General features: G+C 40.0%; 1 protein-coding gene and 1 long non-coding RNA gene across 6 annotated transcripts; both read right to left on the bottom strand.

Moving 5' to 3' along the window:
* Nucleotides 1-5,196: 5,196 nt before the first annotated feature.
* dnah2 (dynein, axonemal, heavy chain 2) lies at nt 5,197-108,786 on the bottom strand. Of its 4 annotated transcripts, none has more exons than XM_028563758.1 (88): nt 108,712-108,786; nt 101,044-101,140; nt 100,729-100,893; nt 100,147-100,375; nt 98,457-98,567; nt 95,504-95,742; nt 95,052-95,243; nt 93,120-93,277; nt 92,427-92,514; nt 91,736-91,941; nt 91,107-91,236; nt 90,595-90,777; nt 90,149-90,363; nt 89,746-89,892; nt 89,087-89,243; nt 88,621-88,730; nt 88,008-88,137; nt 87,583-87,771; nt 86,048-86,192; nt 85,625-85,817; nt 85,032-85,232; nt 83,340-83,496; nt 82,143-82,317; nt 81,304-81,467; nt 80,773-80,934; nt 80,251-80,354; nt 78,298-78,454; nt 75,419-75,501; nt 73,924-74,104; nt 72,954-73,092; nt 71,787-72,004; nt 70,960-71,049; nt 70,698-70,823; nt 70,270-70,380; nt 68,613-68,801; nt 66,875-66,978; nt 65,935-66,124; nt 63,557-63,737; nt 63,276-63,403; nt 59,656-59,808; nt 59,060-59,185; nt 55,675-55,893; nt 54,671-54,788; nt 48,912-49,048; nt 48,355-48,492; nt 48,036-48,194; nt 47,637-47,789; nt 46,997-47,088; nt 46,270-46,465; nt 45,210-45,434; nt 44,500-44,604; nt 42,877-43,065; nt 42,459-42,544; nt 42,174-42,304; nt 40,880-41,029; nt 39,413-39,580; nt 38,979-39,139; nt 38,148-38,287; nt 36,705-36,837; nt 35,937-36,076; nt 35,292-35,502; nt 34,949-35,065; nt 34,527-34,668; nt 31,627-31,796; nt 31,144-31,260; nt 30,842-31,006; nt 29,512-29,634; nt 29,137-29,285; nt 28,899-28,965; nt 28,193-28,343; nt 27,935-28,083; nt 27,705-27,838; nt 27,197-27,341; nt 26,765-26,964; nt 23,467-23,593; nt 22,925-23,111; nt 21,797-21,945; nt 21,352-21,535; nt 19,598-19,788; nt 19,088-19,279; nt 18,669-18,853; nt 16,394-16,628; nt 14,102-14,253; nt 13,125-13,239; nt 7,981-8,157; nt 7,485-7,559; nt 6,319-6,469; nt 5,197-6,075 (listed from the first exon to the last, which is right to left on the bottom strand). In XM_028563758.1, exons 2-88 carry the CDS (start codon nt 101,128-101,130, stop codon nt 5,921-5,923), a joined length of 13,368 nt encoding a protein of 4,455 aa, XP_028419559.1. In that variant the 5' UTR covers nt 101,131-101,140; nt 108,712-108,786; the 3' UTR covers nt 5,197-5,920. The 4 variants fall into 4 exon arrangements, with proteins under 4 accessions (XP_028419559.1, XP_028419556.1, XP_028419558.1 ...); XM_028563755.1 differs by lacking the exon at nt 108,712-108,786 and adding an exon at nt 101,594-101,668; XM_028563757.1 differs by lacking the exon at nt 108,712-108,786 and adding an exon at nt 101,594-101,664 and having other exon boundaries at nt 101,044-101,172.
* A 17,184-nt stretch (nt 108,787-125,970) lies between these two features.
* Nucleotides 125,971-128,323, bottom strand: LOC114545868 (uncharacterized). Of its 2 annotated transcripts, XR_003690947.1 has the most exons (4): nt 128,232-128,323; nt 127,716-127,769; nt 127,474-127,516; nt 125,971-126,068 (listed from the first exon to the last, which is right to left on the bottom strand). It is a non-coding gene; the product is annotated as an uncharacterized LOC114545868 (long non-coding RNA). The 2 variants fall into 2 exon arrangements; XR_003690946.1 differs by lacking the exon at nt 125,971-126,068 and having other exon boundaries at nt 127,450-127,516.
* Nucleotides 128,324-144,179: the final 15,856 nt, after the last annotated feature.

The following is a 144,179-nucleotide window of genomic DNA, read 5'->3' on the forward strand; positions in this document are numbered from 1 at the left end:
TAATGAGGGGAAATCTAAGCAAAATGTCTATCTTACCATCACTAAGGAATGGCATCAGAATTTTCCATTCCCAGACTGTGCAGTCCATCTTGACAGGCTTTACTGGCAATTTAACAATTGCCCGTTCTTGCCTACAGTAGGTCAGACATTCACTTATGACTTCAGTCAGGGGCTGGTGGTTCCTTAAATATAGCACAACAATGCTTGGCCATGATCCTCACTCCTTCTCTGTAAATGAGAAATATATGTATTAACTTTTTCCATTAGGGATGAAAAAAAGCAGTAATCAAGTAGAGGATTATTATCTGATAACACTCATCGATATGGAAATGTACTCAGAGTATGTCGCTCACGTACATCTACATGGCTGTTTAGGTGATACAACTTGGACCAGAACTGCACTGGATTTGTTGGTTTTATCTACTGGTCAAATTCATACAACTGATCAATAACATATTCAGAAAACACAGTCTGCTTTCCTGCACTGTGAGAAATTAGCAGCTGTTCCAAAGGTCACACACAGATTTGGGTTGGACTGCAAATTTGTCGCCATCTAGGGGAGAATGCACACTCTTGTAATTTGTACATAGCTTTGTACAGTAGTGCTTACTACAGTATAGTGGTAGAAAATCAGAGAAGTACTGGATACACTGCCTCAGTGTTGGCATGTAATTACTTTTATCATGAAGCACATAAATTATGTTAATCTACTGTATGTAAAAGCCTTAACACCTTTTTGATTTCCCTCCTCAAATAAATTATCCATCATACAGGATATGTAGATAAAGAGCAGTAGGCAAGAAACAGATGGTATTTGCCATTTAACAACTGAGGTCGGATGGGGGAAAAGGGACAGTACTTGGGCATGTCTTTGGGAATATATTAATGCAACGTACATCTTTGTATAACTGTATGGCAATACACAAGAAATTGGAAAATGACTCACAAAATGCCAGCAAACCAGTGGATTCAGACAGCCCAATGTGTGTATGTACTGTCCAGTAAACAGGTGTGTGGCTTAGGTGTCCTTAAGCAACATGGACTCTATTTTCATGTCTACAACTGAAGTGGCAGATACCGGTTGAGGCACTGTAAGGGAAGTGCCACTGTCAATGATCATAGTGTATCTGTGTTGGCTACATTTCATAGTGGTGTGGCAGGAAACATAGCCTAGAAATCTAGACGCGCCCCTAGTGGCAGCAAATTTAATTTGATATGGGTCTGGCTTGTCAGGCTAGCAGGAAACCACTTTAGAGAGGAAAAGGACACAATTAATGTAGGTAATTATTCAAGTAAAACAAGGTTTAACTTAACCTGCAACACAGACCATGTATTCGTTTAAGTAAAAGTAAAATACAACTGTTCGGCATTAGCTAGGCCTGGAAACATGCAGGCACAAATCCATGACGTGAATTCAACCGCTTAGCTAGCGCACATTGAGGGCCATTCAGACCATAATTGGTCTACGTACCTGGGCAAAGGCATTGCTGTAAAAGTTTCTGCATTTAGTGCAAGAAGCCATAGTACAATAAAGCTAATTATTTACACCCCCCCAAAAAACCTGTCATTATTTATGTTCAGTTTTGGCTCCCCGGAGCTGTCCCGCCATTGCCTGCCCACAATTAGTTTTACTTGATGCAGCTGTAGATCCGTAGATCCTCGAGTTGCACTGCATTGTGGGACATCACCAGCACACTCAGAAATTGAGAAGATTTATGATTCATTCTGACATTTACTTAATTGTGTCACATTTTAATGTGGTAAAACCCACCCAAAATTAAGGCCATTGTATGGGGAATTTGGGACACTAAACTGCACGTATACCGTTTAGCTGACCCAAAACTGAGGTGACTGCTGTGCGGATAGGATAAACGAGGGTCAGTACTTCATAATGGTATTTAGTAACGTCTACCTGACGTCAATACTTGCTAGTTATTCTAATATCAAAACGCAAAGTGTGACATGGGATAGAGAGGCCTGGCTGGCCGCCTGGATGGCCTTTAACTTCAAGCTCCGCCCGCCACAGACAAACAAGCACCGAATTACAGGTCTAGAAAAGAATGTCACCGAATTACAGGTCTAGAAAAGAATGTCTGTCTAATCCTAACCAAACACTGTCCTGGATCGCCATCTAGTGGCACAATGTCCTAAGTGCTACAGGAACAGCAAAGAGAGGGGTGGAGACAAAAAAAAATAAAAAAATTCAAGAGAAGAAAATTCAAACGCTCTTCCTGGAAATAGTACAGAACCCGCCACAACTTCACCACATGACATTTCAGAAAGAAAATGCGACACTCCTTCCTCAACCACCAGCGAGCCCGCATTTCACTCACTAAGCCGCTATTCTACGCCTAATAGCACAATATCACAGCCACACGTTGTATATCACACCCACGGACACGATCCATCGCCTTTTTGTGCATTTAGAAACGTGTAACCGAGATCAACACAAGGCGATTGCGACATCACCAACTCATACCTTCCCGTAAACTATTCCTTCCTTACCGTAAAAACGTGACATCACCAACATACGTTGCATATGAATTTGGGCATAACAGCTGTCGGCAACACAGCAATGTTGAACTGCTGCAGTATCGAAACTTATCGGCCCTATCCGTGTTAAGTTAGTACCCTTTAAAGTGTATTAGGAATTATACCATTAAAATACCCTCTTAAAATCACATTAGCCTTCTGTTTTCAGATGCGTAGTGTTTTTGCGCTGCAAAATATTTTTATAATTATCCTCTCCAGCGATCTTTTCTTGTAGTGGCTTACATTTTTGCTGTAATGTTGGTCGCGTCTTTTTAAGATTTATTAGCCTACAGGTTGAGGATACTGTAGGCTAGTTCAGGTTGTTTTCAATGGACTCTCATTGGTTCCCCATTTGCAATTAGGTAACACTGCCTGTACAGCCTCACGTGCCAGCATGCATGCCTGATAGTCATATGCGTTTTGCTTACCTTTTATGTGCAATCCCAAATCTGCTTGGGAGGTGACTCTCACTGTTTAAACAGTGTAATAGTGGAAAATCTGCAAAGCAGTCCATCTTCTTTTCCAGCCACGGATGACGCAGCCCCCTAAAGCCCTCTCCCAAAAACATGAAACCCCATTCAACATCCATAACGCGTTTAGGTGCAAACGTCGACACGGGGAGCACTGTACACGCAGATAGATCACAGTCCAGGCTGAGGAAATGTTGATGTGTTCGCCCATGGGCAAGGCATGACGGATAGACTCATCACTGATCTGGCATCTCTGCACAGTGACATCGCCTTTCTAAATGATTGCACAGCTCGTTTCCTCCTCTGAAAGACCATCTGTTTAAAAATCCCCAGCTTCTGTAACCGCCAAGGCATCGGGGGTTGCAATAAGCACGGATACCTTAAACATCCAAAAACCCCACTGATATCAATTTCCTAGAGAGGAATGGTCCACCGCGATCAGAGCAGGCAGTCCTTGAAGAAATTGCGCAGTTTTTATTCCATTGAAACGGAGACTCTTTCCCTTCTGTCCCCGTTGAAAGCCTCTTTCCCTTCCTCCTCCTTCTCCTCCCTCCTCTCCTTTTCTCTCTCTTCCCTCATGCAGGTTTATTTTCGGTGGAAGAGTCTCGGACATTAACTGCCCCGCCTCCATAGTGACTGGCAAACACACTGTACAACTTGCCCAAATCCTTTTATTAACTACAATACAATGGAGAACAACTGGACCCCAGGTTTTCCCCTTATACCTATTTGGTTCAAGAGTCAATCACTCGGTTGGAGGTAGTTGCTGAAGGCGCCAAGAGCCACTTGAGGAATCAAAAGTTGTGTTTTGGAGATGTCTGGTAGTCTTGTTGGATTCCTGTCATTTCCAAAGAAACTGAAAACTAGGGCAAGAGCATGTTGGGAAATCAAATTAAAGCATCATTTTAAAATGTGGCAACGCATCTTTAAGACTTTTAGTCTACAGGTCTGTAGAGGTATTGTAGTATAGTAGTAATAGTTTCAAAGGTCCTTATTAGATAAAAAAGGTTGGATTCCTTTATCACAGATATTCAATAAATGTCCAGACTTCCTCAAAACAAGAATTTTAGAAGCTGCTGTTTTACAGTTTGTGATTGGAAAAGCAGATGGAAGAAGTTGGCTTCAAATACCCTCAAGAAAGGAATATTTCTGTAGACTGGGAACATTTGAAAACCTTGGCTCTAAAATAAGACATCCACTGTTAGAACACAGAGATACCGCCGCTTGCAAGATGATAAACAATGCAAGTTTGCACTTATTTGAACCATAGCAGCCACAAAACTTATACTGGATACTATATTCCTGTGCTGGAATACACAAATCCAATTCAATTGTTCGACAGGAATGTTAATTACAAGCACACAACAAATGTATCTAAATGGTTTCCACACTACATTTACATTCTAGTTCATTTCAGCTGCTTTATTATGCTTTTAAAACAGTCTCATAGTTTTGTTACAAGCAGGCCTGAGAATAGGCCAATTTGAATTTGAATTTAGCATGTTGCTACGAGTGGCCCCCCTCCAGATGCCACCCAACCAGAGACCACCAGTGTGTACACACACACACACACACACACACACACACACACACACACACACACACACACAGGTCTGATAAAGAGGCTCTTAAACCCTGAGGAAGTTCGTGTTCAGTCTTTCAGAGGGACAATCCTTACCGCTGAATACAACCTTGAACTCAGGCCCCCTCTGTCTGGTTCCCCTCTCTCATTACTGGACCATTCTTCCTCTCGGCTCACTTTCTCCAGGGTCCTTCTCTTGTTTTTCGCTCCCTCCCTTTCAGGAGTTTGGGCTGAGTCCTTTCCAGTGGGGAAGTCCAGACCTTCTCTCTCACAACGCCGACTCCAAACATCTTGTGTAAAGCTTCATTAGAATTCATTTGTTTGAACAGGTTCATTTCTCCTTCAGTCTCTCCCTCCCTCTGTCCTCTTTTTTTTTTTTTTTTTTTTTTTTAGCTTGGGGGAAATGTATATTAGCATAAAAATATGCTTTACCTCACCTTGATTAACTGGATTGTTTGCATATGTGTGTGTGTGTATGTGTTGTTACTGTGTGAAAGATTCTGTGTATCCGAGTGTGCAAAACCAAGGATGAATCTAATTTTCACAAAATGAATATTATTCTTTGGTTTAAGGATGTAAAACTAGCAGTAACAGACTTTTGTTCAAATAAAGATTGTAACTGATTTGTATATCCAGGACTGTCTGGTCAATAAGTGCGCAAAGACAGAACATGATATATTATGGACTTTGTAAAAACATTGGAAAGTCAATGTATTCCAAAACTGAAGAGCTCATTTTTAATGATGTAATTAAGCACATATTTTTCACATTTTTTTTACAGCCCATGGCTGTCTTCACACAATGCATAACAGCATATTAGATTACCAAGAAATTCAATGAGCACAACAGACACTTACATGACCAGACAGTCACTTGATCCAGATGTTGCATAGAAGCAAGTTTACAGTAAAACTGAACTTCACAGTAGACTATGCCCTGTGTATGTGTGTAGGTGTCAGTGTGTAATATGTCTGTTTGAGCAGAGTAAAAAGGGTCAGCATGGAAAGACTGATGCAGGTCTGTGAAGAGGCTGACAGCCGAGAAAGGAGACAGAAAGAAAAGAAAGAAAGAGAAGAGAAAGAGACCTTACTAGAATTGTGTGGGACCAACTTCAAAGCGTCAAAGAATGACGCGTCCATTTATTGTTAAAGCCCAGGTGAGAATGCAATACATTTGCTGTCTATTGGAGCCTTTTGTCCCAAACTCGGCAATCACAAATAAGAATAATATCAAATTCTATTAAAAAGAAGAATATAAAGTAATAAACCGCTAAAACAATAAATATAAACAGCAGTAGAAAAGTGTAAGTGTGAATGTGTGTGTGTGTTTAAGGCCTTTAGTTGTCCAGGCTCAAGAGAAGAGCAGTCCCTCTCTTGATCCAGTGATCTGGGTTCACAGCTCCAGATTTAAGTTCTACACCGACCACAAAAGATGGCCGGCCTGCCCCACCTGAACGCACCGGGAAGTAGTAACATGGACACAGGTACATACACACACACACACACACACACACACACACACACACACACACACACACACACACACACACACACACACACACACACACACACACACACACACACAAGCAAGAAGAGAGACAGTATTTGAGACAGTGAAACCACAGCGCATTACATTACAAACTATATACAAACCAATGAGAAAAAAAAAGGAAGATTTTAAGACGTTGGGATGGAGTAAGGAAATCCTTGACAAAAAAAGTCCCTAACAACTCACTCTTGGCTGCCTTCTTGCGGTTTTCCACAGGTTTGAAGTGGATGGTGGGGATGGGACAGACCATCTGCATGGGTTCAGCTTCCACCAGACAGGAGTTCCTCTTGTCCCAACCAGCCCCCTCCAGGTACAAACCTCGGACAAATACTCCATCCTGTAGGGGGAAGAGACAGGGAGGAGAGGGAATGAGCAGGGAAACAAGGAAGAAAGGGGAGGGAGGCAATCAAAGAAGGGTAAAGCAAGATATATATAAACACTTGTTTGGAGATGACATTTTGCATACAGCTTTGAAAAAAATGTTTATGACAAACAGCCATGCCAATTAGTTAATGAAACTGAGAAAGGAAAGAAGTGGGAGGGGTGAAAAGAAGGGAAAGGGAAGGCTGCAGGGGAAAAGAACGAAGGAGGAGAGACGGAAGAGGCAAAGAGAAAGACACAGGAGATAGGGTAGGAATAATGGAAAGGGGGAGAGGAATGGGAAGCAGTAGATCATGAGGGAGAGAGTGAGGGAAGAGAAGGGGCAGAAACCGCCAATGGGAAAGACGATGTGGAGAAGAGGGGTCAGAGAAGCGAGGAGGAGAGACAAGGCACAATAAGATAGAGGGAGGGGAGGATGAGAATTGCAGAGAGTAAGGAAGAGAGGCAAAAAAGAAAATGGTTTGGACAGAAGGAAATAGAGTCAGAGCTAAAAAGAAGCAAGAGGGAAGCAGCACAAAAGACAGGAAGGGCTGGAAGTACACATTCTGGAGTAGCATAGGAGAGTAAAGTGGAGAAAAAGGAGAGAAGTGAGGGGAGGCACAGAGGACTTGATACACAGAAGAGAGTGAAATAAGATGAAGTGAGTAAGAAATAGAGAGCTACGATGTCCTTCTGAAGTGAGAGCAACAAGACAAATTAAAACATTTCCACTAATGTGAAAATTTGAATTGTTAAAGTGCTGTAACAGAATTAAAATGCAAGGGCAGAGGGATGGGAAGAGAGAGGCGCAAAGCGGCGTGCTGCTTTGAATCTAAATATGTTTTTTCAGGAAAAAATAATGTTTGAGTAAAAATGAAAAATGTCATGGAAAGTGCTGATGACAGCTAAAAGCTAATGGCTCAGAAAAAGTGGTCAGATGGTAAGTTTATGGAAATCTTTATGTAAATAGAAACGTTTGTATAGGGAGTCACCTTGGGGGGATAAAGCAGGTTGCTGTCGTCTACAGTGGACACTATAAACTCCCAAGACAGCGTGTCCACTGATATCTGCAAGGACAGTTTCACACAATGTTAACCGTTAGATGGACAATATATTATTACAGGTCCAAAAGTCAAACAAGGACATTTCTATTCATTGCATGTACTACAGAGTCATATTATTAATTCAAATAAACAGTCACTAATCACTAATATCTGAAAAACAGTGTGTATAATGTGTTCTGTGAAAATTAAATAGAACATAATAAAAAACTGAATTTTAGCTGTTGTTATCCGAACATCTTGTAGTTCTGATTTTGTTCATTTTTTACAGTTTAATCTTCAGCTGTAGAATCAAAGAGTTAAATGGGTTTGGCTTATGAGATCCTTTCAAAAGATATGGCCATTAATCACAAACAAGACAATACAAGCAGTATTTCCTAATGTAGTGTAACTGTCTCTATGCATATGTGGTTGTGTGAACTCTCACGTTGTGCTGTCGAGCAGAGGACTGCAGCACAGCGGTAAGAAAACCGTTGGGAAAGGTGAAGCTGGAGAGCCAGAACAAGGTGGGGGGCTCTGCCGTCTCTGCCCAGTGTGCAAAGTGATTGACTCGCTGGCAAAGATCCCTGGTCCATGCTGCCAGGGGCTTCAGTGAAGGGTACGCCTAGTGGACAGAGAGAGTGATGCAGAGAGAGAGAGTGTGTGTGTGAGTGAGAGAGAGAGAGAGAGAGAGAGAGAGAGATGGAAAATCTACACTCATTTCACGCTTTAGCTGTTGGCAGCCATTCATAATGCAGGTGTGGTGTTGGAGAACTGTGTGAAAATTCTCAAGTGAGATGTGAACATAGTTATGCTTAAATTCTAATAGGACAACTTTTGGTCAACCTTTGGTTGATTTGATATTGACATGATTTGTAGAGAACCACAGAAAATAAAAATCTAAAAATAATCATGATGCAAGATGGTGGGACGACATGTTACAATTAGTTATCTCAATGGTATCTAATTTATTATATAGTACGTGAAAGAACAATCAATAATCATTTGTATAATCCCTTAATGCATGGATTACATTTTCAAGTAACTGATATTGAACTGATTTGTTGTTGAGAGCAACCAGCACAGTACAGTTGCCGTTTATATCCAAGTCTGTCCAGACTCATATATGTAGTGAAGACTTCGAAGCAATTTAATAAATTTTTTTTTATTTTTGTCATAAATGGATGCTCACACTCATCTTCAATCCACCAGCACAAAATATCTAAACAGTCACCAGTTTCAAGATAACTGTCACCAATTCAGTATCTGACCAAATGTCTCCCCTTCTGTTCCCAAGTTATGGCATTGAATAATAGCCAGAAAAGTGTTTTTGAAGAACATTATGACACATGAATAGGAAAGACGGACGGATGGACGGACAGACCATCCGAAAACATAATGCCTATGGCAATGGCTATCGGCGTCATAGAGGCATAAAAAGCATTGTACTATTAACATGATTTAGTACATGAAAAAATAAAATAGAAAATCTGCATTATGTGTTGCATGCTTTGTCTGATTTAGGCACTGCCGAGGCCCCATTTAACAATTCACCATTCTTCAGTCTTGTGAAGTCTGCCAGTAGGTCTATATATTGTAAGTGCTCCATCAGTCTTAGTAGATTCCTAGATTGGAGGTGGTGGCTGTCACGTCAGTGTTTAAGTTGAACTCTTTATTCCACTTCAGGAATATTAATAAAATTTGATAAATACATTATAAATAGTTTATCATTATTAATTGTGCCTTGCTTTTATCACATAATGATTGCTGTATATCACAACTCTCTTGCCTTTAAAAAAAACAATGAGAACAGACTTTAAAATCCAAAATGATGCTGCTACTGACTATACTATTAAAAGCACAGATCAGCTTATGTCACTGATATTTAAACATTTTAGCACTGGCACCTATTTCTTTTTTGAACTGACTTAAGGATGCTATTGATAACTTTCTTCAGCCCTTTATTGCCTGGTATCTAGCTTTATATCTAAACGTTGGACCGCCTGTTAGCTGGTCCACAGCAGATCATCTTCTAGACTGACGGCTGTACATACTGTATGTTGTACATGTACAGTACTTTCGGTGGTTTGTTTCCATACTCTGCCTGATGCTTATATGCAGACACAAGCTACAAGACTGTACAGTATGGGTACACAACCTGGGCTGAGGACCTGGAGAGCCACCAACATATTAGATTAACCAACTAATTTACACAACACCAACTCTTCATGGTGGAATGTACGTACACACGCACGCACGCACGCACGCACGCACGCACGCACGCCACCCAGGAGGGAGTTACCATGGCATCAGTGACATGTCATTACCCACTATACTTTACATTCGCATAATGGTTATCGCTTCCATATTTTTAACATGCACATGCTATACAGCCCCTAAACTCTACCCCAGAAACACACATACACACATACAGCAGAGCCTTGTGAAGAAACCAGATAGAAAATATTCTGAGACAAAGAGGCAGGCAGGCCAAAATTAAAGCCATGAGTCTGTGAGCTCAGAACTAATGACAGGCTGCCATGCCAAGGAGGGGCGGAGAAGAGAAGGATGAAGGAAAAAATATGGATAGAGAGTCTATGAGGGGCTGCTGTTGTTGCTTAGACCAGATGAGGCATGAAGAGATTGAGAGAATGAAGAGAGCAGAATAGAGGGAACACAATAAGGAAGATGACAATCAAATGAGATACAGATGAAGATGAAGTAGACAGTGAGTAAACCAAAGAACGTGTATAAGAGAAATAGAGCAAGTGGTCAATAGAATAGAGAAGCTCAGCTGGAGGCAGCAGCCCTAATAGCTGTCCAATATTGCTATAAAAGGAAACACACACACACACACACACACACACACACACACACACACACACACACACACACACACACGCACACACACAAGTAATAAGCCGCTGGCTAAAGCACAATGAGCTCAGGGTCTTTTAAGGAAAGTGAAGCAGGCCTTGGAAGGTTGACGTTGCATATTACACTACGATAAGTCTACAGATGGTGGCTTTGTTCAGCCACAGAGGGCCAAGGTATGTTCCACCTGATGAACAGCTACTCATAAATACACACACACACACACACACACACACACACACACACACACACACACACACACACACAAACATGCATGTATGCATCTGCATACATGCTTTCAGGCACAGCCCATAACAAGGACAATCACACACTTGGAAAAAAAACACAAACTGCCCTGAATGACCACTGTTCAGTGGACACACACACACATTCCACTGAGCCATACACTACACCCCCCAACCCCTCCCCACACACAGTTACACACACTAACTCACACAATTATACACACACATTTGAAGCCAGAATCTTGTCTAGCCCCTTGACCCAGGCTGACAGCACCCTGTGTTCTCTCCCCACTGTAAAGAGAGGTCCAGTGATAATGAAGCCAGAATGTTCGGACAGAATTACAGCTGGAATGCTGTCAGAGTCCCATCACCGTGTGTGTGTGTGTGTGTGTGTGTGTGTGTGTGTGTGTGTGTGTGTGTGTGTGTGTGTGTGTGTGTGTGTGTGTGTGTGTGTGTGTGTGTGTGTGTGTGTGTCTGTCTGGAGTTGAACAGAGGAGAACAATACGTGTGTGTCTGTGCAGCCAGGCAGAGTGATGGATAAATACACCTTTAATAACAGACCGTTGAGTCAGTACAGAGATAGGCCTGCAGCTTTTTGGCTGGCTGAAGGGAGCAGAATTAGATTAGTGTTGATCAGATCACAATCACAAAGATCAATCCAGCAAAACCAATAAATGCTAGATTTTTTTCATTGTTTACTTTGGATGTTATCATGCTTTGAAAAAACGGTCTTTTCATAATTTAATCCTTACTCAGTATAGTCTTTTTGTCTTGTGTTATTCAAGTCCACTCAATTCTCCAAAGAGCAGCTTTCTTAATATTATTGATCCTAGGAGCACTTCTGCATTATATTTAGTCCACCCACTTTATGAAGTAAGATAAAAGGAAGGTAACAGGGGCAGACTCAACTCCCACTTCAAGGAGGTCTCACCTCATACTGCATGGGCAGCATGCAGTAGAGACCTAATCACAATGTTTGTTTACAATAACTTCTGGGTAGAAAACTCCTGTGTCCCATACATACAATTTAGCGGCGCTGAGCAAATGGGGACGAGGAAAAACTAGATATACTCTCATCTAATTTTTCTAAAATGCATGTTTAATGCTTTCATATGTCAACACTTTCATTAAAGCTATAGTGTGTAGTTTCTGTCGTCCCTGTCAGTACACGATCCGTTCTGCCTGCACGATCCGTTCTGCACATGCGCAAGATATTACTGTTTACGACCTGCACGATCTGTTCCACGTTAGCCTATGGCTAGCCTCCACCGGGAAGCTAACGTTAGTTTAGCTAACAGCTAATTCGGCTAACCGCTAGCTGACAGCTAGATTCAGTCTAAAATGACGTTAAGTCAAACTTAATGGGAGAAGCAGACTACAGCTAAATTAAGACTTTACAGTAATAACAATAAAGACAAGTATTGAGTGATTGTATTTTAAATGAGCACAAGTAAAGTAGAACTGACGTAACAGCTGTTATATATGTTTACGTTTATTTTTACGTTTTATTTTGAGGGTCTTTTAAAGTTATTACATGCTGTCTCAGCTAGCGGTTAGCCGAATTAGCTGTTAGCTAAACTAACGTTAGCTTGGCTGTCGACCGGAAGCGTAACTAACGTTAGCTTGGCTGTCGGAAGCGTGGAACAGATCGTGCAGTGTTGTAAATCCTCGTACAACAGCGCATGCGAACATTTTGCGCATGTGCAGAACGGATCGCGCATGTGCAGAACGGATCGTGTAGGCAGAACGGATCGTGTACCGACAGTCCCCATGAGGAATCTAAGTAATGACAACAATTCAGTCGGTGTATCCACATGATACAAGTCGTCCGTGATCACGCTTCACCCCCACCCCTACTCCACACAGTCTTTATTGTCTAACCAGAAGTGATTTTTGTGGTGATTTGGTCTGACGGAAGTAAGAAGTTAAGAATTACATCTCAAACAGCAGAGAAAAGATAACCAGAGAATGCAGAGAATAAATTAAGGCAGAAAAGCATATTTGCGTCTATTTTCTATAACTTCAAAAGAACTCGTCTTAGAAGAAGACTTAAAGGTGCAGTAGGTAAGACTTACAGTATAACACTAACTTTCATTTGTCATATTTGCTGAAACTGACCCTATGTTTGAGTAGAACTACATGAAGCAGGTAATAAAAAATAAAATATATGGCTCCTCTGGCAGCCTGTAGTGCGAAAAATCCACAGCTCCCTGTTCAGATGCACCAATCAGGGCCAGCGGGGTGGGGGGTCCTAACTGCGTGTCAATCACTGCTCATGCACACACATTCACTTTCCTTTGTGGGGGGAGACCGTTTTGGGCTTTAGCGGAAAGGGGGGAGGGACTGAGAAGTTGTCAATGATCACATTTTTTGGCTAAGTCCTGGATCTTCTCAATCCTACCCACAGCACCTTTAAGGAGATTGTGTGGGTTATTGTGGATGCTCTGTGTGTATGTGTGTGTGTGTCTGGTACCTTCTCCCACAGTGGTGGTACACGGGCATCATAGATGTAGTGGAAGATCTCCTCCAAGCTGGATGACATCACCACAAAACCTTTGATCCCTTTCTCCAGCTCCGCCAGGGATGAACTAACACACAAACATCCACAGTTACAGCACAAATCTGTCAACCCATTTTATTGTAGGTGTTTAGAAGTCACTGCTTCCTAGTCTGGATCTTTACCAGTAACTTTGCTAGTGCCTCCTTGTGTAGCAGGTTTCCGTTTAAAATTACTGGTTTTGAGGTTTGCATTGCAGTCAGATACTGTCCACTTGTGTGACTGGTTTGACCATTGACCCATTCTGACCACCCCATTAGGGCATGAAACATGCTGGTAAATCATCTCGGTTTGAGGTTTTGACCAATTGCTTAGGTCTTCTCAAGTCACTATCATTTAATCTCACTTCAGGTTATGGATACATCAGAATGGTATTTGTGCACCTATGTGGTATTAATACACTGTAAATACTGTTTAATTTGTTTCCTTCCCGTTTAATATCTCTATTATCTTTATTTAAACTAGCAACCTGAAAACCTGGTGCTTAAAGAGTAACAATATAAAAACGCTTGAGATTAAGTTCTTATGTGAGCCCGAACCTGTAAGTCTAATTATTCACTGATGATGAATTGCAAAAAATATTTTGATTAACATTTTTTAAAGGGAGTAATTCAAGTTAATAACCACTCCCATTTGCTAAATGTTAGCCTACTCACATAGTTCCTCCCTCTATCCTACATTATTTCACATTTAGTTTACTTTCATCTAAGTTTAAACCACAGCCCTCTTTCTTTGAGAGTTGAACCATTTGTACCTGATACTATATGACACGCACATCCCTATCCCATTTGAGGTACAGTACCTACGACACACATAGCCAGTGGAGATTCTGACAGACAAACCCAAAGAGAGACACACACGCACGCACACATGCATAGAAATAGAGTTCATACATGATGGTGTCCAGCAGAGAGTTGTATCTCTGGATCTCCTGCAGCAGGACTACATTAAGAGGTGTGGGGTTGTCCTGGAGGAGGGACCTGGTGCCCTCGTAGTCAATCACTGTTGGGATCTTCCCACGAACGTCTGCCAACAGCTCTAATACCTGGAAGCACATTGCAAATGTTTACTCCATTGGCCAGCCCAGATATCGGTACCATCTTTACTTTTAAGTTTATTTGAACAGGGACAAGTATGTTACATAAGCTCATGTTACATACTACAACATTTTAGCCAAAGCTAATTTTCAATGTCCGTCCCTAGTGGGCCTTTACATTAAATTCAACAATACATAGTTAAAATAAACATATTAAAACACTACAACACAATAACAACGAAGCCGATAGTCAGTGGTCACATGCTTGACCTATGATTAAAAAGTCTTTAAGTTTGTGTTTGAAAACGACCCAGTTTGACTCTCCTTTCAGTTCAGTGGGTAAACAATTCCAAGCTTTTGTGCCTTGTACAGAGAAAGCTGATTGTCCAAATGAATTACTACATTTCGGGATCTGGCAGTTCCCGTTCTGAGCTCCTCTAGTCCGTGAACCCACAGCCCTGAGAGCAACTATGCACTCACTCAAGACTTGTGGCGCTTGCTGATTTAAACATTTATGCATCAGCTTCAACAAAGAAAATTTAATGAAATTTACAAAAGATAAAATATTTAAATTCCTCAGACTAACACAGTGATGTGGAAAGCCTACTTTTATTAAGCAACTGTAGGAAGGCATTCGGAAATGTCAACAGATGAGTGCATCAGCGCACACGGGGCAACAAGCGCACGTTAACACAGGCGCACACCTACATAATAAGCTTTTTTAAATTTAAAATGTTCAATGCCTTATTGCGCTGATGTGACCGAGCCCGACCTGAACCCGAACATCATTTCTAAATATTTATAAATCTAAATATCTCTTTTGTGTGGATTAGAGGATGGATACCCGAACAGAGCCTGTCGGGACCCAACGGTACCCGACGGGCCGGGCTGGGTTCGGGTATCCATCCTCTAATCCACACAAACGCCATCCAAAAACAAGGAGGAGAAAAAACTAACTACTGGGGATGTGAGAAATACACCTGCTGTTAAGTTTAAGATGTTTTTGCAACTAGCTTTCGCCTTGACCTCAATGCTGAAAGATTACAGTATGTGTATATCTGACAGACACGCTGGGTTGACAGGGTACATGTCTAAACATGTAAAACCTTTGGCTAATGTCAAGTTGCAGCTGAGTGCAATTATGTTGCTGAAATGTACAGTATGATCCAGAATAGGGTTGGGTGATATAATGATACAGACCATCAACCGTCAGAGATTTTGTCATCCCATTTATACCGATGTAGCTATTGCTTTAAAACCTCAGGGTGTGTTAGGCCATTGTGGCTTATGTTTGATTGGCCAGAATTCAACTTGATTAAATAATTTACCAAAACATTTACCACATTAAAATATGATGTTGGGATATAAAATTGTGTGATAGAGGATTTTATCTTTAACATCCAGTCCAATCTAGACCTTTGGCCAGAGAGAACCTTTATCCATGTGCCAGGCCAAATACTCCTCTGCTATGAAGCAGCTGATCTCAACTGGATATATTAGTACTCTTACTATCCAGATTGGTTAACATGGTAAAACAACTCCAAATGCCTGTGTTCTGTTGTGATGACCACAAACCTATAGCCCTTTCCAAGGTAATCAAGAGAATTCTGACAGGCAGGTTAGATTTTATTAGATGCCTATCAGGATTAAAAAATCCACTATGAAAAGCTTTCTTTAAAAAAAAAAAAAAGCATCGAGATTTCCTAAATTTAGCGTACAGTCAGACCATGCAGGGAAATAAGGCTGAGCTGTTGGGTGGGATATTACAGGAGATCCAATCTTGTTGAAATTACATGCAATATATGTCTTGGATAGTTAAATATTTGTAAACACGATGATAATCTCATAATCATTTGTATTTGGTATGCAGCAGGTTTAATTATATTTCCTCCTTCAGTTATTGAGCACATGCTCCCACTATGGCACAGACTGTGTCCTCAAATTTAATGCTGCTAAGAGTAATGATGCTAGATTAGGAGGAGAGAAAATTAGAATTTTACTACTCTATAATAGTATTAATAGTATTTACTATAATACTCTATAATAAAAAATAAAAAATGACTGTATGGCCCAGTATACTGCTCAACTATGGTATGGTGCCAATTCTTTTAAGTGTATTTCCACTTAACTAGTCAACCCCCACCCTTACCTTATCTTCTCTACTGGGCCCGGCCCCTGTAGTGGTGGAAATGGTGACCTGGGGCTGCAGGGAGAGCAGGGTGTCAAACAGCGTCCTGGTCTCAGCGATCTGGCTAGCAATGTCAGCATTAGAGTGCTGGCCAAACACCTCAGGGTACTCTGTGGCCGGCAGCATGCTGATGTATTCCTTGTATGCGGACTGGGGACCGTCACGGGGGATGTAATAGGAGTTTAAGGAGGACAACCTGACAGATAAAATGGGTTTGACAGAATACAAAGTCAGTAATATATAATGTTTTTTTTATAAACAGTGGTGTACAATAATACAACAAAGTTAAAAAAAAATATTTTATTTCCTGTAAATACAATGACCCACGACCCACTTTCCCTGTAGATTATTTTCATTTCATGTAATGACATTTGATGTAATAATGAAAGTACAGCAATATATACAAAAAATTCAATTTAAATGAGAAAGAACAAATATAGTGTATTGACGATATCTAAATGAATTATATTGAGAGTAGCTGTTGAAAGTGGTAATGGTTTTATTATACTGCAGGACACTCACTGTCCCTCACCCCAGCTGCAAACAACCATCCTATCACACATTCTGCCTGAATGTATAAAGTGGGGAAGTTTACTCTTTAAATATACATGTACACTTCTTTATATAATTTCTATTGGTTTAAGCAAATGCACTAAATGTTATTTAAAAAAAACAACAGATTTCCTATTAAATATTTTTTGTATGGTTGATAAGAAATTATGGGAGTGGACACAGCACAAAAGGACGTTTCTTAAATTGTAATAATCTAATTGCACACTTGGTGGTGCTGGCACTCTGCAACCTGCAACAAGCTTCAGCAGGGAGTTAAAGTGGCCTCTGCCACCTTAAAGGTCCCATGACATGGTGTTCTTTGGATGCTTTTATATTAGGCCTTAGTGGTCCCCTAATACTGTATCTGAAGTCTCTTTCCTGAAATTCAGCCTTGGTGCAGAATTATAGCCACTAGAGCCAGTCCCACAATGAGCTTTTCTTAGTATGTGCCATTTCTGTGTCTGTAGCTATTGAGGAGGAGAGAGGGGGGGCAAGGTGGAGGGTGGGGGTGTGGCCTTGTAGCCTCGTGAGACCATCCTGATCTCGCGAGCTCCAGTTTTCTACTCGTAGATCAGTCTGGCATCTTAAGATAGAGAAAATTTGGAGCCGTTCGCCAAACGACCGACCAATCAGCGTTGGTTTTGAGGCAGGTTTAGGTGTGATGCAATGAGAAGCGTCTATCACCAACATAAGTGGTAATAGACAGATGGTTTATCCAATCAGCTAACCAGTATTTTCAGACAGCGGTAGCCCTAATTCTGTTAGCCGCTTGCTAATTCCTTTTTCTCTTGGATCCTTCTTTTGGAATATGGACCGGAAACCTGAAATGGTGCCTTTTATTCGTAAATTCTCGTTACACAAACGGCAAATATCCTTTACCGACATGTTGCTTGCTTGCTGAGCTAACGAGCTATGCTTTGCCTGCAGCAGCAGGGGTAGCCTGGCTTGTGGTTGTATTTTCATACACTTCGTTGATCTGATTGGTTGATTTGGCCCGTCTATCACCAACATAGGCGGTGATAGACAGATGGTTTATCCAATCAGCTAACCAGTATTTTCGCCCCTTCCCAAAAGTTCTCCAACGGTAAATTCCCAGATGGATATGCTGAGCAAATGCGAAGCAATCCATCTGGCGGAGTCAGGTTAGTGGCCTTGACCAACTGCCACTTTGTTCGTTTGAAAGCCATGATGTCTCTCTCTCATGGGTGGGCCAAATTCTCTGGGCGGGCAAAGCAGAGAAAGGGGAGGTAACCTTGCTCCTTATGACCTCATAAGGAGCAAGATTCCAGATCGGCCCATCTGAGCTTTCATTTTCTCAAAGGCAGAGCAGGATACCCAGAGCTCGGTTTACACCTATCGCCATTTCTAGCCACTGGGGGACCATAGGCAGGCTGGGGGAACGCATATTTATGTTAAAAAACCTCATAAAGTGAAATTTTCATGCCATGGGACCTTTAATGCAGCTGTAATTTGCTTCCACCAGGGAAAAATGGACTGTTTGCATTCAAAGACTATAACATCTACATGTCTAGGCATGTGCATATCCGCAATACATCGTTTTTTTATTGAAACGTAATAAATTATTAACAGTGTGCACTTGAATTTATACTGCTTACATTGGTAGTACACTTATATGTGGCAGAATACACGTGAGTGTGTATGTGTGGGTATTACAGTGTCTTACCTGAAGAAGGGCTGGTTTACAGCAGCATCACAGAAGTAGTCATTGATGTATGTGGTTAGAAGACGTCTGTCATAGTCATCTGTTACATGACCTCCATAGTTGACCCCAGCGATGAGGTACTTCAGTGCATCCCAGGGAATCTCCTCATACTCATCCAGGTACAGACTCAGCAGACTCTCACTCACCTAGGGGAGCATCACGGCAATGATATTAACAGACTGACTTTGAAATGCAAGATACAGAGCAAGAGCAAATTAAATTCTCATCTGTAGAATATAGACAGAAACAGTAAAAATGTACTGGCAAAGAAGAAATGTGAACTATCCATTAGCCTAACTGGCCCTAATTTTGACAGGGTATGAATGGCATTTCTGTCTTCGACTGTCAATGTTTCCTTCAGCATCAGATGAGGTCCTGACCTCAAAATCAGAATCGTTGAATCCATAGATAATGTTCCAGCCCAGCTGTAAAAACTTCTTCCTTTCCAGCAGGATGCTGTGAAAAAAGCAGAGGGAAAAGAGCATCTTCCTGTAGACTACTGGTCTTGAGCAGCGGTTGAACTGAGCCTCTGTTACCAGCTGGTACAGACGCTTCATGTTTGCTTTCAATCCCTGAGGACAACAGGGGGCAGTGTTAATATTATGGAGGCAGGGTCCACAATGTGCATCATCTACTAGCCAACTGCTGATAAAATATGCAAGTGGCTGTAGATTTGCTTCACTTACCTGCCAAAAAACAATGGTAATCTATTAAGTGACTGGTAAAATCTGAACATCCACTAACCATTTGGCTGGTGGACAAAAAAAGTTTATTTTGGACACTGTATAGAGGGTGTCACATGAACACATTTGTTGACATGTATATAATTCATTAATGCCTGTGTAGTAGATATCTTAAGTCTGGAAATCTGTATGTGTGAGCACATGCACCTTTGGTGGTTCAGTGGTCATCTTGATGCCAGCCTGCAGGATGGTAATGGGAAATTCGGGGTGTGGCGAAGAGCTAAGCCAGAGTCTGAAGTTTGAGTGGGGCTTCTCCACCTGTAGCTGCTCCACCAGCTTGTCCAGCTCAGGCATCCATGAGAGAGAGAGGTGGCAGTTGGCAAGGAACACCCAGTGACCTGGGCAGAGAAAAAGAGGGCTTGAGATAAGCGGATATAAACGGTTTAGATTTTTTATTATCATGTCTAGTTGTTGATGTGTGTTTGGGTAATTTGGTGGTGATGATCAAATACCCAAGTACTATGCTACCTGGTAGTAGGCAGGCAGCACCAGAACAAAAACACATACACATCACCGACAGTATGATAATACTTTTTTAACAATCGCTATGAAAAATTTTCTTCACAACTTTCCTAAACTCTTAACGCACCAACACACCTACAACACACAATTGGCAAAACCGTTAATTTCATGCTCCAAATCACACATTGTAAACTAAACTCCAACACTAATTTTCAAAATACAATAATACACTAATACAATACACTATGTTTACCAAAACATGTCTCAAAAACAAATAAGTCTAAAACACATGTTCTCTCCCAACAGGAACATTTAGTCAATCATAGAACAATATCATACAAAACAATAACATCAGATGAAATTACAGAAAGTGCATTATTTTATGTGTCAGGTCTGCCTTTATACAATAGACAATAGTGATTGTATTGATCATAGACTGTTTTTTGCACTGCAGTTTCTCTTGAAGCCTCTACATTTTTGTTTTGTTGGCTTTAGTAAATGCATGCATTTTTTTTTAAGATAATTTTTTGGGCTTTTCTGCCTTTAGCTTTATAGAATATACGGTTTATGGAAAAATGAAGACAGACAGAATTGTCCTGGTACTCCTCTTCCTCTCCCTCGTGAAGGCATTTTTTATCTACATTATACTGTTTAAATAGGTCCTCTTTTACTGTATGTATTGCCATATGATCATGCAATTGAAAGAACCTCAACACCTGAGTGTGTTTCCTAGAAGGGAATCAGCTGTGATTGATCTATTTGCATAACTTCAATCAGCTGTTTCTCAATAAATGCATGTATAAAATGCAGGGGATATATTTGTGTTTCAATCTACAATATGAACAGCAGTTCACTTTGACTTTAGCCTATAAGTTAGGTTTAGAACATGATGTTATCTGTTCTGACATACAGTGTGAAAGCATTTTTAAATTTGGCAATAAAAATCCATTGTTTTGGTCTTGGTGGAGCTTGTGTGTAAAAGAAGTTCAATCATTTTAAGTTTGTGTTAACTGTATGCATTTTGTGTCAAAGCAACAAGAAATGTGTTAATTGTATAGCCTACACAAATAGATGTTGTGCTAACTGTGTAAAGAGTTTAGGAAAGTATTGAAAAAAGTGTCATAGCAATCGTAAAAAACTAACATCCAAAACACATGATTCACTCTCAGTGGTTTCTGTGACTCATTCTTTGAATGAGTATGTAGTTCTGCTTACAGTTGAGTAGGTGGTCCTTAATATGTCCCAGGACACATACCCGTTTACACTGCTATAAGAATGCGGTCATATGTGGCCTAGACCATTGGTTCCCAAAATGGGGTCCAAAAACCGGGAGAAACCGGGGTGAAAACCGTGAAAAACCGGGTGAAAAATTACACTGCTAAGCAACTGAATGAATCTTGGACAGAAGAACAGGAAGAAAGGCAGAGCAATTGATGTACCTTTCTTGACGCCCTCCTCTATCATGCTCTTAGCGATGGGGGCCTGTCCCTGACCAAGAGAGAGAGCACGGAAGTCTTTGCTCATACCAGAGGCCTCAGCCAGCTGGAGCAGGGCTCCTGTTGGGTCCACCCCAGGAGACAGAACAAAGATCAGGGGAGTCATGCAGGTGGATTCCTCCACAACCTGGGGATAGGGCAGAGAGAAGAGAGTCAGTAGAGAAGGATAAAGGAAGTGAGAATAGATGAGCCAACGAGGTGTAACTCACTTGACACAAGAAACAATGTGATAGAGTTTGTGATGTTTTCAAGTGAGTTACAATCAAATAAAATTAAGCAAATGAGATGTATGAAACATTCAAAAGCTTAAAAATCTTATACTAATACTATACTATACTATAAGACAAAAGAAGCAACAGGGATTTAATGGATAACAGCAGACACTCACAGCCTTCATGTCGAGAACAGGCGGCTCCACAAAGCGAGAGCCAAGGTTGTTAACAATGAAGGAGGTGACGCACAAGGAGACACGGTCCTGACGCAGAGAGCGCACTATCAGAATCTTCTGGAGCTCATTACAGTTATTCTCCCAATCACCTAGAAGGAAAGAAACAGAGGAACAGTAAAACCAGGGAATTCAGGGGTGAAGGATGGCAGTTTATTATTTATTAATTATTAACATGATGTGGAGAAGGCAGCTGCGTAAAAAAAGATGTGAAAAGGGTAGTGAACAAAGGATAAAATGAAGAAAGGCTGAAAGAAATGTAGGATAGAAATATACTTCAGCAGCCCTGAGCAGGGGCATATTCATACAGAACCCAACTTTGTCAAATCTATTCTACTAATGAAATAAAGCAAAATAAGACACAAAACCCATACATACAAACCCACACACACTCTTGCTCTCTATCTCTTTGTGAACAAACCATTAATTAATTGTCAGTTATCAGAAATAGCAGAGAAGAAAACGCATTCATCATCACTCGGATATAAGATACCGTATACACACACAATTCAAAGGTACTAATAGATTCTACATGACACTGGTCATGTCAATGGTACGCATAATTGTATTTTAGATGAAATTGTTGGGTGGTCTTCTCTCCATAAAAGATATGATACTCACTGGTATCTCTTTATCTATAAGTTCTTGTTGGAAAACTACCATACAGAACTTCTCTGTTACTCAGAGGAACATTATCAGACTCGCTCTGCTTACTGGCTTTTACTTCATGTTCCACGAGCTCGGTCTGAACTTGGAAAAAATGCTTTTAGATTTAGTGCACCCGACTCCTGGAACAAATTACAGCGTTTCCTTAAAATCAACTCACTTGTGCCTTTTGACAATTTAGAAATCTGGTTTTAAACATGCAAACTTCTACTTGTACCTGCTTTACATAGTTGTACTTTCTTTTGCATCCTTATTATCCTAATTTATTTATCAAATTGGTTTGATAAATAAACACACCAATGTCAGTCGAGTATGCTCCAACTTCATTGTTCCTAGTGGGAGGAGTTTTCTTTTGTAGCAAAGTACCAAAGAAAAAGAAAAACCTCCACATACGCACATACAGACCTGGTAGAGCGGCCTTCTCTGGCTCAGCACTGGTAAACCAAAGGTTCCAGTCTTGGGGGTACTGTTCAAAAGAGGCCATGATGCCATGGAAGTTTAGCAGCTTATCCAGTTCTGTGATGTTGTCCCAGCTGGAGTCTACAAGCCAACTGGTACAGGGGTTGTCCATCTGACCCTCCTTATCAAGTACCTAGAAACACACCCATTAATTATCAGTAGTCAAACTATCCTTACATCAGTGTATCAATAAATAGATTAATCAACCCAATCATACAGCACCAGGCCTGTCCCAGGGATATTAAGAAATTCACTGGCGAAGAAAGGTAGTTATGAAAAAGTATCCCCTAATGGCTATGCAAATCTTGGAGAAACACATTGTGAATGAATGGGCTGTCTTTAAAGGGGAAGTTTAACTTCACAGTGGAAGTTCTTTTGGGGCATTTAGTGTGTTCCAAGCCTTTGAAATAAAATGTTTGTCCTGTTGGATTATCTTCAATCAAATAAGATGAAAACAAAATGTTTGCGTTTGTTCTGTGTTTTCTTACTAGCCCTCCTCGGAGGAAGAAGCTGTACTCATCCATGTTGAGTTTGCCAGCCACCTCCAGGATTTTGGCACACATCTGGAAGCTGAAGAGCAGCTTGTGGACCTCAAACAAACCACGGCACGTGTATCTGCAGAGGATAAAACGCAGAGTTAGCTAAAGTAAGTTTTTCCATTACATGGTACCTGCTCAACTCGCCTCAACTCTAGTCGCCTTTTTTGGTTTTCCATTACGAAAAAAAGTCCCTGGTACCTGCTAACAGGTACTTTTTTTTAGTATCACCTCCGTCCAGGTTCCAAGTGAGCTGAGGCAATACCAAAAGGTGACATGAAAACCTGCTGACTACTGATTGGTCAGAGAGAAATATCACTAATCACTGTGTCATCATTGCTAGCAACAGACGGGGGTGTCCTGAACAAAACCGTCATTTTTAAATAGTTTAGCCAGCAGTTTTTTTTTTGCTGCCTCCAGCTTCTTTTGAAACAAAATGTTTCTTGTAGAGAGTCAAAAACAACACACCTTCGACGTTCTGTGTGTGTGTGTGTGTGTCGCGTTAGGTCACGGCAGTTTCCTGCGGCGTCACTATGACGACCAGCCACGCTCGGTATGAGGCGGTATTAAATCTGCAATGGAAAATGGATAGGGGGCACCGCGGCTGAGTTGGGCCGAGTAGAGTAGAGCTGGTACTAGCAGTAGGTAAGCACCATAAGTGTATGTTTTATATTGATCATATCAGAAATTATCATTCCAATAAGGGAACTGATAAGTTATGATTTTATTTAACTTTATCAAGGACACAATTGCTTGCTAATGTAGCATTATGGACTATGATGCTATAATATGTCGGACTCCACAGCTGTGGCACAGGAAGTAGAGCAGGTTGTCCACTAATTCTCCACATGTAAAAGAGCCCTTGAGCAAGACACTAAGTTGCTCCTGATAGACAGGCCAGAGCCTTGCATGGCAGGTCTGAGATTGTGTGAATAAGTAAATGTTAAGTGTAAAAATTGTAAAGCGCTTTGTCCATTTGTCAGCACAATTATGCAGCAGCTACTGCAGTCTGGATCAAAGGAAGTACATTACGAGGATAATTGCCTGAAATCCGGCGCACTCTGTGTGTGGCCGTTCTCAAAGTCTGTTCACTTCGGGAAAACAACAAACTTTTAGCTAGCAAGCTACACACAGAAAATGGCAAGTTTTTAAGAAAATTTGGATGGCCTGCTTGGTTCTTTCTGCGAATGATAGTAATGATTCACAAAGAATATGTTTACAGCATATACTCTCTAACCGGGACGTTTTGGGACCGATTGGTGGGGATTGATGTGGACGAAATACACACAGCGATACACTGGTAAATTAGGGTGACCAAACGTCCTCTTTTGCCCGTACATGTCCACTTTTTACCTACTTTCTGGGGCGTCCGGGGGTTTATAAATTCATGAAAATGTCTGGTTTTCACTCTTTTTCATGGGACCATTAAGCGTGTCCTTAAATTGGCTGACGCTTTGTACACAATACTACGGTACTTTGTTGTGTGGCGTAATTCCCGAGAGGCTGCCTTGTGGGCGGCTCTGCGATACGCACATACACAGGGACCAGAGCAGACAGCGGAGCAGCATTGCACACAAAATGCAGAAGCGTTTCCTGCTAAAGATTTCCCACCGTGGTCAGAAAACACAGGGGAGACACTTTGTTTCTCTCACTATGATTCTAGAGTCGTACTCGCTCGCCGTCACTCTCACTTCTCCCCCGCTCTTTATCACCCACTCCCCACACACACACACACCGGCACAAGTATAAACATCAGGACACTTTTTATCTTATTACATTGAAAAAGTATTAAGAGATATTTTGTTGAAGCTGGATTTTCCAACATTTTCCCGGTCCATATTCCAAAAGAAGTATCCAAGAGAAAAAAAGCATTAGTGAGCGGCTAACAGAATTAGGGCTACCGCTGTCAGAAAATACTGGTTAGCTGATTGGATAAACATCGGTCTATCACCACCTAACCCGCCTCAAAACCAACGCTGATTGGAACGGTCGTTTGGGAAACGGCTCCAAATTTTCTCTACCTCAAGATGCCAGACTGATCTGCGAGTGGAAAACTGGAGCTTGCGAGATCAGGACGGTCTCACGAGGCTAATTGTGCACAGCCACCGTTGCTGCGTCCGGGCTTAGCGCTGCCCAAGACGATTGTGATTGGTTTAAAGGGCAACTATTATATAGCATTTTCAGGATTATACTTACATTTTGTGTTTGTACTAGAACATGTTTACATGCTTTAATGAAAAAAAACACTATTTTTCTCATACTACCCATGACTGCTGCACCTGTATTCACCCTCAGTATGAGATGCTCTGTAAAAGTGCCTGTCTCTTTAAGCTCTCCTCCCGAGAAAACCCAGTCTGCTCTGATTGTCCAGCATGCTTCCTGGAAACTCCGGAGCTTCCACTCCGAGTTTTACTAGTTGAAGATGGAGCTACTGCAGGAGTATATAACAGGACTTTCTACCGTGAAAATCAAAAATAAAGGCTTCTTAACCAAATTTTACACAACCGGACATGTCCCAGCAGTAAAGTGACCGGAATTTGGGGAGAAATGACCAGCATTGGCCAAGATTACAGCTATGTCGCGTTAGCATGTAGCAGTATGCTAACCTTAGATTGTAGTGAAACAAAGCTGTAATTTCTACCATCAAAAGTCGCATATAAATGCTTCTGAACCAAACACTACCCAATCGAACATGTTTCAGCAGTAATGCAACCTGGAATTGCGGAGAATTTAATGACACTGGCAGCTCAGATGACATAGCTTACTGCTGTTAGCATGTAGTTACATGCAACAATTTTAACACCGCAGTGGCTTAAAAAAAAACACTCCAGTCCTGCCTACTTGAAGCAAATTACCAATCATAGCAGAACTTAGAGTTGCGTAAGACTTAGCCGAGAGTAGAAAAAACTGTTGAAACCGGAGCGTTCAGAATAGCTGGAGATCTGAACGTTTTAGCTCACAGGGATTTGTCTAAAATACGTTAACCTCATTATTTGAATGATCCAACATTATAACAATGTAGAGATGACTGAAAACAAGGAAAAGCATATTTCCTCTTTAAAGAAATGCAAACAAGCCAGAGCGTTTTTTTTGTGTGGTTTAGCCAGACCTTACTCCACAGCGCTGTGGAGATAGGTCTGGCAATGCAAGATTATGCAGCAGCTGACTGGCATTCACTTGACCCACGAATACCTGCATGCAAACCAAAATTATTTATGAAAAGGGCCTCTCTTAATATTTCCTTGCTTACCTGTATACTGCAAATGTGTGGTAGTCATTGAGGTTGGTGATCCTTTCCTCCAGCTTGTGGCTGCGCTTGCTCTTTTCTATGCTAAGATTGAATAGGTTAATGTAGGCATCCAGTGAGAACTGGTACATGGGGTCAATGCGGCCCATGTCGTTTAAGATGAAGAAGAGAATGGAGGCTCGCTGGGCACATGGGCGATAGGCCTATTAAGAGAGAGCCCTTTAAGAGTACAGTACTGTATGCACAAGCTGACATGCAAATAAACACATTCCATTATCAATTACTATATGCAATATACAGTAAATGCCCATCACAACTTTCCAGAAACCCCAGTGAATGCTTACTTTGTATTATCAATGGTCCAAAACCCTAAAGGTATGCTATCATAATACCTAAAACCCCCTCTGCCCCAATCCCTTTATCCTAACACCTGACCTCTCTAGCAGAGTCAATCTTGATCTCGGTCTGTTCACTGCTTTCCAGCTGCTCTGAAACTTCTGTGGCTGTCACTTTGGATGTCTGCAGGGTATTCACTAGCTGTGCATCGTCCAGCAGTGAGCCAGTCGCCTCATTCAGCAGCCTGGTAGAGTAGACACACACGCAAAACATGCTTATTTGATGGAATCAGGTCACTTTACTATAAAGTTGCTAGATGAGATTTAATGGTTTGGTAGGAACTCCTCTGAGAAGTACTTGTTGCTAAGTTACAAATAAGTGACTAACAGTATCTGATAGGGTAGAGCTTGTGGTTGCTAATTAGCAGTAACGGTATGATTAGTTACTAAGATTAGTAAATTAATTTTCTATTATTTTTTATTTAAATCTTGACTTCAATGCATTTAATTACTGATTCTTAGGGAGGTTAGTCTTGCCGCTATCACTAATGTCACTCAAAATGTTCTTAACATTACCAGGACGACAATGCTGTTACTAGCTAAACAACCTGAGGATCTCATCCTCCAGCTCCTGCAGGCTTCTTTTGCCAGAAGCAATGCTGATCACCAACGAGTCCTTCTGTTCTTCTAGCTCTGGACGCTCCTTGCGCACCACAATTCCCAGTAGTTGGGCTTCCAGACCCTGCACACACACACACAAACAGACAAAAGGCAGTAAGGTAGCAGCTCATACACTCAAACTGTATGTTCACACAAATAGCACAACACACACACAGACCTGCTCCTTGACAGCAAAGTTGACTATGGTGGTCTTTGTAGAAATCTCTGGTGTGTAGTGGGGGTTAGACAGCTTGGTGGTGATGTAGAAACGAAACTCTGGATTGTACTCCAATTCCTTATCACCAAGTTTCAACAGCAGCCTGCCACCTGGAAAAAGTGCACACAAATGTACACCCATACCCACACAAGGATTCAGGTACACCACTTACAACAGCTGGTATTTTGATTTGTAAAGTTGTGTATACGTGTGTCAGACCTATCCGTGTCAGGGACTTGTTAAGAATTGGGTTGAGAGAGGGGTCCAACTCCTCCTGGACATTCTGCAGCAAAACAGGATTCCCAAACTGAATAGCGTTCTCCAGCACCCGTAGGTAGTCTGGCATTTGGAAGTCTATTACTTTCAGGCCCTGCACAAGTGGACACATACACATAGGACAGAAAAATAAATGGATTATGTACCTTTTGTATGAACCTTTTCTTTAATCAGGTAGTCTCCTTGTGCTGAGTACAGGTGGAGAAATAGAACAGAGATAAGATACACAACAAAACCCTGCCTGTCACACACAAGCACATACAAACTGCATCAGAAACAATCACACACATCTCATGAACAATGTTCAAAATTAAAAGTTTAAATTAATTCAATGGTCATTTTAAGTTAATTCCATTTATATTGTGCAAAGTACTGGAAGGCAGTCTTCCAAATTTCAGTTTTTCAGGTGTGCTGAGCAGAGGTCCACCGAAAGTTCAGTTGGACTTTGATCCAAGATGCGTTGAACTTTGTGGCTGATACAGCTACCAGGTTTATTACAAAAACACTGTTTGAGTATCTGAAACATAGTGATCTACTGCGTACAACATTAGCACTCTAGCTGTACAGTATACATAATGTATAACTCTCCAACAGCAAGGACACAATAACATTGAACAGAACTCATAAAACTGGCTGAGTCAAGACTTACTCTCTTCATCTCCATATTCTTGATCCACTTTAGAGATTGGCCTTGAGGATCCACCATCAGTGGCCATCTTGAATAAAAGGCAAGCAATAAAAGTAAACTTGTATTTACAGTATGAAACACGTTTCATACAGTGAACACCACCAAATCCAAGAAAAACAAACACAAACGCATTTTTATTTAGTATACTTACTTGACTATAGCTAATCCTTTAATAACAATTGTGTCTACATGTACTGACCGATTTCCGCGGGTGACGATAACTCCATTCTCAGTAGAGAATGCATCAGAGGGCAGGCCCTGAATGTTCCAGTCCCTCACAGCTGTAGGCTTGGACAGAAAAACTGCAAAACTAAACCCTGGTGTGCATGGGATCGCCAAGTGCCATACCTGAGGAAAGGGCAAGCACAAAGTGAGAGAAAAAGAGAGAAGAGAAAGAATATAGTAAAACATGGGATTTGTTGGAAATACCACTGTAAATTGTAAACTTTAATATCCATTTCAGGAGGACACTTCATGACTTGCTTATAACTAGTAGAAGGAGTACAAGTATATGGCCATTTTTTAACTGAACTGCACGAGGATATATGTTTTTTATGGGGTGTGTGTGTCTCACCTCCTTCATCCAGATGGCAAGCAGCTCGTCTCTATAGTTGGAAAGGAAGGGTCCCATGTAGGACAGGAAAGACGCTGCTAGCAAACAGTCTCCCACCAGGTATCCCATGTTTTCTTCAAGACCCTGAAGCACACACAACCTGATTACAATAAGGTGACCAGATTTCTAAGACAAAATCCGGGGACATTTTCAGCTCAGAAGCGTAAATACCTCCAAAACAGGTCATGTTTTTATCTTTGTAAACTGAAAACGGGGACCCTGCCTCAGGGGCGTCACTACACTTAGAGCTGCACTGTGGCACAAGCCCCCCTATGGGGGTCCATGGTCATGCTCCCCTGTAAGAAAATGTTAACGTTTAAATGCATCATTCTGGTGCACTTTGAAAAGAAATTCAGACAACCAGCAGGGGGGAGGGGGTGGGGGGGGTTGTATGTGTGGAGTAGGTTTGGAGACATGCCTCTTTGTAAAAAATGTTTTTATGGCAAACAATATACCCCAAAATTATGCATATGCCTATTTTTGAAAAGTAAGTGATACAACCAGCAGAACACCTTTTATGTGTGAGGTAAGTTTAGAGACACAACTCTATTTAATTATTAAAATATTAAATATTTTTGGCAAAACATATTCCCCAAAATTATGATTATGCTTATTTTTGAAAGGTAAGTGCTCTAGTACAACTAGCAGGAGACAAGTTATAATTGAGGTAAGTTTGGAGACACCACCTTATTTAATCATTAAATTAATAAATATTTTTGTTGTGTCTCTTCTATCTTTTCAGTGGTGTAGTTTGTAGACGGTCCCTAAGCACCCGTCTTACTGCTGTCTCACCGCCAGCTGCTCGTAGAGACCAATGTTATTTCTCCAGGTTGGAGGACGGATCGTTTTGATGAAAATTAGTTTGTAGCTCATTGTTTACCTTACTACGGTAGGAAAGATGCGTTGTTTGTGATTTAATAACATTTCGCTGTAGAGTAATTGATCCCGGAAGTTACAATCTGTGAATATCTTTCTAACTTTACTGAAGTTGAGCTCTGAGCAGCGCTTGCTCTGGCTGTCTTGAGCCTGCGCGTGTACATTGCGCGACTATACGTTTGGTCAATGTTTTCTTTCTTTCATTCCAATTTTGGGTCTTTCAGTCACAGTGAAAACCGGGGACATTTCTGGGAACAGCTCTAGCCGGGGACAGGTCACCGAAACTGGGGACTGTCCCCGGAAAACAAGGACGTCTGGTCACCCTAGATTACGTAGGTACGCATGTGTGCGAGTTATTATTTAATATTATTATTTTTGGTGTGTGTGTGTGTGTGTGCGCTTGTGAATGGCCTACAGCAACTCTCTCCTCCCAGCGGACCCTCTCTCCAGCCAGTCCAGTGACCAGTTTGTCAGCTCGGTCCAGTTTCACCTCCATCTCAGCTGATTTCTTCCTCAAACTCTCCTTCATGGCCAGCTTCTCACCAAGTTGCTTTTTCAGCTGCTCTAGCTTCTCCCCGACCTGCCCACACGCACAGCAATTATTATCATATTGGTCTTGTCATATGTAAACTACATTAATGCTTCTGTTGCACTCCTATACAAACTTGAATTGGCTTGAGCTAGTATCTAAATGTTGATCAAGCTAGTTGTACATACCTCTCGCAGTTTGTTCTGGGCCTCGGCCAATGCAGCCTGTTTCTCTTCTAACTGGGCCGTGGCAGCGTTCAGTTGTGCCCGCTTTGGCTCCACCACCCTGAAGATACGCCCATAAACCTGGAGGAACAGCATACATATCCATGGATTTAGTTTTGTCTTCCATTTTCCTGTTCATATTTCTGCTGCTGCTACTATATGCAGTAACGCACCTAATGCATACAGCTCGTTGTGAATGTGTACATGTGTGTACACAGGGCCAACATTTGCACCATATTCTACATGCATTAAATAACTATTCGAAGAATAATTAATTACAAATAATTAATTACAAACTTTTATGTGCGCTTGTGGGTTTATGGTGATTATTCATATCCGTAAGCATGTGTGTGTGTGTGTGTGTGTGTGTGTGTGTGTGTGTGTGTGTGTGTGTGTGTGTGTGTGTGTGTGTGTGTGTGTGTTTGTCTGATTGTGTGCTGCTATTACCTCCATAGCTCTAACCCACATGCAGAGGGACTTGGCAGCCGCTGACACTTTGCCGATGATTTCTGGCTGGAAGTCTACCTGTCTGCAGTACTGGCCGATCTTCTTTAACACACGGTCCGATATATTGTCCTTGTCAAAGTAAACTAATGTTTTGATGAAGTTTCCCTCACCTGCCAGAAACATTTCAAGGTCAGATAAGTGAAAAAAAGTTTGGCCCATTATAGTGGCTCTCAGTTAATCTGCTAAATAATTTCCTTGACCTTTCTGTTTTAAAACTACAGCTTTGTGATCATCAAAAAGGGAAATGCAGTGCATTTTGTAAATGATTTCTTTCACTTTCACAGCAAACATTACAATGTACACCACTTGAAAAAAAAAGGCTGAGGGTCAATCCTTTTGTAGCTAAACCTTATAATTTAAAACTTTAAAACTTGTAATTACTTTCTCCTGCTGTGTTTCAAGGGTAATTATGGTGCTGTTGCTTATTATTGTTGTTGAATGGGCTTTTAAAAAAAGTATACCAGAAGCGTTTTCTTGCAAGTCAATTTTGGTGCCACTAATTTAATTTTTTATGTTTTTCCCAATTTAGAATAGCATTTTCCCCTTGCACCGCTCTTGACTTTGACCACAGCTTGTGATTGGTAAAGTTGGAGCCAGGCTGTAGAAAACCAATGAGTGCTTAGCAGAGGAAACAATGTAATCTATCAGCAATGCCAAAAGGAATCAAATGACCTTTTGGAATAGAAATGTGATCAAATTTGTGATCATGTGTTTGATAAATTATATTATTGACATTGTACTACAGTTTAAGTGTGTAGAAAGAGTGTTTTTAATTAGCTTTTGTTTTATGTTCTCTGTCTATTTGGGTATCTTGTTTCAGTTTGCCCCACTGCAGTAAGGAGGATTGCACCTTATAAACTGAGAGCTCAATGTAAATATATAATATATAATGTATATATATATATATATATATATATATATATAATGTAAATATATAATGAGTAAATATTTATGATAATTTGAATCACAATCAATTAAGTCATAAATAGCAGAAACATGGAAAATAAGTCCTGGGTTTAAAAAAAGCACAAAGAAAGAGTGAATTATACCAATGGCATTACTGAGGGGACTTCTAATATATACAGTGGGTACGGAAAGTATTCAGACCCCTTTAAATTTTTCACTCTTTGTTCCATTTGCTAAAATCAAAAAAGTTCATTTTATTTCTCATTAATGTACACTCAGCACCCCATCTTGACAGAAAAAACAGAAATGTAGAAAGTTTTGCAAATTTATTAAAAAAGAAAAACTGAAATATCACATGGTCATAAGGATTCAGACCCTTTGCTGTGACACTCATATTTAACTCACATGTTGTCCATTTCTTCTGATCCTCCTTGAGATGGTTCTACTCCTTCATTGGATTCCTGCTGTGTTTAATTAAACTGAATGGACTTGATTAGGAAAGGCACACACCTGTCTATATAAGACCTTACAGCTCACGGTGCATGTCAGAGCAAATGAGAATCATGAGGTTGAAGGAACTGCCCAAGGAGCTCAGAGACAGAATTGTGGCAAGGCACAGATCTGGCCAAGGTTACAAAAGAATTTCTGTAGCACTCAAGGTTCCTAAGAGCACAGTGGCCTCCATAATCCTTAAATGGAAGAAGTTTGGGACGACCAGAACTCTTCCTATGCCTGGCCGTCCAGCCAAACTGAGCAATCGTGGGAGAAGAGCCTTGGTAAGAGAATTAAAGAAGAACCCAAAGATCACTGTGGCTGAGCTCCAGAGATGTAGTAGGGAGATGGGAGAAAGTTCCACAAAGTCAACTATCAGTGCAGCCCTCCACCAGTCGGGGCTTTATGGCAGAGTGGCCCGACAGAAGCCTCTCCTCAGTGCAAGACATATGAAAGCCTGCATAGAGTTTGCCAAAAAACACATGAAAGACTCCCAGACTATGAGAAATAAGATTCTCGGGTCTGATGAGACCAAGATTGAACTTTTTGGCGTTAATTCTAAGCGGTATGTGTGGAGAAAACCAGGCACTGCTCATCACCTGCCCAATACAATTCCAACAGTGAAACATGGTGGTGGCAGCATCATGCTATGGGGGTGTTTTCCAGCTGCAGGGACAGGACGACTGGTTGCAATTGATGAATGCGGCCAAGTACAGAGATATCCTGGAAGAAAATCTCATCCAGAGTGCTCAAAACCTCAGACTGGGCCGAAGGTTCACCTTCCAACAAGACAATGACCATAAGCACACAGCTAAAATAACAAAGTAGTGGCTTCGGGACAACTCTGTGACCATTCTTGACTGGCCCAGCCAGAGCCCTGACCTAAACCCAATTGAGCATCTCTGGAGAGACCTGAAAATGGCTGTCCACCAACGTTCACCATCCAACCTGATGGAACTGGAGACGATCTGCAAGGAAGAATGGCAGAGGATCCCCAAATCCAGGTGTGAAAAACTTGCTGCATCATTTCCAAGAAGACTCATGGCTGTACTAGCTCAAAAGGATGCTTCTACTCAATACTGAGCAAAGGGTCTGAATACTTATGACCATGTGATAATTCAGTTTTTCTTTTTTAATACATTTGCAAAAATTTCTACATTTCTGTTTTTTTCTGTCAAGATGGGGTGCTGAGTGTACATTTAATGAGAAATAAAATGAACTTTTTTGATTTAAGCAAATGGCTGCAAGGAAACAAAGAGTGAAAGATGTAAAGGGGTCTGAATACTTTCCGTACCCACTGTATCTGTGATACCCTTCTTTCCAGTTACATCTGTATGTTCTTTAGTGTAACTGTTCACAACACAGTTTTCCAAATTACTTTGTTTCTTTGCCAAACTCTCCCTTCATCCATCCCTGAATTCTGCACTCTGGCTGTCTCTCACCCAGCTGTCTCTTAGCCTCTGCCCAGGTAGGCTCTTTGCCCAGAAGGGTCATGACAGCTGTCATCACTGTCTCCACCAGTGTTGGGGGACGGCCATATGACTTGATCTCTGTCATGTCCTTCTTATTTAGAGACTCCAGGGCCTATGTGGAACAAAAAGAGAATGTGTCGAGGTAAGAAGGCAGTCATATTTAATTCAAATTTAGACAGAAAGCACATATTCAAATGACAAGGTGCTTACATTAGTGCAAAAGAGAAGTAGAACAGTCAAATATACTGAAAGGCCGTGCATCATTACCCATCTAATATCAAGGAAATAATTCAACCAAACATAATAATGAACAAAGTGAGCACATAATAGTAAAGACATAATTGCCAACACAAAGAGGGACTGGCTACGATCAAAACAGGAAAGAGCTCTACCTTCATGGCCTCTTCCAGTGCAGGCAGGGCCTCGTCCAGATCTCTCTGTGCATTCTCAGCCAAGGTTTTACACTGTATCTCCTCTGCCCCGATTTTCTCACTGTTAGCACTGACAGCCTTAACAAAAACATACACCGATGTGTGATTGACTATAATATGTATCTTTCCTATTAGCCAACTACCACAGACACTTCCAAAACATAAACCACAAATGTTACTTCTAATCCAATGGAATTACTGGTTAAGTCAGGAAAATGTGAATCATGTGAATGCCTTAATCAAATTATTACTTTAATCTATTTAGTAAATTGTGTGTGCATCTTGGCATGTTTGTGTTGTTTACCTTCTGCTGCTGATCAGCCTCTCTCGTCTGCTGTACAATGACAGACAGGTACTCGTCACACTGTTTCTGGAACTCAGCCACCTGCTTCTTTGCCTCCTCGAGCTCTACAGACATGGCCTCTACCTTCTCGCGGGTGTCACTGATCTTGAAAAGGCCATTACGCAGTTTGCTCACCTGCTCCCCCAATTCACTGCGTTTCTCTGCCAACAGCCTACACACACACACACACACACACACACACACACACACACACACACACACACACACACACACAAACTATTGACAAGGTGATTGTAACAGAGACAGGCATTTGGTGAACTGAATGGACAGACAGAGCCATTCATCCACAGGTGGCAACTATAAAGTGAATAACTTCCATACTAGAATTAACCAGGTTTGTGTTATACTTCATCTTGTTCTGGTTTAGCTCTATTCTGATGCATACATCACCCAAAGCACCCATACCTAATGTATGTGTAGTTTACAAGTGTGTGTGCTCGCACACTTAACTAGTCTATAATAGGACCAGTTTAGTATAACTGTCCATGCGTCCCTCACGACACACATGAAGCATTAAAAGGTACAGTGAAAAGAGAAGAAAAGAGAATCAAGAATAAATGAAGGAGAAAGTATGAAGGTGCCTACTTCTTGTATCCAGACACCAGCTCCAGGTAGTTGGTGGGTGTCACATAATTATGTCTTTTCAGTTCCAACTTCATCCTTTGAGAGACCTGTGCAACCGACTGGTGTGTGGTCACAAAGATACTGGCAACCTTTGTCTGAATCTACAACATCATGCAGGATACGGTATGTTAAGGTGTTGATCTAAAGTTCAAACAGGAATGCAATTTAAGGAGTCTAATTATTTACTATGTATTAATTGATGTGGGGATTAATATACAGTACAGTAAGTATAACAGCAGGGTACTACTAAACTTTTTGGAAATACTTGCTCTATAATAATAATAATAATAATAATAATAATAATATGGAGCCAGCTGTTTTAAATGATTTAAATAAAGGACATTGGATTGGAAAACGAAGGATTAGAAAACCCAGTGTAAATGAAGACTGGTTTTGCACTGTAAATGCAATTGAGGTAGACAGTGTTTGGTGGGCATTAAAAATTGAGACTCTTAATGTGAAAAACTGGAAAATAAAGCTCTCTGTCCCTGTTCAGGTGTCTGCCTTCATTCCAAACAGCTATCCTCCTCTATTTTTCCCATTTAGGCTGACAATATAAGTCACATGAAGTTGAACTTACAGATGTTGGGAGAGTAGATTAATGTGTGAGAATGCATTAGTGTTGAATAGGCACCAATTTAGAATTGTGAAATCAAGTGTGTGTGTGTGTGTGTGTGTGTGTGTGTGCGCGCGCGCGCGCATGTGTGTGTCCGTCCATGCATGCCGTACCCCCTCCAAGGAACCCAGCTCCAGTCCATCCAAGTATCTCTCAGCTACCTCCAGCAGAGCATCTTTGGGCCAGTCACAGAACCAGTCAATGGTGGTGCAGTTGACAAGCCCTGGATACTGGAGGAGGCGGTTCCTGTTGGCAAACAGACATTTATGAATTTTATTCAGATATAATTTGTTGAAATAATGATCCCACATAATCATGTGGGCAAAGGTTCTGTAAACCAGTGCACGTACATATGTATAGGAAAAAAACAAATGAAGACAATTATGAAGCCATTATTGACCCTTGATATGCTTCAAAGTCATTAAAACTAATGCTGTTTTTTGTTAGTCTAGAGTATTTACTCTAGAGTAGAGTAAATAAGCCTGGCAAGCTTTAGGCAGTATGACACAAAAGATCTTAACATTTTGAAAGAACCTCCTACAGTAAGGTACAGTGGAGTATGCTGAAGACCTACAACTATGAGTAGGTCAGCTGGTTAATTGGTGTAGCAGGACTCTCTGAGCTCTGGCACTGTGATATGGACCCTAGTAGCAGTGAGTGGTCAGAGGGCCTGGATGCCTTGTCACACAGAGAATGGTGATTAGCTCTGGGTAATGGCGCCTGCCAGCCCAATTAGTAGCATTATGTGTGACCAGTAGCCTGTGCCACTAATTGCAACCAGGCGTGTGACAACGGACAGAGAGAATGAATAACAGAAAATATAAAGGACAGAGAGAATGAATAACAGAAAATATGTATCCATCTGTGTGAATACTACATCTGTATGTATGAGTGTGTGTGCAAATACAGCAAGCCTCAGGTCCTTGCTACAGAATCACCCAAGTTAGTAGACCTCATTTGCTCAGCCATTAACACATGGTGAGGCACCACTCACTGTCCCCAGATTAACTTTGAAGAGCTGCTGAGAGGTACTGCAGGGAATAGTTACCCTGTAGATGACCACCAGTGTATTTTAATTTCCTTCATTTGCAAACACAAGTGAATTGTGTGTGTCCTTTGGCTTGCACAGATCAGAAGCATATCATCTTGGCAAAATGCCTCCTTCATTCATTTAATATAAGAAAATAGCAAACAACTGTCTAGTTAGAGAAATACGGCCGCTACATGAACACTACTGTGAATGCCAGTATGTAATTGTGTGTAAAATCAAAGGACAATTAAATCAAATGTGGTTTCAAGTTATCCCTTTTTGTTAGGGCAACAATGCATGTACAGCTGCTAGAGATAAGCTGCTGAAGTGTTAGTACTATTTAGCTTACATGTATGAGGACTGCAATGGGATTCATACTGTGTTAATTTCCATAAACTTGTGTGTCGACAAACAAGCACAAACAGGGTTCTCCAAGAGAAAAGAAAAAAAGAGGACAAACATATTGTGAACTAGGATATATTATAGGACACAGTGTCCTGCAAGAAACAAAAAAATCATAATCTACCTGAAGGGCTCTCCCACTGGGCTCATACAGAGCACTATGTGCAGGTTGTTCCTGACTCGCTCTATCAGGTAGCTGAACAAGGAGTCGGGAGTCTCCACTACATTGTCTTTCCTGGCAGACTCTGACAGAGCATTGCACACCTAGAAGTAGAATGACAACAATTACATGTTATGAGAATTGGCATTAGGGCTTAAATTCCTTGAGACATGTTTCTAATATAAACTTTAATGAACTTTAGATGCACATGACCCCGTAGTATGCGAGTTCAATACATATTTGAGGCTGTATGTTACTTTTGGAAGATTACGAGAGCAGACCATAAGTCAGCCACCACAGTCAGGTCAGTCTTGCATTACACAGAGATGGTCTTAAAAGAACATTCACACTTTATAATGAGCATCATTTGTAAAATGCAGTAAAATTTCATTTAAAAACAAGATTATTGAATTAAAACTGTATTGCTATGATCAAATCAATCTTAACTTTAAACATAATTCACATTTATGGCTTGAATACTGATATGCAAGACAGAGAAAAACTAAGAAAATCAAAAGAATTGCAAAATATTAAAAGGTGCTACTTTGACCAGAAAGCTGTTATTTTGCTGAACAAAGGTTTAACTAACTTAACCAAGGATAACATCTATGTTGGTGTTTTGATGGACCTCTATTATTAGTGGATAAAACCTCAGCCTAGACCATTTTCTTCACTACCTTTTGGTTAGAATTTAGTTAATTTAAACCATAAATAAAATGGAAATGCAAGTATGCACAGACAGAAAATAGAGTTAAGACAGATGGAAGGCCTAAATGATTTTAAGACAATACAGACCTCAACAAACTCGTCCTGTTTGTAGAGGTTAGGCACCTCTCCAGAGCTCAGGATATTATTGATGTCCTCTAGGAAGGCTTCGTCTGCAATCTGGGTGTCATTGAAGAGGAAAACTGTGGGCTTATTGTCCACACCAGTCAACCGGTAAAGCTTCTTGATGTCTGAAAGAAAGAACAGAAAATCCCCTATATATAATGTAGCTGACTGAAGGTAGGATGAGAGGAACTGACTGTACAAAGGCAGAGTAATTCATCAAAATCAAGCTAGCTAGAAGCTGAAATTAGTCATGATTTACACTGATGTTTTAAAGAATATATGTGAGTCCATTGTTGTTTTAATCTTGTTTAGTTTCAGTCTTTGGTCTTGAGTTAATAGAGTCATGGTTTCCCTTTCTTAAACATCTGTGAATGTAATATTAGTGTGTTTAATCTCACCTTCTCTAAACTCCTGTTTCCGGTACTGCTTTGTGATTTCCACCTCGAATACCCGGTATTCACAGATGAAGGCGGCCATTTTAGACAGGCTCTGTCTACCAGAGCCCCCAACACCAACCAGCAGCATGTTGCCCCTGAGCTGACTGATCACACGTACTACACGGGTTACTGTGGAGGGAAAACAAAATGTTACCCATATCATACATGTCAGCTGAAATCCTCTATTTACAGTATTATTATAACTGCCCAATGTGTGGCTTGTACAACTGAAGAGGGTATCTTACAAATATTCACATACTTTGTCCTCATATCAGCTTAAGTTGCTAGAACATTATTATTTTGTATGTGACAAAATCTACAGTCATACACTTTTATATTTACTACCTTTTAATGGTGTGCAATCTGATCTAATATTGACACAGAGCTTCATGGAGTTTCAGTGTGCCTGGAAATGTGCAACAATACATACAAACTAGTGTTGATCCATGTTGTTTCTATAGTAATGTACTGCTATTGATTTGCTGTGGCGTGTGGTATAGTGGCAGATTGACAGCAGTGTGTAGAGAGCTGAGGCTGGTGCTGAGAGGCCTTCTCTCTGCGCCTCATGCTGTATTTTTCAAAGGAGCTTCTAACTGGGCCTGAATCATAAAACTGGCAACAGTGAACACAGCAAAGACACATCAGAGTACAGCAGACCTCTTATATTGATTGTGGTAATGTGCTAGACTGACTAGACACAATGGCCCTCATTTAAACAAGCGTATCATCAGTTTAACAGGAGAAGGAGAATTCATCAGTTGATCACTTATCAGCAATGGCAGATCTGGCTCTTTTAGAAGACCTCTATGCGCTGGTAAAACCGTGCACACGTACGCACAACCACGGTGGAGTGCTCCATCTGCTTGATTAAGGGCAGATGGCTCTGTCTTGCATCAGTGGGGGGGACCCTATAAATTAAATAAACTTCAGCTGGAGTCCGATTTACCACGGCAACACTGTTGATCGCATCAGTGATCTCTTTCCATTCCGCAATCTTTCTACAGCCTTTAATACCAGTTTTCAGGCTGCCAAATAGTACACACGTTAGTGCAAATGAACCTGAGATATCAGGGTTTCAATCTCCACCTCTGAAAAGTGCCGCTTCTTAGCCGGATTACGTCTCGCCATGTCTTAAATTGTAGGGCAGAGGCCTCAAAACCGAGAATATATTGGGGCGTGATATTTAAATTAAGATTGTTTCCAACGGTAACGCTCTGATTGATGTGATACGAACGTTTCTTGAATTACATGTGAAGCCTTTCGTAAGATGATTTCTGCGCTCATATCTGCACTGGTTTCTACGTTAGGTTGATAAATGAGGGCCAATGTGATGTGTGGAACTGACGCTGTGGGTTGATGCATTATGCGTGCCCACTGAAACATGAATGAGAGTGTGTGTGGATGTGTGGGTGGTGTTCTCAGACGCACTGTGTTCGATAGCGTCTCGAAAAAGCACCAGGCTCATGGGCACTACGCCAGGTGTCAGGTTGTAGTCCTCCAGCTGGGTCTCCATGAACTTCTTGAGAACCTTCATGTCCAGTAGGTCCTCATACACACGAGACTCACTCAGGAAATCACCTGACACACACACACACACACACACACACACACACACACACACACACACGTAAACACATTAATATCTTCTGGTGTAGTCATTAGTCAAACAGTTTCATAATGCTTAAACCTCTGTCCATTACCAATCCATTAAAGTGATGGTTCGTAGTAATTTCACCCTAGGGTCCTTTGCACCATGACCTCGAGCCAAACACCCCCCCAGAAGCTTTTTTCACCTGTGTCGAACATTGGGAGAGTTAGCGTACAGTAGCGTTATCAGCTGAATAGCTTATTAGCGCAGGGGCTAATGGACCCACGTTTGTATCTCGTAAATGACCCCACTAATAATGCCCGAAATGATACCAAACTTCTACACTAGTACAAATAGGTTATGTACTCATAAAACGATGGATTGGAAAGTTTGTAAGTACACCAGAAGTTTATGAACACTTGCCTGCTCTCTTCTGCTCTCTGTTGCTGCTGCTGCTGCTACCTGCAGTTAAACGAGTGCTTAGGGCCGTCTACAAATTACTACACCGAAAAGAGATACAACAAAAATATTTATTAATTTAATGATTAAATAAGGTAATGTCTCCAAACTTACCTCAGTTATTACTTGTCTCCTGCTAGTTAAACTACAGCCCTTAGTTAGAAAAAAAAAAGTTAAATTAAAAAATATTTTTGTTGCATCTCTTTTTGGTGGTGTAATTTGTAGACGGCCCTAAGCACTCGTCTTACAGCAGCAACAACAACAGCAGAGAACAGAAGCCAGCAGGCAAGTGTTATTTACATAAACTTCTGGTGTACTTACAAACTTTCCAATCCATCGTTTTATGAGTACATAACCTATTTGTACTACAGTAGACATTTGGTATAATTTCGGGCATTATTAGTGGGGTCATTTACGAGATACAAACGTGGGTCCATTAGCCCCTGCGCTAAGCTATTCAGCTGATAACACTGCTCTACGCTAACTCTCCCAATGTTAGACCCAGCTGAAAAAAGCTTCTGAGGGGGTGTTTGGCTCGAGGTCATGGTGCAAAGGACCCTAGGGTGAAATTACTCCGAACCATCACTTCAACTTAGATGAAATAGTATTTTTACACTCATTGGTGACATTGACAATACTGTGTGCACGTATTTGTGTGTACAGTAATAAATGTACCAAATATTGGCGGTTGTTTGTTGGGGCAGATGCTGTGGAACGTGTGGTCAAAGAGTGAGCCGAGTTTCTCCCCCAGCAAAGCAACAAAGGCCTCCGTGTCACTATGATCCACAAGCCGGTCTGAGAAAACCCTGAAATCAACAATAAAACATTGACAACAAATATTATCCAATAAAATATACACAACAAAAGCACCAGTGGGTTTGGGCTAATGTATATTAGAGTAGAAAACCATTCACAGCTGTGAGAAGGTCAAAGATTTGGTGAAAAAATGTCCTTGTTTACCTGAAGCACTCATGGATCCACAGTCTAGTGATGTTGTTTTTGGTATCATGGAAATCTGGGTGAGCTCTTAGCAGACCTTGAAACACCTAGAATGGGTGGATCAGGGAAAAAAATACATGATGCGTCATCTAACATTTGAATATGCAGATTAAGTATTTTTGACCTAAATCAACTAACTAAACTGTTTAAGTTAAATAAGCCCACAGTAAATTTAAATACAATGTTACCATAGCTAGTGATACTGGTTATCCAGAAAATTACCAATGTGAGGCTTAGTATTAGTATTCTTAGTGTTTTCCTAAATTGAGCTCCCTTTGTGAATCAGGATCCAGTTGTATTTTCTTGAAAACATATACTATGTACCGTATGAATGTGTGCTGTGGATACACTTGCATCAATCTAACCCATTATTTTGTACCTTTGAGATATCTCTGAGGTTGAAGAGGTAGTGGATCTTGGCTGGAGTGGGAAGAAAACGAGCTGTAACAGCATAATACAGTTCTAAGGTTGCCCGAGTCAGAATTTCTCCAATGGGCTTCACCTCCTCCTTGAACCCCTGTAGCTTTTGGTTGATCATGGTACTGTAGATCCGCCTGATCTGGGACTCCTGTATGCAGAAATGGCAGGTCTTTTCACACAAGTGGTACTTGTCAAGGGAAAGAAAAACAGAACAGGCATTTTTTAAGGGGTGTAGTAATTCCATTTCATGTTGTCCACTTCAAACATTCAAGAGTCAAGGCAACTCAAGTGTTTACAGGGGTTTACGTCCTGAATTCAATATGGCTCCAGTCACTTTCAAAAGCAAATTTATTTTGATACAAAAAACAGGGTGAAGAGAGGAGTCAAGAGGCATTACAAATAAGTGCTGAAAAAGATGGTCCGGGAAAGATTAAAAGGAGCACAACAACACAGATGAAAGACAGCCAGATAATTGAAATAAGACAAGAGTTGAGATGAAGAGGAAGCAGTGGAGAGAGAAAGGAAAGTACAAACTAGAATGGCCGCCCTGCAGTTGTATGCCTCTGCCAACCAGTCAAGTTGCAGTTCATTTCCACGTCCGTCAAAACTTACATAAAATATTTAGTAAAGACTTTAAAGGAGTTTAATAAAGGAATTTATTTAAAGGTATTAATTGTATTTGGTGAAACGTGGATGCTTCACACATATCTTTAACCGGCAGCACAAATGATCTGTACATCACCGCAGTTTCAAGGTGGACACCTAAGATTAGTGTCACCAATTTAGTATCGACCAAATGTCTCCTCTTCTGTTCTTGACTTATGGTGTTGAATAATGGCCAAAAAAGCATTTTTGCAGGTCATTATGATGTCACAGGGAAGTTGAGCTATGACCTTTTGTGTATAAAATGTCATCACTTCATCATTTATCCTATTAGACATTTGTGGGAAATGTTAATTTTAATTAGTGTATGAATTTTTGAGTTATGTCCAAGTTTTTGAAGAAATTTCCTCCAAGGGTTCCTGAGATTTCGTGTTCACAACAATGGGACGGACGTACGTACGTCACACCTGAAAACATAATGCCTCCAGCCACAGCTATCACCGGCATGGAGGCATAAAAAGCCAAATGAAACAAAATAAGACAAACAAAAAAAGAAAGAAAACAGAGAGGAGGCAGACAATCATAATCTCCTGGGTGTTGGATATGAGAGTGTGCAATTTTGCAGTGGTTACTTATATAGCTATAATCATAATCAGGTTAATTCCATGTATAATAAATAATTGGTTGACAAATGGTGATGAAAGATTAAATGTCTTGCAGGTGGAATATTACAAGGATCAACCTTGTTGAATGCACAAAAATAGTTGGATGATAGAAGATGAAAAAAGAAAAATAGCATTGCTAAATAGGTGTGAATCTCTTTTAGTTAAATGAGAAAAAAGTCAAAACTAAACAATAAATATCCTGGCTCTTTTTATTTCATTGCTTGTTTTATATATTTGAATGCCTTTTCAAGTAAAAAAAAAAAAAACTTCAGTCCTCAGTGGTAGAGGAGAGCTAAATAGTCAGCAGGACTTACATTAGGGAAGGTCATATTGATGAGATTGAATCGACTCTGTAAGCGGCCAGAGATGTGAGTCCTCCCTCCACCAGGAGGCCCCATGGACACCAACAAGAACATGTCCTAACAAAGCACACAGGCGCACGCGCGCGCACACGCGCACACACGCACACACGCACACACACACACACACACACACACACACACACACACACACACACACACACACACACACACAAAACAGCAGTTTAATGGCCTCTATAACAATAGCGCACACACACCTATGAAATAAACATACATATTACTATTACACATGTAAAAGCTCTTATCCCACATACTGAAAAATAATTGTAATTCGGAGGTAATAAGAAGGGCATTCGGAGACTACAGACCTTCGCCAAGGCATGCCCTATCTCACATGTTAATGCAGTGTGAATTTTCCCAGTCAGGAACTAATTTTTCCAATTATTCACACCACATGAATGCAGCACAAACACAGTTGTTCTCGCAATGTTAACAAAAGGGAAAAATAATTTGTGTATCCCCCCCCTTGAAATTCGATCCACTCGAACATTTAATGGGTTCTTTCTTGGCCTATGCCAAACTGAAAATGTAATCTCCCTGGCGATTATGGAGGAGGAGGGACTAAGAAGGCAGAACAATTATAATATATTAATCTCACACGTCAACAGGCCTCACTCCTGCCCCCATCAAATGCCATTTCTCACCTTGACAAACTTAAGGGTCTGTTTCTGGCGGTCATACCAGAAGCCATAGTCGATCCAGAGCCGCAGCAATTCCAGCGGTGGCTGGGAGCCAAAGAGGTCATGGGCTGGCATGTTGAGGTTGTCCAGGAAACACAGCAGGCGCTTCCCACCAGCAGGCACAAACACGCCTTTGGTTCTCTTCTCTATGCGGCTCTCCACGATGGCCTGGATGTTATTAGAGGTAGTCTGGACAGAGATAGATACACAGAGAGAGAGACAAAGACACAGAAAAGATGGAATGGTTAGTCATATCGTGTACCTTGTGTTATGAAACAACATTAACCATGTGACAATAAAATTCAGCAATACTGAGAAGATATGTAAAACAGTTAACTGTGAAAAATGTGTTTGAATGTGCGTACAATTATGTATTTGTGAAGGTGATTTCAGCTTATCAACCAAATTAGACAGTAACGTGGCTTGTTCGCTTGAAATGGCAACATCTGGATATTTGTATATCCCTTAAGCAACATCCAATTAATGAAACCAAGCCAAGTGCTAAAAATGTCTGACAGGAGGACAAACCTGAACTTTTCCAATTATAACCCTAAGATTCTAGGAAAGACAAGAGGGCAGACATGTAAATAAAGAGGGACAAATAAAAGTTTAAAGACCTAATTAAACCACTTACTCCATCCCTTTTACAAAATACACACGTTTACTTTTTTTTGTGGCATTTTAGGCCTTTATTAAATAGGACAGCCGAAGACCTGAAAGGGGGAAAGAGAGGGGGAATGACATGCAGCAAAGGGCCGTAGGTCAAAACTGGACCTGTGGCCGCTGCGGCAAGGACTGAGCTTCTGTACATGGGGCGCATGTAACCCTAACACTAACCTCAACCGCTATGACTAAATGTCTTTATTCTACTTAAACTTAAGTCTAACATCTTAACATCTTATTGTATTGCTAAACATTCGCGATAATGCTTTAGTTTCAAAAGGCAAACTTTTTTTTTTTTTACACAAATAGACTAACAAGAGCATGGCATACACAGATACACAGACCATGCAAAGGCACCAACCTGTGAAGACATGTTGACAGTGAGGCTAGTCCACTTGTTATCCAAGCCCTGCAAGATGCTCTGGACCACTGAGGTTTTACCAGTGCTTACTGGCCCAGTGAGCAGCACTGGGTACTGACCCAACACCAAAGCCTTAACCAGGAAGTTGTAGCGAACTGTGTCCACTGTCGGAACCATAATCTTATAGAATGGAGCACTGCAGGAGGAAGGGATATATAGATGTATTGGAGTTGGTTGGTATATGTTAACAGTGGTTATACCATCTAGCATTTATTAAGTTTAAAAAAACTGGATTAGCAGAGAATGTAATGGTGAGGAGCTCGGAGTAGAGCCGCTGCTCCTTTGCGTCGAAAGGAGCCAGTTGAGGTGGTTCGGGCATCTGGTAAGGATGCCCCCTGGGCGCCTCCCTAGGGAGGTGTTCCAGGCACGTCCAGCTGGGAGGAGGCCTCGGGGAAGACCCAGGACTAGGTGGAGGGATTATATCTCCAACCTGGCCTGGGAACGCCTCGGGATCCCCCAGTCGGAGCTGGTTAATGTTGCTCGGGAAAGGGAAGTTTGGGGTTCCCTGCTGGAGCTGCTCCCCCCGCGACCCGACACCGGATAAGCGGACGAAGATGGATGGATGGATGGATGGATTAGCAGAGAATGTAATGGATACTAACTCCACAAATATATGCGTACAACAGCTGGTGTCAGATATATACAGTAGGACCACTTGGTTACTTACTTGGCATTGTAATGCCAGTCCTTTGGCAGCTTATCTTCAAAAAAAGCCCAGGTTCTGTTCTTGGTGTCCACATAGTACTCATAAACCGTATCCTGAAAGAGTTTACATCAAATGTTCAGCGAATGCTGGTGCCTGCTAAAACAGACTTATTCAGTTTGCTGATGGAAAGTTGGAGTGTACAGTAATACAGTTCATTAGTATTTTGTCTGTGGTGCATTTAACATTCTTACATTAATCGAATAAGGCTTGGAAATGTAAAACCATCTAAACATCATATTGATATAGTGTCAATGATTAGTGTAATTAGTAGTAGTGTTTTTCTTAGGGTACAATTTGGCCCAAAAATGGGACCTGCTTTCAAAACTCTCATGGTGTCAAGCTACATTTGGTCATGGATAGACAGAATAAAAACATTTTTCAACTGTCTTTGGGTATCATAATAGACCCCCAGCCTTCCAAACCTACTCAAACCTAAGTAGTTCTGGAAGCTCTACTTGTCTTCTTTTTATTTTTTGGCAACATATTATTTAGCCACAGCAGTTGCAACCTACAGTTCATTTAACACTGGTTAAACAAGCAGACTAGTGAAAAGATAGAGTGTTGTTTGGCTGACTAACAAATATTATGCTCTACAGAGGACCTTGATCGGGAAGGTGCCTTCCATTTCCCGTAGGAAGTTGTCCATCTTCTTGCGTCCATCATCGTCAACAGAGGCACAGATGGACCAGATAAGGCTGAAGATGAACCAGAGCTCCACTATCCTACCCAGGTTTTCTGTGTCTGAAGTATTCACCTTAGAAAAGGGAGAAAATAACATTGCGTTTCACACTGGGGATGCTTGGATAATGTCATCTGCACAGTTTTGGAATTTACTTACTAATGTTTCAATAATTTATGGCTTAATTTCAGTCACAAGTCTTAAGTCAGTTATACCAAATGCCATTAAGGACCAAGATTTAAGGTGGGTTGAAAAATGGTTGTCAATGTGAGGGATTACAATATACAGTGGAGGTTACAGATTGCAATCTACTTGTCATACCCCATTGCTGGATGTGGCCAGGGAGTCATAAAGGCGGCAGAGAGACGTTACTCCATTAAGCTCAGTGATGGGAATCAGCTCCTTACAGTTTTTGTTCTTAAAGTTCAGCGTGCTCTCTATGTATTTTTCAAACACATGCTTTAAATGGTTTACTTCAGCCTGTGGAGAAATGGAAAGATCAATAGATAGAGATGGAACGTAAAAGTGTACCAGAAAATAAGAGAATAAAATTGGTGTCATTCATAAAGTTTTTTTTATGTTCATCTTATAAATGTGTTCATAAAAAAAGACTGAGTTATTATGAGTGAATGCATTGTACCTTGTGTCGCTTGTCCAGCCAGGAGTGGACAAAAGGCTTCCATCCCAGATCAATGTAATCATTGTAGACCATCCCACAGCGAGACACTGTAGCTGGAGAGGCCATTGCCAGGTTCTCCACTTCAAACAGCAGAGACACCTATGACAAAGGAATTTCCGAATGGCTTTTCTGTTCTGATCGTTTTACTGTACATGGTTGACTACGATGCAGTAATATTTCGTTAACTAATTTGGTTTTAATTTGTAGTTAGTTTTTTTTATTTATATCTGGGACCATAAACAAGATAGACAGAACGAACAGATAGATAGATATACAGGCCTAGATAGAAAGATAGATAGGATAGACACAGACATTTACACACAAGATAAATACATTTGTACAGAAGGCATAGGGTTAATGTGATGTATTACTACTGTTATATAAAAGTTAAATTTCAATGTTCAAGACACAGAATGCTGACATAAATTTCAAAGAAACAGCCAACTTACTGTAATTAACTTCATTGACTTTTTGATCATGCACAATAAGTCTTATTGTTATTATAGTGCTCTTCTCACCTGTTCAGGCATGGAGATTCTCTCACCATTGATAAGTGTGAGCACCTTATTGTCATCCATAACAGAGTTCATACTCTCTATCCACAGTGTGTCAACAGGCCCATCAAACACAATCCACTTCTCATCTGGTTTCTCATCTAAAGAATGTAGAGGAGATGCAGTGTGTGATAGAGAAAGTGAAAGGACATTTACATATAGTGACATTGTTCAAATTGTAATGTATATTTTACAGTATAATTAACATGTCTATTTAATGCTTACCAGTTTACTTGCATTTGTGGTTTAAAAAACAAAAAGAGTTATCATGTACCAATGTGTCTATTGCATGGAAAAGTAATACTATGTAAAACATTTTTCTGTTGTTCGATAGATCAGTAAAAACAATTTTCCAGCCAGTAAATCTGCCAAGAAAAAAAAAAGGCAACATGCCGTCCAACTGTTCTCTGGACTGATGCTTGTTTATTTATTGTTAATCGAAAAAGAAGGTTACAAATTAATGATGGCAAAAGAGACCCGAGTGTCTAGTGCCATCATGATAAGTGAAGTCCCATATCTGTTTGTACAGTAATTGAGTAAAACCTTAGGTACAATGCAGTCAAGGACATTCACTTTAACATACAGCTTCACTGTACTCCATGACTTCATCTTCCCTAAGCAGTAGTATGCATAGTGAAACAAAGAACATTTGTTGATAATGACAATTTTTGCTGCTTATAAAGTGATCATATTAAGTTGCCAAATAAGCTTAAGATGCTAAAGACGCTCCTCACAATACATTTTTCAATTAGGGCTGGGCGATATGGCCTAAAAATAAAATCCCTGATTTTTTCAAAAAAAAATCTGATTGAAGATTTGAAATTGAATTGAAATCGATTTTTTTTCTCCCCCTACTTAAAATCAATCTGCAGATGACAAAGAAATTGTTCAAAACAAGTTTTATTTTGTTTTGACTCATACACACATATATTCAACAACAACAAAACGGATGCATGAGATAAAGCTTTTTTCACACATACAGGTAATTTACTTCTCGTTCCTCGCTAAAAGTTCAAATCATTTTAACGTTATTGCGCAACCTTGCCCCTGTTTTCACCTGTTGCTGAGTAACGTACGTTAACATCCCATGGTCTCTTGTTGTAGCAAGCTCCTCCGTAGCGATAAAAACAAACGTCGAAGCGGAGCTCCGTGATACAGAGCGGCAATTGTTAGTTGTTTAAGCCGCTACAGACCTCTGTCACAGCTTGGTCGTATCAGCAGCACTTAGTAGATGTATTGAGCCGCAACAGAGTTCCTCAACACCGCCTCTGGTGCCCCGCATGGTGCCCCTTCAGGTCAACGGTAGCTGGTGGTTCAGTTAGCCGAGAATAGGTGACTGTCAGCCGGGGGACACAGCACCACGAGCTGCCGGTCATTTCGGCGGAGATTACGGTTAAGTAAGTAATAGAAAATAATTAATGTTAGTCCCTGTCGCTGCCATGTTATTTGTGTATCTCTAAGAGGTGTCAAACGCGCGGGGGGAGGGCTGAGCCCGTTCGGAGCTACAGGAGCCCAGAGGGGAGCGTCGGCGGATGTTAAGGAGAAAATCGATTTTCATTTAAACAAATCAATGTCAACTACACATTCGAGTTAATCGATAAAATCGACTTATCACCCAGCCCTATTTTCAATGTTTAGTATTACTGCTTTAAAGGCAATTTGGATAATAAAAAAATAATTGTGCATAGAAGAATACTCCACAAGATAATATTAGAGAATATTAGACTCAGAAAATAGGAATAATGGAAGCATTCACAAAAAACACCACCACTCCACAATTTCACTCTATATCCCAAAGTTAAAGTGATGGGTCGGAATAATTTCACCCTAGGGTCCTTTGCACTACGACCTTGAGCCAAACAACCCCCCAGAAGCTTTTTTCACCTGGGTCAAACATTGGGCAAGTTAGCGTTATCAGCTGAATAGCTTAGTGCAGGTGCTAATGGATCCAAGAGTGTGTCTTGTACATCACCCCACTAATAATGCCCAAAATGATACCAAACTTCTACACTAGTACAAATAGGTTATGTACTCATAAAACGAAGGATTGGAATCCTTCGTCAACAAAAACATTTATTAATTTAATGATTAAATAAGGTAGTGTCTTAAAAAAATAAGTTAAATTAATAAATATTTTTGTTGTATCTCTTTTCGGTGTTGTCATTTATAGACGTCCCTAAGCACTCGTCTTACTGCCGGTAGCAGTACCAGCAGAGAGCAGAAGCCAACAGGCAACGGTTATTTAAATAAACTCCTGGTGTACTTACAAACTTTCCAATCCATCGTTTTATGAGTACATAACCCGTTTGTACTAGTGTAGAAGTGCACTAAGCTATTCAGCTGATAACGCTAACTCTCCCAATGTTCGACCCAGGTGAAAAAAGCTTCTCGGGGGGTGTTTGGCTCGAGGTCGTGGTGCAAAGGACCCTACGGTGAAATTACTCTGAACCATCACTTTAAGATCTACTGGAGTATTAATTATTATAAGTAATATCTAAAATGTGAATGAAGTCCCCACTACAAAGATGCGGCTTAGTGACCTTACAATTATTAACGTTATTCTGCAAATGTTTAAAGAAAACAAAATGAGCTTGTGCGTTCTAAGCACACACACACACACACACACACACACACACACACATATACAGTACAGGCCAAAAGTTTGGACACACCTTCTCATTCAATGTGTTTCTTTATTTTCATGACTATTTACATTGTAGATTCTCACTGAATGCATCAAAACTATGAATGAACACATATGGAATTATGTACTTAACAAAAAAGTGTGAAATAACTGAAAACATGTCTTATATTTTAGATTCTTCAAAGTAGCCACCCTTTGCTTTTTTTGCTAACTCTGCAAACCCTTGGTGTTCTCTCAACGAGCTTCATGAGGTAGTCACCTGAAATGGTTTTCACTTCACAGGTGTGCTTTGTCAGGGTTAATTAGTGGAATTATTTCCCATATAAATACAAAAAGCAAAGGGTGGCTACTTTGAAGAATCTAAAATATAAGACATGTTTTCAGTTATTTCACACTTTTTTGTTAAGTACATAATTCCATATGTGTTCATTCATAGTTTTGATGCCTTCAGTAAGAATCTACAATGTAAATAGTCATGAAAATAAAAAGGAAACGCATTGAATGAGAAGGTGTGTCCAAACATTTGGCCTGTACTGTACATATACATATATACACACACACACACATATACATATACACATATATATATATATATATATATATATATATACACATATATATATATATATATATATATATATACATATATATATATATATATATATAGATGTACCCAAGTACGTGTATGTGTATCAACATGCTCAAATAAAACCACATTTCAACATTTTCAAGATGCAGTATGAACAGTAGGCCTGCACGATAAATCGTAAAATTGCAATCTTGATTCAACTGTTCGCAATTTAATTTTTAAATGACTTCTTTTCTTTTTTCTCCTTATGTAAAGACATGTTCAAGGAGTTCAGATAGAGCCTGTATCAGGGCCATATTTAGTTCAATGTGTTATATGTCACTATTTTTGGTAGCCTACTGTACTCAGAGCTGTATAGTAACGAAGTAGAACTACTTCACTACTCTACTTAAGTACTAAAAGGCTGTATCTGTACTCTACTGGAGTATTATTTTTTTTCTCCTACTTCCACTTTTACTTCAGTACATATTTTCGATGAATGAAATACTTTTACTCCGATAGATTTTTTATGTTCTGCATAGTTACTCGTTACTGTTGTGATTTCCTCACGCTACGTAGACTGTGTAGGTTACACTGTGTGTACGTTAGTTACGTAATCTACGTAATAAATCCCCGAGATTGCGTTGTGTTTCTTTTCATTACGGTCGCCCATTCAGAAGTCAGAGACAATGTAAGTTTGTACTCTTTCTATTTAGCTATTGTTGCAGCAGATGAAGCTATTCCTGAGTTGTTTCAGTCTGCAGTGAGTACTGAATGTTAACCGTTTGACCCTGTGATGTGAAGCTGCTAGTTTATCTGCATTTTGCTAAATTGCTAACTTTCGACTGTTCATCACATGTTACTAGCTAGTGTGTGATACGTTTTTTGGGGCTTTAATCGTTACTGTGCTGGAGAAGATGTTCATTTTATTTGCACAGTGTGATAATTGTACATTTTATTTAAGTATTTGTTAACATTTGTTATTTTTAATATAATATATTTAATATTTGTTAATTCCTTTGGCTACAGCCTTGGCTAAACATTTGACATAATACAAACAATATGATATTCAAACTTTTGACTGCTTTCTTTAATAACTAAATAACACAATACTTGTACTTTTACTTTCAGTACTTGAGTAGTACATTTTAAAATAAACTACTTGCAATACTTAAGTACAAAAAATGTTGAATACTTTAGTACTTCTACTTAAGTGTTGTGCTTAAAGAGCACTTCTACTTAAGTCACTTTTTTGATAGAGCACTTGTACTTAAATATGGGTCTCTAGTAGTTTTTACATGTCTGACTGTACTTAAATGGCCAGTATTTACTTTATTTTCTTTATTCATTGAAGCCTCTATGTTTACAGGCTTGTGGTGATGGGCAATGTGCTATAGGTGCCAAAAAAATCTGTTTGGTACTGCCAATATGTTTTGTTTTGTCATGGTTCATGTGTGCAATAAATATTACATTTCGTGAAAAAAAAGGCAGAGAATCGTGATATCAATTCTAAGCTAAAAAATTGTGATTGTGATTCACATCTCTGAGTGCATCCTTCAAATTAGCGTCCATTATGTTGTATTCTCTCTCAAGGTATCCTGCAAATGACTTTCTCTGCGGCTGCTTGACACCGTGTTTGGCCGGTATATTTTCTACGATGTGTCGGAACATTGACGGATTCAGAGTCAACAGTGGAAATTGGCAGCATGTCCTCGACAATATAGCCAGCGACGAGCTTCTTCAGTTCAGCAGCACTAAGTCTTGTCGCTTTTAAGCCTATTTTCACCTGTTTAGCTGGAGAAGGGCCCTCGGAGGTTCGCCTGGTGGAATTGGACGTAGCCGCAGCGGTCATGTCAGTTTGGGGTTCAGGTTTTTATTCAGTGAGTTTCACATTCCTGTGCCGGCTTGCTAGGTGTTTGCTCAGATTTGAGGTGGAATTTTTCGCTGTAGATTAAAGTTTTCTTCCCACGCAGAGTATACAGCGGACGCTGATGTTTTTGTCACCTTTAACCGAGTCAAACTTCAAGTAATGTCGGTACTTCTGAGCATTAAACGCCGCATGGTCCTGGTCTCTCCCGTGCTCCATGTTGTCTCTTGTTCAACACTACACATGTCGGTGTTTACCACATCGCAACGCTCATACGTCATTGTCACTCATGAAACAAAACCACGGTAAAGTAACGCAGTAACGCAGCCTGCTTACGGGGGAAGTAACAGTAATCTAATTACTGTTTTTGCAATTGTAATCCCTTACTTCACTCGTTACTGGAAAAAAAGTAATCAGATTACAGTAATGCGTTACTTCTAACGCGTTACTGCCCATCAGTGATGAGTACAGACAAGGCTAGCAGCAGCAGCGCCGCGTCAGACATGTTTCTGGTGTGTAAAGACAGAAAAATCCACGCAGCTGACACGCAACAGCAACGCCACACTCACGCCACGCAGCCAGTGTGTAACCGGCCTAATCGTGCAGGCCTAATGAACAGGAATATGTGTATTCAGTGTCAGCACCTGCGCAGGCTGATCTCATGAGGGAAGACAGCACTCCATCAGTCCACTCGTTGGTGGAGAGGTCATTTTCTCCATACAGCTCTCCCAGACTCACTGCCTTGGGGTTTAGAGGATAATCCTTTGCACCACAGGGACAAAAGGGATAAACAAAAAGTGAATAATAATGTCAGCTACAAAGCTTAAAATGATGACATATTAAAACTAGCATTTCATGGAACATGTGAATCTTTTTGCCAAATGTATATATTTTTTTCTTATTATTAAGGTAAGGAATTCACAAACATATAAATACATTTTATTAACCTTTGAACCTTAACCAAGTCCAGTTGCCCTTAAATTTAACCTTCCTTTGATACTATGAGCTGGATGACTGAGAACCTTCACAGACTTTTTGAACAATTGGGATTTTTACTTTATTATAGCTTTATATATTTGATTACAATGTTACACAGCTCTGTTTACACGTTATGCTAGTAGATCGTATTTTTCATTTTTGTTTTTTTTAAATTGCTTTGGCAATGTAAATGTGTTTCCCCTGCCAATAAAGCCCTTTTGAATTGAATTAAGATCAGCTGTTTCTCTGTGAAGAGACAAGAGAGAGAAAAGATCATTTAAAATTCTCCTGGGAGAAGGAGACAGGCCCTATCTTGCTGCCCAGTATGTACAAAAATGCCACAACCTGAGGGACAGTGAATGCCCGAGACAAACCCATCACACACACACACACACACACCCACACACTCTCTCTAATGGCGATATTACTGTTTATTGTGTTCTGTCCGAATATTTGGACAAATTGTATTTTGATGCTTTGGCAACATTGGTATTGAAACTATGAAGAAAGAAGAAAGTGAGATGAAAACTAATAAGGGCAGAAATAGAAGTAAAAAGAAAACATGACTACGATTACGAATGGCTGTTTCACTAGAAGAGATAAACTAGAGCCCCTTTTGTGACCCAAGAACGTTCCTTTTGCTATTGTATTCTTTTCCATCCACACCCACCTGGACCAGCTGGAAGCCAGGCACTCCCTTTTGGTAAAGGGAAGTGAGGGCATTCTGCAGAGTCCTCCAGGTAACACTCTTAGCGCTGCCTGTCTTTCCCACCAGCATAGATGAGTGTCGAGAGTTTTTGGTCTCATAAAGTTGGATGACTTTGGTTATTGTAAAAGGAGTCACCTGCAAACCGCTCTGACGAAGCTCTGCCTCTATAGCCTCCTTCAACTGCAACAAAATGACAGAAGATAATAGAAAGATAGTCAGTGATGGTCATACCCTGAGTGATGTTGTAAAAATACAGAAAATTAAGATATAATGACTATAATGTACCAGGGTCAAGTTGAATTAAATTTGTTAATCTATATATGCACACACATGCACAGACACATGTCACATGCATTACTCATCCACATATAAACACATGCTCTCCAACATACTCCAGTGATGTGATGAGAACATTCAAAAATATACATACACATACACAGGGAAGGGCAACCTGAACAAGACTAAGACACTATCCCATCTATCCATCTCTTTTTTCCAAAAGACTCTTAAGTTTTCTCAAAAAAATCCAATCTGCTTTTCATAGTTTTAACATACATACATGGCAGAGATAGAAAATGCAACATTAAAGCTGCTTTCAGCCTACATGTGTGTGCTGTGTTGGTTGTGTCTGTATAATTAAATTCCTCCTTTGTTTGTCCTCTCCACCAAAGTTAAAGAGACAGCCACATTGCAGGACAGAGAGACAAAGTTAGACAGCAGATGCAGAGACAGCAGTGGCATCTTAAAGGTGCAATATGTAATATTGTATGTAATACTGGCAGCTAGCGGTTAAAATAGTTACTGCATTACCAATTCAAAATACTGGAGAGTCGTTTCCCCCGCCCCCTCCTGCCCAGACTCGAAGTTCACGGGGGTTGCCAAGGTGAGACCGCAGCATTCACAACAACGTTGCTAGACGCTTTTCTCACATAGCCAGACATTACTCCACAGCACAGTGGAGTAGCTAACGGTAGATGCTGGCTATATTGACAGTCATAAAAGCCAGTGCTCACGCGGAGCTCTGTAACCAACTGACTTCGGCTTAAAATTACAGTATGAACCGCTATAAACACAACAACCTCATTGTATTCTCCACACGCCAGTCAGGCACACTTCCTCGGCTTAGAATTACAATACGAAACGCTAAAAATACTACTACCTTGCCGACGGAACACACTTCATTGGCTTACGGCAACAATCGCTAAACACACTGCAAACTCACAGTCCTCTCTTTCCGATTTACAGCCCCCCTCTCGTGGCTTAAAATAACTCACCGTTGTCGGCTCCAGCCACTGAAGAGGCTACACGCTGTAAACAGCCATGGGTTGCTTGCCTGGTCCTCCCGGTAACGTTAACAGTTAGCAGGGTTAGCATGGCGGCGTTAGCCAGGACCAGTCGGGATCACTTTACTGGCTATGTCTCAATTGTTTTTGCGAGTAACCAACTCGGGTACTCTAGCTATATAATTCAATGTGAGTACACAAATGTTGAAATTACAAAAAATGCCCATCCCTAGTAGCTGTGATAAATTAGCCTGAAGCTAATGCTTACCTGTTCAGGAGAAAATAAGCCAACTCTGCGTCCTTTTGGGATCTAAGCTGTCTCCATCTTTCAAATACATCACCAATATTTACCAGGGGTTGTTACGCAACTGTTAGAAACATGCTGTTTTCTTTTTTTTATGTCATGTAGAATCTATCTCCGTTGATCCTGTTCGTTTGTTTGCTGCTTTCATGGCTGTACTACCGTTACAGCTGTAGCGCGCTGGGTTTAGGTTTTTACAGGTATATCTGGCAACCCGGCCTGCCTGTCAAACTGGGCCGTTGATAACAATACACAGATCAAAACATAAACATAAATTCCGTCACGGAATGTAAATTTCAAAAAGAAAAAATACTGACATTAGCATTGTTGTCAGAAAAGAGTATTTCAGTTTAACATGTTTCCTTAATATCTGATGAGGCATTGGTGTCATTTTTGGATTTATTACAGTACAAATATTACATATTGGACCTTTAATGTTGTCTGCTGGCTTAGCATTAGAGCTTCAGTTTTAGTAAGAGCTGTTACTGTATATATCAATGCTATAATGAATATTAAGATGGGCTAACAGCTCTCAGGACAACCTCTGGGGCAAATGAACTATAGATGAATTGATGAACAGATAGAAAATAAACTTTTTATGACACTGTCATACAGTCAGAGCAAACATAACAAAACACTAAGAGGTAGATTTACTAACACTAGCGCAGTTTAGGCTGCGTCTGTTTATGCAAGTTCGGTAATAGCGCACGCTATGCTTCCTTATTTTGCGTAGTATTTATTAAACCTATCACGCAATCAGCGCATACTCTGCCCTCTAGCGTAATTACTCTAAAAGAGCAAAGAATGGGCCTGCATGTATCTATCATGGATCTTCCTACGGGAAAATGAAAGCGCAAGCTTAAATTTAGTGACGATGAAATTGACCTATTAGTACATGAAGTAACAACAAACTTGAACATATTACAGGGCAGAACATCCACACCCTCGGAAAAAAATTCAATTTGGATTGCCATGACAAATAAAATCAACTCGTTATCATCTACAATGAGACAAGTGGAGGAGGTAAAAAAACAGTGGCAAGACATAAAGCGCAGAACAAAAGAGAAGGTAGCGTACAACCGGGCACAATCGAGGGGAACCAGTTCAGGTCCACCAGAAATACACACGCTATCTACTACTGAAGAGGTGGTGCAGCAAACACTCGTTGCCGAACAGGTGGAAGGTGTGGACGGCATAGATACTGCTGAGATCTCTGTAAAGAATGAAGGTATGCGTGGTCTGTTATAATACTCATGTTTTAGCTTTATGTATGTATACATATGTTTATATAATTTATATGTCAACCCAACCGATGGGGTTAAGTCATTAAAGAGAGTGTTATATAGTTAAATAATTGCAAAATTGTTGGAACAGACACGGAGGCGTTTTTTTTAATTTAATTTTTAATCTGCTGCCATTGAATAAGGTACATTTTTACACACAGGAAAATGCGCTTCCTGGTTTAGACCTGCTTTTAAGAGGCGGAGAATTTCCCCTGCAGAATAAAGGCGCGCTCTTACTGGCAGTCTTTGTAAATACCGTGGAAAATAAAAAAAATGGGTGGAAAAGCGCAACTTGTTTTTATTCTCGCTTATGTGGCAGGCAATCTGCAATTTTAACCAAGTGCGCCCTGTTGGTAAATAGCCCACATCGGTTAAGTCAGTCTTTACAAACAATTAACGCCTGGAAACAGGCACAAAAGGCTTGATAAATCTAGCCCTGAGTTTCTTGAATGGAATGCTTATTGCGATTGATGATTTACCTTGCCATAGTCTATAATGGGTGTTTCCACAGCAGGGAACAAGTCCTGGGTGATCCCATTGAACAGTGGCACATCAGTGGAGGCCAGCTTAGCAATGTTCATGTCCTTCATAGCCATTAGCAGGACCTGAGGACAAAGATACAAAGAGAGATTTAAGTATATTTCCTATTGAAACTTTTTTTTATTTGAAAGGGAAGGCTAGTAGTTAATTCAGTAAATATGTGCTGGTTCTTCTATGATTTGCCAAAAAGAGAGATGATAGCACAGCTTATGTTCACATTCAAGCTGATGCAGTCATAGCAACCGCCTGTTAATCACATGCAAAATAGTGTGTTTAGTATGAAATTCCTTCTTTGTGTTTCCACAGACAGTGTTTCCTTGTTGGTGCAGTGGAGGTGCAGTAACTTATGGGAGACCCACTTGATCTGAATAACTCAGACTGCTGAAGCCTTACGCTAGCTTCATATACACCTGTGAATGGATTTTTTGTACAGAATGAGGAATGTGGATTTTGTCCCCCATCACTTACACTGAAAGTGGATTAGGAAGGAATCTCTTAATGGCCTGTATAATAGGATGAATTAAGAGGGACCTACTTCTTCATCAGGAACGTTGGTGCAAACGCGCCGCTTCTTTCCAGCATAGCGAAGCAAGGAGGTGAGAGCACGCAGGCCAAAATCATAGTGGTCCTGTTTAGACAGCTGCTGCACTGCCAGGGAGTACAGGGTGAAGACCTTCCTAGCCAGGAGCTATGAGGACAAAGATAGAAGTAGAGTGACATAGAGTTACAAAGACAGAAACAGAAAAGGAAGAAACAAAAGGAGGAGACAAAGGTAAATGTCACCTTAAATAAGATTAAAATTTGCAGTATTTCCAGAGATGAGCCAGGGTGACTTAGCAATGTGCCAGTAAAGCATGTCATTGAACATACAGTAAATCCATCACTTCCCATTCCCTGTCAGTGGAAATCAAAGACACGTCCCAAATCATACATCTGTTCAACCATATAGCCATGGTGTTCGAGAGCAAGATCTAGGTTAGGAAGCACACATACCACCATCGCGTTTTCTTATCAATCAATAGCAAGCACACAGCGTGCACACTAATGCACACCAACTCTGTTATCCCCCTCACAATAAACACTCACATAGATTAGGTAGCGAAGTGAAGCTACAAGAGCTCCCTGGTGAGTCAGCAGTACTTTAGCTTCAGCTCTGGTCCCAGAGAAAAATGTGTCTGTGGTAATGATCACTCTTACTAAGAATTCCCACACCCACCCACCTGCACACACACACACCAAATCCATTCCAAGATTGATCCCAGAACAGCACTGCTTAAAACAGCTTGAAATCAGTGAGGTACAGATGGATCAACACCCACCACTGATCTATGTTTAGCTGAGGCTCCAGCAACTCACATTTTCCAACTAGATTACTTTACATGGCGCGTACAGTGCAATAACAACAATTCTCCATTAAAAACTTTGATAAAAAAAAACTGATTAAAAAAAACTCTGTAAGTCTGTCATTTTGATGACAAGGCAAGCACCGTATTTCTAACTGAATCCATCAGATTGATTTGATGATATTGCATCTCTATCAGCGTAGAAGAACTCAAGCTCATCTGCCGATTGCCGGAGCTCTTCACATAAAAAGAAGCTGAAATGTTGTAATTAAGGCTGTGATGATTCAACATAATTTACTTTAGAAATCAGTGCATATACATCCTTCTTCCTTTATCTTCGCTTAAAGGGATATGCTACTGTTTGTGGATATACTGTAGGGCTTATCACGGTCTTCCCTAGCTGTAGATAGGTGGGCTAACGTATTTTTTGTGCATGCATTGTTTTAGTCCGGTGCAACACCGGCAGCGCCGCCGCTAGTTAGCTTAGCGTAGTGAATGGAATCCGGTTAGCATGTTGTGAGTAAAATTGAGCCAACAAAAGACAAAAAAACAACCTAATTACATGCATTGAGATAAAAAAATGCGTTGGCCCACCTATCTACAGCCAGGGTAGACTGTGATAAGCACTATTTCAACAAACGGTGGCGTATTCCTTTAAGGTCAACCCTAAAATGTTATGGAGTACCATGGGGAAACAGTCTTGAGACCCAGCCAATCATTAAATGGCTTGTTGATTTTCCTGCGGGAGGATTGGTGTCCAGGATTTATGCTAAACTGATACAGGTATCCGTAGGAGAACTCCCAATAGTAAAGAAATGGGAGCGAGAGCTGAGCCTGGAGGGGCTAGCCGGTAGGTTTGCACGATATTAACAAAAAGTGATATTGCGATATCGATTATGAATATTGCAATATCGATTATGAATATTGCAATATCGATATTAATTTCGATATTTAAAAAATATGTGACATTACAAAAGTTACGGGAAAACGCATCAAAATAGATTCATAACAAATAAAACTAGTTTTCTTACAACACAAGGTTTATTTCAACTGACTGTCATATTGGACTGGTCCAACCTGAATAAATAAATAAGGACCATGTCTACAGAACAGGACCTGATTTACTGGTTGGACAGTATAAAATAAATAAATAAAGAGAACAGGAGACAATTTTTCTTTCTCTTCTCTGATTCATTCCGTTTTGTTGTCTCTATCTATTTCTTCACTTACACTGTCACTCTGTCGAAATATGCACACACGTGGTACACTCCATAGGGTTTGTCACGTAGTGGACCCGTGGTACGCTCCATAGGGTTTGTCACGTAGTGGACCCGTGGTACGCTCCATAGCATTTGTCACGTAGTGGACCCGTGCGCTGACGTGCACTAACATGTGCAAGTGGCACAGTAACTGGCCAATGAAATTATGATTATAGCGTTTCAAGCCATACAGCCAACGGACGGAACGCAGCGCTCCACAAAATAAACTAAATATTGCATACTTATCTTTCACTTTTGATATAATATTGCACAACGTGATATCGCGATAACGATATTGAGTCGATATATCATGCACCCCTACTAGCCGGCTCAACCACGACCAAGAAAATGATAGCTCAGCGCTGGCTCCCTCCCCACTCGCTTTGTATAAAACAGTGGTTGGCGTATTTTCTGGATATAGTTATGCTTGAGCTCTCTACAGTAAGGATTAACCAAAGCCAAGTCATCGATTATAGACCTATGGAAAGGCGCAGCAGCACAAATATCAGTCCTAATGACCTCAGCATCACAAGAATTAGAGGAGAGTGACTAGGCAAGGTGTGATTTCTGCTTTTGTTTCTGTTTATTTGTTTGTTTGGTTTTTTCTTTTCCTTGAGAACGCGGAGGGTGGGAGAGGGTGGTTGTTCTTGATCAAGTGTGTTTGTCTGTTCTGAATGTTTGAAATGAAAAAAAGAATAAAAAGTTGATCTTAAAAAAAAAGAAAAGAAATCAGTGCGTATTCAGAACTGTGTACAGGGTAAAAATGTCAGACGGAATTCATTAAACGGATACATCCACTATACAAACACAAAGAGGATATTTGTATGCCTGTAAGCGCATAGAGAGCATACAGGTGACACATTTTAAGAGCAGATACGGTTTGTTATATAGCAGCAAGAAAGCAACAAACCTCTACCTATACCTGAATCAACAATTCAGTTCATTTTTAAGATGATAATTCTGTGAGATGACTAGTGGCAGCGTTTGAGAAAAAGTCTTATAAAAGGTTTGCAAGATTAAATATCTATACTAGAAAATGTGGAAAGTATTTAAGCTTTCTGGAGGGCACAGAAGAAGCCATGTACTGTGGAGAGGCGTATACTATGTGCGTATTGTTTTGTCATATATAATGTTTATTTGGTATTTTTGTTATTATTTTATTGTAGTATATTTAATATTATGGTTATTATTTCATCTTGTCTTAATTAATAATAAGTGTTGATGACAAGTGGGAGGGGTTCAAGGGGAAGGGGATGCGTTCATGGTCATAAAAGATAATAATTCTGTATCACCTGTAGCAGAAAATGTTTACTGTCTTTAACTAAGAACGCATTTAAGTCTTTAAACCTAAGACTAAAGCCCAATTTCTTGTCAAGCCTATGCAGCCACTCCACTACAAGTAGTAGTGTAGTGATCTATTGTGCATGTGTGGAATGCAACCTCCAAGTGGATAGCATAAACAGAACTTCTATGCAAACCTTACTGTTTTCTTCTTTCATCTGTTCTTTTTAAATTTTTTTCCCGCGCAAAGTACCAGTAGGGGATGGTAGTACCTTGCAGTTATTGAAGCCCTCTCCAAACAGTATGATCTCAGCGATTAGAGTAGAGTCTGGCACCACCATGGAGATAGGTCTAAACATGGACTTGAGGTTGTCTGGAAGCTCAGTACGACCAGCATAACCTTCAAAAAAATAAAAAGAGGCATTTATGACAGGTTTTCATGACAGAATTTTTTTTTTTTTAAACATCCCCTGAAAATATCTCAAACTACTTGTACAACGTAATCAGCATAAGCATATGCAGTGTATGCATTTGCACATTTGTGTTGACCTACCGGGATTCATGGTGATAAAGATGCCACATGACCAGACCAGGCGTATGTGTTGTCCGTCAAAATGGAACATGGATTGTCCAGCTGCGAGGGCGGAAAGGATTAAGAGGATCTGCTGGGCTACTACCGACAACACCTCGATGTTGATTCGGTTGAACTCATCGAAGCACCCCCATGCTCCTGTCTGTTCATAATAAACATAATAAAATACATACAAATCACGCATTAAAAAGAAAATCCACTCCTAATAAAAAAATAATAAAAAAAACACATGCAGTTTTGCCTAGTTTATTTTTGTACACAACTAAATAAAAAAATATTTTGCCAGGTCTTTAAAGACACAGACTTGTTGACCATACATTTATTAGGGCCAGAGTGCCGACAGCGGCGAAGGCCCTATTGAAACTGAAGGAATTAGGGCCCGAGCGCCGACAGCGGCGAAGGCCCTATTGAAACTGAAGGAATTATTATTATTAGGGCCCGAGCGCCGACAGCGGCGAAGGCCCTATTGAAACTGAAGGAATTATTATTATTAGGGCCCGAGCGCCGACAGCGGCGAAGGCCCTATTGAAACTGAAGGAATTAGGGCCCGAGCGCCGACAGCGGCGAAGGCCCTATTGAAACTGAAGGAATTATTATCTTTCTTTCTTTCTTTCTTTCTTTCTTTCTATTATTTTACCGTCAAATGAATTGGCTTTTTGAGGGGCTTAACATATTCAAAAACTCACCAAATTTGGCGGTTGCATCAAGTCTGGTGAAAACTTACGTATTTTAAGGGTTTCGGGAATAGGCGCACAAAAATGGCTCGCTAGCGCCCCCTAGAAAGTTAAGAAAATTGAGCCCCTGCAGTGCGTTTAACGTAGACTCACGAAACTTGGTACACATATGTAACATGTCAAGATGTACAAAAAACTTCATTAGAGCCATACCCTAAACCCAACAGGAAGTCTGCCATTTTGAATTACATGTTCGAAATTAGTGCGATTTTGGCCATTTCCACATGTCGTACTTTAACAAACTCCTCATAGAGATTTCATCCGATCAACTTCAAACTCGGTCTGTGCCATCTTAAGATGTTAAAGATGAAAAGTTGTTAAAAGAAAAACTTTTCGTCATAGGGCGTGGCCGTGGCAGGGCGGCCATTTTGTGCGTTTCGCCGCCGAAACAGGAAGTGGGTGTAACTCGAGTGTACGTTGTCCGATTACCTCGAAACTTTTCAGGATTCATAAGAGTCCAACCCTGAGGACAAATAAAGGCCGATATTTACTTAAAGTCATAGCGCCCCCTAGTGGCAACAGGAACTAGGCCTAAAAGTCAAGGTGCTATACTTTAACGAACTCCTCCTAGAGATTTCATCCGATGAACTTCAAACTTGGTCTGTACCATCCCAACACCTTAACGATGAAAAGTTATTAAAAGAAAAACTTTTCGTCAGACGGTGTGGGCGAGGCGTGGCGGCCATTTTGAGTGTTTAGCGATGAACAAAGAAGTTGTTGTAACTTGAGTTTACGTTGTCGTATCTGCCCTAAATTTCTCACAATTGACAAGGGTCCAGGCCTGAGGACACCTACAGGCCAAAATTGACTTTTGGTCATAGCGCCCCCCGCTGGCAACAGGAAATCTGCCTTATATGACAAACATCATCCGATTTGCATTAAACTCATAATGTGTGGTCTACGTGTGATACTGAGCCGCCCCCTATAATATGGCCACGCCCACTTACTCAGGCCACGCCCCCTTTCATAACATTTGTGAGGTGTCATTGAACTCAGCAGAGACTTCCTTCTTTATCGGTGATGGTTTGGCCCGCCCCCTATGCTTTGGCCACGCCCCTTTTCACAGCTAATTAACAGCATGACGTAGAATCTTGTGTGAGGTATCGTTGTACTCGGCGGGGAGTTCCCTTTTCATTGGTGACGATTTGCAGCGTCTGAGTTGCGCGCAAATGCACGGTCGCAAGGAGTGGCGTCCGCTGGTGACCCCGACGCGCGCAGAGGCGCGATGGCCCGTCCATCGCTGCTCGCAGCTTTAATTTGTTACTACTTACTTTAACTTTATTATGGGCATGTTTTATTATTGATTAAGCTACCCGTCAGTACATAAAGTAGCATTCTGCATAATGAGTACTTTTTCTTTTGGTATTTTAAATATATTTTGATGTTTATACTTGCTAAAACTAATAGTATTTTTACACTGTGGTGTTGCTACTTTTGTTTATAAGTAAAACAGTACTTCTTTCACCACTGGTCAACACACACAAATGGAGAGAGAGAGAGCAACCTACTAACTACTTACCCAGTTTTAGTGTTTTACCCAGTTTTTCTAGCATGAAAATATATAAATAGTTAAAATTAATTTCATATCTTCTAGCTTTTTCCTACCTGTGCCAGGCCAGAGTACATGCGTCCCATGGATTTGTAGTCTAGTCCTTCAGAGCAGTTGACTACGATGACGTACATTCCTAGAGCTTTGCCTAAGTCTTTTGTTGTCTCTGTCTTTCCAGTACCAGCTGGACCTTTAGGAGAGCCCCCCCGATGGAGATGGAGTGCTGTGGTCAGGGTCATGTAACACCTGGACAGAGTCAAACATTTACAGACAGATATTTACTCTATAGAGAATCGATGTAGAAAAAAATATTCATAAAAACAAATATAGTTAGAATATTTATGGTATTAAAACAATATTAAACACGTTAATTAAACATAGTGAAACCTTAAAAAGAAAAGACAATGAAAACAAAATGGAAATACAGTGCGTTTATTAGCATTTTAAGCTGTACCTTAAAAATAAGTATGTGAAATGGTCTCCAATGTGAAGTAATACATCTGTATTTCAATTATTAATCTAACCACCATTAACATAATATTTGCCAATAATAATTGTATCTGTGAATGAACAAAGAGCCAAGGTGTAATCTAATGATTATACTGCAGTAACAATGCTTACGCAAATCTGTCCTCCAGAATGGCGGAATCAATCAGTTGTCTGATACTTGATATGGATATCAAAAGTTTAAAACATTTTGATAATTTACTAATTAATAAATTAACTGACATGCGACAGATTGATTGATGTGTTGATGCATTTGTTGGTTGGTGCACTAAATGACTGACTGAATACTTGATTGCTACCTTACGCAAATCTGTCCTCCAGAATGGCGGAATCAATCAGTTGTCTGATACTTGATATGGATATCAAAAGTATAAAACATTTTGATAATTTACTAATTAATAAATTAACTGACATGCGACAGATTGATTGATGTGTTGATGCATTTGTTGGTTGGTGCACTAAATGACTGACTGAATACTTGATTGCTACCTGTCAGTAAGTGGAGTGATTACGAGCCGTCCAGAGTTGCCCAGGTACTCGTAGCCATAGTTGAAATGTGTGTTGGTCTGTCGGATTATACAATCATTCGCATCCTATTGGGAGAAAAAAAAACAACCAACCACGAAATGGACAAGTTTAGTAGATGCTTTTTTTTAATACTTCTATTTCATCTCAGCAAAACTGATCTCTTGCTGCCATTAGACAGGTCAGCAAACTGAGTGGAGAGAGTAAAATGTAAAAAGGTGTATTCACTCTGCAGGGATTACACCACCCTCATTAAACAAACCACACCCAAAAGATACTAAAAATGTTGCTGAAATGGCTTGATAAAGGCTTATGTGCTCTTCTTTTTTCATGCTGTCTCTCTCTTTTCATACTGTATCATGTCTGTTGTTCTTTTTTGTGATTAAGTTTTTGTTTTTTTTAAACATACAAAACATAAAATTTGCAACATGAACATATCCCCCTCCCCTTTGTAATCACCACCCACCCAAAATAAAAATCAAGAAGAGATGACACAGTAACTACAATATTCAAGAAGATACAACAAAATAATAACAATAAACCATAAACCAAATAAACATATGTATAAATGACAAACACCATAAGCCCATCATACAGGTTTCTCCTCAGCACAAAGCTTCTAGGAGCCCTCCAGAAACCTCAGGTACTGTCCCTATTTTCTAGTATAGACATCCAATCTTTCGACCGCCTGCCACCCTAGCCATCTCACAAGCCCACTCCTGGATTGAGACCTTCCAAATTGCTGTACCACAACCTCAAAGTATTTCATTATACTACCGAGATACAGATCCCCCCCCGTCCGTGTGACAATTTTCTTTTTCAATCAATACCTCCAAAAAAGGGGAGATCTACCAATACATAACTTTTGATTTCGCTATTAACACTTGATGAAGTATTTATTTATGGATCCAGTTCAAACAGCTGGGCCACTTTTGTCCAAACGACATTTAAGTCAGAGATTATAGGATGCGTTTTTGCCTCACCATACAGTTTAACAGGATGGGGGCTCTCCTAGGAGGAGGTGACCAGTCGGCCAGATGCCTAAGTTAAAAGCATAGTAATAATACAACATCTTTGGTAGACCCAAACCATCGCTATCAATCTGTCTTTGTAATTTATTAAAATGTAGCCAGTGTTTTCTACCATTCCATATAAATGTATTTGTTATCCTGTCAAACCATTTAAAATATGACAGGGGAACCTCCAGAGAAAGAGGGTGTTTGGTGTTTTTTGCCCCCAATGTCTCCTTCCAGGCAGCGTGGCAATGGTTATGTTTAGGGTTAAGGTTAGCTGCCTGAAAGGCGCCGTTGGAGGCAAAAAACACCATTGAGCGAGAAAGAGATTTGATAAGGTAGTTGAGCTTGGGAACACAAACCCTTTTCATAACATTGACCGTCCCTGCTATTGAGAGATTGAGAGTCAACCATCTATTACCATCACAAGATATTTTATTCAATAATGGTTCCAAATTAACTTTAACTAGGTCTTTTAACTGGGGAGAGAATAAGATACCCAGATATACGATACCTTGCTTTGGCCACTGAAATGCACCTGAAGTGCCCCGTTGTGGCTGTTACAGGGCACTGAGCTGTTAAAGGTAACGCTTCTGACTTGGACCAATTTACCCTATAACCTGAAAATTCAAGAAAGCCTCAGTGATCTGTCTGTTGTTCTTACAGGACTTGCATCTCTCAGAGCATACCTTATCCCAGTATAGTCGCAGCTGGCAGAGCCACTCGAATGCATTGACATCATTGCAGCCTGTCTTGGCCAGCTTATCAATGACATCCCGAGCGTGAACCTCCACTGTGACCAGGGCAACAATCTTCAGACGTAGGACTTTGGACAGGTTGCCACGGATGATCTCTGAATAGCATTGAAGCATGGAGACCTAAACAAAGAGAGTGATAGCAAAGGCTCAAGAGTTTATTGGAAGCTTTTTAATTCTTAAGATGACCATGTTGGCTATCCATACTACTGAAAAGGCTGATACATTGATTTTTAACATAACAAGGCTATTTTAATCATGGGCTGTGCAAAATACTGAAAATGCATCAAACTACCTTTATCAGACACAGATGACAAAAGACACATTTTACATGCTTAGAGTCATCATACTGGGAATAGAGTGTTTAGCTTACTGCATGGAAACATACTGGTAAGTTAACAAATCATCACAGTTAGTTCACTCAATATGAAATTTAATAAAGTACCATAAAAGTTTTTTTGGGCTTTTTTTTTTTTTTAAGATCCTTTTTTTTGGGGGCATTTTCAGCCTTTATTTTTGACAGGATAGCTAAAGACATGAAAAGGGAGAGAGAGGGGGAATGACATGCAGCAAAGGGCCACAGGTCGGAGTTGAACCCGGGCCTGCTGCGTCGAGGAGTAAACCTCATATGGGTGCCCGCTCTACCAACCGAGGTATCCAGGCGTCCGGGATTTTTTTTTGCCTTTAATTAGTAGGATAGCTGAGGACAGGAAAGGGGGAACGAAATGCAGCAAAGGGCCATGGGTCAGACTCAAACACAGGTCACTGCAATAAGGTCTGAACCTTAAGGGCCGTCCACACCAAGAACGATAACAACTATAAATATATAGTTTTAAAAATCGTTGGATGGTGGAGTCCACACCACTACTATAATGACAATGGTGAACGATATCGTTGGGATCACTTGAAGAGCAGTTTGATGAACAATAAATACACCAACAGTCAATTAAAATCCATCTGAATTTACAACATAACATGTCAGATGACATTGCTGAGAGATTTGTTTAACACAGGTGGTCAGTGGCGTGGCGTGACTTCCCACTTTGTGGGCCTACAATCTTTTAGCTCTGTGTATTTTTGTATTTCTAAACACTAGCAGAGCCGGGGATGAGAGCGGGCGGGTGGGTGTCAGATCTGTGCAGATTTTTTGTTATGGTGCTCTGCAAAGATCTGCTCTGATCCCTGGCTCTCTGTAGCTCTATGCGCCGCTGTTTCCTAGAGAAGGGAGTGATCTCAGCACCCCAGGGACGGACAGAGTTTTTTGGTTCATAAATGTAAGCCTACCTGAATTCAATACATAGGATATCACTAGACATTCCTGTAATCTTAGGTTGCAAAGTCTGCTGTATCAGTTTATCACGTATGCTATTATCATCACCTGGAGCGTGCAGTGCGTGCTTGACGCCACTGTTTGCAGAACATTCTCGTTCTTGGTGTGGATGCTCACATCGTTAGAGTTATGGTTATAGTTATCGTTGTTGGTGTGGATGACACTTTAGTATATGGGGCGCACACTTAACCCGGTGAGCTACGTACCAGGGTGCCCCAAGTTCCAGAAAAGTTTAGTTAAGCAGCAAAAAGTAAATTAAACCTGTTTCTTCTTCATGGACTTAAGGGAGGACTTATCAGCCCTCTCCTTGCTGGTAATGAGAGATTTAGTGACATCAGTGGTCCACTGGATCTGACTGGCAGTGATGAGCATCTGAAACAGGAAAAAGTTGTTTTTATTTAATTAAATTTTTTTACCCAATGACATGGACTGAATAAAATCCATTGGAATGGAGAGGGGTAATTTTGAGTTCAGCAGGAATTGGGATTTGTAATAGAGAAAAAATAATTGCTATGACAAACTGATAAATCAATTTGCATTGCTAAATTGCAGCATATTTTGTTATGACCACCATTGACAGTAATTCAAGAGCATGTCACTGCATCAGTGACCGTCCGTTAGAATGTCAGATGGATGAAGATGCAAAACAACGATGGGCAGTTTAAGAGGGAATAGAAAGACAAATGTACCTGTCCTGGCCAATCTTTGACCCATTTGTCTCTCTGTCCTATCATCTTCTTCAGAGCTAAAAGGCAGCTGCTCAGAAAATCCTTTAACGTAATTCGCATGGTGTTCTCAACCTCACACAGCCAAACCTACATAAACACAAAACAAAATAGTGCTAACATTCTCCACCATAACTTTCTGTATTGTATTCTTTGCTTTCATGACTACACATTTATCAACCTAACACCCTTATCACCATGATCATCATAATCATCACTGCTGTACCTCAACTGGTCTGTCCAGTGGCACTGGCTGGCCAAATGGAATAAACTCCCCATCAGCAGAGAACATCCCAGTGGCTTCTGGTTTTCCGGCCTATAGAAGACATACACAATGGCAGCTCTCTGTATGTACTGGTCTGATTCAGTATATTAATTGATGTAAGCCTTAATGTGCTTCTGCGGATAAATGCTACCATCTAAAATTTTTGATAAACTAAGAAATACCAGTCACTTGGCACAAGGTTCAGTTTGAAAAGGTGTTTCTGCAACACAATGTGCTCTGATATCAATAAATCAGGTCTGGTGTATCAATGGAGAGCACACCTTATTGTTTTTTGTATCAGGACACGGACAAGTTTAGACAGAATTTATCTTTGCAATGTGTCTACTTGGGCTGTCTAGATCATATTGTTTTGCTCCAAATCCTTATCAAACTGATCTGATATTTACTTTGAAAGTATTTTTTTATTAATATTTCGTACTTACACACAGGGCATACTTACCCTTCAGTAAGACCACACTGACACTACTAAAGCATTTAAAATAAGCTTGAGAACTTACTGTAATCATTTCTAAAAACAAAAAACATAACCTGCGTAATAGCATTTCCTATATTTTGTTTGCCATTCCACCCATTAAGTAGAGTATATGAGTAAATCTTTTGCAGCAAATAACTACAGGTAAAGTAACACCATGTTAATGTATAATGTTTACTAATTAAATCTCTACTAAATGGCCTTAAATTGATATTTCGCAGTAGTAATGCAGCACATGCCACTGAGTGTATGTGAGCCTGTGATTGATTTTGTGATAATTTTTTTTGTAGCCTGCCTTTTCAATGCGTAGACTCTTGATGTTATCAAAACACTTCTTTAGGTGAGGTTGCATGGCGTCTGGGTTCTGTGACTGCCCCAGGATCTCCAGCACATCATCATTTGACAGGAAGTAAAATCTTGGGAAGATCTGCCTCTTGGTCTCTAGGTACATGTCCAGGGCCTTCTGGATCTCCTCAAGCTTGGCACTCATCTCTGATAGCTTCTCAGGCAAGCCTGAAAGACAGAGGAGAGAGGATGTTTGAAGACTTTACTTAATTCTGAATAATGTTTTAAGTCATATATAAATAAAAGTGAATACAATACACACACAAACACACACACACACACATATATATATATATATACACACATACATACACACATACATACACACACACACATATATATACAGTACAGGCCAAAAGTTTGGACACACGTGACCTTCTCATTCAATGTGTTTCTTTATTTTCATGACTATTTACATTGTAGATTCTCACTGAAGGCATCAAAACTATGAATGAACAGATATGGAATTATGTACTTAACAAAAAAGTGTGAAATAACTGAAAACATGTCTTATATTTTAGATTCCTCAAAGTAGCCACCCTTTGCTTTTTTTGATAACTCTGCAAACACTTTGTGTTCTCTCAATGAGCTTCATGAGGTGGTCACCTGAAATGGTTTTCACTTCACAGGTGTGCTTTGTCAGGGTTCATTAGTGGAATTTTTTCCCTTATTAATAAAAAAGCAAAGGGTGGCTACTTTGAAGAATCTAAAATATAAGACATGTTTTCAGTTATTTCACACTTTTTTGTTAAGTACATAATTCCATATGTGTTCATTCATAGTTTTGATGCCTTCAGTGAGAATCTACAATGTAAATAGTCATGAAAATAAAAAGGAAACGCGTTGAATGAGAAAGTGTGTTCAAACCTTTGGCCTGTACTGTACATATTATTATATTATTTTTTTTATTAATGAAGACATCTCTTTGAGCCAACTTCATAATCACAGATTTGTTTCGTAACACACTTAAATCCTTCCCAATTTTTTATTTGTTAACCATATGTTTTTTTTTATTTTCTTCACTCCAAATTTTAAGTAAAACAGCTGTAGACCCATCACAGTACAAATTGTTAATGCAAGAAGAAAAAAACATCTCAAGACTTGTATGTTGTCATACCGGGGTGGTGTGTTCCCTGCAAGGCGTTGTTATCCTTGTGGAGTCGGCCCATGATAATTTTCCAACTAGAACTAACTTCGCCAAACTCTTTGCACTCAAGAGGCAGCTGCTCTCTGATGTCCTTTCCTTGGAAAATGTTCTAGAGGAGAAAAAAATGGAAAGCGACAGAGAAAGATTGCGGTACGGTAGTGGAAAGAGGTTATAGTGGTGATTTAAACAAAACCACCAGCTGTGAGAAAGATTTATTCAGTAAGACTGCACACAAACTGAATTATGTTTTAATCAATGTATGGACTTTTCAGCCAGATGCCCTTTCTTAGAATGCAGACTGGCAACAATGTTGCAACCAAGTACAGATGTGTATAATGTTATATTGGTGTGTCAGGTAGCATTTTAGGCACATTTTTCATCCGTCTCATGCATGTCTGACGGAACAGATATGCTCCTATTTTAATCAATCCAGCTGTCTACACAGGCGCTGTAACGGCTCGCCTTTACTACATTATACATGAGTAAATGCAGTCAAAAGTGTATTTTTATGCTTCAATTCTATTTTCTTCTATCTTACATGCGTACAATTCTGTATTGGGCTCTGAGCACTGTCAAAGCACAGATGATTTACACATCCCGTGTAAACACAGACAGAACACTGAAGCTGCTGCTGCTCTGCTAACCAGTGCTCAAGGTGTAACAGTGAAATGCAACAATGTACTGTATCCAACAGTGGTAACCACACTGTGTGCCAAATGTGCACCAATAGAACTTACTGTATATTGTGCCAGAATCCAACAATAAATCATCAGGTCTACTGTAGTAAACTCAAACTCTCACAAAAGATAATGTGTACTCCATCAAATTATGAATACTAACAGACAATAATGAAATGCCAATCATAAAGCAATGAATAGTATACCCATGTATAGTAATGAATACTATACCATAGTACAGTATGTGAGTGTGTTTCCCTTACTTCCAGATAAATCCACTGACGTTGCACAGTGAGGATCATCTCGATGACTTCCAGCACCTGTGACAGCCGCCGTTCCCAGCAGTCCACCTCCCGCTCAAAGGCTTTGACAAACCGAGAAGCCTTCATTGTGGACAGAATAACCATGTTGTCATCCAGGGCCTGGAAAACCTCCTCTGTGCCCCTGAGAGAGACAGGGCGGAAAAACTGCTGATGAGTGCATAAAATGGATTCCAATGGTGACACATTTTCATAGTGGAAAAAAAAAATCTGTGAAATATACATTTAAATTATTAGTCAGTAGGTGAACCTGTACAGTTTGATGTAATCCAATGCATTGCATACATTTATATTAATATGTTCAGTTTTTTGTGTGCCAAAAAAGCTTTACTTCACCAGTTTTTAAAGCTGTATTATTGTTACATATTTGGCTGCATAACATTGAAAGGTATTTCTAACATTCCCTATGAATATCATGGAGTAAATCTTAACTTAAAGAAGGGCACTGTTAATATGCATGATCATTATTCGATTTTACATGATGAAGTCAAATAATTAATCAAAGAAAAAGGTTGCACCAATAATTTGATCTTGTGACATGACAATTTGAAGAAGAATGTATGTATAGAGGTTTCATTTACTGTACCTTTCACTTGTCCTTACTTTCCTCTCCTATTGCATTACAATCTGAAATCAGAATCATTGTGTTTTTCTCCCTCCCTGCCTCTTTTAATTGTGTTTACTGTGGGCCAGTGGATGACTGTAGCTTTCCGCCCACCGTCAAATCAGTTGGCATGGACTGCTAATTAGCCAAGGCCTGAGGTCTGACTCTATTCATTTTGATATGCAGTAGATGGCCTGGGCAATTCTGCTTTCACCAGCCAGGCTGTCACTCGCTTAACTCTGCCTTGCTGACTCATTTATGATGATAAACAGACACACTCACTCTCTTTTTCTGAATTCTCCAACAAGGCTATTAACCAACAGATCATTGTCGCAGCACTTATGCTCTCTACTATAGAGCCAGGCTAGAGAGGCATTACATTCCATTATATACAAAAACAAAGCTAGATTGCCCAATGGCAGTATTGAGTTGTACTAAGCTGTGGGATCTATTGATACAGGTAAATGAGATATAACGAAGACACATACAGTCATGTGAAAAAATGAGGACACCCATGCTAAAGTTGACTAAAAAGAGGAATAAAAGAATCATCTTTTTGAAATTTTTTAAACTGGCCTTTTATAGAAGAACATTTATTTATTTACGATACATTATTCATTCACAAAGAAAATTAATGTCCTTAAAGGTTGAATTTTTCCTCATTTTTTTAATTAAGGCATTAAGATCAATTTCCAAAAGATGATTTTTGTATTCTTCTTTTTAGTCAACATGACTGTATCTATGACCATAAGTCGGAGTGAGTTTTAGCCTGGGTTACAGTTTTAACTTCTTGAACCCTCCGCCCAACTCTGCCTTTAAGGCTTGCTTCCTCACCTTAGCCGATAGTGGCCTTCAGCTTTGTAAGGCTCTATATCCAGTAACGTTTCCTCCCATGTCTTGGTAATGTCCTCCAGACCCTTAAATATCAAACACAAAGAGTATGAAGGGACATTTCCACATGCCTAATGATAAATTGTCATTATTAGATTATTGACAGGAAACTATGAATCTTAGCTTTAAGTTCTACTGCTTAAATATGTCAGAGATGGAGAACCTTTTAGAAATTAGCATAATGACAACATATATACATACATGCATAATTTTTTTTCACTCTAAACAGCATGATTTGTGTGTTTTTATATGCATTTTTTTCTCTTTTTTATGTTTTTGAATCCCTCGGAAGTAAGGACTAATACGGTAGTGTACTGTGTTTACAAATATTATTGTTAAGTACAGTATGAGGATAGTTTTATCAGTAACATCAAAATAAATTTTCTAATAGGCACAGATAAACACCACTAGAAAGCAAAAAAATTCTAGAACCATATGATGTATTTCCATTTCCAATATAGGAATCTGACAGGTTGATTACTTTTCTGAGCTATCTTATCTCAAATTAATCCCAGCACATGGGTGCACCTTTCAGGCTCTCTTTTACTCACAGAATCTACAGAATGCAGTGCCAGTTTGTAATTGCACAACAACCTGCTGTTTTAGTAAATCAGCTGCTAATTACATGCAGAATGTGTAAATGAAGGCAAGGTCAACAAAGTTATTACATCACTCTCGATCTCGAGAGCAAAGGACTCATGGGGATTTGATTCGCTGTTATTAAAAAAATATAAAGAGGTATTTGCTGAACCAATTGTGCACATAGTTAATCAATCATTTAGAGAATGTGCTTTCCCTTCTTCCTGTAAGATGGCAATTGTTACGCCCATTTTCAAATCAGGAAACATAAAAGACATTAAAAATTATAGACCCATAAGTATACTTCCTGTAGTCTCTAAAGTAATTGAAAAAATTGTTGCCAAAAAGCTGATTGAGCACCTTAACTATGGAAATATGTTACACCCCATGCAATTTGGCTTCCGATCCAAATACTCCACCAGCACGGCTTGTTGTTATTTCCTTGAGGTGATCAAATCCAGTCTAGATAAGGGAGGAGTGGTTGGGGCCGTTTTTTTGGATCTACGTAAGGCATTCGACACCGTTAACCACTCAGTGCTGCTAACAAAATTGTGGTATTTTAATTTTTCCGCAAACACTATTAGCTGGCTGCAATCTTATCTAGCAGACCGTTACCAGTGCGTAAGAATAAATGATAAAACTTCACCGTTTAGATCCTGTATTACAGGGGTACCCCAGGGGTCTATTCTGGGGCCATTGCTCTTCAGTTTGTACATCAATGACCTACCTTCCATTTGTGAGGACGTGGAGGTCTTGATGTACGCTGACGACACGGTTTTATAAACACACGGTTCCAATGTTAATATTGTTGCTGCTAAACTATCTGAGGCAATGATTAAAGCAACAGAAAGAATGAACAAGTTGTGTCTTACGTTGAATACGGAGAAGACGGTAACAATGTATTTCTCAAATAAAAAAATTCAAAGTCCACTCCCACATATTTATGTGGATAGTTAAATGATCCAAAATGTGGAAGAAGTTAAATACCTGGGAGTGATCTTGGATCCTGTACTAGATTTTAAAAAACATGTTAAAAGGGTTTGTCGTGTTTTGACATTTAATATTGCTAACTTCAGGCACATTAGAAGTTCTTTGTCATTGGAAGCAGCAAAATCTTATTTTAATGCAATGATTTTATCGCATATATTGTATTGTATGTCATCATGGTCTCAAGCCAAACAAACTGTTTTAAATCCTCTTAGATCTTTACATAATCAAGCTTTGAAAATCCTAGACAAAAAACCTAGACGGCACCACCACTGTAGTATAGTGGAGAAGTACCGTATTTTGAGCTTTGATAATTTGATCAGGTATTCTAATATCCGTCTGGTTCACAAAATTCTTAATGATGCCGCTCCACCCCCTTTAAAAACATATGTACAGCTACGCTCCAAATTTACAAACAGAGTCTTGAGATCTGTATCCAGGGGTGATTGCAATGTTCCCAAAAGAAAATCTGTTTTTTCTCAATCAGCCTTTTCCTATAAAGCAGTCAAAGAATGGAATGGGCTTCCTAACAATTTAAAGAATATCTCAAATTTTAAAAGTTTCTTGCGGGCAGTTAAATACTTCCTTTTAGAACATCAGACCTGCTCTCACTAACGCTTTTTATTCCATTGTTGTGTATATTTGTGTATTGCACCTTCGGTGTAAATAGTCTATTTATATTGTCTTAACTGTCTTGTTGTACAAACATGTTATGTTTATTGTTTTTGTCATGAACTCAACTCTGTTATGTCATTATAATTGTGGAGGACTACAGATGGAAAGTAGCATAATGCTAAATCTGGTGCAGCCATCTTTTTAATGTAACTGCACATTGTCCTGCTAAATAAACTAAACTAAACTAAACTAAACATGCAGATTGCGGGTGCAAATTGAATGAGAAAAAAAACAGGGCAAATTTGCACTATGCTACTATGTGCATAAATCTAGCCCTTAAACTGCAATGATATTACTTCTATAAGTACTAAGGTGCATGGTAAGGAAACAAAGAGGGACTAGGGGCAAGATTGATGACAAAAAAGGTTGAGAAGCAGACACTTCTGCTCCATGAGCTGGCAGTGCTACCCAAGAACAGCAGGCCTTAAGGCAGGGTGGAAGATGCCGGTCAGCTAAACTTCCAACTTTGCTTTCCAATTTCCTGGGCAAGACCCTAGTTAGAATGAATGGAGGTAGGAGAAGCTGCAAAGCTGCAAAACTGCCAAATGAGCATCAGTATAGACTAAAGGAAGAGACTAGACCTGTTCTATGGAGAGTTCCTTGCTGGCGGCTCCTGAAAGCTCACTGATCTTGTCAGTGTACATGTCAAGGCCCAGGGATATGATCGTCTCCAGGGTGAACTCAGCGGCGGTTGGGTCAAAAGAGCACTGCAGCTCTTCGCAAATCTGCTTCCAGTGCCTGAAAGAAAGGTAGCATTGAAAGTATGGTTAGAAGAGCTTCACAATTTGTACAACATATGACACCCTCTATCTTTGGACCATTAGTCATTAGCAAACAGAGGCGATAACACATTACAAAAACACATGCCAAAATCATGCTAATACTTTAACATATCTGGCAGTACTAGCTATTAAAGTAAAACTTTCACAATTCTACAACTTGATATTTATATATATTTTTTTATTTATTCAGTAGACAGCGCTAAACTACATTATAACCTCACACATAAAGCTTAGCGAAAGTTTAGTCATTTTGTCTTGGTGCTCTCATTCATTCACAATCTCTCTGTCTCCCGCTCTCTGGATTCTACTCTATCAGCTGACTATGAGCGTTCACTCTAAATAACCAACCTGATATTGCCCAATCTGTCGAGCTGTCAGTTGTCATTTCAGTATGAACCAACCACTGCGTCCTCCACCCCATTCACCTTCAGTCTCCATCACATCCAGTGCCCAGTACTGCTTCACAAACCAACATCCAGATCTTCAGCCAACTCTTTTCACCTCTTCACCACCACAACCAGTATCAAGACCCTGGGGGGTCTTATTCCTGAACTAATCATATCATCGCTGCCCTCCTTAATATACAGTACTACGTCACAATTTGGGTCTAATCGCCAAAGACTCTTCACAATTCACCTTATTGTGCATCATGTAATACATTTCTTTTTCATTCTAATAAAGTCTCTCATGATTGGAATTTGTACAGGTTTTTTTTTGTTTTTTTGAACAGAAGCTCCAGAAGCATCCAGGAATAAACGACTCTTCAGTGATGTACTCAAACAAAGAATAGTGTGTGCTTATCCTGCTTAAAAAGGTATATAAAACTAGGATATTTGTAATGCTTAGATATAAATAGATTGATATCTGGGCATGACAGGTGTATCACCCCCCTCTGAGCTCTGTACGGAGGCACCATTAGCACACGGACTGACATGACTGACAGGTGGCAATGAGAAGGGTAAAAAATAGAGAGGGAGGAGACGGAGCATAATCACCCTACGGAGCATAATCACCCTATAACCCTCTGGCTATTGTCTTCCTTTTCAATCACAGCAACAGTGATCTCATTTAATGTAGGTAACTTAGTTATTTTATTAACCACAAAGAGAATACGCCCTTTTAAAAACCTTGTCATCTTTCTTTTCATTACCCTTAACAACTACCATAACGGCCAGTGTGCTGAACAAAGGATGTATGTGAACAAAGGATGTATTTAGATTCTCTTTTTGTTTTATCTTACTGTAGTTCTTTATGGCGCAAGGCACCAAGACAAGTCAGAATTCTGGTTTTGAAAAATAGGGATTTCTTTGCAGACAGTGTGTATGCATTCAAATGTGGCACCACTTTCCCAGATGGAGGACAGAATGCAACAAAGGTCTTTCTCCTCTGGGAATGGAGCTACTGACACTGATGAGGGGAAACAAGTCTGAGAGGAAGACCTTGCATAGAAGGCAGCAAAACAAACTTTATGGACCAAGCACAGCTATAAGCTTATTCTACAAGACTTAGCAACATGCTCCCCTGCACAACAAACTAAGTATGCAGATCCATCATTCATCCCTGTCTGATATTAGTCTTTTAAATAAGAACTTTAAAGCATCAACTCTTTTTTAACTATTTTAAATTGTATTCATGATCCTGCCATCTCTTGTACATTGTAACTATTGCAAGACAGTAGTTCCAAGATATAATGAAATGACAAGCGTTATATGACAAGGAAATACATGTAGATACTTTGGTTTCAGTCAATACCTGTCTCTCATGGCTGGGTTCCTCAGATCAGCAATGAGAGGGATGATCCTCTTGAACTGGTCAATCTTGTTCTTGGAGAAATCTACTATGTCCCACTCCTTATCCTGCAATCAGACAAAGATCAGGTCCCCAATACTGCATAAATATGAGAGCATTTGAGCATCTTATTTTGGTGGGGCCTTTTGTGATATTAGCACAAACGTTTTTGCATCTTGAGGGGAGGCCATGGATTTAGCTGTCAGACCTAATATTGTCCCCTAAAAGACTGCTATATGAAAAAAAGGGCATTCTGTGTTTTTCTAATGTACTGAGACAATGAACAATGTACAGATCCTAGATTGTACGGTATTGATTAAATGTATTGTTTTGACATTTATGTAATTTATATGTGTGAAACAAGAAACAAAACCTAAACTGACACAGGTAATATACTGTATCATATCTAAACTATGACAGTCACACTGTAGAAGGATGCCAAAATCTGCAGCTATTTAATCAACTATGTGTGGCAGAAGAACTGACCTTTAGTTCTCTCTGGAGTTTGTGGAGTTTTTTGAACATATCCTGTGCTGTGCTCTCCATGCTTTCCGTCCGCAGCGTAGCAAACTGACCAACCTTCCAGATGTTCCAATTGGCATTCCACTCTTGTGTAATCTCCCAGACCTGCTGCAGGTTGTCTATGTCCTGTACAACACATGCAGACACACACAAACAAAAGCTCAATTATAAAATGTGCCTTGCATCACTGTTACAAGGCTAGCAATTGCAACAAAAATGATTCCTTTAAAATCTATTGCAATATCCTGGTTTTGAATTCACGTGTTGCATGTCAACCGCTCTCTGTGATGTCCTGTCAATTCCCTAATACCATATACTATTCAAATACTTGACAAACTGCCCCAAAAAATGCTTAAAAACAACTTGCTTCATTTACACGTTGAGCCTGTTTATCACAACCAAAATTTCCACAGTAACCCTCTCTGGATTAACTGCTAATTATGTTACAGTCTTTATACAGTATGTTAGGACTATGAGCCTAGTGCTGTGTCAGACCTTCTCCAGTGCCCGGATGCTTTTTGAGGGAAGCTGTTCTATTTTGAAGAAGCCCAGGCCGTGAATGATGGTACCCTCTTCCTGTTTTAGAGCCTCAAGTTGGCTGCGATGCTCTGCTACTCGGTTTAAGGCCAACTCAGTGCTCAGTGCACTGTCAAATGGACCTGGACAAGCACATGCAAAAATGTAGGGTTATACAAAACATAAAAAGCATACAATATACAAACATACACATTCATATGTCCCCACACAAAAGCACAAAAACAAATGGAAAACATATTGTACAATACCTACTGTATATTATATTACAGTCAGCAAGAATGCACACAGATTTGCATATATTGTGATATCTTCATGCAAATCATGGATGACCAACTGACACCTCTGTCATACAGACAGTACAAAGAAAATGTGAACTGATAGATTTCTCCAAACAAACTCAGGTTAGTGTAGGCCTTGATAAACTACAGATTTGTTAATCAATTAAAGATTTAGTCATAAGGCATCTATCAGAAATATATGTTGTGTAATATCTCTTATACTGTATTATGCAATTGCAAGCAATGTTGCCAGACTGCTGTATGGAGATTCTTAAAGTTACAGGATTACAGATTTTTGCATTAATGTAACAAAGTACCTTTGTTTGTCTGGTATTCAATTCACTCTAGTAGCAAACAACAATCCTTTACTGTAGCTTGAATTTTCAGAAGCAGATTAGACACAGGCTATTGGTAATCTAAAGAGACTTTCTATAGATCAGTAATGGCTCATGGACAGAAAGACAGAGAGAGCAACAGTACACCATGTTGATGAAACACTTGGTGATAAGGTATAGTGACCTGTGCTGTTGAACTCCTGCAAAGTGGTCTGGATTTTCTTCTTGAAATCCTCAGAAGAGAGGATGAGGTTGTTCTTAAACTTCTCCTTGTGCTTCTGCAGCATGATGTCACTGTCAATCAACACCTGCTGAAACCACACCCACTCCCCATTCAGCATCTCACGTCTATCCTGCACCTGTGGGTAAACCAAGTGACATAATTGGAATAAGGATAAGGAATGTTTTTGTGTTCATTTATATGTAGATACAGATACATTATCCATCACAATGTGTGTATTCTGCTAAAAAATCTAAAGTGTGTGTGTGTGTGTTTTCATATTTGGTAGCCTAGGAAACACACACAGGCTGGTAGTAAGAGGGCTGCAACAACTTGGGATGGCCAAAAAGAGGGCGAAACGGCTTGCAAAGTACTGCGCCATATCTGCTATTATTGGCAGCCGCCACATATGGCGGAGACGCTGCTACTTATATCCTTAAGAACTGAGTATTGTGCTAGTTATACTCTTAAGAAGGGAGTATTGTGCTAGTTATACCCTTAAGAACTGAGTATTGTGCTACTTATACCCTTAAGAACTGAGTATTGTGCTACTTATATCCTCGAGAAGTGAGTTTTGTGCTTGTTAAGTGATATTGTGAAAATATGCTGCGTGCCACTGGTCCATGAGTTGTCTTGTATTGTACTGCATCTGTAATATTTGTGTCCCTGTACTATTTTTCTTTATGTGGACATAAATAAATGGTTAAAATGTGTGTGTGTGTGTGTGTGTGTGTGTGTGTGTGTGTGTGTGTGTGTGTGTGTGTGTGTGTGTGTGTGTGTGTGTGTACAAAAATCCTACAGATTTCGTTATTTTACTTCAGGGAGGGTGAACAACCAATATATTGGTCTTGATTACGTGATATGTAATGGCAATTTGAATTTATAAACTGTTTCTATCCTGTCTCTCTGTGAGCAAACTATTTCTCTTTTTGCATACCTGCATAATTATTATAACTTGTAGCACAAGATATGACAAGTATTTTACTTAATGAATAAATTAAAACAGCAATAGTAGGCCCGTTCTTTTACCAACTGAATGTTTGGGAGAGAAACCTGAGAGACAATACAGGTTGCAATCACAACAGTAAACAGACATATACATTCCTGTATCGTGTTCGCAGTATATGTGTATATTTGTTTATTAATGAGCAAGGTGCTTACAGCCTGTTCCACTGGGACCTCATATTTGTCCAGGATGGCAAACTGTTCATGGATAAGAGGAATCTGAGCCTCTGTCTTGGCCAAATCGCCCTGGAGAGTCACCAAGAGCTTCAGGCTCTCACTAAGCTCTGCCAGTGTCTGAGGGGGTTGTCTCAGCCTAAACACATACATACAAACAAATACACCACTTTTAGCACACTACATATTTCAAATGTTTAAGGTATTAAAAGGGGTGATATAATTATTATATAGGGTATTTCACACTGTTCCTTTAGGTCTCCTAATAGGGTATGTAACATTGGTTGGGCTGAAAATGGCCCGGCTGCTGTTCTATGGGCCCTAATGCAACCCTGTGAAAAAGCCCGGATGAAACGAGCACTTTTCTGCCTTAAATGGTATGCTCATGAATATTTAGATGAGCTGCGCATTGATTGGTTGGTTGAAGCACACCCACACCCACCCACACCCACACCCACTGCAAGAGCGGTAGATGGCTCTGTCACCAGGTTTGATGAAGCTGGCTCATCATTGAGCGACTCAAGCGATCAAGCTGTCTTATAAGAAGGCCGTGCATGCTCCCGTTCTGCCTTTCGCTCTGCTGCCTGCCTGCATTGAGAACACTTGAGCTTTGTGAGTTTGTTTCGAGATGGAAGAACCAGAAACACCACCTTCAACTTCGAGTGATCGTGGTGGTAAGGAAGGAGACCACCTCTGGCCCTACTTAGAGTCCCTGTTTTCATTTGTCGTGAAAGACAATTCATAGAGAATGAAGTGCCTACTCAGCCTCCCGAAAGATTGCGAAATAATGGCCTTCAAAAATTCACCGTCGAATTTGAAGAAACATATCAAGGTAAGTTACAAATTATAGTACACAAATGGCACACCAGCTTAAGCTATCATGTTCAGGACATGCTGCGGTGTTGTACATTCCTGTCCTTGTACTGCTTGTACTGATGTGTGTTGAGTTATTTAAACAAATGATTGGGGAAATAAACGCCTCTTGTCCGCGAGTCGGCAGGTACCGGCTGCTGTCACGAGCTCTACATAGTTGATTTCTTGCATAAAAAAGTCTCAGAAGTGAATTTAGAAATGAAATAACAGATGAACAATGTATTAAATTTCTGAGATCTGCGCAACCTAGATTTAGAAGACCAGCTGGTCTCAGATTAGTGGTTTGTATGTAAATGTTGGAGCGTGACAAAGGTACAGACTAGAGCCAAATAAGGTACAGCCACCGAGTTGACGTCAACTATGAGCTTTGTTGAGCTTCGCCCGTTTTCAGCAGCAGTTTCAAATTGTGAGATTTGTATAAGAAATAGGTATCAATGGGGCTTTGAGGTTCTATGTTTGCCTATTTTACCCACCGAAATGTCGTAATTCAACTATGACAAGGTAAACTCGGTTTTGCATTCGATCACCCCATCTATCTCCTCCCTTTCCTTTCTCATCTCTTCCTCCCTTCATTTTCATCTTCTCTCAATGACCAAAGATCAGGATAGGTTAAATCAATAAAGTTTTTATAGGGCGCACCAGCTGCTTAGGGGTTTCAAGATGCCTACCATGAACTGCAACATCCTTGGTTCAAGTCCGGCCGTGGACCTTTGTAAGATCTCTTGTCATGTCATTTCTCTGTCTGTAATAAATACATACAAATTTTCCCCCTAAATAAAGTCTTTTCACTTGACTCCTTACTTGTTGGCATTATCTTGCAGGGAGGCATGAAGTTCTTTAAGGCGGGTGCTAGCCATGTGGCTGAGCAGCTGAGTGAACTTGGTTTGCCACTCACTGCAGAGCTGCGCCAAGGAGGACTTGAGTGGTGAACAGTCCAGCATGACAAACCGGATGTTAAATACTGTCTCTTCCTGTTGAACACTGGAGGCCTTTTCTGTGTACCTGTGGTTCAACAATGGACAGGACACAGAAATGCAGAAGAGGGAGATTAATGCGTCTACACACTTCTTTATGGTAAACAACAACTTTTAAAGAATGTCTTACCACAAAATGAAATAAAAGTTTACTTGGGGAATGGAAACAAATAAAAAACAGACACAATTAGAATGTAGGTCTGTAGAATGTGTATTTTAAGGAACTACAATTTGTTTGCAAGGTGATTGTTAAAAGTTGGTAGTTTCCCCTTTTATAGCGTACATTGGCTGTAGTCTGCTTTAATGCATGCCACTTATAATGTACTCCAATGCTTTTACAGAAAAAATAAATGCTTCATAGAAAGTTCCTAAACAGGTTAATTGAATGATGTTTAGAAATTAGTTTTTATTGCACCGTGCCTGTGTATGTCTGCATCAAAAGTAGTGACTGGTGGGTTTAGTCTCCGGTAACGTTGTATAAAGGAGTCCTGGTTGTTCTCCCAGATATCCCTGTATTTGTCCCAGGTCTTCAGATAGGCCTGCAGGTGGCTTTCATTGGCTGTCATCCCTGTAGAAATTGCAGCCTGAATCTTCCTTATCTCCTCGTCTTGCTCTGAAATAACAAAGAAGACAAGGGTGAAAACACGAACAAGAAAGACATGGTCGCATATACATATACAACAGTTTAGTAATCCCTGTCCGAAATTCTGTAATTTCCATACACATCAGGTCTACATTTGCTCATCACCCAGTAAAGACAAACTGCATGTGCACATTGGTACTCTTTCTTGGGAAATGTAGATTCTTAAAATGAAAGATGATGTTTAAAAAAACAGATCTAACCTATGTTGATGTATATGGGGTTACCCTGTGACCGTTTGCAGGAGAGAACTTCAGGCAGTCGTTTAAATTCTGAAATGGTTTTGATGAGCTGGGGCATAATGTTCACAATCTGAGCAAGCTTTCCAAGCGTCGGTGAGAACTCGAGCTGTCAAAACAAACAAACACAACAGACAGACACACACACACACACACACACACACACACACACACACACACACACACACACAGAGAGAACATATCCATACATCATCAAATACAACAAAAGCACACTATAACATAAGTACGTACACACACACACACACACACACACACACACACACACACACACACACACACACACACACACACACACACACACACACACACACACACACACTTTTCAGGCCAATTTAAATACTGCACGTGTTTGTAAGTGTGATAAACTATATGGGCACCAAAACACAAGTCATACCATAAACACACAGCAGAGGCTTACACTACTGTAAGTGCACAGTGAAGACCATGCTTTAGAGTGTGGCATGTGTACCTGTGTGTGTTTGAGTTTATTATCACAGTCACAGGTTGTAATTTGTCCTAATGCTTGATTGCAGCATGTGATATGCTGTTTGATCAGGAGAGGACAGCTACTGTATTCTTCCAGTATGGGTGTTGTCCTGTCTGCATGGGAATCTCAGTTTGACCCACATGCAGTAGCAGTACGTTTCCACAGGCAGTGTTTTTCAACTGTAACTCAAGATTTCAAGCGTGAGAAGAGTTGTGTCACCACAACATGATGCCGATGGTTAGTGTACATGTTTTGCAGACAATGAGTTGTTGGTGTTGAAATGCGTTTTCTATCATTTTATATCTGGCCTAAAACAACAGTTTGGTATGTTTTATACTCCAGTCACACACTTTGCTGCTTAAAAAGTTGTGTTTAGTTTAGTTCAAATAATGTTATATTATTAGCAACAAGCTAGTTGTCATTGCTACAATGCTAATGTTACTACAATGCTAGCTACTACTACTAAAACAAATACACTCAAACCCACCAAGAGTACCAACTGCCTGGACAACGTTTTGCCAAGCTAGCTGTTAACATCTCTGTAGTCATACAGAGATGTATCATAAAGTAGGCTATAGGAAAAATCACAATCTTTTGCAACTCAGTCTCAACTTTGGGAGAGCGGTGAACATCTGGGAACTTCTCCCAATCAAACTGCCAACTAGGCAGCGTTGATCATATATACGAATCACGATTCACCTCAAATGTTTTCAGAAACACTCCGCGGCTATGACTGATTGTTTTCTTTATGTCAATAGAAGCACTAGGAGAAGGCAGAAGAACTGTCCCATGTAGTAATGTCAGGATAGTGTGACAGTTTCAGCAAATATGACAAAACATTTTTTTATAAAATTTACCAACTGAACATTTAAACTAGCAGCACAATGATACTTGTTGTATGTCAGCATATGGAGACATATTCTAACATATATGACCATACTTTATACTTAGTATCACATGACCCAACTGGATTAAGAGGGGTTGATTGTACCTTTGGTGTGGTTTGGGGAGTTGTCTGTCGCAGTGCTACCAGGACTTTGAACAACGGATTGGGCGATGTCTTGCTGTCTCCATTGATGGCCCTGGATAGCTTCTTCATGGAGCGCTTGATGTTGTTTCTTAGAGCTTCCTCTACCATGTGGTCCACTTTCTCTGTGTAGGTCACCCAGTGCTCCTGGACCTTAAATACCATGGTAAAAATGTACACACATTACATGTAGGCTGCATCTGTTATCAAATAACTACTACTAGTTGAATAATATATGTGGGGTCGTTACTATTTTATCCAGCATTTTTGTACTGCTTTAAACTTCATCTCTAGAAAAAAAGGTGAACTACTGGCCATTTAACAGTTGCAAGAGAAACACCTGTCTAAATCAACCTCTACCAATACTGAATAAGAAACAAAGCACAGACCTCAGCTCCATCATTAGAGAAGGTGTTATGGATACGGGTCATAATATCAGCAATTCTCTGGTGTGCTGAGTGCAGTATTTGGAGCTGGCTCTGCTGGTGACTCTTCTGGTTATCCTCAAACTCCAGGTTCCTAAGAATTACAACAGGAGAAACACCCATGATGCAACCAACAAAGGAAACAAATATGCATTACTTGGAACAAAGATATATTTAAGAAGCAACCCATGTGCATCGCATTAGACAATGTCAAGAAGTGGAGATGCTGGTTTTCTAGACAATATCCTCTACATCTGAACTGAGGGAATAGAGATTTCAAAGAACAAAAGCATAGACGAAATGTGAACATGTCTCCACTGAGTACAAGATTAAATGAATAAGAAGAATACAGTGATATGATGGTGTTATGTTTAAATCTATTGAAAAACAAATTTACCCACTGTTTATAAATATGCATTTTAAATACATATACTTAATTTTAAATGTATGAACCATGTCATAAGAAATGACGTAAAACATGAAACAAAATATCTGCACACTTAATATTCTTTATTTTGTGTATTTACTGCATAAGGCAACGCATGCAATGAGGAAGTAATCACATATGTGTTGTTACCTGTACACAGTCTTCCCATCCAGTCTAACCAGCAATGTTTCACTGATTTGGCGACAGAGGTTGGAAATGTTTAGATTAGATACTTTGTATCCATCAACTATCAACTGGACCTGGAGTGTAATGAGAGAAGAGGAGAGCACTCAATGACTGTAGTCCAATGTGGTTTGCCTACTGAACCAAGAATAAGTTACAGATCTGTTGAGGACGCTTTTAGTTACTTTTGTCCTGTTCTGGAACATACTGCCTGATGATCTAAGAAAACTGTCTCCATGTTCAAAAACTAAACTGAAAACAACTTTTCATTCAGGGGATTAAATCCATACTTTAATCCAAACTCTACATTCACCCACTTTTCTGCCAACAGTCTGAATCTCAAAAGACATTGAGGAAAATAAAAGTTAATACCGTTAACAAAAACAAATGTACACCTGCCCATATCAGTAAGGGATGAACTTTGTGTCACAACCTTGTCAACATGCAGGAGACATTCACGGATGAAGACGTTAGAAGCTCCTTTAGAAAACCACAGGAGCTTGGTCAGCCCCGGCTGAATCTTCTTATCCATGAAACGAATTCGCTCCCGAAACAGATCAAACTCGTCAGGAGACAGCATTCCAATGATCCTTGTACACACACATACATTTACACACAAACACAAATACAAACACACACACACACACACACACACACACACACACACACACACACACACACACACACACACACACACACACACACACACACACACACACACACACACACACACACACACACGTTGGAAGGGCATTAAGTAACTATTAGTGAATTTGGTTTAGCGGATGAGTACTACTGGAACTGGCAAATTATCTACAATGACAGCTAGAACACTGTGTGAGTTTGTCAATGTGTGTGTTCATGTGTGTTTTCGTTTCAAATACCCTGTGAAGTCCTATATTACAACCTAAGAAACAAAACTTCTAAAAGTTTTACAGACTTGGCTTCATGATAAAACACACATCAGTATTTATGGTAAGCAAAGTATCTTCCAAAAAATGAATTCTGATGATATATGATATTATGAAATTGCTGTTTATTGTTGTATGCAGGTTCATTTTCCTCATCTGTGCGTGCATGCATGTGTCAGACCTGTTGTAGTCCCTGATCAGCAGTAGTGCTCTCTCCCTCAGGCCTCTGAGGTCCTCCCTGTCCTGGTAAATGTCAGACACACACGAGGGGATCTCAAACTTTAGTCGATCCCAGTAGTGGATCTCAGAGAACAGGTTCAACAGGTTGCTGGACAAGAAAAAACATAAAAACACAACATAAATAATGAGCACATGTATGTGTACACATGAATTTGTGTCTTTGTTGTTTCTACTAGTATATTCATTCCTCCTCTGTGAGCATGGATGCAAAGTTAACTTACTGTATTGGTATAGGTTTGTGTCAAGTACACAGAAAACAGTATGTAAGACACTGTTTGAATGTATAAATGTACAATTTAATGTGAATGCCTGAATGCCTTCTGTATTCTGTTTGTGTCACCCACTTGTCAAAGTTGATGTCAAGCTTGGCGGTCTTGTCCTTGCAGCGCAACATGAGTGGCTGCTCCAGTTTTTTAAGGTACTGTCCGTCCAGGTTCTGGATCCACTCATTGAAGTTCTTCCTCACCATCTCATCCAAAACCTGAATCATCTGGCCAAAGGTAATAACTACCTGCTTGCGGCTGTATGACTCCGGCATGAAGTGGGCCTTCTGAAGCACCTGGTGCGGAAGGAAAAGGGAGAAAAAAGGAGCTCTTAAAGGAGGGTTCAGTAAGACCATCTGTTTACCACATACGGTTAAAATCCAACCAAAGCAGAACCAGAGTTCTTACTACACATCTTACTATACGTACTTACATACTACTTTGCACACTGCTTATAAATGGCGTTAAGTAACTGGTGTGTACCAGGACAAAAAGGAATAGATTACCATGTAATCTAATGGACTTACCTCCGTGGGACTCTCTAAGCGATGTTTGATGGCTCTCACCCAGTGTGCCTGGCCTGCTATCCGGGGCATATGGTCAGGAGAAGACCAGGTCTTCTGGTTCAGCTCCTTGTTAGCCATTTTGAGCTCCTTGTTCAATATGTTGTACACTTCCTCCATCTTCTCTTCTATGGTGCGCTTAAAGGCCTGGGATGGATATTGGATGGAAGTGAATGAGTAGATGAATTGTATGGGAGTAGAAGAAGAAAACAAGACAGGTGCATGAAAGTGATACAAAAGCCAGTTCTCTATAACCTTAGCAGAAGAAACTTTACTTTGGTGTGGGTTAGTCATAGCAAAACGCAGAGACCACAGGTATCCAACAATTAACCTATATAGCTATATGAACTGCAAAAGTTTAATATGGGCGAGAGAATGTGTTTAATTCAGTAATGTATGTTTAATAAGTGGTGTAAAAGCAACTTGAGGACTTGAATGTATGTATGTGGGTTTGTGTGCGTTTGTAGGAGAGACACCTCTCGAGTAGACATAGGCCTAAAAATGTCCAGAAGACGAACTCCTTCCTCCACAGTGTTCACAGTCTTGAACACTGAATTGATCAGGTTCTGCATCTTCATTTGCAGTTCCTTTATCAATGTACGAAACCTGTGAGTACACACATACACACAAACAGAGAACATATCCACACACATGATGATCAGCAAATAAATACAACAAAAGCACACTATAACAGAAGCGCAACCGCGCGCGCACGCACACACGCACACTCACACACAGTTCAACAGTAAAATCATTCTCAGGATGAGTCCTGGGCTCCATCATATCTCTCAATTCCTTCTGATCAGAACCAACATCAGCCTCTCTCCCTATGTTTCACCTCAGCTCATGTGAGTGGTCATTAAGGAAGCTCTGCCCGACTCCACCTGCTGATTCTGTATTCTGCCTCCGAATAATTAATATATTCAGCATCTCTTACCCCTTGCACCCTTTTTCGCCTGGCTGCACCTGATTTGCGCCAACGCCTTTGGTTGCAAAAAATGTGCCAATCATGCCCACTTATGTTTGCGTCCAGAAGTTTTTCTTGCATTTGCGACATGTACTTTCATACTTTCAGTTTGAATGTGTTAAAGAGCAATATACCTACTTGTTGAATTCATTGCACCATGTAGTGCTTTCAACATCAAGAATGCCCTTGTCAAGAGAGTGCAGGTTTTGAAGGCCACGGTGGAATTTGCCCTCTATCTCCAGGAGGAGGCGGGTGAATTCTGGTCCCTGACAACCGCTGAAGCATGGCAGAGCCCTCTGCTGGCCATCCTCCCAACGGGCAAACTGATACTGGCAGTCACATACCTGACAGAAAGCAAGAGAAAATATGCAATGCATGCATTGCAATGCAACTTCACTCCAATCCTTGATATTATATACCTAATTCCATCCCAGCATTTGTCGTGACGCAACACTTGTGAAATTTTTTTTGTAATGGAGATAAAGAAACAATGACTAACTGCATTGTTGTTTAACTGTTAAGGCAGTGAAAGCAAAGTGACACAACCTTGAAACCCACAAAGTAAGTAGCCTTAATACCTTTAAAGAAGCTAAAGATTCTGATAAAGGAAGCAACTGTGACTGAATAAGATCCATTTTAGAAACAACTATAACGACAGGATAGCACCATGTTGCATCAATTCCATTTTCTAAACACTGCCTGATAATCATGTACGTAATCTATTTAGCATTATTTCTTTCAACAGCATGAATTTACAGAGTTGTAATGTGCAAAAGTGTTTCTGTACATGCGTTAATGTCTCTGCATGTGTGAGTGAGGGAAAATTCACCTCAAGCAGCTCTCTGAACCTTTGAATGAAAACATCAACCAATACAAATATGCTGGTTTGGTCCAGGACCCAGCCCGTTTGAGAATACCTGATGTAAAAACAGAGGGGGGATAAGAGACAGACAAAGAAGAGGACAGAGAAAGGAGGAAGGGGTAGAGAGTCAGAAATAAAGAGTCAGATAAGGACCTCAGTATTTTGTAACTAGGTCTACAGCAGTCAGTAATAGTAAAGTGTTCAAAAACAAAAATCAGGTTGTAACAGTAGCAAACAGCCATCCATTCAGGCTGAGCTCTAATGACACAGGACATCTATAATCTTCTTACGAGAAACCCCCTAAATCTATCCGGTTGTCTGGGATTGGTTTGCTTACCGTTCCAAGTTGAAGCATGGTGAAACTGCCTTTATGTATATGCACCACATATCTGGAACAAACTTCCAAAAAAAGTCTTGTCTTCTTTGTTTTTTGACAATGCTCTTAAAGGGTGTATTTATTTCTGCATCAAAACCACAAGATATATTGCCCAACTTTACAACTTTGCCTTAACTCAGTATCAATTCAATTTTACACTAAACCCATATATTCAATACCCAATACATTCACTTTTGATAATTTAAGACTGAAGACTTTTAAAATCCCCATGGGTACCCAGTACCCAGTGTGTTGAGTCCCTACACAGGTGAGATTTTGCCTACTTGTGGTGAATCTGTGAGGCCTGCAGGTAAATTTCCTTCCAGGCCAGGCAGCACTGGATACAATCACTGAGGTCTTGCTTGCTGGATAACACATAGCCCTTAAAGATCCTGTCCAGAGAGATGCTTTGGAAGCACAGGTTGATGATCTCATTACTCATCTGCAAAACAACAGAAAACAAACACTTGTATGTAGTATTTGGGAGACCAAGTTGCAGACACTCATATTCACATTTACTATTAAGTGACCTAAGTAAACAACCGTAATGAAAGTAACAGGGAGACAGAGCAAGGATAGCCTGGATGCCAGCCAAACTTAGCCCCGCCCACAACATTTGAGGTTGGGAAGTTTGGTCTGGACTTGATCCGTCGTGGAGCAACTATGCTCAAACCAGAGCTGTTCGGACCAATCAAATTGTCAGGGCGGGCTTTATATAATGATGGACAGATGATCAACAGTAATGTAATCAACCACGTCACCAAAGAGTGCTTGGGTTGAATTTGTTTACAACAAAGATGGCTGCCATCGCATTCATTTTAAAAGAGGAACAGAGAACCGCGATCACGTATGTATACACATTGCCACATTGAAATGACAAAAAATGCCCATCCCTAGTAGCTGTGATAAATTAACCTGAAGCTAATGCTTACACGTTCAGGAGAAAATAAGCCAACTCTGCGTCCTTTTGGGATCTAAGCTGTCTCCATCTTTCAAATACATCACCAATATTTACCAGGGGGTTGTTACATCTCTGGTCACGCAACTGTTAGAAACATGCTGTTTTCTTTTTTTTATGTCATGTAGAATCTATCTCCGTTGATCCTGTTCGTTTGTTTGCTGCTTTCATGGCTGTACTACCGTTACAGCTGTAGCGCGCTGGGTTTAGGTTTTTACAGGTATATCTGGCAACCCGGCCTGGCTGTCAAACTGGGCCGTTGATAACAACACACAGATCAAAACATAAACATAAATTCCGTCACGGAATGTAAATTTCAAAAAGAAAAAATACTGACATTAGCATTGTTGTCAGAAAAGATGGTATTTCAGTTTAACATGTTTCCTTAATATCTGATGAGGCATTGGTGTCATTTTTGGATTTATTACAGTACAAATATTACATATTGGACCTTTAAAGGTGCTCTAAGTGATGTGACGTGTTTTTTAGGCTACAACATTTTTCGTCACATACAGCAAAGATCTCCTCACTATCCGGTAACTGCCTGTCCCCTGAACACACTGTAAAAAAACGCGGTCTCTGTAGACAGCCCAGACTCCACAAACGGCAACAAAAACAAACTGCGCCATCCTGCCCCATGAACCATAACAAACTTCCATAACAAACTTCCAGCCATAACCGACAAGAAGGAGCTGGTTGAGTCATCACTGCAGTAGCGTTAGCACGTAGGCTACTTCCACAATGTGTATTCATGACTCAACCAACTCCTTTTTTTATAGTGCGTTCAGGGGAAAGGCAGCTAGCGGATAAAAAATGTTGTAACTTAAAAAACACGTCACATCACTTAGAGCACCTTTAAGATATTTATGTCCGAGCCCGACGTGAGCCCGACACAGTTAAAATCTTTTCCTCATACTAATGACACATGTACGTTTGTTTGTTTGGAAAGCCCACTTTTATTAAGCAACTGTAGGAAGGTATTCGGAAATGTCAACATATGAGCACATTAGCGCACACGGGGCAACAAGCTCACGTTAACACAGGCGCGCACCTACATAATACGCTTTTTTAAATTTAAAACGTTCAATGCCTTATCGTGCTGATGTGACCGAGCCCGACCCGAACCCGAACATCATTTCTAAATATCTGTCTGAACCCGGCCCGGCCCGTCGGGTGCCGTCGGGGCCCGACGGGCACGGTTCGGGTATCCATCCTCTAGACACATCCCAATTACTCTGATGACGTAAAAAGCAGGTACCTTGCGAAAGAGACCAGTGATCCTCTCACTGGTGTTGTAGTGGGATGAGTTGACCCAGATGATGCGAATGAGACTGACAATGTGTCGCAGCTTAGGAGCTACTTGGCTAGGCTTGAGCTGGGCAAGCTCTTCACACGGCTCCTTCAGTATGGACAGGTAGGACAAGTTTGATTGGGCCTGCAGAAGGCAATCCTGGGCAGCACACACACACACACACACACACACACAAAGGAAAGATGATATTATGAATTATTATTATTTACCTTTTTTATAATGTTTTAGTCATAGTAACAACATTTTTAATGTCAACATTTTCTAACTTTCTAGCTCGGAAACTAGTATTGTTACTGCAGTAATGTTGCAATAATGAGCAGCACCAGTGAGTAGCACTCCAGTCTGTGAGTAAGTAAGAATTGATCAAGAGGGGATTCTTGATTTCAGACTTTTAGTACCTGTATTCCCTTGGTCAGTTTGCTGAAGCGCTGTACATAGAGAGACTTGGAGAGCTGAAGGATGTTCTGGATGTGCCTGACCCCTGGCTTTTGCAGCTGCTGGCTGATGTTCAACAGCTTGGCAGAGTGACTCTGCCTGAAGGCTATCTCCTGCAGTGGGCCACAGTTGTCCCTCATCTTCATTATTTCTTTAGCATTCAGTAGCTCCTTGATCTGATCTGTCCAGTGGATCATAACAGCTAAAAAAACAGAAAGTACAAGTGAGCGGAAGAAAAGGGAAATAGAGGTAAGGAAAAATAAAGATCAGGGGTCTCATTTATAAAACTCTGCGTAGGATCCTTACTATAAGTGTAAGTGCGCCCAAAAGCCCAAATTGGCGTACGCCGAAAAAAAGTCAGATTTATAAAACCGTGTGTACGTACACCTGTAAGCAATGTTCTCTTTATAAATCACAGATTGACTACGAGTGTGCGTACGTGGATCAGCCTCTTATCCCGCCCTGTACACACCCATTTTTAACCATAAATAGTCAATGTAAAGCACCTTGTGAATGCTGATAAGTATGTTAATGACCCTTGCAGTTGTTCTTTCGTTACACCGACTCATGCCGAATCATGACGACTGGCAGAGAAAAAAACGAAACAAAAAAAAACCTCTCAGACGCTCGGGAATTGCTGCCAATTGAATTATAATTTTGGCCTGTTGTCGCACAGTGTAGGGAAACCGGATCTATAGACTACCTTTATTAATAAAATCTTCCAAAACAGCAGGCATTAAGGCACTCTGGGACAGCTTCAATATACCAGACGTATATAATAAGATTTAACAGAACTATATATTATATCCAAACAAGCCTTAGTGATGAAGTTGAAGATTATATATAATATTTATTTAAAAAAAACACTTAGCTGTCTGACATTTCCCTCTGGAAACAGCCGGTTTCCCCCAGAGTGGCGAGGACCTGTATTTGGACCGGGATATGGCACGGTTCCGGCGCGTTGCCCTCTGTACTGGACCCAGTTCAGTACATAGATTCAAGAGCGCAGCTTTAGGGAATATAAATCGGCAAATTAGCCAGTGATCGTCACGGTCCCTGAAGTCTCTTTCTCTCCCGTTTCTTCCATTGGGGTTAGTCCTCCTGCAGGGCCAGCAGTGCCATCATGCAGCATTACGCACGGGTTCACCGCAGTATTTATATGTTTACAGCAATTTGTGATTGTTAACACCTTGCCAACACAGCAATACAATCTGAAGATTTGATGATATATGCATAGTTTAAAGATATATATTTAGTTATTTACACTGTGTTCTGCAGTTATCTAATGCTAGGGTATTTGATGATATCCTGTATTCCATGTAGTCAGGCCATCTCCTCCTCCTGCGCTCCATAGTGGACAGTGTGACGGCGAGACAGTGCCGATTAAATATTAAGAAAAAAATTTTATTTAAGATTTCAGTTTATGGAACAGTTATCACTGAGTACAAGCACAAATAACACTTAATTGATTTAATGTTCATGGTAACGTGGATAATATGGAGTGAAAAAATGTGCGAGGCATCAATATTTTTATTTTTTCTACTCTTATAGTTATTCCCATTTACTTTTTGCAGTCTGACTTCACTTCACCACCTCACCATCTGCGTCGCCAATTCCTATTTTGTCTCCGTAATGTGTGTACCCACGGTTCAGAGTTTGCGTGGAGGACCGCACATTCTCCCGTCAAGTTTGTATTTTATAAATCACAACCTTTGCGTGGGAAATGGCGTACGCACGTTTTCAGCCCTGTTTTGTGCGTACGCCACGTTTATAAATGAGACCCCAGAAGAGTTCGAACAGGAAAAAAACACAAGGATGTAGGGAGAAAAGAAGAGCAAGGGTTGGAATAATATGAAAACCACTAAGTATGGGGGCAACCTGCTAGTTCACCTGGTTGAGTGTGTGCTAGGGGTGCACGATATTGAAAAAAATTTGATATTGCGATATCAATAATTAATATTTCGATATCGATATTTATTTCGATATTTTTAAACATATGTAAAATTACCAAAGTTATGGGAAAATGTTGCCTGAATTGAAAGAATGATATATATATTCAAAATGTAATGCTTTATTAAAAATGTAATAACAATAACTTATAACAATATCTTATTTCACCAGTAAATTCCTGTTAACAACAAAAAAAAAATACACTGGCTGGGAAAAGGGTATTTTACAATTACTTTGAATGCAGCACGAGGCTGGCGAGGCCAAACCCGGGCCAAACCTTCTATGTCAATGGGCCAAACACTGTATGGGAAAGCGTATTTTACAATTTCTTTGAATGCAGCACGAGGCTGGCGAGGCTCAGTCTGTGCTGTTTTTCAGACAACGACAGCTACAGTCTGGTGTTACAGTTATCTCAAGTGAAATACAGACACACTCTTCACCGTTTAGCTGTCAGCATTTTAACCTAATTTTTTACTCTGTTAAAATGCTCGGTTAACTGCTAGCTAATGGTAGGCTATCGTTACCTGCTGCCAGGTGTAGCGCTAGCTAACTAGCTAGCTAACGCTAATGCCAAGTGTTTGTTAACTAGCCTCCCGTGCGGCGATGTTTCAGTTGAGTTCCCTCTAACGTCCGTTTTCGGATCATCAGAGAGAAGCGCAGGCATTTAAATGGCACTTAAATAAGGCGCTCCACGCAGCTGATGTTTGTTTATACTTCGGGATGCCACGTAAACAAAATATCACGTAATTATCGCGAGACTTCCGGTATAATATCGCGCAACGTGATATCGCGATAACGATATTGAGTCGATATATTGTGCACCCCTAGTGTGCGCCCCATATACCAAGGCTCAGAATCGCAAAAGAGTCTGAGACAGAAAGCCGATGCTGCAGTTTGGAGTTTTAAACAGAAACTTACCACACTCACCCACCCAACATACACATATAGAGAGCTCCCCAGACTTACTCTCCATTCTTTGTACCAGCTTCTTGTCCTTGCTGGCCTCCTCAGGGCAGCGCTGTAGGCCTTCCATTGGGATGTAGAGAACGGTGTTGCCCACCTTCTTATACACATCATCTGTTGAAAAATAAAATATTACATTAAAGAATTCAGCAAGTGATGTTGGCCATCCTGTGAACACTGCCCCAGTTGACTTCAAATGTGTCTTGTACTTTTCATGATTCCTACTGCATAGTGCAACCTGTATACTGAGGCTTATAAAAATACCTTTGTCCTCCATATACATACATATGCTGTAAACCCACCATTTGCAGTCACAGAGGAGCTTTACTGTTACTAATCTCACATAGCCAGACCTATCTCCACAGCGCAGCGTCAATGCTAGATTATGGTCTAGCTGCACCCATTAACATTCTCTTATAGTGGAAAAACACTCCGGCTTGTTTGTATTTCTTTAAAACAATCACGTTTGTCTTGGGCGGCGCTAATATGCAGCGACAGTACCCTTGACAAAATAGTGTCGGGAGGGAACTTGTTTTTGGGGAACATTTGCATGTGGGGAGGTGAGCCCTGGCGTTAAAATTGGCAAATCCCTACAAAAGAGATATTACATTTTTACAACCATTTACCGAAAGAATCAAGCAGGCCTGCCTTATTGCACAATCCAAATCTCCGTCAACATTTGGTATTTTTAGCGTCTAGGTTGCTAGCTCGGAAGTTGTTGTTTTTGTTTCCCATAGCAAAGTGGATTTTTAAGAAATGGTAACACGCAGATAGCAGAAGAGGAGGAGAATGCCAATGGAGGCTTATACCCACATTCTACATCCATGAAATTTCCCTTTTGTAGGGGTACAGTTTTTGTTAACCATCTGTAAACAGAAACCAGGGTAAATACTTCCATACCACACCAAGTGTAAACAACCTACATATTTAAAGTAATTTTTCTCAAAACCATCTGTCCGTTTAGCAGCACAGACGGTGAAAAACCGCACTTTAGGCTCCAGGCTGAAGTAGTCTAGTTTTAAATAGTCTACATGAGAAGTTGTTTTTATTTATTTATTAATTCATTAATTTGGGGCAGCAGCAGCTCAGTCCGTGGGGACATGGCTTGGGAACCGGAGGGTCGCAAGTTCAAGTATGAAGTGTGGACTGGTAGCTAGGGAGTTGCAAGTTTGCCTCCTGGGCACTGCTGAGGAGCCCTTGATCAAGGTTCAGAACCAAACGGAAGCCCCCTCACCCTGACATCTCTCCATTGTGCATGTAGTATGTATTCGGCCATGTTTTAAAAAAAGATTTTTTGGGCTTTTATTGCCTTTACAGATTAAAACGGGGAGAGAGAGGGGGAATGACATGCAGCAAAGGGCCGCAGGTCTGGACTGAACCCGCAGCCGCTGCAACAAGGACTGAGCCTCTGTACATGGGGCGCATGCTTAACCGGGTGAGCTAACCAGGCACCCCTGTATTCAGCCATGTTTGTGTATAATGTGTAAAATAACAGAGTGAAAAAATTGGAAAAAATAAAGTATGTCTTCTTCTTCTAATGGAAGCTATACTGTACAGGTTGATATGAGTTTAACAGAGTGAAATATCTGGGCCTTTACTGATGGAGTGGAGTCAAGACTTATTCTAGAACTACTACCTTGTGTGATCTTGTTTAACAGTTAACAGTCTCTCTCTTTCCCTCTGAGGTACCCACCTGTGAGGTTTGCAAGAAAGCAGTGCATGTTGTTGACATAGTTGTCCTTGATGCTCTTCTCCCTCCAGGCGCTGAGGGCAACTGGGGGGGCATGCAAACAGGTCATGTCATGAAGCAGCCTTTGGGTGGGGTCGCCCCGCACTGTGCCAAACTGTACGGCCACCTCAAACGTCTCTGCTGTGATTATGGCTCCTGGCATGCGGCTAAAATAGGACAGCTGCTCTACCACCTGTCCCCATAAAATATTTTAGTTAGGTGTGGTGGTAAAGAGGATAGATGAAAATTACAGGGAAAGAGCTGGATTTAAAAATTAAACATGCTGTAAATGAGGAGACAAAAGCACTCTAGCTTTTCAAAAAAAAGTGGACAATGATGCTTTTTAGGAATGTGAAAAAGGCATTCAAACTGATTCAACCCATGGATGTATATTCAAACAGTGATGCTTTTTAGTAATGTAGCTAAATAAAGGCATTCAACCCATGGATGTATAAGCATTTCAAACACCTCTCTCTGACAGCATAGTGTATATTAAACTATCTAAAACTGGTAAAAGATGAAAGTGGGGAGCAAAGTGTGCTTTACCGGTAAGGGCATTGAGTACTCCACCCGCAGCCTGGCGTAGGTGTCCATATAGACCACCACGGCTGAGATAGCTGTGTCCACAATAAATTGATCCAAAGCCTTCTCATTCTCCTCTGTCCACATTTCTCTGGTTACACCAGATAGAGCCACACAACGGATAAACAACTTCCATGGAGAGAGATGAAAGGAGGGGTCCAAGGAGAAGAGAGGGTAGAGTGAGGTACCGTTAGTTATTTAGCAGGTAAATATCTTTGCACACCCCAGAGACCGAAGTAAAATTAAAATGAGATATTACAATCAATGACCCAGCTTTACCAGACGAATGGTCTTATAGTATTCCTCGTCCATCGCTGCCAAAGCTTGCATCTCAAAGCTTTCTTCTTTATGTCGTTGCCGAAGCATGTAACGTTAACTTTAGGCACAGAGAAAACACACAAGACATAGCTAACAAGTTAACGTTACGAAAATGCAGTGACACTCAGACACCAACTCATGATTTTAAACTTTAACATTTAACTGTCATTACTTATAAACTAACTTTATCTAAATTAGTATAACAACCATTGTATACAGCTTGGGATATAGATTAATGGAATAACGTTACAACGTTGGAGGAAACGTTAATTTCCTCTTGGGTAACGTTATAGACTAGCTAGCTTAAAACAATGTAGCCAGCTAGCTAACATTTAGCAACTAGCTAGCTAGCTAACGACAGGTTAATTCAACTGTCAACGTTACTGACCACCCCGAAGCCGTTACGTTCTTACGAGCTAAAACTGCCAAAGTATTCAATATTTGCTCTATTTACTTGTAAAAAAATTGTTTAAAATGTAATTTTTTACGATATCTAGCTACGTTACTTTACTTTTCTGGTACGTGTCCTTTACCATCCCTTCAGTCAAACCTGTGGTTTAGTGTGTATGTCTCCATAGAAACATTTGGTTGCCTAGGTAACTGCGGAGTGGGGTTGGGCCAGAGCCGTTGGGCTATTGCTCTTTAGGGCCATAGACTGTATATTATTAACAGTCTATGTTTAGGGCTCTAGGTTGGGCTAGTTTTTATGGAATGCCGTTTTATTCACAATTAAATAAATGAATAAATAAATAAATACATAAATACATAAATACATAAATAAATGAATAAATACATAAATAAATAAATACATCATGAAATAAATAAATGAGGCAATAAATACATAAATAATTAAATAAATGTAATTATTTCATGGTACTTTTATTTCATAAGTCCATATTTATTTATTTCAAGAGACTTTTATTTCATAAGTCCACATTTATTTATTTCAAGAGACTTTTATTTTCCTAATACTATATTTATTTATTTCAAGAGACTTTTATGTTCCTAATGCCACATTTATTTCCCTCTTTATTTATTTCCAGTTCTTATATGCAAATCAGGGGGCGTGGCTATCTTTCACATTCAGAACAGAGCCACGGGCAAAAAAAGGTACTCTTTACCCAGCGCACAGTTACCTATTCTAACCACCAACTAGCGCTGACCTGACGGAGCACCACGACCGGCAGTTTGCATTCTGGGGTAACTAGACGACCAACTAGCGTTGACCTGACAGAGCACCACAACAGTCAGCTCGTGGTACTCTGTCCACTGCGGGTTGACACGACAGCTGAGGCGTTGTTAAAGTGTAAATTGCAGGTCACATTTTTCATGAAGTTAATTAAGCAATGTGCTTATTAAACATAAAGATTAGCGCCGCCCACCATTGTTTTGTATGGCTTTTTATAACAAATTGCTGAATATAATATAATATGAAAGTTGGAACTTTTAATAGTGGTTTTAAGCACTCCCCCTCACTTCCACTAAGACTAGAGTTACCGTTAGTCTAACCACGGGTAGGCTAGCAGTTATACTGGAGACCTAGCAAAAATGGTGAACTATTGTGTTTGTGCGGGATGTACGATACATCAGAAACAGGGCAGAAGGTCCACTAGGAGAAACGGCTGATTCGTGCCTGGGTGAGGTTTGTGGCTGATTTTACTGCTGTGACCCACTCTCTCCTCTGCTGCTGCGCTGTGTGTGTGTGTGTGTGTGTGTGAAAGACGGCTGGCCAGCGAGGTTGTCAGGTGCTTGTTGAGTTTAACTCCGAAAAGACAGTTAACCCCAGGTTCCCACCGGTCTGAGACACCTCCGGTTTACAGCGGGGTGTCCGAGCGAGACTGTCCGAGCGACGAGCCAGCGGCCGGGGCAGGCGCTGCTGGTTGTCGCGTTACTTTATGGAGCTTCTCAACTCCGAAAACTTTGAAGCAAATTGTCAATTTAGCAACGATTTTCGCAAGACTGCCTATATTCGAAATCTAAACAGTTAATTTCTCGCCTAAAACGTTGTCAGAAGTGAATTTAGTGATGAATAAGACGGCGAAAATTGTTAAAATTGTCTTGTTGTTGGTCTGCCAAAGAAGTCCCATTCACCTTGTTCTGAATGTGAGAGATAGCCACGCCCCCTGATTTGCATATAAGAAATGGAAATAAATACAGAGTGAAATAAATAAATGTGGCTTTAGGAAAATAAAGTCTCTTGAAATAAATAAATAAATAAGGCATTAGGAAAATAAAAGTCTCTTGAAATAAATAAATATGGACTTATGAAATAAAAGTTCCATGAAATAATTACATTTATTTAATTATTTATGTATTTATTGCCTCATTTATTTATTTCATGATTTATTTATTCATTCATTTATATAATTGTGAATAAAACGGCATTCCATAAGTGTTGGGCTGTCCTTGTTCGCCATCCAGTGGCAGAATGATAAAATGCTGCAGGGACACAAGGGGAAAGACGTATTTTTTACCATTACTGTACATTTTAGAAAACAAATGCAACACTTCTCTCACACTACCAAACCGTTATTCAGACATATAGCTGCCTAAATTAAAGTTAATTTAATATTTAGCGGATGTATGGTAGTAGGCCTATGCTTTATAGCCTATTAAGAGATCTTAACTTCCATTTCCACTATGAGTTTATCTTACCTTTTATGAGCAATCCAAAATCTGCTGTGGAGGTATAGGCCTAACTCTCTGTTAAAACTGCTGAACTACTGAATTTACTAAACATATAGCTAGGCCTAATATCCTACTAAAGCTTAGGAAATGTTGATGTGTTCGCCCATGGGCAAGGCATGACAGATAGACTTATCACTGATCTGGCATCTCTGCAGAATCACATTGCCTTTCTAAATTATTTGATTGCACAGCTCTTTTACCTCCTCTTATGTACACATCTAATAAAAAGTAGCCCTTTGGCTTCCATAATAAAACAGTAGATCCAGTTGCTCTAATTTAGTGCTAATGTAGTGTAAGTAGCAAAAAAAAAAACAGTTCCAAGAGAGGAATGCTCCACGCGCACACACTTCTTATTCTGTTGCTTACTCAGATTTATTTTCGGACATTAACTGCCCCTCCTCCATCACTGCCACCACACTGTACAACTAGCCCAAATTCCATGAAGCAATTGGCTTATTCAATGGAGAATAAATGGACCCCAGGTTTTACCCATTATACAATAACGATAGTAGTAACTTAGAGCTAAAAGTCACTTAAAGAATCAAAAGTTGTTCTTTGAAAATGTATAGTCATATTCCCATGTCCCTGTCTTTCCCCTAAAAACCTGAAACTGGAGCATGAGCATGTTGGGTAAAATTGGGTCGGTTCACTTGGCTCTTCGAGGTGCCTGAGGCAGCCAGTAAACTGCAGATTGGTTTAACTTCCGTGATGAAGCATTCAGTTGGAGTCTCATAACTTTTTCAATCGGGCGATTTTCCACTGAAGCCACAAAAAACATTTGCAAACAGGGGTCTACAGATCTAGTTTTAAGAGGGCCGTTAAATGAAAAGGTTTGTAACTCACTGACTTTGACCGAATCACTGACAACTAAATATTTACATAATCTTTTAAAAAGTAGGAATTTTGAGATAAACCCATACAGATCTAAGTTGATAAGCAGACAGTAGGAGTTGACATCCAATGAGACACCCCTCTGGACACCCCTCTAACAAAATGTTAAAAAAAATTGCAGATTTGTATTACTCTGGCACTTTTCAAAAGCATATTAGCCACAAAACAAACAGTATTCTTGTACTGAGATATACAATTCTTATTCATGTATTAGACATGAAAGTGAATTATTACCCAATTATAAATAACATCTAAAAAACACATCGCATTCACAATCTAGTTAATTTCAGATGAATCTTTTATGCATAAAAAACACTTTCCAAGACTGATATTTTCGTTATAACCAGAATAACAACAACCAGCCTATTTGAATTCGAATTCAGCATTTTGCTACATGTCTCCCACCCAACCAGAGACCACCAGTAAGTGTACACAGACAGACAGACCATGCTAGCACGCACGCACGCACACACACACACACACACACACACACACACACACACCTAAGGATGGATGTAATTTTCAGGAAATTAAAATATTACTCTGTAATTATTTAAAATGACCAGTAACATAATTGGCTTGAAAGCGGAATAGAGGTGTGCAGGTGGGACAGAATAGGTGCACAGCCTGGACTAAGGTTCTGAAGATGCACAAAAATATTAGATGCAAATACATGCATACATGTATCGACAAGAAGAATAAAAAAGCACGTGACACAGCCATAATCTCTAGTGGTTATGCCATATAACCACTGACCATACAGCAGAGCCTTGTGAAGAAACCAGATAGAAAATGGTGGGAGACAGAGAGGCAGGCAGGCCAAAATTAAAACCATTAGTCTGTGAGCTCAGAACTAATGACAGGCTGCCATGCCAAGGAGGGGCGGAGAAGAGAGGGATGAAGGGATGGAGGGATAAATAAGGACAGAAAGTCTATGAGGGGCTGTTGCTGCTTAGACCAGATGAATCCGAAGATATACAGCATCACTTAGTAAAATAAGAAAAGATGGGGGAGTTGATGAGAGCCACAAGTATTTGTAGAAAGACATTTTAAAAAGAGACAGAGGAACAGAGAGTTGTCTATTTTACAAGTGGTCAATAGAATAGAGAAGCTCAGTTGAAGGCAGCAGCACTAATAGCTGTCCAACATTGCTATAAAAGGAAATACACGCACACACACACACACACACACATACACACACACTACATCCAGCAGTAATAAGCCGCTGGCTAAAGCACAATGAGCTCAGGGTCTTTTTAGGAAAGTGGAGCAGGCCTTGGAAGGTTTACTTTGCTTATTACACTACAATAAGTCTATAGACGGTGGCTTTGTTCAGCCACAGAGGGCCAAGGTATGTTCCACCTGATGAACAGCTACTCATAAATACACAAACACACACACACACACACACACACACACACACACACACAGGCATACAATCATTCATGCACAGCCCATAACGAGGACAGACTCAGACATTTAAAAAAAACACAAACCGCCCTGCTCAATCGACACACACACACACACACACACACACACACATTCCACTGAGCCATACACTACACCCCCCACACACACAGAGTTACACACACTAACTCAAAAAAAAAAAAACACATTTGAAGCCAGAATCTTGTCTAGCCCCTTGACCCAGGCTGACAGCACCCTGTGTTCTCTCCCCACTGTAAAGAGAGGTCCAGTGATAATGAAGCCAGAATGTTCGGACAGAATTACAGCTGGAATGCTGCCAGAGTCACATCACTGTGTGTGTGTGTGTGTGTGTGTGTGTGTGTGTGTGTGTGTGTGTGTGTGTGTGTGTGTGTGTGTGTGTGTGTGTGTGTGTGTCTGTGTGTCTGGAGTTGAACAGAGAAGACCAATACGTGTGTGTCTGTGCAGCCAGGCAGAGTGATGGATAAATACACCTTTAATAACAGACCATTGAGTCAGTACAGAGACAGGCCTGCAGCTTTTTGGCTGGCTGAAGGGAGCAGAATAGATTAGTGTTGATCAGATCGCAATCACAAAGATCAGCCCTAAATATTTAAGAATAACAAACTGTGTAAGTGAATGCTAAATGGTGATATACCAGATAAAATGTTTGTGTAAAGTGTAAATGATCAGGTGTTGAAAAAATTAAAAATAAGAAAACAAACCCACACAAACAGAAAAGGGTGTAGCTGTAAATGAAGCTGTAACTCATGTTTTGCTACCACTTTAAAAGCATTGTTTCTTTATACTTTAGCTCTTGAATCAGCATTGGCTTTTTTGTCTTGTTTTATTCAAGAATACTCATTCTCCAAAGAGTATCTGTCTCAATATTATTGATCCGAGCACTTCTTCATTCCAGTCTGTGTCTACCCACTTCATGAAGTGAGAAAAAAGGAAGGCAGCAAGTAAAGGAGTAGTATCACTATGAGAAGTTGAGAATTACACGTTGTGATTTGAAAATTAATTAAAACACAAAAGCAGTAGAAACCTTGAATGAACTTGGTTTGGAAGGTGATGTTGTTAAAATGTGCCCATGCTTTGTGTGAGTGAATGTTTGTAATGAGGGTATGGCACCTTTGATCACCTTTCCAGCTCCATCAGGGATGAATTAAAACAAACACACACACACACACACACACACACACACACACACACACACACACACACACACACACACAGTCAGTTGCTAATCTGTCATCTTAACCCCTATTTATAGTGGCAATTTGGTTGCTACAATGTCTCACGCTGCCACTCTGGTAACAGTTCTGAGACACATTCACAACACTATTCCATATTTCCTGGATTATTAATGTTGTTTACTTGTGTTTATGTAAACAGACCTTGGCCATAAATCTTCACATTTCTTATCTTACTTGACAGCATGCACACACATAAAGACAACCTTCAAACATTCTGAACTTAACACTTACCTGAAAACACAAATATATGTTCGCAAAGTTCCAATTTGATATTGGCTTCAACAGCCTCTTCATTACCCATTCATAAAAAACAACAAAAGCTCAGGCATAGAGATAGTGATCCCCACCAGAACAAAGACACCCATCTACACTTTTATCTGTTTAAAAAAAGAGCAGGTAAAATTTAGAAAGTATCGACCTACCTACCTAAGCCTCTATAGCTGTCTTACACTCTTCACGTAAAGAACACACAGTTGTCTACATCCTTCTTGGCCAATACAGAAAGTTAGCAGCAAATACATCTGTGATACATGAAAAATTTGTGGATGACACCAATATATTTTTGGATCTAGATATCCTTTTACCTGCATCACATTTTGTCATTATTTATTTTGTTCTGGTAAAAATACATAATATAGTGGAATGAAAAATTGCCAGGGTTCCATCCAAATATTATGGTGTACATTACAAGGTGTTTTTAGTGTTTGGGAGCGGAGTTATTCATATGGTTTCACACCTTAATCATGTCGTGACAACATGAAGAAAAAAATCCTGAAGACCTCAATTCATCTGGCTTTTTGTAAATAAGAAGTAGCATTGTATCTACTTTACCACCAGAATGCCCCAGCCTTAAATGTTTTGATAGTGGTTGGTTACAAATAAAGGTGCCTGTGCGCATTCGTGTAAGTGATTAAATGAAAAAAAGCATAGACTTAGTGTTCCTGTCAGTGTTCATCAGGTTGCAACTGTGTCTATATTTACCAGGTTGTAATAATCAGAGAGTCCACTTGGTGGTGCTGGCACTCTGTGACCACGAGGAGCTTCAGCAGGGAGTTGAAGTGGAAGTGAAGCTGTTGTGCAGCCGCAGTGCACTTCCTCAGAATTTTTCTTTTTTTAAATCCGTGGACTGTGTGCATTTAGACATAAATACATACTTCCATTTATCTAAATTGAAGCAATGTACATTTTAAATATAGAATCTTTATACTGATAATTTATATTGTAGCATAGTTTAAGTTTTAAAGCCAGTTCATAATTTCCTCTGTATACATGGGGTGCCCATATTTTCTGACTTGAAGAGGGACTGGATGTAGTATCACATACATATACAAATGACATCATGCCCAAGTATGTGTGTGTGTCTTACCTGAAGAAGGGCTGGTTTACAGCAGCATCACAGAAGTAGTCATTGATGTATGTGGTTAGAAGACGTCTGTCCCAGTCATCTGTTACATGACCTCTATAGTTGACCCCAGCGATGAGGTACTTCAGTGCATCCCAGGGAATCTCCTCAATCTCCTCATCCAGGTACAGACTCAGCAGACTCTCACTCACCTAGGGGAGCATCACGGCAATGATATTAACAGACTGACTTTGAAATACAAGATACAGAGCAAGAGCAAATAAAAATATCTACTGCAGAAAAAGGACAGAAACAGTAATGATAGAATGAGATGAAGACATTTTAACAAAAGCCATGTGTAGGATTTAGTGTCATACATTTGAAGTAGATTGCCATTATCCATTAGCCTAACTGTCCCTCACTCTGCCAGGGTATAAAATGGCCTTTCTGCTTGAGTTAAGTCTATATTGTGTTTTAGAGCAGATTAATGACAAAGAAAGAATCAGCCACACATAAGTTCCAATCAATCAAGACCGGCAGAACCACATCACAGTCGGCACTCAATCATTGAGCAGTTCCACAAACATCTTCACTGCGCTGGATGGCATTTTATCCACTCTGTGATGGCACATATGCCAATATCTGTCACTGTTTAACCGTTTCCTTCAGTATCAGATGAGGTCTCAGACCTCAAAGTCAGAATCGTTGAAGCCATAGACAATGTTCCAGCCCAGCTGTAGAAATATAGTGTCTTCCTTTCCAGCATGTCAGTGGTCATGTTCATGCATGTTGGCTTTCACACCCTGACAGTGATGGGAGAAGTCTTAATACTATGGGAAAAGTTATGTTTGGGATTGCTTTTCTCTCTTTCCATAAATAAAAAATTTAGATTGTCACGTGTTCATATGGGTTTTTATGGGCCTCAAGACATAGAACCACATGTATAGGAGGAAGTAGTCCATTCTGATAGATATTTCCTACCTAACAGATTGAGCTACTCTACTTTTAACTACATTTCTAGGAGGCAGTAGACCATTCTAATAGATATTTCCTACCTGACAGAAGAGGAAGTAGTCCATTCTGATAGATATTTCCTACCTGACCGAATGAGCTACCCTACTTTTATCTACCTTTATAGAGGAAGAAGGCCATTCTGATAGATATTTCCTACCTGACAGAATGAGCTACAATACTCTTAACCCCATTTATAGAGGAAGTACTCTATTATCATAGATATTTCCTACCTGACAAAATAACCTACCCCACTTTTTTTTTTTTTTTTTTGAAAGATCTTTTTTATTTTTATTTTTTATTTTTAAACATTCAGAACAGACAAACACAATTGAACAAGAACAACAATCCTCTCCCACCCCCCCACGGCCTCGAGGAAAGAAAAACAAACAAACAAAACACAAAAACAGAAATCATACCTTGCCTAATCTTCTTGTGATGCTGTGGTCATTAGGACTGACACTTGTGCTGCTGTGTTTTTCCATAGGTCTATAGTTGAAGATTTGGCTTTGTTAATCCTTGCTGTAGAGAGCTCAAGCATAACTATGTCTAAAAAATACGCCAACCACTGTTTTATACAAAGTGAGGGGGGGAGCCAGTGCTGAGCTATAATTTTCTTGGTCGCGGTTGAACCAGCTAGCCAAATTTTCTTCTGTCTTCCAAGCAGGTGTAATTTAGAGTCATCATTAAGTAACAAAACAACCGGGTCAGTAGGAATTTGACATCCTATCACATCAGATATAATTGATATAAATAATAGTTGTTTTATTCCAAAACTCATGCACCTGTTCACACTCCCAGACCATGTGCAGGAAAGTTCCAGTTTGTTCAGGTTGACACAATGTGCAATAGGGAGTAGGAATGACTTTAGAGACGTATCTCTTCTGAGGAGTCCAATATGTCCTATGGCATATGTTGAAGTGGATCTGCTGGTGATTTGGGTTCTTGGAACAGTGGGAAATGTTGTCCCAAACTGTCTCCCAATTAATTACGTTCCCCTCCAGGCTCAGCTCTCGCTCCCATTTCTTTACTATTGGGAGTTCTCCTATGGATACTTGCATCAGTTTAGCATAAATCCTGGACACTAATCCTCTCACTGGAGAATAAACAAGCCATTTAATGATTGGATGCATCTCAAGACTGTTCCCCCATGGAACTCATAACATTTTAGGGCTGATCTTAAGCGAAGATAAAGTAAGAAGGATGTCTTAGGGACCTCAAAGCTAGCTCTCAGGTCTTCAAAACTTCAACGTTCATCATTGAATAGCTGGTCTAGAGTATAAATACCTTGGTCACTCCACTGGTTATAAACAAAAGGTTTGTTACCAGACATTAAGTGTATGTTGTGCCAAATTGGGATGTTCAAATGCCACTTATGTGTGTAGAGTAGTTGCTCCTCGACCTGTTTAAAGTTGGTAAATGTGTTGGTGATAATAGGGCCATAGTGAACGCAAGGTCTTGTAGTCTTAGACTTCTATTTCTCTCCATGGGACTGTAGATGAGGGGTCCATCCACACTCTGAGGGCCTGTAGCTGAAAGGCTCTGTGGGACACTTTAAGGTTGGGGAGGGCCAGGCCTCCCGTGTTTGTGGTACGTTGCAGGGTAGAGTATTTTAGCCTAGGTTGTTTATTATTCCAAATATACTGCAGAATTAAGGTATCAAGTTTCAAGTATCAAGAAATGTATCTGTAAGGGGTAAGGGGATCATTGTACTTAAGAAATTCACACAAGGAACTACGTATGTTCATTTTAACAACAGCAATCCTGGAGCGTAGTGATGCAGTGCAGACCAATTGGCCAGATCTCTTTGAACACTACTTAGTATAGTTTCATAGTTGTCCTGGACAACTCGCTGTATCGATGCGTGAATGGTGATGCCCAAATATGTAATTTTGCTTTGGGTTGGTATTGTATCACTAATAGCTGATGTCCCCTGTCCGTTGTTCAACAGAAGAAGATTAGATTTATTCCAATTGATTTTATAGCCGGAGATTGAGCTAAATTCGTTAAAGACCTTAAGAGTCCTCAAGGTCAGAGATGTGCAGCAAAATATCATCTGCAAATAACGATATTGAGTTGTTATTGGATTTAATCTGGACATTACATATTTTATGCAAAACTCCAGCTCAAAACTACACCTCCTGTCTTAAGTCACAGGTTAATTGAAACAGGTCTAGTGAATTCTTATGTTAAACATGAACAATAGTATAAACACCTTCAAACAATTTCTGGACTAAGCTGTGTGACAAATAGACCAATCTAGTTATAAGCAGACTATGAGCTGAACAGACCGTATCCCTCATGTTCTTTCAGTCTAGCTTAAATGTTAACAAACATAGACTGTAAACTGACCAGCTAGCACTTATCATGTATTTTGTAAGTGTAAGTGTCCATTTAAAGCTTAGTTACGAAACTTACATAGCGCATCCTCAGGATTCATCATGTTCCCTTTTTTTCAGCCCGATTACATGTCCTCAAAAATATACTGTAGATTGTAGACTGAATAGCCAGCATTCATAATTCCTTACAGTCTGGTTAGATGCCCCTCCAATGGTTGGTTTCAAAACTTACACACAGCGTCCTCCAGTCAAGCTCGGTACAGCGGTGCAAATACCGTTAGTCCACAGGTGTTGAGTCCTCCAGTTGCGGTCCCAGCATCGAAAGCAACGTCCCACTGTCGCTCTCCAGTTCCTTGCGGCACGGGATGGTCCACGCATCCTCCTCCTCTCCTAATTTCAGCCAGAAAACACCGGGCTCCACGGCTGCAGCGAAGGCAAACTCTCTCCCCCGGCAGGTCATTCCCAGGGCAGCGCGGCAGATGAACGAGTCCGAGTTGTGTTCAGGGTGCAGTGCCAGCTCGTGTTGTATCCCTTCAGGGATCATTTATAGGAGGCAGTAGACCATTCTAATAGATATTTCCTACCTGAAAGAATGAGCTACCCTACTTTAACTACATTTATAGAAGTATGCCATTCTGATAGATATTCCATACCTGTCAGAATGAGCTACCATACTTTTAACTAGATTTATAGAGAAAGTAGGCTATTCTGATAGATATTTCCTACCTGTCAGAATAAGCTAGATTACTTTAACTACATGTATAGAGAAAATAGTAGTCCATTCTGATAAATATATCCTACCTGACAGAATGAGCTATGCACATTTCACGACAGTAACGGGGCCCACAGTGGCCTGCCCACTCGGGGCTAGGGTGGGTACCGTTTGGATTTTTATGATTCCGATGCCAAACCGGTACTTTTAAAACGATACCGATTCCTAAACTGATTCTTGAAAAACTGAAAAATTACATCAAAGAAAGGCTCTTTTTTTTTAAATTGAAAATGATTTAAATTTAACAATATATTAACGTTTTAAAGTACTTAAATATATAATAATTAAACCTAAGTCACCTAACACATAACTACAATAAATAACAGTTACACTATTAACAAGTAACAACAAAATAAATGTTGCAATGGGACCACACTGGCCCCAAAAGGGCATGCTTGGTAGTAGTCCATTCTGATAGATATTTCCTACCTGTCAGAATGAGCTAGCCTACTTTTAACTACATTTATTGGAGGTATTAGTCCATTTTGATAGATATTTTCTACCTGACAAAATGAGGTACACTACTTTTAACTACATTTATAGAGGAAGTATGCCATTTTGATAGATATTTCCTACCTGACAGAAGGAGTTACCCTACCTTTAACCACATTTATAAAGGAAGAAGTCTATTCTGATAGATATTTCCTACCTGTCAGAATGAGCTACCCTACTTTAACTACATTTATAGAGGAAGTAGGCCATTCTGATATATATTCACTACTTGTCAGAATGAGCTACCATAGTTTTAACTACATGTATAGAGAAAGTAGGCCATTCTGATAGATATTTCCTACTTGACAGAATGAGCTACTGTACTTTTAACTACATTTATAGAGGAAGTATACCATTATAATAGATATGTCCTACCTGTCAGAATGAGCTACCCTACTTTAATTACATTTATAGAGGAAGTAGGCCATTCTGATAATTTCCCACCTTACAGAATGAGCTAATCTACTCTTTACCACATTTATCAAGAAAGTAGTCCATTCTGAGAGATATTTCCTACCTGACAGAATGAGCTACCCTACTTTTAACTACATTTATAGAGAAAGTAAGCCATTCTGATAAATATTTCCTACCTGACAGAAGGAGTTTCCCTATTTTAATTACGTTTATAGAGGAAGTAGTCCATTCCGATAGATATTTCCTACCTGTCAGAATGAGCTACCCTACTTTTAACTACTTTAATAGGAGGTAGTGGTCCATTATGATTGATTTTTAAAACCTGATCGATTGAGCTACTCTACTTTTAACTACATTTATAGAGAAAGTAGTCCATATCTGTGTGTTGTTTTAATTTAAACGATTAGGTCAATGTTTGTATGCAGAAGCATGTTTCATTAAATAAGTATACAACTTTTAGAATCAGTGTTCTGTAACATAACAGTAAGGGATGATTTATTGTTACATGGTAGTAGCTATGGAGTTGGCAGTTGGTTGTGTGCCATTTGTACCCAGGCTGTTGCGACTGTTATGCACCTAAGGCAAAGAAAGGAAGACATGGAAGGGTAAAAATTAATCAAAGAAAAGACAATAAAAATTGACTTCCCCAAACAAACAAATTGCTTGATGTATAACAGTGACATTTCCCTAGTTGCAGAGAGGCGTGTCTGAAAGGCAACAAAGCATAGAAACTGACAGCCAGGCCTCCACTGGTATAATAAATAGCTGCAAATCATGCTGATGAGCATGAGCAAGCAGGGAAACAGTGGGGTCGATACAGTGAGTGAAAGATTCATCTGAATAAATCAAATCAATCAAATATTCATCAAGGATTTTGTGCACTTTGTCAAGCGCAAATGACACTAGAACACTTGTGGGAGAAAAAACAACAACACTGCTAAGCAACAGAACAAATCAGAGACAGAAGAACCAAAGCAAAGATAGTGTCTTACCGTTCTTGAAGCCCTCTATCGTGCTCTTGGCAATGGGGGCCTGTCCCTGACCCAGAGAGAGAGCATGGAAGTGCTTGCTCATACCAGAGGACTCAGCCAGCTGCCTGTGGGGTCCACCCCAGGAGAACAAGGATCAGAGGAGTCCTGCTGGTGAATGGGGATAGGACAGAGAGAGTAGAGTCAGCAAAAATAGGTGAGCCAACAAGATGTAACTCACTTGACCCATAATTGAAACAATGTCATAGGCTTTATGAAATTCAAAACAGAATTAGTTCTCAATTTAAACTCAACAGCTGAGAATTACAGCACAATTGCGACATTGCCTCAGTCTCTGGTGGCCATCTTAGCCATCAAATAGGTGCTTATGGTGGAATGTGGGTGGGCTCAGTCAGACAGTCAGAAACAGAGAGAGAGAGAGAGAGAGAGAGAGAGAGAGAGAGAGAGAGAGAGAGAGAGAGAGAGAGAGAGAGAGAGAGAGAGAGAGAGAGAGAGAGAGGCAGTCACATGGATAGAAGACATAAGAAGCGACAGGGATAGATGGGATAACAGCTGACACTCACAGCTTGTAGAGCAGTAGAAAACAGGCGGCTCCACAAAGTGCTAACAATAAACAATGACACAGAAGGGGCTCTCAACATCTTCTGCAGCTCATTACAGCTATTCTCCCAATTACCAAGAAGGAGGAGCAACAAAGAAGAAGGGAATTCAGGGGTGACAGAGGGAAGTTGGGAAATAAGGGAAAGTGGATGGATAATAACAGTCCTTCCAGAAAAACGCGAGTTTTTTTGTGATTGTTGCGGGCAAAAATCCTTGATTATGCGGCACGTTTTCTTAAAAAATGCAATGGAATATGCGGGATATTTATGCAATTTTATGCGATGAAATTGCGGGAACTTGCAAAAAATGTGGGAACTTGCAAAAATCGCGTGAACTTGAAATTGTGGTTTGATGAAAAAGAGAAGAAAAAGTGATTCCCCCAACACCCTTCTTTTTTTAAACTTAATTTCCAAAAATAGTTTACAGATATTCAGTCATTGCAATAAGTAAACAAATAAGATACACAAATATATACAAATAATATAATATTAAAGTAAAAATAAAAGTAATAGTCTAAACAGAGAGAAATAAAAGATACAAAAGAGACAGACTTTCAAAAATTGTTAATAATATAGACAGCAGGAGCACTTAAAGAAATTTGAGTAGACATCAGATATTAAGATAGGTTTCTTATTGGATACCAACTTAAGAGACTCAAAGTACATGTCAAATTCAACCTCCAACACAGTACGATGATGTTCACGTCGCGTAATTACGTCACTCAGGGACGTCGTTAGGCCTATTTTAGGGAGGCTGAAGCTACCCCAAAATGTTCCTAAGCCCCCCTAAATAATAATAAGAACAACAATAACAATTCGATTTATCCTCACTGATATTTAGACGCAACAAATTATATATATAGCTACAAAAAAATAGCCGGAAAGTCGGAAGTTAGACCGAAGTACAGAGAGTCATTGTGCTATCAAGATGATGCACCGCACCGTCTCGTTGCATTGGTGTGAACTGGCAGCTTTCAGAGTGTTGCAGACCAGCGCGTTGCAAGTAACTGGGGGATTCATCTCGTCTTCTCGCTACTCTTTGGTCTGAACTCGCTATGCAACCTCCCCCCCACACATACACACACCTATACACACGTTAGTGGTGAAAGGAAGATTGATTACACCTAGTGTGATACAAAGTGAAATTGTAAGTTGTTTTTAATGACCTGCTTACCTTTTGCTATGTTTTCTTGAGGTAAAGGAAAGGGGGTATTTTGGTTTGCTATGGAAAACTATAGCCTAGCTAGAGTGAAGCGAAATACAAGAAATGTTTAACTTAGCAAGCTAATCACAACTCTTTATTCATTGCCAATAATATAGCCTATCTCTATAGTAGGCATATTCTAAAACAATATCAATCCCCATAGAATGTTGTTGTCACTGAAAACTAAAGTCATAGGGTCCCTGTTAATGCTATTATATCGTTGTATCCTTCAATTCATTGAGCAGATGAGATGGATATTGGAAGATATTTCAGCAGAGAGAAAGAGAAGCAGGAGATTGACAGAGCAGTTGATTCTGAGGAAGCCGGCGTGATTGAGGTCAGTAGTGGTCTATAGGTCTAAGGATTGTTTTGTAACAACAATCATTTGTTGGCAGGCCTAGGCACTATGCATAGCTCTAAATTATTTAATTATATTTATTATATATGCTAGCTATATTCTAACCAATTTAACTTTCTGCATTCATTGACTGTGATAAATTAAATAAATATGTAGATGTTGCCTAAATGTAGGCTAGGCTAAAGATGAGCACATGCCAACAGATACACATAAAATGAAAGCAATCCTACATACAGTATATACAGTAATTATTACTCCAAATCTTTTATTCCTTCCGCCATCAGGTTATTGTATTTAGACAGTAGCCACTTTAAATAGGATCCGTATTAATATCTTACATGATAAAGTATGCAGTGATGCCTATTTTTTTCTTTTTCTTGTACTGCTATTTGTCATATTTGTTTAACTTACCAACTTAATAGCTGTCTGGCCTCTGTTTGTCTGTTTTTGGACATTTTGGATGTTGTTTCATGTGACCAATTTGCATTTCGAAGTCATGAAATTAGCATCAGGGTTTTGTTTTATCTTAAAGGATAAGACAGAAGGAACAAAGTAGAAATGGAAGAGGAAGAGGATATGTCACTTTTGACTTGTTAACATATTGGTTTCTTGACTGGTTGTTGACATAAGTGTAGCTCTAATACAGTAACGAAAGATGTGAGTGCAAAGATTTTGCAAACGCGAGTTACAAATACCCTGGGGGCTAAGCCCCCCCTGTCTTTCAATCCTAGTGACATCACTTCATAACGTTCCCATGGCAACAGGGGAAAATGGCTGCTCTCGTGTGAAGTAAATGCAACATTTTTTCAACTTTCTGCTAAGATATATGTGACTTTTTTGCAACGAAAAAATGCAGGGATTATGAAATGATGCAAGCACCGCATATTTTGCGCGGAAATCGGCAATTAATGCGGCATATTTGAAAAAATGCGGCCCCCGCATGAATATGCAGACATTGGCTGATTATGCATTGAATTATGCGATCGCATAATTGCGTTTTTCTGGAGGGACTGACTATAAGGAAGGTAAGGAGAAAGAGAAATAGGTAAGACAGTAGGGCTTATTATATGTTATCATTAAGAATATGTAGAGTGAAACTTTCCTTAAACTTGCTGAGTTAATTCAAGTCATGAATCATGACCCTACATCATTAAATGAGTTACATAAACACTAGACTCAACTCTAAACTGAGGGGAGAAGAAATCTTGGCAGCAGCAAAATCCTCCTGTGATCACATTAATATTGAGCACAACTTTTTCAATTTGAATTCCCACTGATGGAATAAAGCAACGGAAGTGAGTGACAGATATCTACATACGGACACACTCTTCTCCCTTCAGTCAAGCAGCTATGAATAGATCCTCAGTTGTCAGAAAAAGCAGAGGAGAATACATGTATTCATCACCAGGGTATACTATATACACACTGGCTGGGGGCTGTTTTTTCAATCAAATACAGAAAGCATACAGCTGTTCTCAATTGTCAAGCAAAAACCTTGAAACTTTTCAGTACACAGCAGGAAACACATGATCAAGACACCAACACACACAAGCTGCCTTTCTCAAGCACTCATACACCAGGGAGCAGTTTCACAAAAGCAGAATTTATAAATCCAGGATAACCAATAAAGCAAGACTTGACCTAGTCTAATCTGTGCAGCCTGGATAGGTGTGTTTCACGACGGCCAAGCCAGGTCGAGCCAGGATGAAGTAATTTGGATAGATGCACGTTCATGGCTTTCCGTTCATGGCCGCGAGGTCGATCACAGATTTACTGATGCTAAAATGGAGAATACGCATTGTACATACTTTATACAGAGTGAGCAGCAGCTTCTTGTGGAAGTATGATAACATGAAACACATTATTTGTTTAAAAAAATAATAAAAAAATAATGAAACACGGTAGACGATCGCAAACCGACTGAATGCGTAAGTAGCCTAAATATATACAATACTAATATTAACTGACACTGCTCTGAATTGAAACCGTCATAATCACACCATTCAAAGATTATGCTACTAATCATTTGCACAAATTAACAGTTGTACTCTTTGCCTTAAAAGTAAGCAGAAGATAATTTTACCATGAAGATCAATTTTCTACAACGATATGCGTAAATATCTCTTTCACTCTGTTCCTCTTCTCTCTCTCTCTCTCTCTCTCTCTCTCTCTCTCTCTCTCATGGGCTTAAAAATAAATTACCTAAGTCATATTAACTTCCACTGCTCGTTTTTAATGCAAAGTGTACAACTATTCATTTTGCAAATGACAAGTGACTCATTGAATACTACTCAGTTAAGAGTAGTAGTTCGTAAATGTATATTTTTAGACTATCATTCAGTCAATCATTTGCCATGCTTTTTCTCAGTTTATTTTTTATTTTTTACATATTACATGTTTTGCTCCCTCGTACGTCTATATGGAGATAGAAAAGAAAGACACTAAAGAAATTGGACTCTAAAATCTAGAAACTATAAAGATAATTAAGTGACAAATTCCTATCCTGGCTGTTAGCCTGGTCAGGAGCAGGCTAGCTGCACAGAATAAATTTCCATGGTGCCTCTGCTTTTGTGAAACCGAATCAAGGCTAAATTAAGCCAGGATAACTGGGAAATTCCGGCTTAATCCGCTATCTAGGTTTTGTGAAATAGCCCCCAGCTTTATACCTGTCTTGCAGCAGCAGTAAAACAATAAAAAACTCCAACAACACATACAAACCTGGTGGTGAAGCAAAGTTTCTCAGGGTTTGAGGGAAGTGGATAGAAATGTACATGTAAGTGTAAATTGGGCAGCTCATCCAGCTCTATGATAGAAATCCACTGGCACAAAAAGCAAGATATATAAAAGTTATCTTCTAATGGCTGTGACACATACTACTTCAGAAAAAAGGTTGTCTTTGAGGGGAAGCATAACTTCTTCACATATCTACATTTGAATTTATAGTGGAATTCCTTTTGGGGCATTAAGCGTGTTCCAAGCCTTTTAAAATGAAATGTTTGTCCTGTTGTATTATCTCAAATCAAATAAGATGAAAGCAAGATGTTTGTGTGTGTTCTGTGTTTTCTTACAAGTCCTCCTTCAGAGGAAGAAGCTGGACTCATCCATGTTGAGTTGGCACACATCCTGGGCCAGATTATCCTTATATGGTATTGGGCGAGTGCCCAGTTGCAGTGCTGAGGGGGCACCAAATGATTGAGACAACGACTAAACTTTTAAAATATTTGTAGGGCTGCATCAGTCTGGCCTCGCAGCCCTGACTCTCCGGGCACAGGCCTGGCTCACAGCCAGCAGCCATGCCAGTCGCGTTCCAAGAGCAAACCTGACTAAAAACACACTATAGGCACAACATTAAATCAAACGTGAAATTGTAGGGAAAAAAAGTATGTAAGAATAACTGACAATCTATGGTCTTTATACCCATATCATATTTAGATATATAGAGGGCACTTTGAGTGTGGTCACCCTTGTGCACCACACTGATTAATCCTGGCCTACATGCATCTGGAAGCTGAAGAGCAGCTTGAGGACCTCCAACCAGATGCGTAACTATCGATAAGCAGAGTAAGCGGTGCTTATGGGCCCGGACCAATCGGGGGCCCGCATCACTGGAAGATATTGATTGACAGCCGGGGCCCCCTATCGCATTTTCTTTACTCGCGACAGCAGTCCCACGTGCAGCCACTGACCAAACAGGAGTGAGAACGGGTCAAATTAATTTCCTTGTTTCTGTTATGAAGACAAGACGTGTGTGTGACTTGAATATCTCACATTTACCAACAAAACTTACAGCGAAAAACTTTTCAGACCGTCCTGCCAACCTGTATACTTTTTTGCATCAATGTACACTGTAACGATTTTTCACTATAAAGCCAGCGGCTGCTGTTTCAGTACTGTCGGCTCTCTGCAGCGGGCGGGGCTGCTGCTCCATTTCCCCCGCGACTGACACGCGCACGCAATCACACACGATGGATGCAGGAAAAACCGGAGACCTAGAGGATGACCTAAATTGAGGACAGCTATGCTCGTTATTGTAAGTGCAATGATAAGTTAAAGTCCAATAAGTTTATCAAACCGTATGAATGTGTATGTGTAGCCAGGATAGGAAATTAACTAACTAAGATCAACAAGCCACTGACAGTGACATCTATGTTCATATGAACATATGATGATTCATTCAATAAATTATTATTTATTTGTCTTAAATCCACCAGCCATTTTCATATTATACCAACATTTGCAGCATCCTGAGCCTTTTTGGTAAGGTTCCTAGGAAATCTCAACCCAGAGTAATTAATTAATAGTAATAATTATTATTCTCCCCAAAACAAGTTTCCTTTCTATTTTTAAAGAACTATCCAAAAAAATTGCAACTTTTTTGCAACTTTCACTGTCTTCTGCAACTTCATTGCAATAAACATACAAAAGACATTGCAACTTTTATCGCAATTTACAAAAGCTACTGTGAAATCAGGCATTTTGGGCCACAACAATCTCAAAAAAAAGGCCGCGAAATCCTGGAAGGACTGCCCTTGTGTGTTTTTTCATGTGTTATGGTGCGCATTCACCAGTGACTTTTTATTGTTGTGGTGCGCGTAGGCTACTCCTGATTTTGTCAGTCATCTAATCTCTTATATGCTGTGTCTCTATGATCCTATCCTGTCCTATTCATGGTAGCCTACTCGTGGACATTGCGCCATCATCACGTGCTGTAGTAGGGGGGCTGCCTTGATAATCTGCATAGGGGCCCGGTGTTGGCTCGTTACGCCACTGCCTCCAACAGACCATGGCACGTGTATCTGCAGAGGATGAATACACCAGAGGTGTATAGTCCAGGTGCCAGAAAGTAGAAATCCTGTCCAGCAGCTGTCCCAACCATCACTAAACCAGCTCCTCTACCAGGTAGATGAGCTTGTTAGTGAAAACACCTGTTCTAGATGTAGAGGCAGATCCAAAAACATGGCAGGATTTTTACTTTCTGGCACCTGGACTATACACGTCTGGAATACACACACCGTGTTACATACAGTAAGAATCACTATATATCTCCTAGGTCAGTGTCACAACCTGGGGGGCAGGAACCCTACAACAGCAATCTGAGCAGGTAAATTAATTTAAACAACAAAAAAAAACAACCCCCAACATAATCCTGTTAGTATTCTCCTTTAATATTTGCTTCTTTTTTTTAATCAGGCCTCTAAAAATTATTCAAATAAAACCAAGAACAAAAATCAATTGGTTGAAGTATACATAACTCACTGACATATGCAACCAGTAATAACGGGTCTCCAACTAGACATTTCTTCATTTTAAGGGGTGACAAGCCAAAAAAGGTTGGGAACCAGTGTCCTAGAATGACATGTACCTCTTCTAAAGGCATATTTTATTCCGCTTACCATAGCTCTAAACATACACTGAATGTTCTGTAACTGTAAAGGCACATTATACAGTGTTTCCAAGATCAAAGGATTCAAGTTATGCTCCACAGTTCTAAGGTTATATCTGAAACTTCTTAATTTCCTATTACCTCTTTTTCTCCCTACAGAGTTAAAGGTGCAGTAGGTAAGCCTTATAAAACTAACTTTCTGTCATATTTGCTGAAACTGACCCTATGTTTGAGTAGAACTACATGAAGCAGGTCATTTTAAAAAGAAAATCTGGCTCCTCTGGCACCACCTACAGCCTGTAGTGTGATTTGCAAAAAGCCACAGCTCCCTGTTCAGATGCACCAATCAGGGCCAGGGGGGTGTCTAACTGCGTGTCAATCACTGCTCATGCACACGCATTCATTCTACCTAAACCTTTTAGGTTTTCAATTTTGACTGCTTATATTATGGTATATTTGGTAGTTTATTTTTACATGACCAAACCTAAGGCTAAATCAAGCAAACTGAACACAGCTACACAACCTAGTGCAATTCAAACCACCCCAAAGAAAAGGTAAACTAAATATAAATATTTAATAACACCACAATTAAATAACCCAAATCAAACCAAGGCAAATCTAATCCAGGGTCTAGTCACAAAACAATTACTGCCTAATTACTGTAATTTCCCCCAGCCATTTACTGTAGATACTAATGGAGCATGTAGTGCTATAACACAAGTGCATGCATTGTACATGCAGTTTGGTCATTAGTATTGCCTAGGGTCTACTGACAGTGCCAAAGCTTTCCCTGTAATTTTAAGAACACGCTGACTTAGAACAAAGTCGGAGCTAAAAGTTTGATCCCAGCAGAGAGTTTAGGAGAGGTTGAGTGAGGGTAAAGAAAGAAAGGTAGAGAGGCAGAGAAAAGGAACAAAGGGGAAGCAGCTAATAGTTTGGAGGATCTAGGAATAAAACATTTATAGGGTAAAATAAGGTTCCTTTAGTCCATCCATCAGCATTGCTGCAGTGGAAATTAGTCTTTGCTCGAGTCTACTCTCAACCTACACAGTGCACTCCTACAATACCCAGTTATGTTAAATAGTTATTCTCTTTGGAATCTTTGGTCTGTATTATTGGGTTGCAGACCTTGCATGTCCTTTTCATTTTGTGTCAATATTTCCTACTGTTTTAAGTCTGTATAACAATTCACAAGTGAATTACTGTTTTATATTGTCTATACAGTCTATAAAAAAAGAGTGCAATGTACAACTCTGTAGCAGAGCACCATGTGAGTACAGAGTCTTCATTTGTCTTGAGATATACATTTATGTATTACAAATGTATTATGAAATGTTTCCTGGTCCTTCTTCAGCTCTCCCCTTTCTCTTTGTCTCTGTCCTTAGCTTTTTAAACTAGTTATTTACTGACCTCAGCACTCCTTTTCATTTCAATTAGTCCCCCTTTCCCCACCTTTTCCCTTCTCTCATCCCTCTTCCTTCTACATACGTCCTCCTGCTATGGCTCCCTGCCATCCCCCACCCTCTGTCCTCCTTCACTTATTTTTCTATTTTTCCCCCTCCCCCCCCTCACCTCATTTCTCTTCTTAAATTTTCATCTTTCTTCTTTCTTAAATGCTCATCCCTCTTCCCTCTTCATCTTTCCCTGTCCCATCTCCTACTGCCTCTTACTAAGATCCTCATCTCCCTATACTCCCCCACTTTGTCCCATCTTCCTCTGTATCTCCCCGCATCAATCAAATACAATTCAAAGCTATAGACAAATCATCAGCATCACTATCAGAACCGTTCCCAGAATCAAACTTCAGAGCTGCCACATAGCCGAAGTATAAGATGCAGCTTTTTGGTAGAATTAACAAATACCATCAATTATGCTGCTCTCTACCTAATCCACACATATTCATACATAACGTGCTTTATCATTCTCTGCTGATCTGACAGAGCATGCAAGCAAGCACGCACGCACGCACGCACACACACACACACACACACACACACACACACACACACACACACACACACACACACACACACACACACACACACACACACACACACACACACACACACACACACACACAGTGGACTCATTGTTAATATAAATATATAAAAATGATTGACATAGAAAGAAATACAAATGTTCTATCCTCTTTGCATCCAGTTACCACTTATTAATCTTTGTAGCAATAACTCTGATATCACAGTCAGCACTAGTGTGTAATAGTGGCCGCATATATATTTGAGCATATTTAGTAACTGTTCTAGACCAGCACTGCAGGGAAAAATATAACCAAATCATATGCATATATACACAAAATAATTATGAGATTACCAAAAATAAAATCATAAAACAACAAATCATAAAAACATTTAACAAGCATTTAACTACCAGATACGTCATCCACACATTTTTTTAAGGATTGGATAATATCCTGACGAAGCTCATTCCATCTACCCTGTAGAACCTCTCCTCCCCCACTTCCTTCTCCTGCTTTTCTTTCTACTTATTTGCGCAACCTTTTCTCTTCTTCTGCCCTCTTCTGGTCCTCTCTGCAACTTTTTCCAATCCCTTCATTTTCACCTTCCCTCTTTGCCTTCTAGAACTGCAAAGATGAATTGATTAATTGTCAACTATTAAATGAATCACCAACTATTTTGATAATCTAATAATCGGTTTGATCATATTCTATGAAAACATCTGATTGCAGCTTCTTAAAAGTGAATATTTTCTAGGTTCTTCACTCCACAGTGACAGTAAACTGAATATCTTTGAGATGTGCACAAAACAAGACATTTGAGAAAGTCACCTTGCGCATTTTTCACAATTTTTTGACATTTTCTAGACCAAACAACTAACTGATTAATCGAGAAACTAATCAACAGATTAATCGACAATGAAAATAATTGTTAGTTTCAGTTATACTCCCTTCATCCTCACACCTCACCTCTGTGGTAGCAATGATGGTGGGTTTGTTGTTTACATATGTTTTAAACATATGTACAATGGTGACAAAAAGAATAATTGTAAAATGCCTTTTACTACTGTGTTTGCTTAAGTACTGAAAAAGTCAAGTATATTGAGTTTACCAGAACGAGCTGAAATGACGTATAATCCATAGTGATAGGCTGATGTAAAGCACAGCAGGGTTTGTCTCTGTTTGTTCATTTTCATAATCACGTGAGTTGGCTTGGACTTTTCCCATTGGTAAAAAAAATTAAGCATTTATTTATATTTTGGGTAAATGTGTTCTTAAAATGAATTTTGTTGTACTTTATGCGAGTTGAGGTTATACTTGTACCACAACGGATGGGTATATAGATGAACAAAGACACAGAAAGGGTTATTGATTATCGTCAAGTCAGAAGGAACAGACGACTCGGCTATTAGACAAATACATCACTCTGAAACGCTGCAGTCGCAATCTATAACTGCCACAACTCAATTGTCCCTAAATGTCACACTGTGGCTATATTGTTAACTGGCAGCTGAATGAAGTGGGAGCCATGAAGCAGAGCAAGGTCCTAGAGAGAATGAAAGGGCAGAAAGACCAAAGAGGAAGAAACTGTCTGAAAGGCACCCACTAGGAAGAAATTGTCCAGAGAAAAGAAAGTAGAGAGAGGCGAGGTTTTGTGGAGACGGACCTTTTGAAAAGAAGGTGGTGTAAGAGAACGATGATGACCTAAAGATCGGGATGGAAAAATAGTTAGGTGACTTACTAACTCATTCTCCTTTGCCCTCTCACTCTCGCTCTTTGATAGTCCAGCCACCTCTCTCTCTCTCTCTCTCTCTCTCTCTCTCTCTCAGACGACACATTCAGGACCTAAAGGAATATGTACATACTGTAGTACTTCAGGGTCCAGGGTTGTTTTGCGTTTGTTACCTAAACAGCAACAGCATCAGGAAAGTTCAATTAAGATGTAGTTTCTAATGTTAAGAGACCTGTAAATCAATTTGAGAGTGACAGAAGAGTTCAATCTTTAATTTTGGTAGTCGGATGACACCTTTCTTTACATTTGGATCCCAGTTTGTGCCTTTAAAGTGTCCTGTTTCCTTGCCCCACACTCAGTAATCAAAAATCTGTCATGCATAAGGCCATCACATTCAGCAATTTACCTCAAGCAAACTAATGCTTAAATTATTGGAAATACACAAATTGTAAAATCTTTAAACCAACAATTTTAAAATTCAGAATTTTGTAATGAGCTAATTTGATGCAATGAGGCATTTGTTATTTTGATTGAGCTCTTATTCAATTTAAATAAACTGCTCCATGTAAATGCAGCTACCGACTAGAGAGGAAATAAAAATGACCATAATTCACTTTACTGCAATGCATTTAACAGCGTAAGGCAATCTGGTTTCCATTATAAATGTGTCTATACAGGCTCATGTTCTCATGCCTGGCAACATGTTTTCAATACATTGATTACTTTCCTCAACCTGTTAATGTTTGAGGCTAAACTGCTTTACAGAGAAAGAGTGTGGTGAAAGAACATGGGAGGTAACTAGTGGCAGAGGCAACATTAGTGATTGCCTAGAGTGGCAAACGGAGGAATGGTGCCCCCCTAATTATATCAATGGATTGAAGCTGCAGCAGTTTCCGTTCCCTGTACAAAGCATTCTGTAAACACTCTCAACTGCTCCAAGTTTTCTATTTGTTGCTACCTGCTGGGTAGCAAAGCAACATTTAAAGCTTGCAAGAAATGCATAGGAAGTGGTTGGAAATATGCAGCCAGAGGCAAACATATGTATATATTTGGCCTACAGGGGACAAAAATTGAGTTGTACACGTCATGAAAAACAAGGGGGGAATGCTACTTGGGTCTGACTGTAATGTAACACAAAGCAGTCCACATAAAGAGAATGGATTCCCCAACAGTTTAATGGCATAGCTATGATAATAAAGGCTTTTCAACTTGTGCATGTACATTTAACACACGCCCATTGACACTATCAACCAGTAGCAACAATGGGAAGAGAAATTTCACTTTGCATACTATTTTAATGCAGGCGTAAGGGATGAAGTGATATCAAGACAGAACATTGTTGCTTTTAAAAAGCTGCTTCTACTCCACACATACAGTACACTTAGATAAATGTTTCCCTATTACAACTGTGGAACCCATTCATAACTAAGTCTATTAATTCATTCATTCCATTCAATGTCAACTAACTTCTTATTGAAATGTTAAGTTGTTACCCAGTATCCTCTGTGTACACCTTACCTGTGCTGCTAAATGTACAACACTGGATGAAAACGGTCACCAACTGCAACAAATGTAAAAAAAAAAATTACAAAATGCCAAAATGTGTTTGCCACAGACACATTTGTATAGTGAGATTCTAGTCCATGTCCAATTTGAATATAATTCCCTGCATTTCCTTGATTTTGCTACAGAAATACAACTTTGCAACAGTATAGAGACAGATCAATAGTAATATATAGATCAGCTAAGCCAAGACTTACTGTTTTCATCTCCACTTCAGAGCTTGGCCTTGAAGGTCCATCATCAGCTGCCATCTTGAAAGGGGAGAACGCAACATACAGTAACATAATCAAAGCAACTTCTGTTTGTGTATAACACTGAGTACACAATAGCAATACATGAAAAACAAAGCTGAATGTAGCACAATGATTTCACAAAAAAAAACACTGCACGGAGAAAAGCTATACAAGTTATATAATAATTAAAGCTAAAAATGTTTGTTTCACTTCTCCTACTCGCTGTCACTCAGAAGGGCAGAATATTAGTATATATGTGGAGGACTCTGCACCTCCGTTTGCTTCGCTGATAATTGTGCGATAACAGTTAAGTCATATTGTTATCAACAAATGCAGGAAGGCCAAAGTCAACAGGGGTTGTGCTCACTGGACTACAGCTGATCTCAGTCAATAGACCTTTAATGACAATTTAAATGTACTGTCTGGTGAATCAGTAGAGAATGTGTTAGAGGGCAGGCCCTGAATGCTCCAGTCCCTCACCGCCGTGGCCTTAGACAGGAAACTGAACCCTGGAGAAGTTGGGATCTTTATCTTAATGTACCTAAGGAGAGGGCAGACAGAGAGAGCACCAGTTACTGTACATAGGGGTGTGTGTGTGTGTGTGTGTGTGTGTGTGTGTGTGTATACATATTGTCTTTGTCAAAGTTTAAGAACATTTACCTCACAATACATTTCAAGGGCACACAGACCAGGGGAAATATTCTTTTTTCGCTGTTACTTTCTTTTGTAACTATCAGTTTGATTAATTTGCTAATCTGAGAAATGTTTTCTTGTTTTGTGACCTTCCTTGTGATTTCCCCAAATCATCGAGCTGCTTTGTGTTTTATGTCTTTTTATCTGTTTTTTCCAACGGCTCTACCGTTACAGGACTGTGATCATCAAGATGAAAATTTTGCTCAGTGAGTCAGAGGGGAGACATTTCACCTGTATGCTAGCAAACTTCATTATACTTGACAGCACTCAAGATAATTATTTTCCACAAATCACATATTTTCCTTTGTAAGCAGCATCAAATAAAAAAAATGAACTTAAGGGAGGTATTATTGTGAATGTGTGACTTTGAATCTTAATTTCTTTATAGGGAATTTTCACCTGCTGTAATCCTCTTTGAAAAGCCACAATAACAAACATGTATTGCCAAATGAAAATGAGTGTGGTTCCAATCCACAGACATGGGGCGAGGAAAGAAGCACTTTAAAAGATTCGAAAGTGTTAGGTGTCAAACACAAGCAGAACAAGGCAAATATGGCATCTGGGAGGTGTATAAAGAGAAAGGTATGGCATTAAGGGTAACTTGTTTTTCATAAACTGACAGATCAGTTCTTCCTAAATGATTGGAACTGGGTACAGCTTATACAATTGCACCAATATTTCAAAGCTCAACTCACATTTACAACAACAATTGCATAGGTGAAGAGGAGTTTGATGAAAGCAATCCTAACCATTCAGCTGACAAATTTGCTTCTACTCCTACAGAGATAATGGCCTCAATTAAACAATTCAACCAATCTATGGAAATGAATATAGCAAAAAAACAAACCCAAGGTCGAAAATAATACAAATGATCCTTTAGGTAACAAGATAAAGAAAATACAGTAGTTCACCCTCGTGTCTCTCTATACGTGGTGTGACTGTACACAATCTGTAGGTTGTACTCATTGCTCATTTCTAGGGTAATTTAGGGCTCCCATTTTCTCTGTTTCTTTGCCACAGCTCCCAATCTCCTCTCTGCCAGGGCCAAATGGCTCTGTCTCCCTGCATCTCTCCTTTAATTTCCTTCCCTTATTCATCCCATCATCCTGCTGCTGTCTCTCCCCCAGCTGGCTCTTGGCCTCTGCCCAGTTGGGCTCTTTGCCCTGGAGGATCATGATGGCCTGGACAGCCATGGGACTTGATCATGTTCTTTTTATTCAGAGACTTCATACTAGATGAAAAAAGGACAGAAAAAGGACAGAAAAAAAGGTGAAGGGATGAGGGTTTACTTCTTGCTGAGTCAGATTCTAATTTATGAAGTTTGTTTTGGTAAAAAAGAAGGCCAGATACTTAGAGATTAATAAAATCAGCTGGCCACATTTTAGCTTCTTTGACTACCTCTGAAAAGGAAAATCCTTTTGCGATTCATGATTGTATCTGTAAGACTTGTCTTTCTGAATTTTGAAAGGATTCTTCTTAAACATGAGACAAACACTCACAGATTTGAAGAGATAAAAAGTTAAGGGAACACTTAAGTTATTACAATTTATCTTGTGGGGAACATTAATGCCCATGTATCCATCCAGCAGTTATTGAGACATTTCACTCAAAACTGCATTTGTCAATTTCATTGTGGCGCTAGAGGAGAAGTCAGCTGATCACCAAACCTGTGATCACTATTTTATGAGCAGCACATGATAGTTCTTCATAGTAACCAATACAATGCTGTGCAATGATATATTTTTTGTCTTGTCATATTGTTTAAAAAGCATAATCTTCTTCTCTAAGTTTGCCACAAAGGTCATAGGGTGTTTGATTAAAAAAGTAGAACAGCCAAAGGTGGCGAAAACAACTTGTATTTTAGATGTGACACCGAGGATTTCATGTAAAGGCTACGACATGGCAAGGTACTATCCAAGTCTTATCTTCTGCTGCTTGTTAGCTGTCTTCAGCTGTACAATGACAGACAGGTACTCGTCAATGTCTCTGGAACTCAGCCACCTGCTTCTTGCTCTCCAGCTGTACAGACATGGCCTCTACCTTCTCCCGTGTGTCACTGATGCTAAAAAAGCTAAAAGTCAGCTTGTTCGCCTGCTCCCCCAACTCAGTGCATTTCTCTATGAGCAACTTGGAAAGACACACTCTCTCTCTCACACTCACTCTCTCTCACACTCACTCACTCACTCACTCACTCTCACACACACACACACACACACACACACACACACACGAGTGACAAAGTGGTTGTTATAGACACACGTGTCTGGTAAATTGAATAGACAGACAGAAACACTTTAAGGATAGATTTTCTGTGATTTTTTTCAAGTCATACAATTATATTAAATGAAATACTCACATGCCCAGATGTTTGTTTAAAGAGTTATTGGTTGCTGTAATCATTCCTCATGTCCATACTGGCCGTGTAGTGATCCATTCCAAGCAGAAAATAAATGGAGAAGCAGAGCAGAGGCAATGCGCTCTTCTTTAACATAATGAAAAAGTAATTAAATAATTCTAAGCATTATTAATACAACTGACATCAACCTACTGACATTAAAACTGAAGTCCAGCTGGTCAATATCAAAGCTAACATTTTGGGAAATACGCATATTCACTTCTTTGCTGAGAGAAAGATTGATACCACTCTCATATCAAAATCAAATCAAATTCATTTGTCAGATACACAATCATACACAGTACAATGTGCAGTGAAATGAATTGAATTGAATTGTGTACCTGTTCCGTCTCAATAAAAACAATAAAATCCATAAAAATAGTAAAATATACAACATGAGAAAATTAGGTGGTGGGAGGGGGGCTAGCCACAGTTCTCATTGAGCAGATGGACAGCCTGAGGGAAGAAGCTCCTTCTTGAAAGGTGAGTAACAGTGATCCAGGGTTCTCTCTCCTCTGTTGGGGCATGTGATGTGCTGTCAAAGGTCAGGTCTGACTCTCTTCAGGTCAGCACTGTTAAAATCCCCGGCTACGATGACAGCTGTGGTGGTGGTTAACGAGAGACTCCTCCCCTCGGCTTTCCGGACTCTCTCGTTCTGTCCATGCGGTGAACTGAGAGGTGATCCGTTGGTTGAATTGCATGGTCCAGTATCGAGGGTGTTAGCCATGTCTCAGTGAGGCAGATGATGTTGCAGTCTCGCATGTCCCTCTGGTATTTAATTCTGGCTCTGAGCTTGTCCAGCTTGTTTTCTATTGACTTGATGTTAGCTAGCAGTATGCTGGGCAGTAGTGGTGTGCGGTGTGCCCTGTTCCTCAGTCTGTTTCTGATGCCTGCCCACCTCTAGGCCTTCTACGTGACCTGTTGCTAGCGTATCCGTTGTTGTTGGTTTTCGTCAAGATCTCGCTGGGCCAGGTTGGATCGGGAGTGAAACTTTCAGGGAGACGGCATGAGTCCCATATATTTAAAAGTGTCTTTTTGTCGTATATAGATGACATAGCTCAGGTTTGATTAGTAGATTTAGTAAAAAAAACAGACGGAGCAGGTACTACGGCTGCTGCACTCATCGGCGCCATGGCAACGATATCTGTATGTTAAATGTGATGCGTTTTTTCAACATTGGGTCGTGTTATAGACGCTGGGAAAACGTTACAAGACAGCCCAAGCTAAATCAAGCATTGTGGAAAAGGGCTACAAAACCCTAATTTCAAATGAGGTTTGGTTGAGAGGCTTGCGAATGCAATTAAAGTCAAGTCATGTTTCATGGGCACGAAAATGAAAGCCTCCTGATGTGGAAAGCTGAAAAAAACCTCTCTGTTCCTGTTCAGCCATGTTCAGGTTACTGCCTTCACTCCAGACAGCACTCCTCTCCCCATCCCCTCTCTCTCTCCTCTCTCATTCAAAGGCTGCTGCACTCAGGTTGGCTCGCCTGGAGGCTCTGATGAGCCAGATGCATTTATTTATACGTAAGGCTCTTAAAGGCCTCATCATGTCAGAGGAAGGCTGATGAGACTCTAGTCACACTGAGGTAAGAAACACCAGCCACTAAAACATTAGATCACAACACCAAGAGGACATCATTGGGCGACTCACAAAAGCAGCCTGGTGCAGTTGACTAACACTGGGTACAGAAGGAGGCGGCTCCTGTTAGCAACACTAATTACAATCCCCATTACAGCCCTGTGAACACAGTCCGTTAAATGGTACAGGTAGGGATGAGGTTATTGTCTTACTTAAGGATTCTTAGGATACCCAATTCAAAAGCACCACCTACAAATGTGGTAAAGCAGACTATGTGAGTCAGTGAGTTTAGCTGGTTAATTGGTGTAGCAGGACTCTCTGAGCTATGGCATTGTGATATGGATCCTGCTAGCAGCTAGTGGTCAGAGGGCCAGGACGCCTCGTTACCCAGAGAATGGTGATTAGCTCTGTGTAATGGTGCCTGTCAGTCCAATTAGCGGCATTATGTGTGACCAGTACCCTATGCCACTAATTACAACCGGGCCGCGAGTGAATCAGAAAAAAGACAGAGGGAAAGAGGTGTCCTGTGAGAAAGCATGTGTGTGTGTGTGAGACTGTGACATGAGAAGGAAGGAGAATGAAAAATGTGTGTGTGTGTGTGTGTGTGTGTGTGTGTGTGTGTGTGTGTGTGTGTGTGTGTGTGTGTGTGTGTGTGTGTGTGTGTGTGTGTGTGTGCGCGCAGACAGATGACCCTCTCTGCCACAGCATCTACCCTGTCATTTCCAATTACAGCGAGCCTCAGGTCTTTGCAACAGCATCACCCAGCTTAGACCTCATTTGCTCGACACCAAGCGTCAATCAGCCATTAACACACCGATTCATGGTGAGACACGACCCACTGTCCTTAATGTAATATTAGGAGCTGCTGAGAGGAACTGTAGGGGCATAATTACATGTATCTGAGGGATGTAACGCCACAGTGCATTTCAATTGAGTCAACATTAAATGGGCATTATTATTACAGTGGACCCAATGAACAAAATGCATTAAGGAACATTAAGGAGCAGTGCTCCAAATATAGAAATGCTGCAAATACTAAAACATGCACAAAAGGCTAAATGGAAGTTGAAATATAGTATGCAGCAGAAGGTTCAACAAGGTTTTCACTTAGAAACGGGTGCTTCATTTTGTACAGCCCTGAAAACCATCACAAGTTTACAAAATTCCACAACAAATACTGCTTTACATGACATACATTACATCTCTGCAATTTAACATGTTTATCTGAATAAGGAAAAGGAACAGACATTAAATTTGCCATTACTAACATTTAAAATCAATAAGAGCCACCCTTTCCTGCTGAAAATGTTTTCACTTAATTAATTATCAGTCCTGGTAGTCTACTGCAGGAAAAAATGACAGTGACAATACAACTCTTTCATTTTCCTCTCTTGGTGTTCAAATTTCCTCCACAGAGAATGTATACATACAGACTAACTTTTGAACATGAATGTACAACTGGAAAAATTTACTATTTAAATGGTATAAACAATTACAGTATGTTTTTCAGTGTGTGTTGTAGATCAGTTGTTCATCACAACCAGAGCCTACTTCATCACAACATGGCAATGTGACGTGCGTCCCTCCTTGCAACCCAACAGAGAAAAAACTGCTGAGAGGCTTTTGAGTGTGTGATTTTGTGTGGTGCTGGGTTTTTTTACCCCTATGTACTGGTGAAGTAGAGTTGTTTACTTGTGAGTTTTACTAGATTATAAAAGTGCTCCACAATGTATCAGAAATATACAATACCTGCATGTAAGCCCTTGTTGTTAAGGCAACAATTCACATCAGCAGCAGCGAGAGGGAAGCTGAAGTGCCGTTAAGTGCAGAGGCTCTTCAGCCTAGAAGCACTGAAATGTGATTCATACTGTGCTCTTTTTCATAAACCTGTGTGTCGACGGCTTGGAAGCTGGTGTATGTGCACAGTGAGTACTATAGCCAAACACATTAGCAGATGGAATTTTCTGCTCTAATTATGGTCGTACAGACAGGGCTATTCATCTGTGTTAATGTACTCATGAAGGACTACAGGTCAGAACAGTGTGAAACAAGAGAGAACAGCATACTCAAAGAGATGAGAAGGTAAGGGGTGGGAGGAGAAAAAGGGGAGGCAGGAAAATATTGTGTACCAGCCAGTCCTGTTTTTGTTTTATTTTATTTTTTAAGTGTTAATCTATCATTAAAAAAAAAAAAGATAATCGGAAATAATGGAAATGTCATCTATATTAATATTTCGTTCATATTCTCATTTTATATATATATATATATATATATATATATATATATATATATATATATATATATATATATATATATATATATATATATATATATATATATATATATATATATATATATGTATATATATATTGGACTGAATTCAGGGAGGAATCGGTGAAGTTAATTTAATGTTTTCAGAGTTGAAAATGCAACTGTGCAATGTAATGCAATTATGTATATTCACAATATTTGTTTCTATGCAATGTAATGTATGCATGCAATGCATTTGTAATCAAGCCAATAAAACCAAAGCATTACACTTAATCACAATTTTGTGCAAATGTGCCATCAAAAGGCATTGCACCCTGATGCTCCCCCATGGCGATGGGCCCTGTACCAACTGATACAGGACAAGAAACAATGTCAGAATCTACCTGAAGGGCTCTCCCACTGGGCTCATACCGAGGACTATGCTCAGGTTGTTCCTGACTCGCTCCATCAGGTAGCTGAACAGGGAGTCAGAAGTCTCTCCACCACATTGTCTTTGCATTGTATATCTAGAGGTAGAAAGACAACAGAAACATGCTATAGAAATTAGTATTAATATATTTTTCTAAAGGATCTCACTAAACCCAGACCGTATGCTGCTGGTGGACCTAACGGTAGAAAAAATGCAGCATCAGCTGTGTATAAAACTAAGCTGTAAAACACTTCAACCCTGATATGTAGCTCACCGTGTCAAGATTAGTCACACCTGTTGTTTTTAGCACTTCGAGCTGTTCACTGCTTTTAATTCAAGGGGGTGGTACCGGCTTAGACTCCAGTACACTTTTTCCTGCTTCCTACGTTACATCCAATGTTACATGACTGCTGGATATACCAAACAAACTTTTCTTCACTTTCCAGCAGGGGCGATTCTAGGATCTGACCTTTGGGGGTGCTCAGCCCCTAATGAAAAGTTGATAGCAGTTAAGCTAGGGGGGTTTGGGGGCATGCTCCCGTAAGATTTTTTTTTTTTTTAAACCCTTAAATCATGACTTCTTGTGAGTTTTGGGGAAAGAAATAGACAGATTGAGATATGCAATTATAACAAACTATCAACAGATTTAAGGCATCTGCTGTGAAAAAAGATGGAAACTACAAAGCATGATTATTGCAGCACACATACCCAGGGGTGTTGGACTGGGGGGGGGAAGGGGACTGAGTGCCCAGGGCCCTCATGTGAGGAGGGCCAAAAAATATGCTAGAATTCATAGCTTTGGCTGCAGGGAGGGGCCCATAGAAAATGCCTTTCACAGGGCCCAGAATTTGGAGCTACACCCCTGCACATACCTTGAATGGTAAAATAAGCCTTAACATATTTTTAGACAAGATTATTCATGTTTTTTTTCTGCTGTTGATTTTCAACTTTTTCATCTAATCTAATAATGCCTCTGAACCAGATGGGGAAAACACAACATCTCTTTTTCTTAAGAGCCTAGTCCTCCATGAAATGCATATGTAAATATAATGTGAATGGAATGTTTTAAGTGTTTTTGCCCGTATAATATATGTCCACTTTCTCACCTGGTTCTTCCAGGGCCCTCTCTTTGTCCACTCTCTCTCCATCCTTCTCTCTCTCTCCCCATCCTCCTCTCTCCCTCTATTTCCTTCCCTCCGTCGAATCACTGACAATCACATACAAAACATTTTGTAATCAACTAAAAAATAATCTTCAAATAAAAGAGAAAATAAAACACAGTAGTCCTACTATATACATGTCTTATAGGCTACCTAGCCATTTTCTCACCTTGTTCATCTTGCTCTCTCTGCCCTTCTCCCTCTCTATTCTCCTCGCTCCTTTGTGCCGTCAACCAGAAGGCAAATGTAATTAACTAATCAACAGAGAATGCATTGTGTAGGCTACCAAAGTAGAGCTGATGAAGGTCTTGCTACTCATGAAAACATGTCTTTTCGCTTTTTTCTTTTATTTGAGCCGCTTGGGTAACTTTTTTTTATTTTGGCGTTTAGACCATTGACATAACACAAAGGTTTAGACCGTTTAGACTCGTCTTTCTCCGTCTCTGTGTACTTCCCATTTCTCCTGTCACCGTTTGTTTATCTTTGGCGGCGCACTGTGGGACGGACTAGTCCATTTCATTGTGAAAGTAGGGGGTGCTGACCTCTCTCAGCAAGCAGGGCGCCTGCAGCTGCTGGGGGCGCTGATCGGCCAATTCCCCACACAGTGAAATGATAGAAAACAGAAAAACGCTTCGCAGCACAGATGATTATTTATAAATATTTATTTATTTAAGTTAAGTGGCTGCCCGGTTCGCCCGTGTCAAAAACCGCCACTACTTTGAGCACTAAACGATCTCACATTATCACAATAAGGACTTTATTTTCAGGGGTGCTGAGATGATATTTAGGGGTGCTTCAGCACCCCTAAAAATAGCCTAGCGCCGCCTATGCTTTCCAGGAGCACAAGCGGATAGCATACAGGAACATCGCAACTAGTGTGTAAGTTTGCCTGTAACTTTCACCACTGAAGGCATCAAAACTATGAATGAACACATACGGAATTATGTACTTAACAAAAAAGTGTGAAATAACTGAAAACATGTCTTATATTTTAGATTCTTCAAAGTAGCCACCCTTTGCTTTTTTTGATAACTCTGCAAACCCTTGGTGTTCTCTCAATGAGCTTCATGAGGTAGTCACCTGAAATGGTTTTCACTTCACAGGTGTGCTTTGTCAGGGTTAATTAGTGGAATTTTTTCCCTTAAAAAAGCAAAGGGGGCTACTTTAAAGAATCTAAAATATAAGACAGGTTTTCAGTTATTTCACACTTTTTTGTCAACTACATAATTCCATATGTGTTCATTCATAGTTTTGATGCCTTAAGTGAGAATCTACAATGTAAATAGTCATGAAAATAAAAAGGAAACGCATTGAATGAGAAGGTGTGTCCAAACTTTTGGCCTGTACTGTATAACCTATAACTATTTGCGTTAGTAGTAGTCTATACAGTGGAGTTGCATATGAAGTGGTTTGGTATCCTTCTGTAAGTAATTTTGGGGTACAATTGGTTTTGAAGAATTCTACAAGCAGCAAATACCACAGGCCAAGCAATCAGCCCGTTCCAAACAGGCACATTTCCAACGGGCTCTGTACTAGATCCTGTTGATTTAGTGTGATTGTTATTTTTAACTTGTAAATGACCTGTTGATGCAGATGATCTGACAGTTAAACAAAGGCTGTATTAAACTAATCGATCGGACTGCAGAGGCTGACTTTCAGTCACAGTTTTTAGACACACTGTCTGAGAGGAAGTGTCTCGAATGACAATTTGATTCTTGCATATTTGCATTGTTTACTCTGTGGCCTTCATAACTCACAATAATATTGTTGCTGCCAAGTGACAACCCTACTGTTAAAATTCAGAATTATTCAAGTAGCAAGTACTTGTCGAGTCAAACTCTTGGAAGTGTCAATCCAAATGAATAGAAACTTTATAAATTGGGCTTTAGGGCTAAAAGACCTTGGATAAGTAATTCCATGCAACTTAAACCAAATTGCTCTCGGTAGTGGGTACAATCTCAACCTGACACTTGTTGATTGTTGATTATGTAAAAAAGAATGATGAAAAAAGTGCTTCTGGATGTCTGTTGGCAAGGACAGAAAAATCACCTTCTGTAATGCAGCTGACTGAAGAGGATGAGAGGAACTAACTGTACAAAGGCAGAGGTAATTCATCAAAATGGTAATTAAGGTCATTAAGTCAGGGGCCAAACTTCTTTATCCTGTTATTCCTTCAAATAACTGAGGAAGTCATTAACTACAAATTGTGTCCATTGTCTGTTAAGCAGGTCTTTCATGGATCTTTCAGATTGGAGAATACATTTATGGGCTTTGGACAGTCTGCATCTTGCTTTTACACTACTGAAGTGTCTTTGAGCCATTACTCTAACTGCTCTAGTGGAGCTTGTCACCTTCAGTAGTAGAAAAGTAGTATGAGGTACAGTATTTCTCTGTTGTGGATACAAACAAGCTGCTCCTGCTGTACTCCTACTGTACAGCAGGAGTATGCTCCATCAACCTTTTCAAGATTTGAAGGAAAACAGAAAGCCTGCTTATCTCAAAGAGATGAATAAATACAAATTACCTCTGTCTTCCCATACAAAATGTCACTTTGTTGATATTGGAGTCTTGAACAAAGATGCCGTTAGAAGGGAGCTACTTTTAGCAGGGGACCAAATATGAGATGACAGCAAATAACTGTGACAAATGGCGTCTGTGTAAAGTGTTCTATTTAGTGGAGATCAGCAACATAAGGGCGGCAGTCTGAGACAATTAATATTTAATGTTCAGACAGTTACAGCAATATAATTCACTACAATTATGCGCAAATTAACGTATTTTACTCAGTCTGAGGCACAACAATCTTTCTCTATACTTCTGCTATCTGAGGCACAACAATCTCTCTCTATGCCTCTGCTATATTGTAGTGCCGGTGATCATTCCACTTTCTTTGCAGAGAACTACTTCAGTGCAATATGTGGTGAAGAAGCAGCAGCGTTAAGAATGTGCGAGTGGAGCCATGGTCTTTTAACAGGAGACTGATTAAAGGTATATAAGCCCATGGTTCGATCTTATCTGATTTCATTTCCGTCTGTGGTTCCAGTTTTCCTTGCTTTAATTTCTTAAGAGGTTAGGGTGATTTCCTGAGTTGAAGGCATCAGATGTAGTCATGACATCAGTGAATGTGCAACACTGATGTAGTACCAGTGTGTGTGTGTGTGTGTGTGTGTGTGTGTGTGTGTGTGTGTGTGTGTGTGTGTTCTCACCTTGTCTGAACTGCATGTTGACTACTACTTGGAATAACTGGTGCTCAGATAGAGGTGGAATTTCTTAAGACAGGCTCTGTCTGCCCGACTGAGGGGTAAACACACACACACACACACGGATAAATACACACTTAGGGCCTGTTCTGACCTGGTCCTGAGTGATCCAATCACAAGTGGAAAGCTCTAAGTAAGTGTGTCTCACTTGGTAGTAGAATGTGTCTCCAAATGCGTCCTGAGTGACCACTTCTGATTAGATCTCACTTCCCCGCTCTACGTATATGCATCCAGGCCCTCAGAGAAGGCCTAATATATTCTAAAAAATTATATTTAAAAAGTCGTCAGTTGTAAATTTATTTTATCAATTCATAATTTGACAATCAACATCTAAACAAAGCATTTTTAAGGAAATAACCCCCTGCCTATTCAGTTTGTGTTGGAATGTGAAGAGATAAATTAACTGTTGACCTATCAGAATTTAGCTGTCTCTGCAGTTGCTAGGAAGAAAATGCGATGCTTTCAGCTCTGTGATTGGTACTATCAATTTACAGAGGGCCAATCAATAGTTTTCAATGACAGTCAAATTGACCAATCATATCTTCACTCTAAATCACAAGCTAGCACTGCCAATATACTAGCTAGCTAGCCTGTTGGTTCACGATGGAAGCCAGAAGTAATGTTTTCGCTGGTGAGGAGGACCATAGTTATGAGGAGGACATTGTTGCGAATTTGTTATCCCCGCCCAGACCAGCTCCAAATGTGGTCTGAGTGATTGGATCAATACGTCCTGAGTGCGTTTACACTTGTACTTAGAGCTGTCCACTTGTGATTCGATCACTTAGATCAAAACAAAACGATCTTCACACACAGATACAGCAAGCATGCTGTTGAAAATATGGAAAGTAAACTAAACACTTGCACACTGATTCATCATCTTGGAAATGTACTTCCGTTGATGCAGACTAGGGTCTTACTAACATTGAATGGTGACTGTGGCTCAAAGGTAGAACGGGTTGGCCCTCAACCACAAGATTGGTGGTTTGATTCCAGGCTCCTCCGGCCACATGTCAAAGTGTCCTTGAGGGTGTCCACTGCTCATTGCAGAGTTTGAATTTCACTACATTGTACAGTACGATTGTATGTGACGAATAATACAGTTTCTTTCTCCTTATCATCAAAGACACTATATTATTTAGCATGCGATAAAATTTGCAAACAGTTTTGATTAACTGCCAAATTCCTTCATTTTTCCACAATCAGTGGATCTGAATAGCATTGTCACCAACCTTCCACTCTCTGTCCCCAAAAATGGTTCAGATAAGTTTAATGGATTTTCCATTCACACAAACCCACAATACCCACATCTACATACAAACTAAATGTACTATAACAGAAATGTACTGTACACAAAAGCCATCAGTGGAGTGTTGATCCATGTTGTTTCTATAGTAATGTACTGCTATTGATTTGCGTGTGGTAAAGTGGCAGATTGACAGCAGTGTGTAGAGAGCTGAGGCTGGTGCTGAAAGGCCTTCTCTCTTTCAACTAGAGGGTAGCTCTTAGCTGCACATCATACTGTGTTTTTCAAAGGAGCTTCTAACTGGGCCTGAATCATAAAACTGGCAACAGTGAACACAGCAAATACACATCAGAGTACAGCAGATGAGGACCTCTTATACTGATTGTGGTAATGTGCTAGATTGACTGGACACAATGTGATGTGTGGAACTGACGCTGTGGATTGATGAATCAGGGAAATTTTCTGCACTGCGTGCCCATTTAAACATGAATAAGAGTGTGTGTGGATGTGACGCACTGTGTTCAATGGAGTCTCGAAAGCGCACCAGCATCTCCAGCTGTATACATCAATCTGTCAGTTAAGATATTACAATTGATAGATTCTGCAAGTCCACCACGGTCCTCCCGGACGGTCGCTATTGGTCACGGCTAAAGACCGCGGGTGCAGCTCATCCAGTTAATAGGGCAATAGCTTCAATTGAACCAATCAAATTGATTGTTTACCATACATGGACAGTTGGCTAGCAAGAACAACATAAGAGAGATGCAGGAAGCAACTGACCTGCTACTTTCTAGCTACTAATTGTACCAAGTCAATAAATTAGAACAAAGTACCGATCCAGGCTGATTAATGATCACCTACACATGTGCATGAGAATGGCAATGAATCCATTTAAGCCAAGATTCAAACTACTGGCAGGGGAGAGACAGACAGGAAGTAGAAAAAATGAAGAGAAAAAGGTCTGCTCAAGCTCTGTTTGCACTTCTTCTAAAATAGGCCCTTTTTAAATTATTTTATTGAGAAGATTCTGTTTTGTATTCTTTTACTTGAAAATGTCATTGTGCAAGGACTAATTTTATTGATGCTAAATATAGCAATTTGTTTTCCATACAAGTTTAATATGTCTGTTGTTTTATGATTTTATTTGAGAGACGTCGCAGTAGACTATAGGACGCAATTTAGACATTAATGAGGACCGTAGGAGAAATGTTTTGTAACTGCACCTCTTGAATTTTAATACCAGGTTCGGCTTCGTCCGCTCCTTTTCGGACAGACTGAACATATTGTTTGTAACACTTTATAGATATTGTTTTTTCTTTTGGTGTGTTGCTACACACTTATTGTGTTTTTATATTTATTTTATCGTTATTTTTTGTTCGAAATAATATTAAAGAAATAACTGAATACCCCTGCTCTAATCCCTCATCTTATCTGTGAGGCCATTATTGTGTGTTCAGTAATAAATGTACCAGGTATTGGCGGTTGAATCAGAGCAGGATTTCATTTAGGCAGTCAGGCCGAATGCAACGCTGTTTCTGATTTAGGCTGATAAAGTGCATTTATTTTTGCATTAAGATCTTGCCTAGTGCTTTTTTGGAATGATAAAAAACATGAAAGTAAAATAAAGGGGGAAAGCAGATGCAATCAATAATATGCCAATGAGATATAAATGCCAAAGAGGCTGATATGAAATTCTCCCCTCAAGACAAACAACAAACCAAACGGAAATGCTATATTGCCACCACAACCAAAATTACAATGAAAAAACCAAGAGAATATCAACAGTATCCATAAAACTAAAGAAATGATAATTACTTGTATATCACTGAAAAGAGTCACAGAATATAAATATCTTGGCATTTGGATTGACGAAAAGCTCTTCTTCAAATTTCACATTGATAATCTTGTGTGCAGACTATTTCTACAGAAACAAAAGCATATTACCCATATTTATAGGAAAAGGGTTGTTGAGTTTTCATGTCTGTCTTGGACTATGGTGATGTGATTTATAGACACGCATCATCTTCAACTCTTAAATCTCTGGACTCAGTCTATCACTCTGCCTTGAGATTCATAACCAGTCATGCCTATGGAACACATCATTGTATTTTATATGAAATTGTTTGGTGGTCTTCTCTCCAAGAAAGACTAGATGCTCACTGGTATCACTTTATCTATAAAGCTCTTGTTGGAACACTACCATACAGAACTTCTCTGTTACTCAGAGGAACATTATCAGACTCGCTCTGCTTACTGGCTTTTACTTCATGTTCCACAAGCTCGGTCTGAACTTGGAAAAACTGCTTTTAGTTTTAGTGCACCCGATGCCTGGAACAAATTATAGCATTTCCTCAAAATCAACTAAATTGTAGCCTCGTGAGACCGTCCTGATCTCGCGAGCTCCAGTTTTCCACTCGCAGATCAGTCTGGCATCTTGAGGTAGAGAAAATTTGGAGCCGTTAGCCAAACAACCGAGCCAATCAGCGTTGGTTTTGAGGCGGGTTAGGTGGTGATAGACAGATGGTTTATCCAATCAGCTAACCAGTATTTTCAGACAGCGGTCCGGGAACCTGAAATGGTGCCTTTTATTCCTAAATTCTCGTTACACAAACGGCAAATATCCTTTACCGACATGTTGCTTGCTTGCTGAGCTAACGAGCTATGCTTCGCCTGCAGCAGCAGGGGCGGGCTTGTGGTTGTATTTTCATACTCTTCGTGGATCTGATTGGTTGATTTGGCCCGTCTATCACCAACATAGGTGATAGACAGATGCTTCATGCAATCAGCTAACCAGTATTTTCACCCCTTTCCAAAAGTTCTCCAACGGAAAGTTCCAAGATGGATATGCCGAGCAAACGTGAAGCAATCCATCTGGCGGAGTCAGGTTAACTAAATTGTGCCTCTTGGACAATTTAGAGATCTGGTTTTAAAGCTGCAAACTTCTACTTGCAAAAACAATCTGACATTTACAAAAAAATGATAATCATCTCTCTAGTTGATAACAAGAAGCTTTTCTAAGACACATTATTGTCTCTGCGAGAATAACAATCAATGCTGTATTTTAAGGCAGCAAAAATATTATTTACAATTAACACCTAGTATTAGCCTGTGTTAACTGGAGCTAAAGACAAGTTAACACCCATTGGATCTGATAGTGGACTTCAGTGTCATACACATATTTGTTTTTCTTACACAGATTGAAAAAAAGCATCCTAAATTCTAATTGGTAGGCCTTGAAATACATAGAAAAAGGCAGATGAACATTAGTTTATACCATTTTCTGCCTCTTAATTAATATTGATTTGACCATGACAATGTAAGCTATAATTATGTAAAAAAATATATAATTACTTGCAATGATTTCAATTGAGCCATAATATTTCACTAACTAATTGTCCATGAAAAATGTCAACCCAGTA

Source organism: Perca flavescens, chromosome 19 (genome assembly GCF_004354835.1).
Source record: "Perca flavescens isolate YP-PL-M2 chromosome 19, PFLA_1.0, whole genome shotgun sequence".
Lineage (NCBI taxonomy): Eukaryota > Metazoa > Chordata > Actinopteri > Perciformes > Percidae > Perca > Perca flavescens.

Bases quoted from the DNA above. Each gene is read 5' to 3' on its own strand.
- dnah2 (XM_028563758.1), bottom strand. From the start codon at position 101,130: ATGCTTCGGCAACGACATAAAGAAGAAAGCTTTGAGATGCAAGCTTTG. The intron at 100,894-101,043 runs GTAAAGCTGGGT...TCTCCATGGAAG, and splicing joins ACTATAAGACCATTCGTCTG to TTGTTTATCCGTTGTGTGGC. The intron at 6,076-6,318 runs GTGAGTTGTTAG...GTGTGTGTGTGT, and splicing joins CCGCAAGAAGGCAGCCAAGA to GTATGTACCTGTGTCCATGT.